This window comes from Equus przewalskii, chromosome 27, assembly GCF_037783145.1.
Source record: "Equus przewalskii isolate Varuska chromosome 27, EquPr2, whole genome shotgun sequence".
Classification (NCBI taxonomy): domain Eukaryota; kingdom Metazoa; phylum Chordata; class Mammalia; order Perissodactyla; family Equidae; genus Equus; species Equus przewalskii.
In genome coordinates, this window is record NC_091857.1 from 25,086,489 (window position 1) to 25,230,667 (window position 144,179).

Sequence of the window (144,179 nt, forward strand, 5' to 3'; positions counted from 1 at the left end):
AGCAGCAACCCATCATAAGATGAGTGATACTTACAGGATCAGACAGAAGCAGAGCCAGAAGAGGCATAAGTAAGCTGTTCAAGCAGTTAGTTCAGCCAATCAAAAGTAATTGTGATGTAGTCCAGCTTTATCACCAATCAATTTTACACCAGTGCCTCCTCCTCAGTTCATACAGGCAGAAAAGCAGATATACAGACCAATGGAACAGAATAGAAAGCCCAGAAATCACCCCACACATACACTGTCAACTGATCTTCAACAATAGTACCAAGAAGACACGATGGGGAAAGGGTAGTCTCTTCAATGAATGATGTTAGAAAAATTGGATATTTACCTGCAAACTAACGAAATTGGACCCTTATCTTACACTATACACAAAAATAATTTCAAAATGAATTAAAGACTTAAATCTAATACCTGAAAGTAGAATCCCTAGAGGAAAAGAATAGAGAAAAGACCTTTGATATTGGTCTTGGCAATGATTTTTTGGATATGACATCAAAAGCACAGGCAACAAAAGCAAAAACAGACAAATGGAATTTCTTCAAACTAAAAAGCTTCTGCACAGCAAAGGGAACCATCAACAAAATGAAAGACACCCTATGTAATGGGAGAAAATATTTCAAACCAAGTATTTGATAAGAGGCTAATATAAAAAATATACAAGAAACTCACACAACCTAATAGCAAAGAAACAAACAATCCAAGTAAAAAGTGGGCAAAGGACCTGAATAGACATTTTTCCATAACAGATATGCAAATGGTCAACAGGTACATGAAAAGATGCTCAACACCACTGATCTCCAGGGAAATGCAAGTCAAAACCACAATGAGATTTAACCTCACATCTGTTAGGATGGCTATTATCAAGAAAACAAAAGATAACATGTATTGGTGAGCATGTGGAGAAAAAGGAACCGTAGTACAGTGTTGGTTGGAATGTAAATTGGTTCAGCCACTATGTAAAACACCATAGAGAGTCCTCAAAAAATTAAAATACAACTTCCCCATGATCTAACAACCCCACTTCTGGGTAGATTTCCAAAGGAATTGAAATCAGGATTTCGAAAAGGTATCTACATTGCCATGTTCATTACAGCATTAGTCACAATAGCCAAGTCATAGAAGCAACATAAATGTCCATCATTGGATAAATGATTAAAGAAAATGTGGTCTTTGCATACAATTGAATATTATTCAACCTTAGGAAAAAAAGGAAATCCTGCCATCTGTAACAACAAGAATGAACCCTGAGGACATTATGATAAGTGAAATAAACCAGATACAGAAAAACAAACACTACATAAGCCACTTATGTGAGGAATATAAAATGGACAAACTCATAGAAGCAGAGAGCAGAGGGTGGTGAACAGAGGTTGGAGGGAGGAGAGAATGGGGAGATGTTGGTCAAAGGGTGCAGTTTTAGCTGTGTAATATGAATGTGTCCTACAGACCTAATGTACAGTACAGTGCCTATAGTTAACAATACTGTATTGTACACTTAAAAATTTGCTAAAGGATAGATCTCTTGGGTTCTTACCACAAAAAATAAAATGACATGCAGTCATACCATGCATAATGGCATTTCTGTTAATGATGGACTGCGTACACAACCGTGCAGTAGGCTATACCATCTAGCTTTGTGTAAGTGCACTCTATGATGTTCACACAATGACGAAATTGCCTAATGAAGCATTTGTCAGAATGTATCCCCATCGCTAAGTGATGCAAGACTGTAAAAGAAAAGAAAATAATAAAATAAAATAAAGTGCAGGAGGCAAACTAAATTTGTTCTGTGGCACCCTTTTGCCTGCCTTCTATGGTTGCAGCCTGTTTTCTCAGTCTGTTTGCCACCAGACTTTCTAGCAATTCTGTGAGCTAATCAACATCCTTTCGACAAATTTCTTTTCTGTCAGAATTAGTTTTGCTAACAGCTCATAACTTGACATAGTCCCATTAATGTGGCAAAAAGCAAAAGATATCCCCTGTTTAACTGCTATTATTTTGATGTCATGATTGAGGCACTGGTCAATAAACCAATCAAACAAAAAAAACAAGCATCATTCAGAGTTTGAAATGCAGGTGGTTGTGAGGTGTCTGAGGGCAGGGGTAATGGGAAGCGGTTATTTGATGGGTATAAAGTTTCAGTCTTGCAAGATGGGAAGAGTTCTGGAGGTCGGTTGTACAACAATGTGAATGCATTCAACAATGCTGAACTGTACACTTAAAAATGATTAATACAGCAAGTTTTATGTTATGTGTATTTTACCATAATCTAAAAGAATTAGTAAAATTTAGGGGAAAATGTTTGAAAGGCGAAATTATTGTTATTTGCAGAATACACATATTTTTTCTAGAACCGATGAAGGATCACTAAAAATATAAATAAATTACATAAGACAAGAGGCAAAAGATCTAATATTAAAAGATGGCTATTATTTATGAAAATAGTAATTGCCTAGATAACATAATGGAAAAAATCATATTTATGATAATAACCGAAGAGTTTAAATACTTACTAAACACGGTGAACATATAAAGTAAAATTTGAGTAAAGCAAAAGGGAGACCTTATTCTCTATTGTAAAGCTAGCAATTTGTAAGTTATTCTGTGAATTAGGAACAGTTGCAGATAAACTACCAATAGATATATTTTCTTTTGGAAGATGAGAAAATGACTTTAACGTTTATTAAGAAAAATAAGCATGCAAGACAAATGAAATTTTTTAAAAAGAAGAATAATGTGGTGTGAGTGGGCAATATCCTATATTACAAAGCTTTCCTAATGAAAATGGGTCAGCACTAGGATGAGTACAAACCAGCTGACAATGAAATAAAACAGATGGACCAGAAATGAAAACCTGTGGGAATTTAGTATGTGATAAAGATAGCCTTTGAAATAAGTAGGGAGAGAACATATAATTAAGTAAAATATATTGGGATACACGACTAGCCATTTCAGTAATTTCAAAATGGATCAAATATTTACCTGCAAAATACGAGGCCATAAAACTACTAGATGAACATAAGTATTAGCTGACAAAAAATAAAGGAAAACACTGATAAATTTCACTACTACAAATAACAACAACAAACTAACTTGGAGTAATAGCAATACTATAAACAAATCCACAAAGATGACCTGACAACCTATAATCCAGTATCTGCAGCATACATCCAGACAAATAGCTGATTTTCTTCTTATACAAAGAGATCCAGGATGAGTTGACTAAGAAAAAGTCAGGACAAACTAATTTTTCCTGCCTTCGTAAGAGAGTTGCTAAACTTGTAAAATAGAGAACACCATAGGCCCCACGTTTCTTCATTTCAAGTTAAAATATATCCTAAAGAGCCTAGAGTAGTTGACTGTGTCCTGTGCTGTCTGGGAGTGCTGCAGGGAATGGAGCCAGGAAAGAACAATTAAGCTGCTGCAGGGCCCTCTGTCTGGCACCAGCCAGAGGAGCACCGCTAATACGTGGAGTCTCTAAATAAGAGGAGAAAATGTGTTTTCAAATCACTGGCCTAACTCAGCAACAAAAAGAGCAAACTACTGACACTCACAGTATCGTAGATGGATCTCAAGGGAATTACGTTCAGTGAAAAGTCAACCTCAGAAAGGTGCATACTGTATGATTTCATTTATATATCATTCTTTTTTGTGTGTGAGGAAGATTTGCCCTGAGCCAACACCTGTGGCCAATCTTCTTTTTGCTTGAGGAAGATTGTCATTGAGCTAACATCTATGCCAATCTTCCTCTATTTTATGTAGGATGCTGCCACAGTGTGGCTGACGAGCAGTGCTATGTCCATGCCAGGGATCCGAATCTCCAAACCCCAGGCCACCTGAAGCAGAGGGTGAGAACTTAACCACTATGCCACCGGTCCAGCCTCTATATAACATTCTTGAAATTATAGAAATGAAGACTAGACTAGCGGTTTTCAGGACTTAACAAGGAAGGGGGGGGGGGGTGTGTAGAGAAGTAAATGCGACTACAAAAAGTAGCACAGGATGGAAATATCTGAATTGCAGGAATTTACACCTGTAGGAAAAGTGCACAGGACTAAACACACACACACGTAAATGAATTCATATAAAACCAGAGGGATCTGAATAAGTTAATGGATACCAATTTCCTGGTTGTGCTATTGTCCTATACTTAGTTACTATTGTGTGAAACTGGATGACAAGTGTAGAGACCTCTCTGTATTATTTCTTACAGCTGTAAGAATTATATCAATTATATCACAATTATATCAAAATGAAAGGTTAAAAAAAATCACTGCGTAGGAGAAAGTAATAGTTGATATGCATTAGGGTTCTGTCCTTGGGCCTTTTTCAGGGAACATTTATGGCTAAATTGATTGAATGTCTCAAACTCATCCAGCTTGGTGTATAAAGTTAGTAGAGTTAGCATTCATTCACTGTCACTACACAGAAGAGAAAAGATTGCCTGAACAAGTAAGACTGTTTCTATTTATTGAGGCCTTCCTGGGGCCAGGCGGTAGTGCTGCACATGTGGGCACCATCTCAATTGCTCATTCTAAAAATCCTGCAAGATGGGGCTGGCCCCATGGCCGAGAGTTTAAGATCTCGTGCTCCACTTCAGCGGCTCAGGGTTTTGCCGGTTCGGATCCTGGGCACAGACATGGCACTGCTCATCAGGCCACGCTGAGGCAGCGTCCCACATGCTACAACTAGAAGGATCCGCAACTAAAATATACAACTATTTACCTGGGGAGCTCTGGGGAGAAGAAGAAGGAACAAAAGAAGAAGATTGGCAACAGATGTTAGCTCAGGTACCAATCTTTAAAAAAAATAAAAAGAAAAATCCTCTAAGAAAATTACTAATTTTATTCCCTTTATATTGATTAGGAAAATGAGTTCTTAGAAAGCAAATATTTTCCCCCAAAGCCAAATACCAAGGGGCACAGTTAACCCTCATGCAACGTTTAGGTCTAGCTGATTCTACGGGTTCTTTCTATTTAACTATTTTACATTTGTTTAAAAGTTAACTAATTCAGCAAACACAGGATAAAAGAGAACTGGCTTAAAAAGAAGTTTATGAACACACATACTTGTGCACACACACACACACACATTTGCTAATTGGAAACTTTTGCCAATCAAAACTTTGGGTATAAGGTAAAGGTGCAAAATGACACGTCTAGAGATGTCACCAAGACAAGTAGCAAATCCATATCAGAATGAATATTTGTTTCTGAACAATATTCTGTACTAATAAAGATACTGCTATTCTATATGCATTAAATCTCATTTGAAGTCGAAATTTAGGCAGCATATTTTAAGATGATACCACAAGTCATAGTATAAGAGGAAGGACACACCAAGGATGGTCTTCTTGAAGGCATGGTCTCTTCCATTTCTGAAACCAGACCTCTAGCACAGTGACTGACACACACATGAGATTTGATGACTATGTGTTGTAGGAGAAATGTGAATGCTTAGTGTAGACCAGTGTTCAGAAACCTTCTTTCTGTAAAGGAGCAGATAATAAATATTTTAGATATTGTAGGCCATATTGTCTCTGTCGCAACTGCAGTCATCCCTTGGTATCCATTGGGGATTGGTTCCAGGGCCCCTGTGGATTTCGAAATTCACAAATGCTCAAGTCCTTTATACAAAATGGGATAGTATTCTCTGATAACCTACACACACCCTGCTGTACATTTTAAGTCATCTCTACATTACTCATAATACCTAATACACTGTAAATGCTATGGACATAGTTGTTATACAGTGTTGCTTACAGAATAATGACAAGAAAAAAGTCTGTACATGTCCAGTACAGATGCAACCCTCATAGGTCTTTCAATCTTCAGTTGGTTGAATCCGTGGATGCGGAAGCCGAGGATATGGAGGGCCAACTGTATTCGACTTTGCCATGGTAATGCGGAAACAGCCAGAGACAACATGTAAACAAATGGACACGTCTGTGTTTCTATAAAACTTTATTTGCAAAAATAGGCAGCTAGCCAGATTTGTCCCACAGCAGAAGCTTAACCACTTCTAGTGTAAACCAAAAATGATTAATTGAAGATGTGATTTTTTTTCCTTTAAAATGCTTCACTGGCACCTTTCTGAATGGGATTGTGACTGTTTTGCTCAGAAATAAGAAGACAACATAACTAAATTAGTAAAAATTACAGAAGGGTAGATATTTTTTATCTATTGACATAAGAAATATTCTTTTACAAACATGAAAGATATTTCCAGTAATTAGATTGTCCACTAATGGTACAAGCTGCCTCGGGACCAGAACTTTTCTCATCACTTGGCTGTTCAAGCAACGCTCTCCATCCAAGGATGCAGTGTTATGCATATAGCTAAATAATGGGTGTGTGAATCATCTAGGGGACTTGTTGAAATACAGATTCTGATACCCGGGTCCTGATTTAGGCCGGAGATGCTGCATTTCAAATAAGCTCCCAGGTGATGCTGGTGTTGCTGGTTTGGGGGTTACACTTTGAACATCAAGCATTGGTAATGTGAAACACATTCTTAGTTTTGTTTACTTTTAGATAAATTTCCAAATTCAAGAATCTATTTACAAATTATAGAAATAAACTGCTTAGAGTCAGGGCCAAAACAATCACTTTTTTAAAAAAGATTTTAGGAAATTACTTATTTGCTAGCTTACCTCAAAATTTAATCTGATTTAAAATAACCTTTACTTCTCCAAGTATTGCCAATGCATGTCCTCATTCGGCATTTTAACATAGTAAAGTGAAGTGATTTCGGATGGCATAAATATTTCATGTAAGTTAATATTTTACAGAAACCCACAAGATATTTCCACTTTTATCAAGCATACTATACAATTACTTTTATAATCACATAAATAAGAAAAACATGTTGAGTGCCAACTATAAGCTGGGCTTTCTCCCACATGACCTTTTATACTGATCTCAGTCCTGCATTTTGCAGATGTAGCAAGAGTGGCACAGAAAAGTTTACAAGGTTCTTAAGTAGCTGAGCCAAGACTTATTTCAGAGCCCGACAGTGCTGTAAACACTTTTCTCACTAAATCTTACGGCTAATATTAATAACAAAAAGCTAGCAACAGCAGATAAATAAGAGTTTTGTATGTAGCCTAAAAATCTATGAGTTTATATATAATAACCAGGCTCATCTATACATATATTGTATTTTTGTCAACTCTGATAAAAATACAAGAAAAGAGCCCTTTCCAACTGCAGTGGAAAACTCTGATAAACTTTTTTCGACGTTTCTGATTGAGAGGCACGAGAGGAAAAGAGAGAAGGGAAGAGGAAGGAGGAAGGAAGGTTCTGGAGAGCAGAGAGCCTTCACTCCAGGTTACTGAGCAAACAAACGGCTCACCCCCTCTGCTCCCCAGCTGGTGCCCTGTGCTTGGTGAAGCCATTAGAACAGCAGCTCCTGGCAGCGAGCTCCTCCCGGCCTCCGGGCCACCGTAAAACAGCAGCGCCTTTTTTCCAGAAGAAGAAAAGGCCAGTGTCTGTGGCGCAAGCACTTTACCACATGCTCCTTTTGGTAGAGAAAGCAGGGCAGAAAAAAAAAAAAGCCAGAGTCAAAGATTTTTCCTTACTTTCTTCTAAGCGAGCACTTCCCCCACTTTGAATAAGCCTTAAGAAATTACATGTTTGAAATGACATATTTCTTTATCTTTAAAAAGCAATTAAAATTGTATGGACCCCAAAGTTATCTCAGTAGTTAGTAATGAGAGCTGAATAGCGTTGGAAGTGTTTTTCATAAGAAATCATCTAGCAGATGTTAAAAAAAATTGTGATGAATAGAGAGAGTGACTGACGAGAACAAATATATATATAAAAAAGACAACTCATGATTATTCACTTGACTCTGCCTATGAATTTTTCTTACGAGTTCAGCTGGGTGGATATCAGTTTCTTCTAGAATTATGTGTTTATTCCTAGTATTTAATGTGTTCCTTATGGTGGTCTGTAGCCAAAGTTAAACATATTCCATAAGATAAGGGGTGGACAGTCTTCTTGAGGCGAGAACAGGACTTCAGAGGACCCTGTCTTCCCTACTCAGCTGCAACCTAACGACCTTTGGAAGAAGAGCAAAAGACTAATCAAGAATGATTTTGGAACAGAAATTTCTGAGGCTGTGATGAGTAGATGAAAATTTAATCCACTCAAAAATATATTTGCTTAAAACATAATTAACCTTTAAATCTTATGGAATATAATTTTGTTTTTCTTCAGTGATCCAACAGGGTTTGAAAACCATCTTCTTATTCTATGAAGCTGCATTATCCTTGTTGGAACTACAGAACAATCTAGTCTGAGTGTTGAACATCTGGATACATGGATATGTACCTTTTGGTTTTGAGGTCATTTCAAGGACATATATATGCATGCACACAAGTATACACAAACACACACACAAACATACATACAAGCAAATATATGGTCATTTATATTTGACAATCCAAATATTCACATGGGAGTTTTTCACAGACATTATGAACTGTTTTTCTCTTTCAGCAAGTTTACAAGTGTTCCTGTATTCTCTCCACTACAGGTTTATCCAAATGTGACTGGAAGCATTTCTAACAGAGCAAGTGAAATTGGTGAGCAAATAGCAGCTTTTATTGCTCACAGCCTCTTGAGGAAGTGTCTCTCAGGTCAGAATAAGGGTCTAGCACTTTAAGCAGTGCTCACAAAGCCACTTCTCAAGGTGGCCTCCTGCTGGTGGGGCAGTTATTCCAAAGCACTTATTGCTTCACTCTCCATTGGCCAGTGCAGCAGGGGTGTACGACAAAATGGCGGCTCTCAAAAACGCACCCCGAGGGCTTAGCGTACAGCATCGTAGGCTCCAGCCGGCGTCTGCACTGGTTTTAACCACCAGTCTTATCATCAGGTGAATCTGATTGGGTGTACTTGGTTTTAGGGGGCATCAAGAAATTTCTCCTTGATCTTACATTATTAGGGTGAACCAAATGAGACTGCCAGTGTTTGATCATTTTTGCCCAAAAAATAGCCATTAAATATAGTTTAACCTAATATGCCTATATATTTTAGACCATGTATAGCTTGCCTACAATTTGATTAATTAAAGATTAATTTAGTAAGTCTTACTCCCTTTGATAATGCAAACACAAACTTGCCCTTAACTGTTCTAGTTCAGGGCGAATTAAATTAATCAAAATCTTCTCCCTCCTGCCTCTGTTTTCCACTTTACTGAGGGAATAGGGTTCACTTGTGCTTTGTATCTCTGGAGAATGGAAACCTAAGTAATGGAAACACTTTTCCATAGGAGAACTTAAGGGAATTTTGAGTAGACAAAGGGAAGATTTGGTATAGAAAGCTCCAGGTGGGAGAACAAAGTGTGTGAGGGGTGGAATTACTACCTCACAGAGGTAGTCAGTTTCCGTATAACACACCCAGACTGCTTCCCACACTTCCCCTGGGAGGCTGTAGACTATTGGGGATGAACTTAGACTCTGGAACCAGACTGCCTGGGAGGAAGCAGCAGCTGTGTCATTTACTGATTGTCAGACTTGGAGCAAGCTCCTCAACTTCTCTGTGCCTTACTTTCCTCCTCTGTAAAATGGGGTCACTGTGAGGGGTTAGGGTGAATTATTACACGTAAAGCACCCAGAATAGAATCTGGCATGTAGGATATGCTATACCAGTGTTAGCTATCATCATTTTCCTGATCTCCACGGAATGATTCAAGGGAAGTGCCTGTTACCCAGAGCACCATAAAATCCCCAGTCCGCCCTGTAATACGCAGGTCCCCTCAAGAGCAGAAATAAGTGCCGAAAAACTGAACATGAGCCATTGGTGAAGAAACTGCCCTTATTTCACCAAGGAAGGATGTTGCTGACATTTCAAAGCTGCTAGGATGCCTTGAGATGCAGGGCAATTTGAAAATCCCTAGCTAAGATTCTTACTCAAGTGAACATGAGACGTTTTAGAAACTCACCCCCACTTATGACTTCTGAGGATAACAATAGCTGAGAATTCTTTTCCTAGGACTTTTTGATTAGAAATCTGTTCTGCATATTGAGCAGGCTATTGTGTTTTCTAGTAGTGTATTATTTTCAAGGAACATCTGTTGTGCTTCCACACCCACTTTGTAATATTACTGCAAAATTCACCATTTAGTTATTACCCATTTAAACAATAGAAGGCCAAATTGCAGTGCCTCAATTCATTATCTCTTTCCTTTATCCATTGGACATACACATATTTGTCAAGCAAAGCAAAATAAAAACACAGACCAACACGACGTCCCCAGCTTCTTGAGTTCTTGTTTTGCCTACATTCTGGTCTGTCCATCAGTCTCTCCTTGGGACATCCTGACTACTTTCGTCTCCTGACCCAGCTCTCCAAATACTAAAGTATAGAATACTATCTAGTACACAGTTTGGTCCTGGAGTCACGCTATATTTTTAGAAATTGTTACATGTTCCAGCCTATCCTTGGAAAATTAAAGGACCTGTATTATTTCCCCAGCTCTTATTAGAACAGCAGCATTAGTCTTCTCTCCTTTTTCAGGTTTCAGTTCACTCAACATTGTAAATTACTGAAAACATCTAAGAAAATCTAGTACTCTCATTCAGTTGTCAATGTTTATCAGCCATGAGTGAAATATAAACCCTGGTGTCATTGCAAGTGGATTCTATTTTAAGGGGAACAAAGTGTTGGGAGTAACAGATCTTTTAGAATCGACTACTATGAATCCTCTGTATGCTGACAGATTAGATTGCAAGGGGAAAAAAAAAATCACGAGTTTCATCTCACGTGGAGCAAAACAAGCCAAGTTCTAGGCCAGAGGAAAACAAAACTAGACATTAATCCTGACTTGATGAATATCTTTTTTTTTTTTAATAAACACCTGGAACAAATCCATCTCTGAGAGTTGTCTGATAGAAATTCCCAAACAAATTAACTGAGTTAATTATTAAGAGAAAAGATATGGCATTATTATTTAATTAAATAACTCTTCTACAGTCTAGTAGTTATATGTGTCAAAGTGCTGTTGTTTATTTTTATGAGTTTGGTTTCTAAGCTTTTTGAAAGTACACATTCTAGGACTTTGTAAACAGTCACATTTTCAGAAAGCGTAATCTTTTTAACCTTTTTTGCTATATATCCAAACACATAAAATTATTATTTATTTCTGTGGTAAAAACACCTTAATGTTTAACCAAGGGACTTTTAAAAACTGTAACCAATGAAAAAAACCTGGATTTGTTTTAATAAATTGATTTTTTATTCAACCTACTTTTCCTTGAGCCTTTGGCATGACAACATTCCTTTAGAATTACTTAGTCCAGCTGTGTGGTGGGTGAAGCAAAGGGCAACGTTACCTAATAGGAAAAATCTATTGTACATACACTAAGGTGTTAGCTCTCTCAAAATTCCTAATTCAGGAAAATAAAGCGAATGAAAAGAACTTGTCCGAAGGAAGAAAACTTGACCTACACTTATGTTATAAAGTTGCTTTCGAGAAGCCTAAATGGGAGGCACTGAGGTGGGTTAGAGAGAATTCTAGATGAAAAGCTGGGAGACTTGGGTTCTAATCTTGTTTGTTTGACGTTAGCCAAGTCATTTGACCTTAATGGACCCCAGATTCCCATCTATAAAATGAGGACTGTAATATTTGTCTTTCCTGCTTTACAGAGTTATTGTGAGGATAAAATAGAAAAACAGATGTGAAGGTTCCCCAGGGAGATATATAAAATAGTACAGATATTAATACTGATTCTCCTTGGCCCTTATAAGGGTCAAAAATTCTTCAGATCCAATCTTATTATCCTTAAAAGGAAGAAGTCCTTTCTTTGAAGGTTAGAAACCCTCCAAGTTAATGATTCATTCTTAGGTATTATGCATAGGATGTAACCCAAGGTCTGAGATAATAGAAAAACCAAAACACCAGTTATATTTTTATCAAAATTTCAGAGGAAATTTCTCACTTTCTCTTCCTCTCTCATTTGCAAGCTTACTCGTTGTTTTTAATCTTTGTACAAAAACATATGCTTGAATGTTTTGTTGCACGTACTCTTAGCCCCACACCCACATGCGCACATCTGCCTGTACACCCCGCAACACACTCTTCTTCCTCTCCAAAAGCCTAGATTTACCATTGTCTTCCACTTTAACTTTTTCCCTTCCACAATTTCTCCAAGCTCTATGATCTATCCTAATTCTTAACCACAAATTCCTTGATGTTCTAGGGCTCATATGTTTAAATAGTTGCTTCTGGGTTTTTTTTGTCCTCATCATAAGAAAAAGAAAGACCCATGAAATTTGCCTCCATGAATTGGTGCATACGTTATGTAGATGGTCACAGTTTTAAAATTGGGGATAAATAAGTCACTTTAGCAGTTGGAATGAGGGACTATCTCAACAGTGTAATTTAATTAAAAAATATTATTGTTGACACTATTTCGTTAATTTTTCCTCCGTGACATCCTGACCTATGTTTGCACAAGCTGTCAGAAGAATTAAATTGACCAACTAGTTGCTGTCTAAGACAGTGCCCAGGAGCCTTGTTAGCATCCGAAGGTCTGCATGGAAAAATTTACAGAGAATAATACAATCTCAAAAGAGCTGGAGTGGTATTGTTTGCTCTTCTGTGGCATTTCTCTATGCCACATGGCGCATATATATATATATACACACACACCACAGAGTATAGATCTGTGTGTGTGTGTGTATATATATATATATGTATATACATAAAAATACCACTTCAGAGACCTCTTTAGTTTTTCTTCCTAGAATAGCAATGATGTCAAGACTTAAACATACCTTAATGTTTACAAAAACATTTCTTTTTCTAAATTTAAAGAAATTCCATAATGGTCTCAGCATTAAATATGATATCACTGTCCTACTAAAACCATATTGAAAATTTCTAATCACTTCTGATGTAAACACTTCAGAAAAATGGTTCTGAAAAATGTTGCCACATACACACACACACACTTTTTAGGTGATTTTAATAAGAACATTTCATAAAATATGTTTGAATATGGATGAGGATATTGAATATTGACTACACAACTGGAATTCATATGAAAAAAGTTCTTTCTGAGTAAATACTTCCTCAATGCATTCTGTTTAACTCACGTGATACATAGAAGCTTTTACTTTATTGAAATGTTTTTATACATATAGCATTTCCCTTACATACTATACAATTCTTATGGCCCTGACTACCACTTATGAAATGTGATGTTGGGAAAGTTGAATAAATGCTCTGTGATTCCTCTTTTGTTACTGTTTATGTTTTTTCTTGTTGTTATCTGGGGCTTGGGTAAAATAAGAGTACCCACTTCATAGGTTAGCTGTAAGGATGCCGTGAAGTGCTACATATGAACTGCTTGGAAATATCCAATCAACTTTCAATAAATGTTAGCTGACATGGTTGATGATTTTACTCCCCATTGGACCGAGTACAATGCACGTAGCAAACTATCCATAGATAGTTCCTGAAAAACTCAATGAGTTACCAAATCTATGCTATGACTCATGCATAAATAACCCACTTCTTAGAAAGTTTCTCAAAAGATTTATTGCCTCACAAATATAAGACATAGATAGATAAATATAGATAGTGTTTGTGTGTGTGTAGGGGGTGTGTGTGTGTGTTTGGTGGTCATGAGAAAAGCTCTAGATTAGGCCACTAGTAAAAATATAACAAAAAAAAAGGCTGAAAGAGATATAGGAATCATACAACTTGGGTAATATACAGCAGTCTCTCGTAACACTGTATCTTCATAGCATTATATTATTCAAATTATACTTATAGGTTCTCAAGCATCCTATTTTTCCCCTTTGGGGAGGTATAGGTGAGTGTACCAGATATTGTCTGTCAGCATTGAGTCCCATTCTAACCGTTCTCTGCTCTTCTCAGGATCCCAATAGGTTAAACACTTTAAAACTGTATTTCCAAGATTCCCTTGAAAAAAGGAAGCTAACTGGATTTCGCCTGTGAGATACTTCAAAAAATTAGAAGTGGGAGAAAGGGACACATTAGGATGCTTCTGGCTCTGGTAGATGCAGCAGTTGGGTCTGTGGGTACCAGCATCATCAGCAGTTCCAGCAATGGCAGCAGGGCTGGCTCCCGCCCAGCAGCAATGGTGTTGTTAGCAGCAGCTTTGGTAGCAGTGCCTTTAGACAACTGTCCAGGGTGGGCTTGTGGCCTCCATCCAAGGACGGGGGCATCTTCCTACCTCTGAGGAAAACTCTTTCTATACTTTGCCTCCAGCCTCTTAACACCTTTCTAACCAATTTCCTGAGCAAAATGTCTTTCTAATTGAAATCTCCAGAATGATATCAGTTAATCTAATTACACCATGATTTCTTCTTATAGAGCCATCTTTAGGACAAGTGTAAAGCTTTGCTTTTCACTGTGATAATTTGAAATAAATATTAAAAAGTCTAGAGTATGAGTGGAATTTTTAACCTTAGTGGAAAACTAATTCAAGTTTTAAAAGAAAAACTTCTCATTTTCCTTTCAAATATATTTTATTTGGTATTAAGATAGAAATATTAAATGAATGTTTCTTTTACAAATTAAATACGATACAATACACTCAACATTTAAATGTTTCATTTAATAAAAACTTCTTTACTGGGGCCGGCCAGGTGTCACAGCAGTTAAGTTCACACGTTCCACTTCTCAGCACCCCGGGGTTCGCCGGTTTGGATCCTGGGTGCAGACATGGCACCGCTTGGCAAAAGCCATGCTGTGATGGGCATCCCACATATAAAGTAGAGGAAGATGGGCATGGATGTTAGCTCAGGGCCAGTCTTCCTCAGCAAAATGAGGAGGAGTGGCAGTAGTTAGCTCAGGGCTAATCTTCCTCAAAAAAAAAAAAAAAAAACAACTTCTTTACTTATTTTAAATGTCAATACCAGATTTCATCCTTGTCTGATCTACACCATTTCATCCCAGCTCCCATTTCCTCCCATTAGATTTTTGACAATGCCATTTTATCTTCTTATTTTCAAATGTCTTTGGTCATAAGTCGTTCAAAATTCTGCCCTTTATTTTCCTATGTCTAACTCCATACGTATTTTCTGAATGATCTCCTTTCTTGCTAGTACTTCTATCACCACCCCTTAGAGATGATTCTATATTGTGTGTGTGTGTGTGTGTGTGTGTCTAGTTGTGTAGGTAGTTCTACCTTCAAATTTCACATTTTCATCCTCCTACTTGATGTCCTTATTGGAAGGCATGCAAGTCAGTCCTTCAGCAAATATTAGTGAAATGGAGAATGAGTACCAAGCACAGCATTGACCTCTGGACCTCAAATCCAAGAGACTCTCAAGCAAACGTATCACCATCTTCCCGTATCTCCACCAGAAATTCATGCTTCTTTTACCTCATTTACCTTTTTTTTTTTTACTTTAAATTTTCCTTCTCTTGACTTATCTTTCCCAATTCATAGAACTACCATCTTCCTAGCTGCTTAGTTTTCATTTGAAAACTAAAAATCATCCAGTGGTATGCTGCTACATGCTTGACAACCAGCTTCCGATTAAAAGCTCTAATTTGTAATGTTGTCATTACTCACACCATGGCTGATTCAAGTAACAATTTGATATCACTAAGCAGAAGTGGGGATAAATGCGCAAAATCTCCCCTTGGGAATCAACTGTCCCCAGGATATCACTGGAACCACCTCTTTTTCTTCCATATTTATAGCCCCTATTCAATCATTCACCAAACTCCATAAATTCTCCCTTCAGAATATGTCTAGAACTACTACACTCTTTCTATTCTCAGCATCATAACTCTCATATAGGCCTCGCGGTCTCTTTACCAGATTATACAGTAGTACTTTAACCTCTCTACCCACCGCTGCCCCACTTGGCTCCTATCTGCCCTCCACATGTTGTGACGTTTATGTTCTCCAAGAACAGACAGGGTCACATCATTCCATGTTTCCAAATATTTAATCACTTCCATTAGCAAATGAAATCAACTCTGCCTGGGGCAACTGTAAGAATGAAAATATTGGGTATAATAATGACATCAAACAACAAATTAGACCCAGGAATGAGAAAAAGGATGTGTTAGCTTTTAAAAACTTTTTTGAACTTTTAATATCTCATAATGCTTTCTTTTGGCTTTTAGAAATTCTTTATATTGTCAAGAAAGTATGCTTGGTTCTTTGTATCTTTCTAGCTTCCCATATCTATCCTCCATATTTTATTCCTACTGCTGTTAACAGAAGCTAGTCCAAAATCATCACAGTACCTTCTAATTTGTGTTTTCCACCTTCAATGCTATTTATCCTCCACACTATGGCCAGAGATGCTGTCGATAATAACCTCCAGTCCCTCTCTGTATTGAGCAACTAGTACCTTTGTCATTGGATGAGCCACACTACAAAAGACCTACAAAGTAGGTCTTTGCCCATTTCATAGATGACAAGAGAGAGGCTTTGGGAAATAATTTGTGCAACTTCACAAAAGTAGAAAGTGGAAAACCATTTCGATTCCTTCCCCCTCAAAAACATTTTCAGTAACAACTCACACTAGGTACAGTATCTAAAAGTCTCCAAACTACTTTTCAACCTGAATCCTTACTATTCTCCTTCACATACCCCTGTAAGTAGCTCCCTAGTCTACATGCAGCTGCCAATATGCCTTTATTCATGTAAGTCATCGGCTCTGATGTCCTTCCTATGTTTACCTAGAGGAATTTCTTCACTTTTAAATGAACACAGAACTCTCTTCTTTATGAAGTGTCCCTGATTCCTTCAGGAAGAACTTCTCAATCCTTTTTCTGAATTCCCATCAATCTGTTTCTACCTCTCCTATGAAGCTTTACATTATTTCACTTTGTACTGTTAATTTATATGTACTATACCTCACTATCAAGGTTGTTGGTCCCTAGAGTAGATTCTCATGCACAGTGTATTAGTTTTTTGTGTTGCATAACCAATTACCACAAACACAGCAGGCTAAAACAATTCCCACTTACTCTCTCACAGTTTCCATGGGTCAGGAATCCAAGCATAGTGTAGATGAGTCCTCTGCTCAGGAGCTCCCAAGCTGCAGTCAAAATGTCAGCTGGGGTTGGGTCTTATCTCAGCCTCTGGGTACTCTTTAAAGCTCACATAGTCATTGGAAGAATTTATTTCTTGTGATTATAAGACTAAAAATCCTCAGTTCCTAGAGGCCTCCTGCCATTCCCTTCCATGTGGTTCTGTCCTCAGTGACTGCTTCTTTAGGGGTAGCAGGAGAGAGAAAGTCTCTGTCTTTTACTTTTAATATCTGTGTCCTCTTTTAACAGACTCAACTGATTATATCTGACCCACTCGTAATCATCACCCTTTTGATCAACATACAGTCAACTGATTAGGGACCATAATTACATCTGCAAAATCTCTTCACCTTTGCCATATAATGTAACACAATCACAAGAATTATATTCCATAATGTTTGTCATATTCTAAAGGATAGAAGCAAATTGCAGGTCCTGCCAACATTCCACAAGAGAAGATGACACAGAGGTATGGGCCATTGAGGTTCTCTTTAGTATTAAAGCCAACTTGCCTGATGCCTTACTAGTAAATGATTTTCCAATTATTGGAAAAAAATTAAAATTTGTAAAGTGATGGTATAATATTTCTCCTTTGCGATAAGTTAAGACATTTTATATGTGGCAAATAAAAGCTTTTAGTAGTTGAAAATATATAAATAAATAATCATGTAAAAAATAAGTAAACAAAAATCTTTGGGAGTTTAGATGAATTCTATCACTCAAGTATTATTTGTTTAAATGAAGAAAAGGAAAATTATAGCAAAACCAAAAGGATTTTAAAACAAAGCTAATGTTTAAGAAAGGCTTTATTTTGAATATAATGTGGGATCACCCTTTTTCATCCTCCAGCTTGCTTTGCACAGATGGGAACAGTAAAATTGACCCACCCTGCCCTTTATCTGTATTAGAGAAGCTAAGATCTCCAAAGAATACTATTCTAGTCATTAAGTGTTTTAATTTTTTATCCAAGTGGTTATTATTCAATAAAAATTCTTCTAACTTTATTCCATAAGGAAAAGCATTTGACTTCTGAAAAGTTGACACGTTTTCAAATGGTAAGACTGTTACGCATAAGCACACTACACCAAAGAAACAACAAAAAGAAGAGTTAGGTGCCTCTACAGGTGAAAAGCTGACATTCATAACATTGTAAAATGTTTGAAGTGAATTCTGCTTCTGCTCATATTCTTTAAGAGACCCAAATCAGTCCACCTAAAAGTCTTAGTTGCTATTCCAATTGATCATTTATACATCTACGTAAGTTATGGCTGTAGAACATAGACTCTTCTAGATCTTCTAATGCTATGAATTCTGTCTTGGCATCCATTCTTAACCAAACTTAAAGCCTTAAATAGCTGAAAGTGACCAGAAGTGAGTTTGCCATGATCAGATGGCATCTAATCAGATGGCGTGTAAAAGTTTTACTAGCAACATTTTATCTTAGCATAATAAATTGAAACTGAAAAATCCATTGGATTAACCAGCAATTTGGGTTTTTTTCCTAACTTTGCCTTATTCTTTCTTACATAAAAAAAGTTGGTAAATATATTGATTTCTAACATGGATTTAAATGGAAGACAGCATTTAGTTAAATATATTAAACTATATCACACATTAACAGAAATTGAAGCTCCATATATACGGTTTTTATAATAGTATTAAGTACACCAATTTTCATAAAATTATTCCGTTAATTGGAGTATTCTTATAGGTTCATTTGTGTGGTAATAAAAGATGAAATAAAACTGCTGCATGGTCCAAGAAAGATGTTTTAATAGGTCACGTTACCTGATCCATCTTTGGAATAAACAAACTTTCCAGTTCCTTGTATGTCAGATTTTCTTCTCTTGACTCACATGGAATTAGTTTTCCTTGAAGTTTTAGGACTAGAGTCCACCTCGTGATTGAAATTCTTTAAGAATGATATTGAAAATGAAATTTATGTCGAATTTTTTAATGATTTTTTTAACACAAATCATCAGAGAATTTTATGTACATATATTTGCTCCAATGTTTCTGATTTTATTGATATAGTATTCTGAATGTATATGAAAATAATAAACTGGTCTCTTCAAATTGAAAATCTTGGCTACTTACATAAGGGAATTGAAGAGGAGTATATATGCATATTTTCTCAGACCTTGTGAAGTTCAGTGCCTGGCATATTGAAAATCAAAATGATACCACTTAAGCACTACTATTCAATGAAACAGAAGCTTATAACAGCATAGTGCAAATATTTTAAATACTTTCATATCTATTTCTTAAATGTTTTGTTCTGTTAAGAAATCAATTTACAGGGGCTGGCCTGGTGGCACAGTGGTTAAGTTCACATGTTCTGCATTGGCAGTCCGGGGTTCGCCAGTTCAGATCCCAGGTGCGGACCTACACACCGCTTGTTGAGCCATGCTGTGGCAGGTGTCCCACATATGAAGTAGAGGAAGATGGGCATGGATGTTAGCTCAGGGCCAGTCTTCCTCAGCAAAAAGAGGAGGATTGGTGGTAGATGTTAGCTCAGGGCTAATCTTCCTCAAAAAAAAAATTTTTTTTTAAATCAACCCACAAATAATCAACTAAATTTTATTTCATGCATCTACACCTCTTTATACCTTATAGAACATGCCATATTTCATTTTATTTCATTATCTGAATATTTAGCAGTCTCTCTGCTGTACCATGATATAGTGATGCCAATATAATTTTAATTTTTTATCCCTCAAATTTAGCACTGTTGTAAAATACTTTTATTTATAAGCATTCACTGTAGTTAGTATAAAGAAACGAAAACCATGATGCTTCTTCTCTAGAATCTGATGACTTAACTGACCTTTGCAGAAGACATACCATGTAACAATCACGTTGAATCAAGAAAGAGAGGAGAAGCCATAGTGGTCAGTAACACATGGTTTCTGCTCTATTGGCACTTGAACTCTAGCAGGGAAGCAAATTTTTTAACCATAAATCTATGAGTTAATATGATGAGCACTATAATACAGTGGTGTACTTAAAACTTTGAAACAGAGAGAAAAGAGCCAATTAATTATGTTTAGGCATTGACAGAAGGTGTTGTGGAACAAAGGGTTTTGCATTGGACTTTAAAGAATTACATGAGAGTAGGTCATGTGCAAAAGGTTGAAAAGAGAATATTCAATTTAGACATAAGGAAGAACATATGCAAAGGTACAGATGTATGGGCATACGAAGTCCCAGAATACTTATTAATAACCCTGTGTTCTGTAGTTTGGTTGTGTTGGTAGGGAGTGGGAAAGAAGCTAATGAGGAGCAGTGGGAAATAAGAATTCAGTAAAAGTTTGAAGTGGGATTGTGAAAGGTCTTATATTTCATATTGTGAAAGTATAACTTAATTCTGTAGGCAGTTCTATATTTTAAGAAGATTATCCCTGTCGCAGAGCAAAGAAGGCATTGAGTGTGGAGAACATTGATGCAGAAAGCACTCATTAGAAAACTACTGAGAGTGTTTCAATTGGAGATAAGAATCTGAAATAAGATAGAGAAAGTAAGAGCTAACTGAATGTGTAAATTAATCCTCAACTATTGGATTAAAGAAAAGAATCAAGAAGAACAGTCCAAATGACCCAAAGGCAAAATTTAGGCAACTTGCTATACCAATAAGGGAAAGAAGACATTCTTGACTAAAAAGAATGCCTATAACATTTCCAGAAAAAGCTAGATTGTGGGGATCTTTAGAGGGTCGGAATAATAAAAGCTGAAGAAGAAATAAGACTGGCTTGACTAATCTATCAAGTGTTTGTCCTATGAGATCTGAGATGAAATAAAAATTTTTAAGAAGTTCAAGGGATGTGAAGATATTTTCTAATCGACAATAATAATCCTAAAGCTCATTTAAAGACCTAGGTGACTAATCTTGGTATAAGAGAAAAACTAAATTTTTTGAGAAACACCTGTGCCAATTTAGTACATAAGGTAGAGACAAAACTTAGGATTTTGTTGTCATGAGACAACATTTTCACTGTTTCTCTCCAAATAAATTTTCAAGATTAGTGCAGATTAAGAAAATACACTGAGAAAAAAGAAACATGTGAACAACGAAATCCACAGAGAGTAAAAGAAAACTTTAACTTTGGAAATCTTTCCGTTGTCTTTCCAGATATTTTATAATACATTTAGGATTAGGAAGATAATAGGTTTCATAAGAATTAGTTTTAAGAGTGAGATGTATTGAGCATGAAAAAATGCATATCTTCTATACTTATTCTCTTATAATGGAGTCCTTTAGACATCAAATTTAAGACTGATAGAATGTGATTAAAAATATCAAATTTCAAATAGTTTACTAGATCTTTTATGGACATAACATTTCAATCCTTATATATAGTTAAATATTTTCTTCACGTAGAATTTTAGACTCGCCAAGTCTTATTTGCCTTAGACACAAGAGGTATAACGCAATAACTTAGTAAATTAACTGGTCATTTCTCTCATTACATATTTCTTAGACCTATCATCTTATTTGGTTATGTTTACAGAAATTATTTAGTCATCTACTAAAATATAAAACTATGCTGCACAACAGAGGATGAAGAGCTGACCTTCTTCCCCAAGGATTGTATTCCCTAGTTTTCTGTGTCCATGTGACCATCATTCTTCTGTCATTTTTTGTAAATTCTCAGATGCTTTTACCAAAGCTACTGATCACTCTATTGCCACTTGTATCCACAACAAATGTATGACCTCTAATAATTAAATCTTAGTAGAGTTTAATGGATAGGTTGTAGCATTATTACAATGAGAAAACCTGACAATAAACTGAAAAAAAGAAACTTGGAAGGTAATCCTTGGAACACCCTTAACTACATAAACTGAAATCCAATGACACTCCAATAAACTGAACAGCTGCGTTGGCCAGGAAGTGTGACCTCTGGGAGCTAAGACCAAAACGCTCAGCTCAACTTGGATGACCTACATCATCTTCTCATGTAGACAACAACAGAATGTTAACAAATATTGTTTTTTCCTTTTTTGTTAAACTGAGAAAATATTTTCTTTATAAAATTAATAAGACATGCAGTATATTTTCCAAAATCTGAGGGAATAAAGTGAAAATAATAACTAAAAAATGTTCTGAAGAATGATTAGCAATCAGCAACAGAATAACTATGTAAGATATCCTACTCATGAGTCAAAGAGACAATAAAAGTAGAAAATATTTCCTAAGCATTTACTGTGTGATGCAGAGTATGTTATACACTTGGACCATAGAAATTAAACAAGCTCTGTGAGATTAATATTTTCACAAGCAGCTTCATTTCACATCTTGACATTATCTAACATGGAACATATGCAATTTTTTGCAGATATTTGCAAGATACATGAATTTGTCTTACAAATCCAATCTCATTCAAAGACAATATTTTTTACCTGAAAGAATGTTCAGAAATATTACTTGGATTTGAAAGCACTTCTGTTCAATTAAAAAATGGCATAACATTTTTCCATATTCAAACTAAATCTGTAATTTTATTATAGATTATACATGAAATAAACATATTCTTATCATTCACAGCTATTCTCTTTAAACTATTGTATATTATTTTATGGAGAAAGGCATTGTTGCATACTCATCTTATCCAAGAGTGATTGGTTTGGTTATTTATTGACGATGTTTTTAGTAGTAAATATAAAACCTATCTTAAAGCAGAATTTTTACAAGAATGAGAAAAGTTCAAAATTATATTCTTGATCAATTCAATTTCAACATAACATGCGATCTAGAATTTTGGAGGCGAATCAAAAGTGAACTTCCTCTAACAAGGTAACTTTGGTGAAGTTCAAAAAATATTCCTTTGTTAATTATATGTTCATTTTTTTCTGACAGTTATTAAAATTTTGTTGTTTTGATGTAAGTGTAGAGAAGGTTTGCACATAATAAAATGAGATGTCTTCTGCCTATGAAAAGTATTTTAAAGTAAATTTGCTAATCCAAAATTGAAGAAGTGCATGTTAATAATCGTGGTATATGGATTATGGAGAAGAACATTATGCTTTGGTATTTGAACTCAGACTGTGCTTACGTACTTTATTTAGTATTGAAGCTAGTAATGTCAAATAATTTCTACGGAAAAAAGCATAAGAGGTCTGATTACGTGCAATGTTTCAGACAATAGGTAACTATTCTTTTTTTTAGAAAGATTGGGCCTGAGCTAACATCTGTTGCCAATCTTCCTTGTTTTTTTTCTCTCCCCAAAGCCCCAGAACATAGTTGCATATCCTAGTTATAAGTCATTCTAGTTCTTCTACTTGGGATGCCACCACAGTATGGATGATGAGCAGAGCATAGGTCCATGCCCAGGGTCCAAACCCGCAGAACCCCCAGCTGCCGAAGGGGAGTGTGCAAACTTAACCACTCAGCCACAGGGCCAGCCCCCGTGGTAACTATTCTTAATGTTTGTCCATAGTGAGTGTAATGAATTTAATCACAATTACTACCATTACCTACCTCATGACGATTAATGTTATAACCACAAAATAAAATACAACCAAATTAATTCTCTCTTTTATAAAATATCCCATGAATGATTATTATGTATGAAGAATTTTGCTAACCAGTGGTAATACAGGCTTGGATAAGACGTGATCTCTACTGTCAAAAATTTATTAGACATGTGAGGAGACCTTCATGGGAGTGAAGTCATGGTTGTAACATTATATTAGAAATGGCAATTGTCATAGCAAGTATCTATCAAATTCACAAGAAGATTAATGGTTTGGTAATCATGAGCTTCCACTCATCAAGCAGTGTTACCAGTGGTTCTATTTCTCTAGGCAAAAAGGTAGCGGATGGTATAAAGGCACATAATTTCCTTAGAACCTGCAGAAGGAATATGGAACAGGTATTTTATTTAGGTATTCTCAGAAGCAGAAATAAAAAAGTGGAAGAGTGAGACAGAGAAAAGAGAAAGACCAATCAGGGGTGAATTGAGTCGGTTACCACTGTGGGCAAATGGAATTTAATCCTGCTACTGACCCTTTGAGGAACTCTAGAATACACCTCAGAATTGTTCCCCTGAAGAATGGAGAGGACGGGCTTTTATTCCCTGATTTTTGGCTCCACTTTATTTGAGTTTTGCTCCTAGAAGTTCTAACTTCCTAGCATTTTCTGGCTGTGCCAATATGTAGTCTGAGCAGCCTTTTTGAGCTTCTAAAAAAGCTTTGAGACAGAGAAGTCTCAAAAGTCGCCATGACACTTGCTGGAGGTGGAAACTAGGAAAACTGCATGCAAATAAACAATATAGCTTCATTGAAACTGGTCAGTTAAAGGAATGTGGTTCCAGCTACCAGGCGAGGTCTGCTACTATAATCTGGTTTGATGGTTGCATTTATATGGCAATCAATAGTCATTTCACTTGTTAAACAAAACATGCATTGCTGTACAAAAGAAATAAAACTCTTTTAAAAGTTCTTATTTTTGAAAATTAAACTTAAGTCTTTTAACATTACACATTTCAAGTTTAATTTTCCCCATATGGATTCACGTTATGTAATAAAAGCTCAATTAATAGAGGAGTAACATTCCAATGACAGAGGCATTTATCAAACTTAATAATCAAAGCATAGATAATCTACTATCCTAAGAACATATTACAGAATATGAGATAAAGAGAAAAGAGGGAAGTGTAATATTAAAATATATATTATTAAATATACATTAAAATTTTGGGGTAAAACTGTGGCGTAAAGTAATGGGAACAAAGTTTGGGGGCAAAAATGTGTCCCCCCCAAAATGAACAATGATGATTTTAAAATATAAGGAGAGGGGGTCTTGCCTCATGAATTGGGAAAGTGGAGGGAAAACCAGAGAAAGATCAGTGCTCCTTGTGTTGAGGTCAGGGTTAGAGGAATTTCAAGTTTTAAAGAAACTCAAAACAGAAATTGAATTCAGCCCCTATCAATTTGCACCAATCTCCCCAGGAAAGCACTGCCTTACCTAGGCAGTGGAAGGGAATCTTCTTAAAATGGAAGAACCATTCCTTCTCATATGTCACACTTAAAATTAAGCTTACACTGAAATCAGTCATATTAGCAATCTTTAATTTCAGTGGACTTTATCTCTTCAAAATATCTCCAATTTTGTTTGAAACTTCTTTACAAATGTAAGATGTGTGTCATTCTATCATTAAATTTGTGTATGTAAAGGGTGAACACCACACCCAAATGTGAATTAGCTACAAATAAAGTATAATTGGTTACCTAGATCCACCTTCTCTAGATGTGAAAAAGTAAAAACAGCCTAAAGAATCCTAAAGTAATCTCAAAAAGGAAGATTCAGAAAGAAGTTGAAAACCAAAGGCTAGCAATAAACCTTTCATATGTTTGACTAAAGTTGACTCTAGAATTATTGATGATCTGAACCAAGAACTTCATTTGAACAATGGTAAAGAGGACAAGTACTGGGGAGCAAAGATTACCAAGATCTTACATGTTAGCATAGCTCAGACAAAAACCAGATTTCCAAATCCATTTATCTCAATAGTATTCTGCCTTCAGTTTAAATGAGAGCAGTAGATGATTTTCTAGGTGCATAATTTATCCACCTGCCAACCCCCCACTCCATGTTACCGCTAACTGCTCTTCTCTATCAGTTAAATAGAATAATAAATTTATTTCTAACATTAATATTTTGACTCATACACTACCTTCATTTCTCATGTGATTTCATATGGAGTTGATATGTCTGAAAATTATTATAGAGTAAGGATTCCTCTCCTCATTTTTTTAATGGTGTACAATAAGTGAACAGCAGATAGGAGCTAGAACCAAAATCATGTAACGACTAAGGTAGATCTTTCCTAGCCTTTTAACTTCACAATGATATAAGGTTTTATAGCATGTTTTACTTTCCCTTGTCCTCTTCACCCTCAAACACGTTATTTAAAAGAACTATTTTTTCATGTCTTTTCTAATGAGAGGTTATCTGTAATGTCAACACCTGTGTGTTTATGCTAGAGGTAAAATCAGAACTTACGGTTAACTTGGAACACTTCCTGCCACCTTAGTGGTGGGGTGCCTTTCTTGACAACAGACTAAGGTAACTTCTAATTCCAACTCTACATGCTAGGTAACAACTGATGATTTATTTCTGTGTCCCACGTCCCAAAGGGAGGCTGGAGAACAGTCCAGTTGTTGTTCCTGACACCCGTGGTTTTGGCAATCATAGCATAAGAGAGAGAAATGGTCACAAGTTGAAAACACAACCAGTTTACTCTTTTAAATACAGTCACAATAAAATAATTCACCTATTAATAATAAAGTGGGCCTACAGGTAAAATTATTTTTATGCCTTGATCTTGATATTGCTATTTTCTAAAGGAAGATTTTCCACATAATTCACTAAAGTGTTTTCTTTTAAAGCATACTAAAAGTATTATATTAATTATGTATTTCCCCAATGAAGTTGAGGAGCTCCTGCTCAAAAGCAGAGATAGGTGACTACTTTGTATTGGTGAATATGTTGTTCTAGTGTTTAAAATATACTTTCAAAGACTACCTGGGGAAATTAGATTAAAAGTTGATATTAAAAGAATAGTTAAATAAAATTTTTTAAAATTTGTTTCTTGGTTAATTTTAAAATAATATTTAAAAATTAAAATGAAATTACGTTGCTTACTTTACTATATAAGCTTACTTTTGGCCTAGAAATTGGTAAATGCTAGTGAAGTATAAAAATCATGTCTTGTTCTGCCGTGTTAGCCTTGACCTCACAGCAGTGGTTTGCATAAGTAGTTGGAAGTGGACACTTTTTTTTCCCCCTGAATCTGAGGTCGCTTTTCAGACCAACTACCTAAATTTAATGTACAAACCTGTAATTAACTGTTAATTCCTAAATACATAGCTCAGTTTTCGATCATCTAACACTAAATATTAACTTTCCAAACAATTGGTTTTAACATCATAGTTTGAAGCCAGAAAGAATAAAAACAAGTTTTTATTTAAGATCTTTTAATCAATATCTAATTATACCCTGTTGAGAGAACCTGGATTTTGACAGTTCCTTAATATTATGTTCCGTATTTAACTGAAAAAACCCCTTCATATTATGACAGAAATATGTGAAAACCGGACAGACCTAATGAGCAAATTATGATAATTTAATTCATTAATCTATGCTTTAAAATAACTTTATTCAACTGAAATACTAGGTTTATAAAAGTCTGCTCTAGAACCAAAGAAAAGCATAAGTGGTTTTATGATTTATTAGTGATAAATCGAACAGATAGTCCTCTATGCAACAGTGGACGATAGAAGGTCAACAGAGCTCCTTTAAGTAAGGTTGACTTATTTCAAATAAACTAATCCTGCACAGATACAATCTGCACACGCAGGATTTGTGAACTTTGTACTGATATTAGACACTAGAACAAACGAGTACATTATGAGCTACCTGCCCAATGTCAATGTCTTCACTGAAGAACTTGCAATGTCGGAAACCAGGCTTCTCTCTGAACCACCTGAGACGGTGGAAAGTTCCTGGGAGATTGCTGTCTTTTGTATTTTGGGGGATGGGCTGTTATGTCTCATGATGGATAGGGAAAGTTATTGCTTGATCTACAGGTTATAGAACACATCACAATATAAATTATATGGTGAGAAGAACCATTATTTTAAGTGAGATATGTGCCATTTGGTGAGCCAAATTAAATATTGATGAACCAACTATTGAAGGAAAAAAATTGCGTGAACTTTTATGTTTGAACCTTGGGATTCTACTTGCTAATCTAAGATTTATCTGTCCAAACACTGTATTTGTTGCTGCTAATGTATCTCCTTGTCTTTTCTCATCAATTTTTCATCTTAGTGAGTCTTTGATTTTCAGAAACTCTATGATTAACCTATTAATCATCATTTCTACTTTCATAAAAAAGCCTAGGGTTTTCATTGATAGTTATGGAATAAATATTTATTGAGAACTCAATCCTATTTCAAGCCCAATTCAAAGGAGATTCCCAAAGGACAAAATAGGCCAGGAATGCACAGGGCCCTAAGGTAACATGGAGGCTCCCAGGTTCCCTGTGGAAAGAGAAAACAACATACCTTGAGAAATGACAGGCTTAGAGGATTAGAATTTTCTTTTTGTACTCCCTTCTCTTTTCTACCCATACTTTAAAATTGAAATAATGACAAGAAATAGCAGAGATTAAAACTTGGCTTCATAAAAAACAGCATTTGAGAAGAAGCTTTTATACTACCTTTATTAAAACTAAGTGGGTGAGCATAACCTGAAGAGTTCTAGCTAGAAATTAATAGACAGATATGCTTCTGTATCTTGGTAACAGATGTCTCCAGTAAAACTGACGTGACACGAATTGTACTTTCAGTTACTTCAATGTTGGAGTCTCCATCTTTTAAAGATTATTCTACATTGGCACCTTCATACTAACTTGGCGTTGCTCCTCTAAATGTCCTTGGCTCAGAAACATTTTACAATAAACTTCTAAGCCAATTCAGGCAGAATCTTGGCTTTTACGGGACCTGCCTCTGCCCACGTCAGGATATGTGTTATAATAAGCAGACACACTGTTTTTTCTTTATTAATAATTTAACATATTTTTTCATGGTAACCTCAAATTCTTAATTCAACGTTTTTGTAGAGTAAACACTAGTTTGTTTAAACATTTTTTTTTAATATCTAGGAAGTTGCCTTGTCTTTAAAAGCATAAGGAAAAAAAGAAAGGAAGAACAAGAGAAAGAACTAGGTAAAAATAACTAAAATTAAGGCACTGAAATTAAGTAGCCTAGCTTTTTAGTAATTCTCTGCCTGTAAGTTTCAGGGGAGGGAATCTCCCTCTTCCAGTAGCATGTATTATTAAATAATAATTTTATGTGAAGCATTCCTTGAGATTTTTCCTTAGTCATGGAAGCCGTGGGAAAAAATTTAAATGCCAAATGATTAAACATTTAGCATTTTATTCTCACATTTTTATCTCTCTATACCTACTTAATCTCATTTTACCTTTTATACCAACAAGAAAATTCCCTTACTTTCCAGAGTATTTAATTCATCTTTATATCAACTTACTTTACACACAAGCCAGTAAAATGTAAATTCAGAAATGTATACCGTGGTTAGATAGCATTTAAATCCTGTTTGAATTGTCTTTCTGTTTCACCAAGATAGTATGAAGAAATGATACTGGGCTTTTCCAGAGAGGGTATCTAAGCATCACAAATGTGCAGAATTCTGAGGGTTCAAAGGTCTGTACTGTTGGGGAAATTTGAAGCTGCCCCAAATCAGTTATTTATTCCTTCTCAGCAAAGAATGTAAAGAAACAGAATGAAACGACAGTGTTCTATAGTCCTAGCTGTGAACTAAAATGACCTAGGAAGCTTTTAACGTTTCCTGACCCTGAGTTCTATCTCCAAAGGTCCTGATAATTACTCTTAAATTCATTAAGAAATATAATAGTTGGAGAATACTTGGATGTATATTAAATTCAATTCACTATTGGGAAGAATGCTAAGGAAATGGCAAATCTTTTATTAGTATGCGTTGAAATTAAAAGGTAACTTTATTATACTATTTTAGACAATTTCATTTCTTCACAGCAGACTGGAAGATGGGGGCAATCTGACCACATTTATAAACTTGATATCCAGGGTTAATTTTATTTCTCCAACAGGTTAATCAGGGTTGTTTTTCCTGAAATTAGAAAGTGTCTATAATTCTGTGAGTTTATGATAAGTAGTAAGCAGTTTTTACATTCACTACTATAGGATAAAAAGAAAGAGATAAATTAATAAAGACTGAAATATGAACCCCTGAGTCCACTTGGAGTATTCATTGTCCTATTACAAAGAGATATAACTTGAAATGTAATGAAAATTCAAGGGTGTATAAAAACATTATTTAACACTTGAAAATAAGGCAAAGATTGGGTCCAATGGCCTTTCAATCTAATACTGGGGCATGGTTTAACAGAATTATTTAATTTTCTAGAGAACCATATCTGTTTGACTTTGCAATTTACTACTTGATCAGAGACCAGACTCTGTGAATTTGCATATGAATGTGAAAATTTCTGCCCAACAGTGCGTATATTCCTAATGACTCTGTTATGGTTCTTTAGGACATTAACCAGTTCATATCTCCCATAGCAATCTTATTCTATGGTTCTTCTCTCAAAATACCTGAAATACCCATTTCCTCAAAACGCTATTTAACTGACTTTTACAAACATACTAATTCCATTAGTGATCAATTGAAGACAATTTTGACCGATGTTCATTTTACATTCACATAAGAATCATATTTTTTAATTTTTTAAATTATACTTTGGCAAAGCACATAGATATTATTTAGAAACTATGTTAAAATGAAAAGGGCAGTTCTTAGAAATCAACACGCAATATATGCAGACCTTCAAAAGCTTCTAATCTATTGAATTGTTCTTTATTAGTACATTGATAAAAGCATTGTAGGTGTATGTGCACGAATATTTTATTTTACATGTATTTCATGCTGATTTTCAGCATGAATTTACCGTTTTTTTTTTTGAGGAAGATTAGCCCTGAGCTAACATCCACCACCAATCCTTTTCTTTTTTGCTGAGGAAGATTGGTCCTGAGTTAACACCCATGCCCATCTTCCTCCACATTATACGTGGGATGCCTGCCACAGCATAGCTTGATAAGCGGTGCGTAGGTCTGCACCCTGGATCCAAACTGGTGAACCCCACGCCACCAAAGCAGAGCGCATGAACTTATCAGTGAACCACTGGGCTGGCCCCATAAATTTTCCAGTTTTATATAAAAAGGGAGACTTTGAAGTCACAGAGGTAAGGAAGGATTCTTGCCGTCCTACTTCGTAGCTGATATTCACTTGTGCGTATATAAGGGAAACCTTGCCAGGAGCAGACAATAAACAATCATTCAGTTAATATATCCACGGCTCTGCTTTGGTAGTATCAGAAAAGTAGTCCAGATCCAGCTGGGAATCAGAAGCTGGTGATTTATGACGTATCTCATTCAGGGATGGAAGGGGGAGCATTTTCTAGGGTAGACTCCACTCTATTGAAAGCAGTACCTTGAAATAAGCCTTTAAAAATATCTCCAGTGTCCTACTTGTTAGATCCATTGTTTTTCTTTACAATTTTTCTTGAACTGTTTTATGAGCTTCAACTATTTCCCTTCCTAAAGCTCTCTTCCCTGATCTCACCTTTTTCTATCCTTGTTCTCCGCTTTCCTCTTTGCACAGCAGTAATCTCTAATTGTGTCTCTATGCCCTCCTTCAGTTCTCTACATTCATGGGGACCACCATGCTCACCGTGATCATCATTGTCATAGATACCATTAAGGAGCCAATCACTGTGCTAGATCCTTTAAATATGTTAAAATTGATCTTTGACATATGATTGCAAGATAAGTATATAAACACATAATATACATATGTATGTGTGAGTCTGAGTGCATGTTAAATACACCTTTTTTAGATGAGATAACACGTTCAGAGAGATTAAACAACTTGCTTAAGATCACATTGTTAAGTGACGTCTGGGATATAACTCACAGTGGCTTAACAAGTGAACCTGCCAGGGCCGTGCTTCTCAAACTTTAACGTAGATACTAATAACCTGGGGATCTGCTAAAATGCAGATTCTGCTTAAGTAAGTTCAGGAATGTTGCCTGAGGTTCTGCATCCCTATCAAGCTCCTCTGTGAAGCCACTGTTGCTGGTCAACAGCCCACACTTGAAGTTGCAAGGTGCAAGGGAAAGATAGATGAGGAAAATTGCCCTTTGATTCAAATTGGAAGAAATACTCAGGAGCACCCTGTTGTTACGAGCTACTTGATCTTGGTTGACCCATTGCCAAAGGTTTGAAAGGATCGAAAGTTTCTTGGAGAGTGTGCAACAAAGGATTAAAGTGCCCCAAACCCTACACATTCTAAAGGTCTTCAGGAGTGGTCCTTGATCAGCTCCTGGGGGATAATCACTGAGCCCTGGGAATATACAGCCTGAGAAGAGTCTTTGTATACCTGAAACTGTAGAGCACACCAAATAGTTTATGCTAACAACGTGATTTACGGTGAACATCTATTTCTGTAGGCTGGAGCTTTGCCATGCGGTACCAATTTGACTTCCACTGGGGAGATGAGAAAGCTGGAAACTGAATAGCCAAGGTCAGTCGCATAGGTACTCTATGCATACATGATGGATCTCCAATAAAATCCCTGGACACCAAGGCTCAGTGGAGCCTTTTGGTTGGCAACAGTTCACACCTGCTGTCTCCCATCATTCCTAAGAGAATGAAGTACTGTAGTAAGACTCCACTGAGGGGACACCTGGAAGCTTGCATCTGGTTTCTTCTGGACTCTACTCAATGTGTGATTTTGCTTTTGTTGATTTTAATCTGTATACTTTTGTTGTAATAAACTATAGCTGCAGAAAAAACTACCAGTTTTTCTGAAATATATGAATCCTTCTAGTGAATCATCAAACCTGAGGGTGGACTCAGGGACCCCTAAACACGGAATGTTTATATTTGAAAAAGAAAAAAAAAATGCAAAACTGGCCATAACAGACATTGTTGATGCCTTGCACCCTATCTCCTGGGCCTACTATGTTCATCTGAAATTTACTTGTTTCCAGCTCACTGACAGCTTCCCATCTCATGCCTCTGTCTTTCTGCTTCTGGGCTTGTGAGCTTCTTGCAGATTATCAGTGCTGTTCAGCCTCAGGCAGGAGCAAAGAGGGAGTTAAAGATGGGGAGTTAATGCCTCATAGGCAACCCTCAATCAATGGAAGATGAGAGTGGTGGGGAAATGCTCCAGTCTTCCTGTCTCCCTATGAAATGATTTGGAAACTTGTTCTAAATGTCTTCAGCAAAACTGAGCACATACCAATCGTCACTCATTCACATTGGCTTTTCTCCATTCTCTGTCTCACTTTCTCCACTTTCATTAATGCTTTCTAAGATCAATTTCTGAATAAACTACCTGCCCCCAAGTCTTTGCTTAGAGTCTTCTTTTGAAGTAACCCAGAAAGAATATAGTAGCAATGGGAGCTTTGCAATGAGGGTGAGGGGGGTCTCATTCTCGCAAGAAGGATATCTACCTTAATGAGGACATAAAGGCCAGGAAAACTCATTCTTCCAGTGGGAGAAAACTGCTGAATCTTCTGTTTAATATCTCTATATGTGCAATAATTTTTACCCTTTACTAATATTAAAGGAACATGTGCCCTTTACCTTTTTTGATTGCTATGTTTCCCTTACTACATATGTAAGTTTACAAAAAATTGAGAGAGAGGTACAGAGATTTCCCATATACTCCCTGTCTCCACATGAACACAGCCTCCCTAATTATCCCACCACAATGGTACATTTGTTACAATTGGTGAAACTACAGTGACACATCATAACCATGCAAATTCCATACTTTACCCTAGGGTTCACTCTTGGTGGTGTACAGCCTATGGGTTTGAAGTAATGTGTAGTAACATGTATCCATCATTATAGTATCATACAGAGTATTTTCACTGTCTGAGAAATCCTCTGTGCCACACCTATTCATCCCTCCCCACCCCTCAACTCTTGGCAACCATTAATCTTTCTACTGTCTTCATAGTTTGCCTTTTCCAAAATGTCATATGACTGGAATCATGTAATATGTAGCCTTTTCAGTTTGGCTTCTTTCATTTAGTCTGCATTCAAGATTCTTCCATGTCTTTTCATGGCTTGATAGCTCATCTCTTTTTAGCGCTGAATAATATTCCATTGTCTGGCTGTACCACAGTTTACTTAATCTGTTCACCTACTGAAGGACATCTCTGTTGCTTCTAAGTTTTGACAATTATGAATAAACCTGCCGTAAACACCTGTGTGCAGGTTTTTGCACGGACATAAGTTTTCAACACCTTTGGGTAAATCCCAAGGAGTGAGATTGCTGGATAGTGTATAGTAAGAACATGTTTAATTTTGTAACAAGATGCCAAACTGTCTTCCTAAGTGGCTGTGCCACTTTTCATTCCCGTTAGCAGTGAATGAGAATTTCTCTTAATCCATCTTCTTGCAAAAATTTGGTGATATCAATGTTCCAAACTTTGGCCAGTCTAGTAAGTGTGTACGGTATCCTGCTGTTTTAATTTGCATTTCCTTAATGACATATGACTTGGGGCATATTTTCATATGCTTATTTGCCATATGAATATCTTCTTTGGTGAAGTATCTGCTAAGGTCTTTGGCCCATTTTTTAATCAGATTGTTTTCTTATTTTTGAGTATTAAGAGTTATTTGCATATTTCAGACAACTGTCTTTTATCAAATGTGTCTTTTGAAAATATTTTATCCCATTTTATGGCTTGTCTTATAATTCTCTTGATATTGTCTTTCACAGAGCAGATGTTTTTAATTTTCACAAATTTCAGCTTATCAATTGCTCCTCTCATGGATTGTCTCTTTGGTGTTGTAGGTGTATATATTTTTTATTTAGCAAAGTCAATCTTCAAATAACTTTTATATTACCTCAAATATACTTTTTAAACATTACAATTCCATACTTCCATTTCCCTCTATAGTTCTTTGTCCTATTATTGTCATATATTTTTCTCTTCTATATATTATAAATCTCACAATACACTATTATTATTAGTTTTATTTTTTGAGGAAGGTTAGCCCCGAGCTAATGTCTGCTGCCAATCCTCTTCTTTTTGCCAAGGAAGACTGGCCCTGAGCTAACATCCGTACCCATCTTTCTCTATTTTATGTGTGGGACACCTGCCACAGTGTGGCTTGCCAAGCAGTACATAGGTCGGCACCCGGGATCTGAACAGGCAAACCCAGGGCTGCCAAACTGGAACATGTGAACTTAACTGCTGCGCCACCAGGCCAGCCCCTCATGATATATTATTTTTGTTTTAAACAGTCAAAGACCTTTTAACACTATTTAAAACATGAGAAACATGTCTTTTGTATTTATCATTTCCAATTTCATTATTCCTTTGTGAAAATCTGCACTTTGGTCTCATGTTGCTTTCTTTTCTTTTTTTAATTAATTAATTTTTTTTTTAAGGAAGATTAGCCCTGAGCTAACCTCTGCCACCAATCCTCCTCTCTTTTGCTGAGGAAGACTGGCCCTGAGCTAACATCCATGTCCATCCTCCTCCACTTTATATGTGGGATGCCTGCCACAGCATGGCTTGACAAGCAGTACACAGGTCCACACCTGGGATCCGAGCCAGCGAACCCTGGGCCCCCAAAGTGGAACGTGTGAACTTAACCACTGTGCCACTAGCCCTACCCCTCATATCACTTTCTTTATGTCCATCATTTCTTCTAGTGCATATACGTTTGTGATAAAATCTGTCAGCTTTTCTTTGTTGAAAATGGCTTTATTTGCCTTCATTTAAACATTTTTATTTGATTTTTAAAATTTTTATTTGAATAGATTTTTATATAGCCTTTTTCGTTCATTTGTTTTGCTCTGAGTACTGAAATGTTGCTCCATTGTCTAATGGCATGAATGTTTATGATGAGAAGTATTTATTATATTAGTTGCCTTGTCAATAATGTGTGTGTTTTGGGGCTATTTTTAAGTTTCCTCTTTATAGCTAGGTTTCTTGAATTTGGTTATTATATTTATTCCGCTTGGAAGCCACTGTGTTTCTTTAATCTGTTGGTTTACAGTTTTATCAAATTTGGCAAATATTTCAACCACTACTTCTAGAAATACCGTTTGTATTCCCCCCATCCCCTTTCCTGGGATTCCAATTACATGCATTGTTAGACTACTTGATGTTGTTTTAAGGTCACTAATTTTCGTTTATTTTTTTCTGCCTTTTTTTCTCTGTGCTACAGTTTGGTGATTATTATTGCTATCTCTTCAAGTTCACTGTTATTCTCTTCTAATGTGTCTAATCTGCTTGAATAGTACCCAGAGCATTTTTCATTTCAGATATTATGCAATTTCTTCTTGGTGTCACTTGAGTCTTTTTTTATATCTTTCATTCCCTCCTCATCATATTTATGTTTTCACTTTTGCACTTGAGTATTTTATAGAATGTATAGCAGCTGATACAAGATTTAATTTCTATTCCTTTTTTGCTAATTCTATTCTCTCTGTCTTTTCTTGGTCTGCTTCTATCAATCAATTGATTTTTCTTTTTGGTATGGATGAAATTTTCCTGCTTCTTTGCATTTCCGGTAATTTTTTTTTTTTTTTAAAGATTTTATTTTTTCCTTTTTCTCCCCAAAGCCCCCCGGTACATAGTTGTGTATTCTTCGTTGTGGGTTCTTCTAGTTGTGGCATGTGGGACGCTGCCTCAGCGTGGTCTGATGAGCAGTGCCATGTCCGCGCCCAGGATTCGAACAAACGAAACACTGGGCCGCCTGCAGCGGAGCGAGCGAACTTAACCACTCGGCCACGGGGCCAGCCCCAGCATTTCCGGTAATTTTTAATGTATCCTGCACATTTTCAATTTTGTGCTGAGTGAAGGATTTCAGTCTATTTCTTTAAGGAGAGATGGAGTTCGTTCTCGTATGCAGGGAAGGTACTTGGGGTAAACTGAGTGATTTTGTGGCTAGAGTGTGAGCTTGGTTATGGTGGATTCTGAGCAGCCTTGACTCTAGAGCTAATTTGGCTCACTACTAAAGCGTGATTCTTCTGAGCTCTGCCTGATTCTCAGTGTATTCCATGTCTTTCCCTCTGGCTGGAACAAATGTGAACTCTTCCCAGGCCCATATGAGCTCCAGGAATTCTTTTGGCCTGTTGCTTGTGGTGGTTCTTTTTCCTCTCTCATGAAATTTGACTTCATGCAGGCACAGATCATTACTCACCCGAAGATTCCAGGGGATCTGTCTGTAGATCTTCACAGTTCTCTTTGTGAAGACTTCTTCTGCTTGTTAGTCTGTCCTGATAATTCTGACTGCTTCGGCTTCCCTAGAGTTTGATATCTGAAGCTTACATGCTGCAAATCATACTGTTCCCTTTTGGATTTCTCCTCCCTGTGCAGCATGCTGGAATCTGCTTTCAAGTGAGTCTTCTGGCACCGTCCAGGGCATACTTTACTGTTTCCCTTCTCTCGTACACTACAGTCTTGTGATGTCTATTGTTCAATGCATGAAAAGTGTTTGTATACTTTTTCTGGATTTCTACATGTTTACTAAGAGAGGATTATTCGGAGAGTAATAATTCTTCATGGGCAATAGTGAAAGTCTCAGAGACTTGCTTTGTCTTCTTAGAAGCCAATTGTGTTATTTCTTTATTTTCAAATCTAGGAGTTGAATCAGTGTCAGTCTTGGTGTTGATCATTATCTATATTTTTTATCTTAAAATCAGTGTGACACTTTTCTCTATAGAGTCAAGTGTCTTTTTCTTTCTTAAAAGTTTTCAATGAATGATGGTTCCATTATAAGTGCTTATTGCTGTTCTTCAAAACACCAATTAGGCAGATGTTGAGTCTCCATTGTCATGCTTCAATATTTGTCAACCTCTTCTTAAGGACTGTTATGCCTCTGTCATTTTGTTTTCTTTTTTCTAGTGGAGATTAATTTTTATGGAACATTATGCAGTACATTGCAGATCATGATCAACCTGACACATTCTATCCTTGCTGCTCCTTCTCTCGGTTGGTTTTGAGGAAATTCACTTGCAAGTTGTGAATTCATGTTGTCTGATTAATGATGTGTTCATAGATATTTGGTCTCCTCTTGCTTCTCTTGTTCTTTTTATTCATTTGTTTGCTGAGCTACAACCCTGTGGATAGATGGTTCAGCCATGATAAATGTAAAGTGTGTGTAAGCCATGTAACATCAGGATATCTTATTATCATTGTACATTTTCTTTTTTTCCCTAGCTTTAGTGAGGTATAATTGACGAAAGTTTTTTGTATTTAAAGTGTACAATGTGATGTTTTGATGTACATATATGTTGTGAAATGATTACCACAATTAAGTTAATTATCATACCCATCACCTCACATAGCTACTTTGCATATGTGTGGTAAGAATACTTAAGATCTATTCTCTTTGCAAATTTCAAGTGTAATCAAAAAGACAAAACATAACAAGTGGTGGCAAGGATGTAGAGAAAAGGGAAACTTGTACACTATTGATAGGAATATAAACTGGTGCAGCCATGATGGAATTTCTTTTTGGAGGTTCTGTGGAGGAAAACAACATGAAGGTTCTTCAAAAAATTGAAAATAAGACTGCCGTATGGTCCAGCCATCCTCCTTCCAGGTAGATAGCCAAAGAAAATTAAATTAGTATCTCGAAGAGATATCTGAACTCCCATGGATTTGAGCATTATTCACAATAACTAAGAGATAGAAACAAACTAAATATCTGTAGGCAGATGAATGGATAAAGGTAATGTAGTATTTACATTGAATGGAACATTATTCAGCCTTAAAAAAGAAGGAAATCCTACTTTTTGTGATAACATGCATGAACCTGGAGGGCATTATCCTAAGCCAAACACGCCAGACACAGAAAGACAATTACTGCATGACCTCGCTAATATGTGAAATCTAAAAAAGGCAAACTCATAAAAGCAGAGAGTACAATGGTGGTCGTCAGAGGCTAGAGAGTGAGGGAATGAGATGCTGTTGAAAGGGTACAAAGTTTCAGTTACACGGAATGAGTAAGTTATGGAGATCTAATGTATAGTACGGTGACTATAGCTGGTAATACTGTGTTGTATACTTGAAATTTTGTCTTTTTCATGTTCATTTCATTTTGTATGGTTTCTTCTAGTTATTTACCATTTTCCTGGATGTAGTTTCTAGTGTTATGGTTTCTATGACTCTCCTATAATTGCTTGGGGTTTTTTTAACTTCATGTTCTCTCCTGAGATCAGTCAGCTTGTTTTATTTGCTTCAATTCTTTCTCTGATTACTTTGCTAATCCTACTTGTGATGTAGATTCATTGATTTCATTTTGCTTATTTTTCTCTCTTTCTTTTATATTTTGGGAATAGAATGCGTGCGTAGATCCCATACTGATTTTTTTCTCATTGTTCCTCTCAGAATAGATCCAGGTATTAGCTAAGGGATACTTTGGAGAGAGATACTTTGGAGAGTTTGCTGTAGCAGTTTGTGTTATCTTTTATCTAGGTTTCTGTTATCGAACACCGTCTCCCTGATGTTCCTTCTACCTAAGCACAGGCCAAATGCCTCCCATTAGCATCCACATTTTCAGAGGTAGTATGACTCAGATTTAGTTTCCAGGGGCTATATCTGCAGGTTAATGCTTTTTCTTTTGCTTTTACTTTTCTTCACTTCTGTGAGTTTCCTTCTGCTTGGAGCCCAGGGTGCATGCAATAAAAATGATACATCAGTCTAGACTCTCTTTCATATTAGAATTCCTTCCATTTTATGGTTAGACAGTACTGAGTTACTCTATAGTATCTTTCCTACTTTTACCAAGATCAAACCATTCCATAAGATCTTAACATTTTAAGAAAAAGATTTTTAGATGCATCCCCCAGAATGGTGGCAATGACATTTGGCAAAATGATCATTCTAAACATAGATTGGTTATGCCTGTGAAAGCACTCTCATCGCTTCTCGTTTCAGTTGAGATATAACATTATTTCGCAGGTTTGCTTCACAGTTTATGGGTTGGGGCTATAATTTTTTCTCTGAAGACGTTTGTCTTCTTTATTTTTCTTATTTTGTTTGTGCTCTCATTAAGTTTTAATAGAGGAGTGAGACATAAAACGTTTTTACTCAGTGTCTTACAGTGTCCATCGTTTCAGACACTCATTTTAAGGTTGAATGATGATTTTAAATGCAAATGACTCCTTTTCTCTATTTGTTTGAATATTTGACAACCAAGCATAAATGCTAGAACAATAGTAAATTAATAAATCATTTGGTGATGTTCCTAGCCCTATAATTCTATCTTCCAGTCCACCCCTGCTTCCTATCCTAACTACACCAAAATGAAGTAAAGTAGTGACTATAATTTTAAAAATAAGTGGCCTGAAAAGTTTTGCTAGAATAAGTAACTAAAGATTTTGAAATCTTTGCAGTTTTCAATTTAAAAAGAAAAAGGTTTAAAATCTGGCAAAGAAAGTATGCATTTTGATCAGCAATATTCCCCCTTAATTTTAGGATTAATTTATATGTACAATATACGTCTTTTTATTTATGTGTATAGCATTAAAGTAAAACTTATTTCAAAGCCATCATATTGAAACTTTTACATTTGTATGAGTGTATGTGATTCTTTTTTCCTAGGAAAATATTTAAGGAAAATGAGATAAAAAATGAAATAAGGAAATCTTCCATTAATTAGAGTATAAGTAAGTGTCACGAATTGTTCAAATTGAACACTACAAACAAGAGAGTGAAGACTGATTCATCCAACTCAGTAGTGTTTGAAGAGGACATTTGAAAAAGCCATTGAAAGGTACATATTATATGGATTGTTGAAGATGACTGGAGTTTTCATGAAAGTCACAAGCAGATACACAAAACGATCAAGTTGAACAAAGGAAGATGCAAAAAAAAATGAGCAGAGATTGACAGAATAGATTCTGAACCTGTGTCTCACTCATACACTCTTCTTTAAAGTATCTAAGTGCGGGATTAATTTTTTATCACAGTTTTTAAACAGCTCAATCAACAGTTCTCAAGTAGTGAAATCACCTACATCTGAGTACTTTTAAGATGCACCTCAAATTCATTTAAAATGCAAATTCCAGGTTATGTGCTACACCTATGGAATCGGTCTCAGGGCCTGAGGTTGACTTGGGAATCTGCACTTTGAAAAAAATCCAGGTCACTTCTGCCCACTAAGGTTTTAAGGATGAGACACAATCTCTTTAGATATCTTTATTTTATATTGCTGTGCAATCTTCATAAAGATTCTAAGTAAATGTTTAAAGGTGATGATGTTAAGACTTCAACAACTCAAAAATGTTTTTCAAATAAAACTGGTTTTCTTATGAAATGGAAAGTGTAGTTGAGTCTACGTAGAAAGAAAATGAGGACCAAAACTCTCCTTAAATTTTTAAGGAAGGCAATTTTCTTAATCCATCCTCCTTTTAATAGTGAATTGGCTTCGGTCTTCTTGTTGATACCAGAGTTAATAAATCAACCAATGAATCTAAACATCCTTGTTAAGAAATTACTATTATCTTAGCAACATAGAGGTTGATACAAAAGGAGAGGAGTTGTACAAGACATGAAACTTGACCTAGGAATTTGAGAAAACAAGAGAACGTTTGAAAGATTATCACAGAATAGAACATACTTACACGGTATCAATTTTAAATACTATTGTTCTTCAGAGGCTAAAGAAGAAGAAAGAGGGACTTGTAGTAAAGCCAGGTTTCAGGAAGCCGCTGGGCTAAGATCTGGACTTAAAAGAAGTGTAATATGACTTGCACATTACAGAAAACCCCAAAATAGTCACTATCCCACAATTTAGGGGAAAGAATCAAATGTAAAATTATATTTGTCTCATAATAATCTAGTAGTCATTAGCTCCTTCTAATATAACGTGGGATTTCATAGAACATTATACTTCAATAGCACTTCATCAAAATTTCATTTTTAGGAAATCTAATTTTCTCATTCTTATAAAAAGTTGCCCACAGTGCTGAGAGAATAAGAAACTGGCTTCTAAATGATGCTTGGTCTTTTTCTCATTTATTTTTAAAACTTGATCTGTCTTCAGAGAATACATTTTATTGTCATGTTATGACAACATTCAGAGTGTCTTCAATTTGAATTTACTTACATCTTCTTTTATTAGAAGACAATGAATCTCACAACATTACTGAGTTTTTAGGCTTAGTTTAACTTTGAGAGACTTAATATGGCTTTGAACAAGTTTACATTTCACTTTTATATGTTCTGTTATTATTGGGGAGGGAGAGTTAACATTCTTCTATTTTTAGCATACTCTAGAATGTAGTCAAAGTCAAAGAAAGTTGATGCATCCACGTTTCTTCTTTAGTTTAGATGTTAGATTAATATAGATATATTTTTATTATATTGAGGCCATAATAGTTATAACGTTGTGAAATTTCAGTTGTACATTATTGTTTGTCCATCACCATATAAATGTGCCGCTTTACCCCTTATGCCCACCCCCCAACCCTCTTTCCCTCTGGTAACCATTATTCTGTTCTCTTTGTCCATCTGTTTGTTTATCTTCCACATATGAGTGAAATCATATGATGTTTGTTTTTCTCTGTTTGACTTATTTAGCTCAACATAATACCCTCAAGGTCCATCCATGTAGTTGCAAATGGGACAATTTCTGTCTTTTTTTCTGGCTGAGTAGTATTCCATTGTGTACTTATACACCACATCTTCTTTATCCAATCATCAGTCATTGGGCACTTGGGTTGCTCCCATCTCTTGGCTATTGTCAATAATGCTGCAATGAACATGAGGGTGCATAAGTCTCTTTGAATTGCTGGTTTCAAGTTCTTGGGACAAATAACCAGTAGTGCAAAAGCTGGGTCATATGGTATTTCTATTTTTAATTTTTTGAGAAATCTCCATACTGTTTTCCATACTGGCTGCACCAGTTTTCAATCCCAGTAGCAGTGTATGAGGGTTCCCTTTTCTCCACATTCTCTCCAACATTTGTTGTGTTTTGTGTTGGTGATTATAGCCATTCTAGCAGGCGTAAGGTGATATCTGAATGTAGTTTTTATTTGCATTTCCCTGATGATTAGTGATGCTGAACATCTTTACATGTGCCTATTGGCCATCTGTATATCTTTGGAAAAATGTCTGTTCATATGCTCTGTTCATTTTTTGATTGGGTTGTGTGTTCTTTTGTTGTTGGTTTGTGTGAGTTCTTTATATATTTTGGAGATTAATTGTATATCTTTGTCAGATATACAATTTGCAATTATTTTCTCTCAGTTGGTGAGTTGTCTTTTTGTTTTGTTCCTGGTTTCTTTTGCCTTGCAGAAGCTCTTTAGTCTGATGAAATCTCATTTGTTTATTTTTTCTTTTGTTTCCCTTGCCCAAGTAGACATGGTATTTGAAAAGATCCTTCTAAGACTGATGTCAAAGAGTGTACTGCCTATATATTATTCTAGGAGTTTTATGGTTTTCCATCTTACTTTGAAGTCTTTAATCCATTTTGAGTTAATTTTGGGGTATGGTGAAAGATAATGGTCTACTTTCATTCTTTGGCATGTGCCTGTCCAGTTTTCCCAACACCATTTATTGAAGGGACTTTCCTTTCCCCACTGTATGTTCTGAGCTCCTTTGTCGAAGACTAGCTCTCTGTAGATGTGCAATATTATTACTGGGCTTTCATTTCTGTTACATTGACCTGTGTGTCTGTTTTTGTACCAGTACCATGCTGTTTTGACTATTACAGCTTTTCAGTACATTTTGAAGTCATGGATTGTGATGCCTTCACCTTTGTTCTTTTTTCTCAGGATTGCTTAAGCTATTCAGTGTCTTTTGTTGCCCCATATGAATTTTAGAATTCGTTGTTCTATTTCTGTCAAGAATGTCATTTGGGATTCTGATTGGGATTGCATTGAATCTACAGATTGCTTTAGGTAGTATAGACATTTTAACTATATTTATTCTTCCAATCCATGTGCATGGAATATCTTTCTATTATGTCATCATTGATTTCTTTCAATAACGTCTTGTAGCTTTCATTGTATAGGTCTTTCACCTCCTTGGTTAAATTTATTCCTAGATATTTTATTCTTTTTGATGGGATTGTAAACGGGATTGTATTCTTGAGTTGTCTTTCTGTTAGTTCCTTATTATGGTATAGAAATGCAATTGATTTTTTAAGTAGATTTTGTACCCTGCAACTTTGCTATAGTTGTTGATTATTTATAAGAGTTTTCCAATGGATCCTTTGGGTTTTCTATATACAAAATCATGTTGTCTTCAGTGAGAGTTTCACTTCTTCATTGCCAATTTGGATATCTTTTATTTTTGTTTTCTTGCTAAATTGCTCTGGCCAAAAGCTCCAGTACTGTGTTGAATAGGAGCAAAAGCTGGCACACTTGTCTTCTTCCTGTTCTCAGAGGGATGGCTTTCAGTTTTTCCCTGCTGAGTACAATGTTGGCTGGGGGTTTGTCATATATGGCCTTTATTATATTGAGGTGCTTTCCTTCTATACCCATTTTATTGAGAGTTTTCTTTTCCACAAATGGATGCTGGATCCTGTCAAATGCCTTTTCTGCATCTATTGAGATGGTTATGTGGTTTTAATTCCTCATTTTGTTAATGTGGTGCATCACATTGATTGATTTGCGAATGTTGAATCATCCCTGCATCCCTGGTATAAATCCCACTTGATCATGGTGTACGATCCTTTTAATATATTGCTGTATTCAGTTTGCCAATATTTTGTTGGGGATTTTTGCATCTATGTTCATCAGTGATATTGGCCTGTAATTTTCCTTCTTTGTGTTGTACTTGTTTGGCTTTGGGATCAAGGTCATTTTGGCCTTGTAAAATGTGTTAGGAAGTATTCCATCTTCTTCAATTTTGTGGGATAGTTTGAGAAGGATAGATATTACATCTTCCTGAATGTTTGTCAGAATTCTCCAGAGAAGCCACCTGGTCCTGGACTTTTATTCTTTGGGAATTTTTGATTACTGTTTCAATCTCTTTACTCGTGATTGGTCTATTCAGATTCTCTATTTCTTCTTAACTCAGTTTTGGGAGGTTGTATGAGTCTCAGAATTTATCCATTTCTTCTAGATTGTCCAGCTTCCTGGCATATAGTTTTTCATAGTATTCTCTTATGATCTTTTGTATTACTGTGGTATCCATTGTAATTTCCTCTCTTTCATTCTAATTTTATTTATTTGAGAATTCTCTCTTTTTTTCTCAGTGAACCTGGATAAGGGTTTGTCAATTTTGTTTATCTTCTCAAAGAACCAGCTCTTAGTTTCATTGATCCTTTCTACTGTTTTTTGTCATTGTTTTAATTTCATTTATTTCTGCTCTAATTTTTATTATTTCCCTTATTCTGCTGTCTTTAGGCTTTGTTTGCTCTTTTTATGCTAGTTCTGTTAAGTGTAGTTTAAGATTGCTTATTTGAGATTTTTTCTTGTTTGTTAATGTGGGCTTGTATTGCTCTGAGTTTCCCTCTTAGGACTGATTTTGTTGCATCCCATATGAGTTGGTGTGGTGTATTTTTATTTTCATTTGTATCCAGATATTTTTTTATTTCTCCTTTAATTTCTTCATTGATCCATTGGTTGTTCAGTAACATGTTGGTTAGTCTCCACATATTTGTAACTTTCCCAGCTTTTCTCTTGTAGTTAATTTCAAGTTTCATAGCATTTTCATCAGAAAAGATGCTTGATATGACTTCAATCTTCTTAAATTTATTGAGGCTTGCCTTGTTTCCCAACATATAGTCTATCTTTGAGAATGTTCTATGGGCATTTGAGAAGAATATGCATTCTGCTGTTTTTGGATGGAGTGTTCTACATATATCTATTAAGTCCATCTGGTCCAGTTTTTATTTCTCCATCATATCTGAAGGATATTTTCACTGGATAGGGTATTCGTGGCTGAAAGATTTTGTCTTTCAGAATTTTGAATATATCATTCCACTCTCTCTTAGCCTGTAAGTTTTCTGCTGAGAAATCCACAGAAAGCCTGATAGAGGTTCCTTTGTAGGTTATTTTCTTCTGCCTTGCTGCCCTTAAAATTTTTTCTTTGTCATTGACTTTTGCCAGTTTTACTAACACAAGCCTTGGAAAAGGTCTTTTTACATTGATGTAATTAGAAGTTCTATTAGCTTCTTTTACTTGTAGTTCCAGCTCCTTTCCCAGGTTTGGGAAATTCTCAGCTATTATTTCTTTGAACATGCTCCCTTCTCCTTTCTCTCTCTGTTCTTACTCTGAAAAACCTATAATCCTTATGTTGCATTTCCTCCTCATTGAGTTGGATGTATCTTGGAGAATTTCTTCATTTCTTTTTAGTCTTAGTTCTCTTTCTTCCTCAGTCTGAAGCATTTCTATATTTCTGTCCTCTAAATTGCTTATTCTTTGCTCCACAATATCAGCTCTGTTATTTAAGGACTCCAAGTTTTCTTTATCACAACCCTTGTTTTTCATTGCCAACATTTCTGATTGGTTTTACTTTACAGTTTGAATCTCTTTTCTAAAGAATTCCTTCTGTTCATTAATTTTATTCCTGATTTCATTTAACTGCCTTTCTAAGTTTTGTTGTAACTCGATGAGTTTTTTTATGGCAGCTATTTTGAATTCTCTGTCATTTAGGTTGCAAATTTCCTTGCCTTCAGGATTGATTTCCAGGTGCTTGTCATTTTCCTTCTGGTCTGGAGTGCTAATATAACTCTTTATTCTGTTTTACAGGGTGGGTTTGTACCTTTGCATAGTGGTAGTATATGGTTGCAGATTCCACCTACTGCTACGGGGAGAAGCAGGAGCTATGTATTCTGAACTTGTTGTGATCCCTGCTAGCTGTGCCTCTCCTTTGGAAGTTATGTTGACAGAGCCCATCTGCATTTGCCCATGGGCCACCACTACTTTACTCACATATGTACCAGCACTCTGGAAGGACTCCCTTGCTCTGGCTGACTGGCCAAGCTGGTGCCCAGGTGGGGAGAGTGGCACTTTGTTTCATGTGCAAGATCCCAAGAGTTCTCTGATGCACATTCTCTCTGCCCTCCTGGGCTGCTCAACTTGGTGAATGTGCCCCCATGATTGCTTACCCTCCTCTCTGTGGAACTTTCCCACAGCCTGGGAAGCAACTCGGGAAGCAAATGTGTTCCCAGGGAGGAGTGCCCCCTCCCCTCTCTTCTCAGAGCTGCATTCAGTCTGGCACCCTAAGTCACTGCCATTGCAGAAGGGAGAAGGGATCCCTTTATCTCCTTCCACTGCTTTCTGGAGGGTCCAGCATCTCCACCTTCAGATGTAAAGAGTCTCTCAGATGTCTACTGTTTTATGTGAATATCCTCTGTTGATTTACCTTATGCGGAGAGCCTAATGGAAGAGCTCACTCTGCCATGATGCTGATGTCACTCCTCCATATTATCATTCTATATTTTTTCTTTTTTTATTATGATTCAACTATAGTTGACATAAAATTTGTATTAGTTTCAGGTGTACAACATAGTGATTCGACATTTATTTATATTATGGTTTATGTTTTCTTAAATCAAGGGTTAGGTATTCCCTTGATGAAAATTTGTGTCTTCCTATTTGGTGATTTTGATGCAATTTCTGTTTGATGCATCTGTCCTGATGATTTTCTGTTTTAAGAACAGAAAAGTAGACAACACATGACAAATGATAAATATCAAGAGAGATTAAACACACATATAATTGATAAATGTGGCAAACTTCCAAACCCACACTTTTGACTGTTTCCTCATCTAAAAATTATTTATTACAGCTTGATTCATTGATTGTAATTTTCCTGTCAATTATGTTTATATTTCGGAATTGCTGGAATTGAAGAATAACTGCATTACATGAAATTATTTCTAATACTATTTACTATAGGGCAAATCCTTTGCACTAAATCCATCATATATCTGAGGAAATGTACTTACTAGAAAGTGAATTCAGATAAATAACTAATGCATGGCTGCAACGAAGGCAGTAAGCAGTAGTGTTTTCCTTATTTTCTTTTCTAGTAGATGCTGAAACAAAAATGTTCTTATTACTGTGTATACATCAGGCATTAGTGTTTTGGCATGTGTTCAATATAGGCATGGGCAAAAGTCCCTCTGTCTACATTAGATAGTAAAAGTTTAATTATTAATTGAAAATTATCTATTTTACACTATAATCTATTAATAAGAAGTTCCGGCATCTTATTTTAGACAGTAATTAGATAGCCAAAATGTTGGGGAATTCTAGTTTTGCATCTCAGCCATGGTAGTATTTAGCAATTTTTTGAAGCAGCTGAGTCTTCCTCTAACATGAGCAATCTTTAGGAAACTTATCTTCACAACAGTAGAGGATCTCTATGTGGTTCTCAGTACTCTAAAGCAATCCTATGGCCATCACTCTCACCAGGAATTTACAGAATGCAGTTTTACTAAAGAGCAATATCAACAACAACAGAACTTCTGAGGTGGGAGAGAATGTTAATTTTGGCATGGAGTGGCTTATCACCTGGAAACGTCCTAACATTTCTTCTAATCTGGTTTTCTTATATTCATGTGACAATTTTTAACATCTACACCCAGGATGCTGGCAAAAGGTGTGTCAGGAAATTACATGTTGAGGAATAATTCAATATGTAAGTTTTTCAAAGAACATTTTTTAGATCCTGTTTCAAAATGTTAAACACTGAGGTAGAATGAGAATTTTCTTTTACTGTTAAAGAATGTTTACAGGTAACAAAGGGGATTACAGAGTCTTAACTGTAATGATTAAGAGAAACCTGAATACTGATTACACAGTGATTATTCCGCAACTCAACTATGTTACTGTATAGAACTTTGGCATAATACAAGCTTTCCCAAAATTGTGTGAGAAGGAGATTGTGAGAGAGAATTTACACAGGTCAGGCTATAAAACTACTGCATCACTTCCTATCTGTAAATTAGGATAGAGAACAAGATTGAATTAAAATGTGATTGATAATTACAGAAAGTAAATGAATGTCTAGGTGTACTTGGACATTTTATGTATTTAAAATTATTCTAGTTCAGTGTTACATTTCTAAACTAGCCGACCTTTCCTATCCTTGAGTGAAACTCTGCTTGGTGACATATAGCTATGGCATTTACCTAGATGAGAAAGTGCTCAAAGTATCCCAGGGTTTACCCTCATGAATTTGAAAAAGACTCCTGTGACACCAGTGTTCTCTTAGCATTATGACAAGCAGGTATGTAGTCTCTTGTTTTAGTTCTGTTTAAGCTGCTGGTGCATTGCTTGTCTTTTTGAGTTTTTTCTTAGAAATCTTTGAGAAAAGTTTTATGACTCTCAAATTGCCTGTAAATCAAATAATCTCAAATTTGGTTCGGACCCAAACACAATGTGTATGTGTGTGTAGAGGTTAAGATTTCCAGCTCTGAAGTCAGGATCAGAGTTCAAATCTTGGTTCCATCCTCTTGGTCCCCACCCTAGCTCTGTGGTTGCTTACAATCTCCTATCCTCTCTCTCCCAAACTATAAAATAAGTATGACAGTAATAGTACCTATGTAATTTGGCAATTAGGGGTTAATTTAACCAATAGACCTAACTTACTTATATCAGAACTAGGCACAAAGCAAGTACACAAGAAGTATTGTTGGTATTACCTTATTTTATTTCGCAAGATAGAGCAACAAATAGTTATCACATGCTTAATTTTAAATAAGGAACATTAATAGTAATAGAAATTAAGAAAATATATTCACTGAAGAAGAATGTTAGGAATATGAAGCCTCAATCTAATTATGTTTCTTAACTGAATTTGAGGCACATGAAAGTATGCAGTTTTTGGAATACACTATTATGTAGTTGAGGAGGGAATCCTGGCAATTGCAAAGATATATAGTAAATTAGTAAAAACTAATGATTGAGTAAATTCTAAAAATTAACACAGCTTTTGAAATCAAGCTGCTGTTATTAAACTTTTTATTATTGCTTAATTACCAAAAAGGAAAAAAAGACCATTAAAGAAAACAATAAGAAAATACAAATAGCGTCAAGAAAACGCTCACCTGCTCCTTTAACCATTCCTCAAACTTACCTTTTTCTATTTGATTCAATGAGATAAATTGTGTTGAAATGCATAGAACAATGTCTGGCATCTGGCAGATAGTCAGGGGTGATTGTCTCTACTCCTTGCTCTCTACCAGCTATGATGTAAGATTAAGACCAGTGCATTTTGGTACCATTAGGCTACTGCACATGTTTCTGTATAGAGGATAGAGAAATCCCTTACGTGATAGTTTTATTTTGTCCACTATGAAATTTTTACGTATCGATGTTCATCTCCATCTGCTGTGTGGATTCCCACTTAAGTGAATTATGTGAGGCAAGGCAGAGCATAATTGTTAATAGTGAGCATTTAGAAACCAAACAATTTTGGCTCGTCAGCTGTATCATTTACATCTCAGAGCCTGGCTCTTATAGGTTAGGCCAGTTATTTACCTTTCTGAGATTTCTCTTGTGAGGATAAGAAGGGTTAACCATGAAGTAGCAATTACAGTTCCTGGGCTCAATGATTATTGGTGGTTGCCATTATTTTATCATCATCATCATCACTTAATCCAAGCATCTTTTCTGAACAAAGCAAAGTGGAAGGACTAATTCTACTTCTCAAGGAAAAAAAAAATATTATAGCTAGGGAGCATTAACTCTGATATTTGAGCATTTGAAAGATTTTGCTTTTTCTCTCTTTGTCCATATTTTCTTTATTATCTGGTTTATGTTTTTTCCTTTATTGAGAGGTTTTGGTGCTGGATGGTGGCTCTGCTAGACTGGTCAATGTTCATACCACAGCAATGGGTTTTACCTCGATGGCTCCTGGTTTCTTCCTTTTTTAAATAAATCAAAATCTTAGCTGAGGTTGATACGAGGGCTTCTGTCCATTGGCAAATGGCATTGTAGCCACAGACCTCTTATTAAAGCTTGAGAGAAAATGGTGATTACTAGTTTTTGTTGCCAAATTTTGTTCATGCCTGCCCATTGGGTTTGTTTGGATATCAGAAAATTATGGACTGTATGATTTGAATTAGTATAAGATATTAAACCATAGGAGCTGTTCTGTAGCAAAGATTGTGCTGAAAAAGAATATTGAAAAGCGCCTCTTTGACCAAGTCCTTGAAATTAGCTTAGTCATGAGAATTCCAAGTGAGTTTTCTGCCCTTGAGATGTAGGCACAGTGCCAAAAAATATCATCGGGAGACTGAGGAGAGATGCTGATCTTTATTTTAATGAGAGGGTTTTAGTGCTAACTTAGTCATCCAGCTCAAACCCATCATTTCCAGTCTTCAAACATTCTAGATGCACATCTTAGAAAATGGAAGGAGTTCCCTCAACATTATTATCAGAAACATGTTGAGTCGTCAGTCCTCCTGGTTTACATATTTAGTTTATTTTCTTTTTTTGAAACATGTCCTTCAGTTGTTTATGGCTGGTAATAGTCTTTAATTGTGCTGAGTTCCCAGACTTCCATTTTTGTGTAATTTCCATGGCAACATGCATAGGCTGACTACATCCATTAACCTGCAGCTCCACTCCTGGTGCCACACTTCTCTCTGTTAATCCACATTGCTGACTTTTCTTGTTGTTTTGTTAAGCTTGTGTTCTAAGATTTTAGCAAGATCTTGATGAATATCTTTCTTTCTCTTTAAGCCTTGCCACTGTAAACTTTCTCTTTTCAAGTCTTTTAAGGCTTTTTAGTCCTTTAAGACTATCAACAACAGTCACATGTGACATCTTGCTATATGGCTTGACAGAGGATGGCCTATTCTTGCCTGATTTTGTGCTTTGATTCAGATGGCCAGTGTAGTGTTCGCAAACTGTGTCTCAACCTGGAACAGGGTGGCTTTAGTAACAACCTCGTTAGCTATCCTTCATATGAAGAACGTTGTATATTCAAAGCCACGGCCTCTCAGATTGTGGGTGAACTATGCGTGCCACCTGTCAGCAAATACCTAAGGGAGGTTGTCTCAGGTCAGTCCCAGTTTGATGTAGGCCCAGGTGGTACATTACCTTACAACAGACCTCCTAGGCAGAGATGCTGTGGATAGTGGGCTAAGCAACCCCTGCAAAGCCTCCTCCTCTGACCTACTCACTATGACTTGGATGATTCCCCTCATGTCTGCACAAGAGTGTCAAAGAGAGAACTGCTCAGGACAGTTATTCCTATGTGTGTTTACTTCATCATGAGGGCTACAAAGAAGACGCTAGACTATGCTGGATCCTGTTTGTCTGTTGGTTGTTTTATTTGTTTTAATAAAAAGACCACACATCTAGTGTATTAGTTTTCTAGGGCTGCCCTAACAAAGTGTTACAAACTATGTGGCTTAAAACAACGAATATTCACTCTCTTACAGTGGCAGAGATTTCAGAATCAAGATGTTGGAGGGCCATGTTAAAAATCTTAATTCCAGATCAAAAAGCAAACAGATAAATAAAAACAGATATTTGTTGAGATTAATTGACCAACTAAGATGCAGAGGTCAGCACGCATTCTCCCATCCTAATTTCTCTCTCTTGAAACAAGGCAGGGCACTCTTAACCCTGCATCCAGGCATCTACCCACAGAAGAGATATTGTTGAAGTAAGCACACTGAGAGTAAACCCCCTCAGATTAGGGGTTGGATGCTATAGAATCCCAACCTCAACTGCTGCTTCATGAAAACCAAGCAGCAAATCCAATCTCCACGTGTAATCTAAGCAAGCAGGACATGCTCTACAGCAGCCTTCCTCCACATCTGGAACTCAAACTTCTAATAGAGTATTTTCCCACTCCTATCTTCAAACGGCGAGTCTTGGTTCTCTTCTAGGGTGTGATGCTCCATGTTTGCAAGTTGCCCTTTGTAACTCCATTATTTGCCTGGGGTAGCTGACTTGTTGGCTGTCTCAACAGACTGACTTATCCTCTGGCTTCCAGTTGGCTTCAGGCTGCCATTTGGGAAGCACTGGCAGGACAATAGAGGATAGGAAGAGAATGAGGGGGTATCTATTTTTTCCCTGTTGGATAGCAGCAGGTTTACTATGTTGCTTTACTAAAAGCTTCACCTCACATTATGCAGTCCCCTTGCTATACTCTCTCATATACCTCTGCTAACTGCTCCTTCCTCTAAATTTTCAGGCCAAAGAGTAATAAGGACTCCCTTAACTATCTTACCCAAAGTTACTGGGTTATCCCTATTTGGTTTCACTAAACTCCGCCACAACTTTGTAATCGATCCCTTTGTTAAATACTCATCAATTATCCAATTTGTCTCCCCTTTGTTTCCTAACAAGACCCAGTCTAATAAAGATTGTTAGTCCAGAAGAAAGGGCTGTCATTTTATTGATTTATATCCATTTAAATGAGAGCTTATTATGCATTGAGTCAATTACCTCTTTCTTTTTTCCTTTATTTTTATTGAGATATAATTCACAAGCCTTAGGTTCACACTTTGAAAGTGTACAATTCAGTATCTCTAGTATATTCACAAGGTGTGCAATCATCACCGCTCTCTAACTCCGGAACATTTTCATTACCCCAAAAAGAAACCCACTGCCCAATAGCAATTACCCCTCATCCACCCTTCCCTAAGCCCTGGAAATCACTAATGTGCTTTCTGCAGATTTACCTCTTCTAGATGTTTCATACAATGGGATAACACAATATGTAGCCTTTTGTGTCTGGCTTCTTTGACTTGGCATAATGTTTTCAGGGTTCATTTATGGGTTACAGTGTGTCAGTATCTCATTCCTTTTTATTACCACATAATGTTCCATTGCATGGGTGTACCACATTTATTTATACATTCATCAGTTGTTGGACATTTGAGTTATTTTCACTTTTTGGCTATTGTAAATAATAATATTATGAACATTAATGTACAAATTGTGTGAACAAATGGAATAAATATTGTCAATACTCTTGGGTCTATACCTAAGGAGTGGAATTGCTGGGTCATATGGTAACGCTATGTTAAATTTTATGTCGAACTTTCAAACTATTTTTCAAAGCAACTTCATTATTTACGTTCCTACCAACATTTTTTTTAGGAATATGAAATTTCCTAGTTGAATTTTCTTTTCATCTAAATTGCCATAAAAATGTTCATTGTATTCCATTATAACTTTTATTTCTGTGATTTCAATATTGATGTGTTTCCTTTCTTTCCTGGTTTTTGTAATTTGAGTCTTATTTCCTTTTCCCTTGGCCATTTTACCTAAAGCTTTATCAATTTTGTTCATCTTTTCAAAGAATCATCTTTTGGTTTTATAGATATTATTTATTGTTTTTCTAATCGCTTTTTTTATTTATTTCCACTCTAATCTTTATTATTTCCTTTCTTCTGCTTACTTTGGGTTTAATTACTCTTATTTTTCTAGTCTCTTAAGACATCAGCTCTGGTTATTGATTTGAGATCTTTCCTCACTTCTATTATGGTTATTTACAAATATAAATGTTCTTCTAAGCATTGTTTTCACAACATACCCACAAACTTTGGTATGTTGTATGTTTATTTCCATTCAATTCAAATATCTTCTAATTCTCTTTGCAATTTATTCTTTGACCCTTTGGTTATTCAGTAATGCGTTATGTAATTTACACATTGTTACACATTGTATAAGCCTTGATAGTTGATTTTTCTCTTTTTGTAACACAAGTGCCCGACTTAAGCTTTGATTGCAAAGGCATCCACTTCAAAAATAGTTACCTTAGAAAAAACACATTGCTGGCCACAGGACTGGATAAAGAGCCAGGCTGCCTTCCCTTACCCACCTACTGAGACTCCTTTGCTTTAGAGGTCTTGATTGATTTAGATAACTGACAATTTGGACCTCCTATTTTTTCTCTTCCTGTACTTTAAATTTCTGCTTTTATGTTTTAAATTCACCAGGAAAGAGTGAACCCACAAAACTCTAAGCCCTCACCCTCAATCCCAGTAAAACATCATAACCCCAGGCCTGCACTCCTTCTCTCTACACACGACCTCTCAGTGTGGTCCCAGGTGTGCTAAGTACCCTCCAGGATCTGTGAGTAATAAACCTTGTTCTTTTTTCTTTGTGCCCCTTTCTCTATCTCCTCTCCTTTTGGAACTCCCATTATGCATATCTTGATATGCTTGATGGTGTCTCACTGGTCTCTGAGATTCTGTTCAGTTTTTTCTTTATTTTTTCTTAGGCTGGATAATTTCATTGATCTATCTTAACATTGGCTGATTCTTTCTTCTGCCTGCCCAAATCCTCTGTTAAGATTGCCTAGTAAATGTTTTATTAAGTTACTGTATTTTTAAATTCCATTATTTTTATTTGGTTCTTTTTTATAATATCTATGTATTGATAGTCTCTCTTTAGTGAGACATTATTCTCATGTCTTCCTTTAATTCTTTAGACATGGTTTATTTTAGTTCTTTAAAAATTTTAAAATGGCTGATTTAAAATCTTTTTCTAGTAATCCAAGAGTCTGAATTTTCTCATGCACAGTTTTTATTGATTGCTTTTTTCTGTGTATGGGCCATACATTCTTGTTTCTTTGTGTGTCTCAAAAATTTTTCCTGTATTTGAATAAGAAAATGTGGCAACATTTTAAATAAGAAAATTTGACAACTCTGGAAATCATTTTCTCCCCAATCTCTAGGGATCGTTGGTTTTGCTATTTGCTGTTGTTGTAGTTTGTTTGTTTAGTGAATTTTCTAAACAAATTCCCTAAAGTCTTTATTTTTTGTCACGTTTGGACATTGAAATCTCTGCTCATTTAGCTTAGCAGTCAGTGAATTATTAGACAGGAATTTTGTCAAATGCCTAGATCCAATAATTCTGCCAATCTTTGGTGATGGGCTCTGTGTGCATTTTGAACCAGACCTCCAACACTCAGCCAAGCAGTTGAAAACTATGACTTAGACTTCACTTCCTGCTTTCCCAGAGACTCCAGGTCAGCCAGATGTGAGAGCCTAGGGCCTTCCCATACCTTTCTTGAGCATAGTCACTGTGCTTGGAATGTGCACAGGCATACATGTGGATGTGGACTTTTAAATTCACAGCAACATTACTCAAAAGCCTTCAGCTTTTCATTCTACAGTATTTTCTTTTAAGCTTTCTGATTAGCCTATTATTTATTCTGTTATCTACTACTTCAGCATATTATGAAGTTAAAAAATTATCTCTAAATCTTTTCAACAAGTGTCCCATAGAAAAGGCTTTGCACACTGGGAAAGCCCCAAGTTAGTCACATAAAGTCAGACTTGTAAGTGAGGTCTTCCAGGGAGCCAACTACTAGGTCATATAATGACAGTTCTGTGGGAATGAGACTGGTGGCTGCCAGGCTACTAGTATTCAGTGATTAAAGGCTACTTGTTTTCAAGGCTTCCTGGTACTATAGAGAGTGGGATGAGACTAGAGCAAGTTAAAACACCACAAAGGTCACTGTTCTTATGAAAATTATCTTTTTTAAAAAATAAATAAATACTGTCTGGATTCCTGAAAGCATCTGGTTAATTTCCAGAGTTCTAAAAAAGTTGGTTCTGGTTATTTTTTCTGTTTGTTTCATTGCTTTTAGGGAGGAAATAATTTTCAGATGTCCTTACTCCACAATTCTCACTAATATCACTACTCTATCTTTCATATTACAGTAGAATTTAATATCACTAGAAATGAAATATCTTCAAATTTCTTCATTAGCGCTTGTTAATAAGTACTAATTATAGGAAGAAGCAAAATTTCTTTTACATGTATGATTTAAATCCAATTTATGATCAAGACTCAGTCTTAATCTTGGCATCTTGGGAAATGCTCTCCAATATTTATAAGGCCATGATATTTTCCTTCATAACACAATTTAGCTGTAAACTGTTACAGTTCCTATTCTTATTCCTTTCCTTCAACAGAGGTCTTTCCTCTGACCTCCCTGATACTTTAGAATTAGCTGACTCCTGTGACTATCTCCTTTCTGAAGATAGCTCTAGTGAAATGACTTGTCAGCATATAAGTGGTTAGATGTAAACCTCCTACATATGATGTATATTGTCCACATATTATTCTGTGGAGCTGAAACAGGCTTTCTTTCTTTCTATCAAATCTGCAGGTTCTTGGTAAGCACTAACTGATAATGTTTGCTTTGGTTACATCACACCATACTAGCTTCAAATCTCTTCAAGGCGTGATTTCTGAAATTGTGTACTCTAAACCTAGAATGCCCCAAAGTGGATTCTGTATATATATTTTTTTATTTGATAAGATCATTATTTTTTTCCCTTTCAGGCACCATCAAGAATTTAAAGCCAAAATTTTCAGGGAAAACAAGTCCACATTTAATTTCTGATATGTTTTTGATAAGAGGGAAGTAATCTCTCCAGATAAATACCTATTTTATTATTTTTTCATAAGCACCACCAAATTTCCCATTTCACCATTTTAAAACTAGGGTAATCTTAGGGAATTGTTATCTTCTAAGAACGAGATGATGTTGATCTCCCCCAGTCCCCTGAATCAGACAGTATGATAGAACTTTCAAACTTTCTCATAGTAATTAATGAAAGACTAATTATACTATGACTGTCTATAATAGAAACTTTCTGCCACTATTGCCACAACGCATGGCATCTCTGGCACCACCAGCACAACTGTGATGACTACTAATAATCAGAGAAAAAAATTGATTCTTTTTCTGTCAATTATTGCTGCCTAAATGGACATGATTCATTTGACAAATATTAGTAAGTCCCATATAGGCAATGATTTTATCAGCTTTATCAGCATCAGATCTCCAGATCTGAGCAAAATTCTTCATGCCAAATAGCATATGGTGAATGACTCTCATGCTCAAACTCTATGCCATTAATTCAAATATAATTTGCCTGTTGTGCACAGGACCACACTCTCCTGCCACTGTATTTTCACCCGTAGTAATACTGTACATATCTGTGAGATTTTGCAATTTAAAAAAACATTTAAATACTAAATTTTCTCGCCTGAGACTCAGAACAGAGCCAAGCTCTATTATCACAGTTTCATTGATAATCACGTTTAGACTGGAAGAGCTTGAGAAGAAGTTACCCAAGAGTCACAAGGTGAGAAAATGTCAAGAAAAGGATTCAAACTCAGGGCTTATGACTTCTGAGTCTCTGTGTATTTGACTATATCCACATATATTTTAAATAACAGTTTTTCAAAATTTATAATGCATCTTCTTGTTATTAATCTTATATGGTCCCTCTATTTCTGCTACTTTCCCAACTTTGGAGATAGGCAAGGATTTGGTTATCTTATGTTGCATAGCAAATTACCCCAAATCTTGGTAACATAAAACAATTGTATATTATAATGTGTAGGAACTGGGCTCAGCTGGGTATTTTTCTCTTGTAATATCTCCTGAAGTGCCGTTCAGATGGTGGCAGGGACTAGAGTCATCTGGCAGTTCAACTGAACTGACATTTGAGAGAGCTTCTTCATTCCCATGTCTGACACCTCAGGTAGGATCTTTGAAAGAGCTAATGGAAAAGTTCTCTTTCTTTATGCAGCCTTTTCACATAGTTAGCTTAAGTTTTCTCACAGCTTGGAGTCTCAGAGTAATTGAATTTCTTAAATGGTAGCTGGCTTCCTGAGGACACATTCCAAGAGAGCAAGAAAGAAGCATGTCACATTCTATTGTGTACACAGGCCAGCCCTGATTCATTGTGGGTGAAGACAATACAAAACTGTGAATACTGGATGGTATGGTTCATTTGGGGCCCTCTTTAGAAATAAGCTATCATAGGCAGAATACTATAATGATGAGCATATATATCTACAGCCAGGTGACCACTTTTCTTACCTATAGTCTAGGTTTGACTTACTTGTTGGATGACCTTGGGAAAGTTACTTAATTTTTCTTGGCCTTAGTTTCTATTGTTAAAACATAGCCATCACTTTTTCACAAGGTTGTGTCATTTTTGATTGAGACAACCAACATGAAGATTTGGCAAACCCCAATGTGTTATCCCATTTTTCATTATTATTGGCACGGGATATTAGCTTCTTCTCTTGGAAAAGCAGCCACTTCCTCAGTAATACCTTCTCTATCCTCAGAGATTATGAATTTTAGGTCAAATTGCATCATGTGAAGCCATCCTCCACCTCCACCACCATTTTGTTCTAAGATTATGTGTACTTAAGAGAAAGCTTGCATGTTCAACTCATTTTCCAAAGCAGCCATCTCTGACTAATCACCCCCATCCCTTTTCTACACCAAAGATGCCTCAAATCTGGTAAAAATAGGAGCCTAAGACCTTGTCTGGGCAACATCACCTCATGGACTCAGCATATTCACCTAAAATCATCTCCTCAATAATTATTCTTTCAGCTTCTTTCAGGGCCAGTATTTTAAAGTAGGTTGAATCTCAGTAACTTGAGCAGGAGCTGTTACCTATTAAGCAGCTAGCACAATCACAGGAGTTGTTTTTCACCCAACTGTTTAATTATCATTACTGTTCACTGTCAATTAGGGAAAAATGAAGACCTGAGAGAATAGAAAATAGGACAGTAGCAAGTACACGTATTTCGAGGGAGAAAGGCAGAAAAATAGAAGAGCAATGAAATGCATGTATGGAGAGTTTCCATATTTTGAAAATGGTATTTCATTGGACGCAAACTCAGTATTTAAGGAACTTTTATATCCTGAACAAATTCTTAAGGCCAAATTTAACCATTAATTTTCTTTCAGTCATTGCATGACCTTTGAATCATAGATCTTCCTTTAAAACAAATGCTTATGGGAATGATTCAGTTTGGGGGGAATCATGGGGAAGAACCCAGAGAGGATAAAGTCCAGGAAAATGTTCTCCAGTAAGAGGATGGGATGGGATTTGGTCTTTGGTAAGAATGCCGACAGACCAATCACTCTCAAAAGAAGGAAAGCAAAGGGGGTTACTTCAGATGCAGGTATGCTGATGGATTTGGTAGTGGGAGCATCAGGAAATTCTCTTTTGATTGTTTTAATTTTCTCAATGAACTGAAAAATAAGGTCAACAGCTGAGAAAGGAAGGGGGAAAAGTGTAGGAGGTTTAAGGAGAGAGGCGAAATCGCAAAATTCTGATGAACACATATGCCAAATAAGACCAAAAAGGTCTTTTAAGGGATTAGTATGGATGGTGGAAAAAAAAGATTTTGCTTTTCTCCACTCTGGAATTACATGCTACACTGGCCTGGAGCTGCTAATAGCCATCTTTCCAAACATGTGGAAAAGTGTGACTGAAAATAAAGCCAGCACTGCAAAAAGCAGCCCAGATATGGAATAAGAGATATAAAATTCTCATATAACCTTTCAAGGACATGGAAGCAGCCAGGCTTGAACACAGAACTCCCGTTAACTTTTCCATTGCATGAGTGAACAATCCTTTTTTGATTTTGTTTGTTTGAGTTCTTTTTTTTATGCCACTTGCAATCAAGAGTACTTAATACATCAGATAATTGAGAAGTAGTTTATTAGATTTTAAAGGATAACTTCTTAAAATGACAAAAAAAAGAGAGGTATAAAAAATGCACTCTAGCAACTTGGTTATCAGGATGGGTTTGGGAGTCAGAAAACTGAATTTGAATCCTGGCTGATTCATTTAATAAAATGTGTAAACTTTAGACTGACTTAATTTCTCTGAGCTTCACACCTTCATCTATAAATTGGATGTAATGATGATAAGACCTACCAAATGTTAAACCCCAAGCATTATGCCAAAGTTTTATATACATTATCTTAGTAAAATCTTCCAATTCTCCAGTGAAATAGGTATTATTATCTTGGTTTTACACATGAGGAGAGTGAGACTTAATGAGGTTAATAATCAGCCTAACATTCCACAACTAGTAAGGTGGTACTGAACCCATGGCTATATTACTTCAAACCTAGAGTGACCATAAATCTCAGTTCACTTGAACTATTCTAGTCTATGCCTGTTGTACTTGCATTCCATCTGATTAGCAACTCTTTCACTTGCAAAAATGTCTTAGTTTGGACAATAAGTTATATAGTCACTGCTGAAGGTTGTTTTCCAAGGAGCAGACTCTGAAGTCAGAGATTCACTTGCAGGAAGTTTACTGGGAAATGATCTCTGGCTCTCTATCAGAGGGAGAAGGAAGGGAGCTCCAAAGCTGCAATGGCTCTTTGGAGCTGTTACATTGGAGCAAGAGGGTCCGAGCCATCGTACTATTGTATCATCCCACTCATTGCGTGGGGTCTAGTCCCAACAAGGGGAATGATCTTGGACACAGTAGTGCTCATTACCTCAGGCCAATTTACTGAAAAAGCTAAAGCAGAGGGCTTTTCTGCTGGCAGTATTCCCAGTTGGGGGAATAAGTCCTTCAGAAGAAAAGACTGGACAGCATACCACAGCATCCACCACAGCTGTAAACTTCCATTATGCATGAAGTACTGCCTTTGGGCAACAGTCTCTTCATAAAGCTGCTCTGAGGATTGATGAAATTTTACCTACACTATTTTTAAGAGTACATGGTACATATTAATATATACCTGCATATATATATATATATATATATATACACGCATACACACACATGCACATACATGCATATCTTCAATAAATGGCAACAAGTATAGTGTATTATATGTGATATATAATATATTATATTATATTATAAGACTAATGTAAATAGTATTACAGTCATACATCACATAACAACATTTCGGTCAACAATGAATCATAGATAAGATGGTGGTCCCATAAGATTAGTACCACATGGCCTAGGTGTGCAGTAGGCTATGCCATCTAGATTTGTTAAGTACTCTCTGTGATGTTCGCACAACGAAATTGTCTAAGGAGGCATTTCTCGGAACATATCTCCATCATTAAGCAACATGTGACTGTATTATAAAGTCATCGTTTCAAAATTGGGAGTCTGAAATAACAGGAAAATAGGATTTATAAAACTTGTAGAAATTTGTTTAACTTGAGGGATTACAAAGAGTAGTCCAGCACAGTGTCCTGTCATATAAGTTGTCACAAAAAGCTGAAAGCTGGGGCTGGCCCCGTGGCCGAGTGGTTAAGTTCTCGCGCTCCGCTGCAGGCGGCCCAGTGTGTCGTTGGTTCGAATCCTGGGCGCAGACATGGCACTGCTCATCAAACCACGCTGAGGCAGCGTCCCACATGCCACAACTAGAAGGACCCACAAAGAAGAATACACAACTATGTACCAGGGGGCTTTGGGGAGAAAAAGGAAAAAATAAAATCTTTAAAAAAAAAAAAAAAGCTGAAAGCTGATGAGGACCAATGTGAACAGAAAGAATCTAGATATGGGTAAGTCAAAGGAATCCTATATGAACACTGGTAGTGGAAGGAGTTGGAGTGAGTGGCAAAGAAATACGGCTATTAAATGTGTTATTGAAATCCACTGATTCTTATACTCAAAGCTTTTGACACCTTCAATCTCTTTAAAGACAAAGAGAGGGAAATGTTTTTCCCCTAACTGGTTGCTGTCTTGTTTAAGACAAAGCCCAAAATTGGAGTAGACAGGAAGAGGTCTGTCTTGGAACCTCATCAAACAACTTCACTCCAACCATGTCTGCATTCTCACTGTGTCGTCAACACTACTCTTAAAATTGTGCGCGGATAACCAGGGCCTTAAACTAAATGTATTGGTAGTAAAAGATAGAGTCTCTAGTAAATTAATCTGACATGATTTCAAATAAGGACATCCCATGCCTCCAGGGCTTGGGGCCTTTGGAGTATGCACATCCAAAGCTGGATATTTGGAATTTCCAAGCAAAAAATTTTTAAAACTTTCCCTAGTCAGATACACTAAGTAGAAAATGAACTACCTTCATCGAGTAACACCTTAGACAATATGTCAATGTTAGTTGACTCTCTTTTGCTCAGAGTGTGGCTGGCTACTTTATTGTCTCTTGCATTTTTCTTATGCTGATGAAAACCAAGGGATTAGGTTTTAGAACGTAGGAAACTCCTACAAGTTTGAAAGTCTTAATTGAGGTTAATTCATATACTAAATGAGTAAGTTTGAAAGAAATTTAACGTTCGATTTTCATTACTTTAACTCACATTAGTTTTGTCTCAATTTTAACCCCTGATTTCTCCAATTTTTGAGTAGTTGCTTTGGGTAATAGGTATACTTTGGAATGTATACGTGAGTTTTCAAAAGGAACCTAAAATGAAATATGATATTCTTCCTTGGAGTAGAATTCCTATAAGTCATATAGTATAAATGAAATCAATATAAATTTCCATGTTAGCTCTGATTGATGGGAACAAGATAAAATATTTTCAAACCTACCTTAAAAACAAATGTAAAGAGAATTTTACTCTTAGAATGTCTTTTCATGGTTTCAGTCCCTGGGAGAGAATGTAGCAGGCTATTATTAAACCTTGTGACCCCTTGACCCCGGTTCACATAAAGACAGTGAGAATGAGTCCTGCTTATTAAAGAAATCTTGACATAGACACATTGTTTCTTTTATACTGAGATATAAAAGCTTTTCCTTTCCTCTGGGGAGAGGCTATTAAAGCTGAATATTACAATGTTCTCTAGGGGGAAGAGAAGTTAATTTTCACACTCCAAGGGAAGTGTGTGTTTCACTCAAAATTACACAGAAAGTGTAAATTTTTTACATAAATGCACAATACGGAGGAAATTTGCAATATTATAAAGGATAAAAAGTAAAAGCAAAATAAATCAGTTGAGAATTATTCCTATAAAAGAAAGAATGAGAAAAATTCCTTTTAGAGTAGCTTCCGATAATTGATTATTTAAATTATTATATGGAGGTGCCATTTAACGTTATAAAGGGTAGAAATTAGTTAGGTAGGTAATTTTCTGTCTCAAATCATTTAAGAATTTATCATCTATCCAAATAATTTATTCCACTACAAATGATAACATAAACTGAAAAGCAGATTACATTTACTATCAATCTTTATTTGAGGAAGTTTAATTTTGTGATGTAAAATAATGGTGGGTAAATGTTATTTAAAAATGTTTCTTCCTTCTTCCCTCCTTTGATTTTATGTCCAGAGATATGCAAAATTCACAAGAATTCATAAATGCTATATTTATTTTGCTGTAACAACTGTGTATAGTGACATGGTTGATTTTTTATTTCTAGTGATTTATAATGATATGAATCTGTATCAATCTTTTTTATGACTCCAAAACTGACTCAGTGATAACCCAAAAACTTGTTTGCTTGCCTACATTTTGTTTTTTAGATACAGCCTTCAGAACTTTGCTGCTTTATTGTTTGATTATCATTTGCCAAAGGAAAGAAAGAAAGAGAGAGAGAAGGAAGGAAGGAAGGAAGGAAAGAAGGAAGGAAGGAAGAAAGAGAGAGAAAGAAAGAGAGAAAGAAAGGAGGGAGGAAAGAAAAGAGATGGAATAAATCATTAGGCAATAAAAATCCTGATATTTGATATTTATGTGATTTTACTAGCTTTAAGTAACAACTTAAGAAACACAACCTCTCCCAAACTCAGTCGAAAACTACTGACTAACATTGATCCAGGGCCTGCCAGGTGGTCTGGTGGTTAAGTTTGTTTTCTCTGCTTCAGGGGCCCTGGGTTTGCTGATTCAGATCCTGGGCGTGGACCAACGCACAGCTCATCAAGCCATGCTGTGGTGCCTTCCCACATAAAAGGGCTTACAACTAGGATCTACAACTATGTACTGGGGCTTTAGGGGGCAAAAAAAGAGGAAGGTTGGCAACAGATGTTAGTTCAGGGCCAATCTTCTTCACCAAGTCATTAAAAAAAAGAAGAAAACAAAAAACATTGACCCAGAACTAGACTAGAATGCAGACAATTCTTGGGGGATCCTGCTTTCTTGTACATATAAACTCAATATTTAAAAATAAATTAAACAAGTAAACAAAAATCTACAAGTGAAATGATCTTGTTCTTTGGCGAAGACCTTATCCTAACATACCAGCAGCCCTTGGCATCGTGTTTCAGAAGTGCTGGTGCCATGTTATGCAGGATTTATGCAGGAGAATGAATGTGATGAAGAAATGTATTTGTGGACAACACAGTGGGAACTGAATTGAATGGATACTTTGGGGTGATTGGTTAAGACATTTTTCAACTATTTAACATACTTTGCTTCTTTCAAATTCGTATTCCTTCCTAACACTCAAAAGCAAAAACATCTTTTAGATTCAACATTTGATTTAACGAGTTGTAGTAGGCTGTGAAGGGTCATATTTTAGTCTCTTTCAGATTAAAATTGAAGTAAATAAAATTATAGGATTCATAAGAAGAAAATAATCCAGTGTTCTGATATAAAAATGAATGTTTTATTAGAAATAAAGAGAAATAATTATTCATCTTCTTAGAGAGTCATGAAATAAGAACAGAATGACAAGGTATATTAAACCATTTCACAAACGTCAGCTAGCAATATTTTTTGTCATTTTATGCAAGTTTGATTTTGCTCTATTTTGCTGAATTTGCGTTTAGTGCTTCTTTCACCTCCCTCACCAAAGAAAGGAGAAAAACCATTTAGTTAGTGAAACGTACACAAAGAAAAGAAAATAATTGTTCTTTATTAACTTGGATGTTGCTAAATCATCAGTTATTAGAGATGTAATTTCTCTGAAATATCTAAAATTCTCATCTTTTTTCAGAGAAGAAAGCCTTTTGGAACTAAGATATGTCACATAGGAACAAAACTGGGATTACATTTACTGTTTCTATAATAGCATTTTACACTCGGCATTCCAATAAATATTTTTTTCCGGCTTCAAGGTGGTTTACTTAATCATCTTAGGCCATTAGCCTTCATAAGAAATGAAAGCATGCCAAGATTTATGTAGCTTCCCAGAGTCCATTTTTGCCTCAGGCTTGTATTTATTCTTATTGCGCTCACTAGCCCCGATACCAGGTGAATACCTAAGAGAAAAAGAAAATTAATTCAAAAAGTAATAAAAATAAAATAACTAGTGAAACATAAAACTATGCAGCATATTAGGAATTCTGGTCCATTAAGAAGCCTAGTTCTTCCTTTTGGTATGTATGAGTTTTAGCATTTTCCAACAATTAGATGAGAGAGTCATTTTTATTAATTCTTCTGTCCTCTGAATTAGGACAAAATCATTTTCTCCAAGAAATATTTGGCTCTAGAAATGGATTTGGACATATACTATTATACATAACATGAGAATAAAGTACTTATTGTTGTTATTAAAAGTTTCAGCCTTCATTTGTGACAACATGGATGGAACTTGAGGGTATTATGCTGAGTGAAATAAGTCAGAGGGAGAAAGTCAAATACCATATGATCTCACTCATAAGTAGAAGATAAAAACTACAAACAAACACATAGCATTGGAGATTGGATTGGTGGTTACCATAGGAGAAGGGGGGATGGGGGAGGGCAAAAGGGGTGATTAGGCTCACATGTGAGGGGATGGATTATAATTCGTTTTTGGGTGGTGAACATGATGTAATCTACACAGAATTTATGTAGGTTTTTTTAAAGCATAGAAAATCATTTTTAAATTAAGATTAATTAAATAGCATACATTGATTATTTGTTTAAATACATTCAGAAAAGTTTAGATGCCAGCTGAAATATTAAGGCATGGTTTTGATCTTCCAAAGAATAGTATATTGTGCATAAATGGAAGTGGAATCAAGGAGGAGATTAGAAAATGTCTAGGGAATTGCCACTGTGTTAAATATATTGAAATATTTTAACATGGAAAATACTGTTTCTTACTTTAAGTTTAATTATCATAAGAAATATTTTAAAGAAGACATCAATTTCAATCAAGAATATACAAGAGATGATAGCTTAATTTAGGGTGTGTGTACTACAGAAATACATAACTGTATATATGTATGACTGAAACTGTAATGCCTCTGGACTTGACACTCATAAGATTTATTACCCAGGGGCCAGCCCCCTGGCAGAGAGGTTAAGTTCGTGTGCTCCACTTAAGAGGCCCAGGGTTTCCCCGGTTCGGATCCTGGGTGAGGACATGGCACCGCACCTCAGGCCATGTTGTGGAGGCGTCCCACATGCTACAACTAGAAGAACCCACAACTAGAATATACAACTATGTACTGGGGGGATTTGGGGAGAAAAGAAAAAAAAAAACAAAGATTGGCAACAGTTGTTAGCTCAGGTGCCCATCTTTAAAAAAAAAAAAAAGATTTATTGTCCAAACCAGGAGTACCAAGCTCAATCCTTCGCATCTCCTCAGTTCTACCACGTAGAAACAAGCACTTTCACATTTTCTTGCTGTCTTTTTAATTTTCACCTATATTTACCTCCATATTTCTAGATAACTGTTAGAAAGGGTTAACTCAATAGATGAGAGTTACTCAAACCCCTCCACATTTCTAAGAAATGCCTGTATTCAGGACTGGCCTTTGGCCAGCTCTTGGAAACTAAGCACTGGGCTACTGTGAGCAGGGGAATTAGGAAGACTCCTATTTTTACCTTTTGTTTCCTATACTCATATTGCCTGTCTTATTGGTTAAATGACCATTGAGTCAAAGAACATTCTGCATCTCAGAGGACAGCACCTCAACCCCGTGGATATTATCTTCAGTTTGTGCTTAGCTTCACTTTTCAAAGGCTATTGCAACATTTCCTCAGGCCTTACCTTTTTGGGTGATGTGGTATTTAGTATGCAATGGCTTGAGTTCACTGTTAGACTTCTTTCATCATAAAATGGGTTTCTTTGTCTGAGGTTGTATAACACAGAATTCCACGTCAGTATATCTGTAAACCCTCAGGTAGTGGTTCTCTCCTAGGCACTGTGAGCAAGAAAAGCAAACTCTCACATGGGTCCTGCTCAGCACCAACTACTGACCTTTTGGAAATGGTCTAAAAGAATGAACTTACAACCAAGTGGTTGATTGGCCTCCTCAAGAGAGAGTGTCAAATTGAGTCCCCAGCATTGATCTCTGGTAATAACAAGATGGCTATTCTGCAGCAGCGGTAGCCATATCAGCCTTTATGAGGGGGAGTTCAGGCTGCCCGGCTTGCCAGCAGCCACCATGGCTACCTCCATCATGAGCCCATTGTGCATGCTGAGAGTTGGCCAAGGGGAAATGCTGACTGACATTTGCTGAAAAAGTCACCCTATCCACCCAGTTGTTTAGGATCTACTTTCAGTAGGTATCGTCTGATGGGCATTGATATGAAATAATTTACACACTTTCTACCCAGTCCCATCTACATGCTTTTCTTTCCCCCAAAATCAGGGAAATCGATTTAACGAAGACTAGTGTCTGTTCCACTCTTGGATTCTTACTCAAGTACTGTGACTCTCTCATTGCTCTTTTAGCTCAGAATACTCTGATTCTTCCCTTGATCCTCCCTTTCTGCTTTTGTTAGATTCTGTGTTATTTTTTGCCTGGTCCTTTAATCTTCCCCACAACTATGTAAGTAGATTATTGACTAAATTCTCCTCATTTGAACATCTGAGGCAAAAGCTATTCCCTGACAAACATAGGAATATTTGAACAAATATTTAAGGGAGACTATCTAGGAGTGGAGCATTTTGGACAAAGGCACAGCAAGATCAAAGACTCTGAGGTTATAAGTTTCTTGGATGTTTGAGTAAATTTTCCCCATTTGAACATCAGCTAGTGTGGCTGAATGGAGTAACCACAGGGTTGAGAAGTAGGAGGAGAGGCCAGAGAAGAAATGAGGTGTGGTAACTCACTACTCCTGGCACTCTCTTCTTCTGGTTCCAAATCCAGCACAGAATATGCTGACCTTATTAGCCTAACTAGCACAGACCAAAGCTGTCATATGACATGTAGCATTTTTGTTCTAGCATCCAAATCAGGGGTCTGCAAACTACAGCCCACTGGCGAAATCTGGCTCACCCTCCTCTTTTTGTAAATCAAGTGTTATTGGAATGCAGCCAAGACTATTCATTTACAAATTATCTATTGTGATAGCACAGTATGACCCACAAAGCCTAAAATATTTACTATCTGGCCTTTCACAGAAAAAGTTTGCTGATCCATTGTCTAAATTACGGAAAGTATGCAATCCTCTCTCATCAGTTAAGACATAAAAAGTATACGATTTTGCCTCTTTGCCCTTGACCTCAATCTTATGCCTTATATCTAGGGTCCTTTTTTAGTGAAGTGCAGAGCCCCAGTTTCTACTTTCCCTTCTTAATTGCCAATTGACATTTGTGAAAGGACTTGCTTTCCATCTGTGGCCTTGTGTTCTTAGCAAATATCTTCCCCCTTCTATATTACTCTACTCTGACTGTCTTAGAGTTTTCTGACTGCTTATCTGGAATGCAAACTTCTGCTACGCTTTGGCATCCTATATTCTGATTTTCAAGAGAGCGTCTGCCCCTACAGTGTTTTCTGTTCCACGGGGTGTAGGGTGATTTTGATCTCCTGGTCTTTCCCACTCTGCTTTGTTTTACTACAGGTATTCAGACAAAGCTCCCAGGTACAACACAGACACGGAGTCTGCTTTGTTTAAAGATATTATTTCATTCTTATAAAAAAGACCTCATTAGAGTGTAATTTGGTTTTTGGTGCATTCTTAACAAGTTCATCCTATGGAGAAATCTGCATGAAAATGTGCTTTCTCATTCCTGTCTTATCTACTCGTGCAGTTTTTTGCTTTATTTTTTTTTAGCAACTTCCCGTTTTTTACAGGCCTATCCAAGGGTGCGATCAATGGAAATCACAGCTTCTTTGTTCCTTTTAAAGGCCTTGGAAATCTTAGTGAGGATTATAATTGACTCCCAAACGACACACTAAGGAAAGGAAATTGAGCAGTCATCTATAGCTGTAAAAGAGCACAGATGTCTCTGTTCTTGTTGTTTTTAATCTGTGACCTAACAATTCTATCACTATCAACATCAATCACCCTCCTCTTCCACAAAACCATAGGTTTATTCAGGTTCAGAAAATGAAAGCTGGCAGCAATTGAATCCTTTGAACCCCTGATTTAAGATCATATTGACCTGACTCTAAAGCTTTTATCATAATATCATCAATTTTTATAGAGACATTAATATTAATCTGAAACAGATTTCATAATTAACAGAACCAAGGCAGAGAATCATATTTGTGAGAAACCAAGACAATCTCACTTGGTAACTTTACCTTATATAGTTATTGGCTTCAAATCTGAATAATTCCCATAAATTCTGCCTGATTTTATTTCTTCAAGATAAAACAGAACATTTGCTTTACAAACACGGTAATCAGATTACAATAAAACTCCTCAAATCAAACATATACAATGTAATTGTACTGCCAAAGCTGTTTGTACAGGCATTTTCACTGAAATCATCCAACAGAAAAAATTTATTATATAAACTACTCTTTATTAAATGGTTTAATTACCACCCAGCACGAAGGTATCTCCATAGTCTGACATAACAGCTAAAGAAGAATAATGCTGCTCAGAAGTTTCTTTTTCTAGCTGTCTCAGTAACTTACATGTGAAAAACATGGAGAAACTTACATTGCTATTTCAAACTTAAAAAGAAATTTCTGTAAACACCAAACCCTTTCGTGTGGGCTGTGAGTTTGTTATTAGGCTGTTTTTCAGCCTGGAAAAATGATTAATGTTTTCTCCCTAAATGGAAGATTTCATTTACAACAAAATATAAACTCCAGGGATGCTTCTTTTCAATGCCAATATTATTTGTTTGTGGAAATCCTTGTATATTCTTTGCTATTTGTGAAAGAAGAGATTTAAGTGACTAGGAAATGGTTAACCACAGCAAATGAAAAGTAGTTTTGTTAAGAGTATACCTTTGCTTTGTGATGTTTCTGAAAGTTTCTAAAAAAAATGCATGTTAATATTTTTCCATCTACATATATGCACATAATTATGTGATTTACATTAAATTAGCTAAGATTCATATAAAATCACTTGTATGCCAAGTACTTTGCATACATCTTTTTTCACTTAATCAATGTTTTATTCTTAAAAAATAGACTAGTGTTCTTATTTTACCAATGAGCAAATTAAGGCTGAGGAATCAGAGAGTTGCCCAAAGTCAAAAAAAGTAGAATCAGACGTGAATGAGTCAGGCTACAAAGTCTACGCCCTTTCTCTTAGGCTAGGGTATGTGTTGAGTATTTTTATCTGAATTGCTTAAATCTGGGCATAAAAACCACAAGTATATAATAATTTTAGGGTTTTTTCCACATTTTTGAAACCCAATTAGTGCATTCCCACAACTGAGAGCATAATGGTAAAAGAGAAACTTGGTACTTTCGGTTTTCTTTATAAATTCTGACCTGAATTCACTTTTTCAAACAATTCAAATTTACGAGCATGTTGTACACCCAGTAATTATGTTTTGATACAGTGCTTTTACCTGCAATCTACATCATATAAAAGATATTTTGTAAAAGGAAGCAGGTTTTAATGAGTAAGCTACACAGAAATTTTCATCTCACACTTAACAATGAATATTACTGTTCTCATAATTTGCACTTCTCAGTCATGAGACATCCCTTTGTGGTTGTCATAATTGGTCTAATGAATTTCTAAAAATAAATGAAAGTCTAATTTGATCCGGTGCCCATGAACAATCCACTCATTCACGTCTAAATCACTGACCTGATTTGAAGACGAATCATGCCAAAATGAAGTCATGCTTTTCTGTTAAGTGTGTTGCTTCAGTGAGAGCTTCTGAATGGTCTGTTCTTAGGGTTTGAAGTGGGGATTTCCAGTGACAAAGAAACACAATTTGATCTCATAACCTAGACACCACAGACTTACTTTAAGTGATAGAAACTGAAGATTGGAAGAAACTCTGAGTCACCATCCAGTCAGTGTTTGTCACCCAGTGGAAAACTTACTGATCACCTTGGGTTTGAACATGTTAGGGACATGAGAGGATACTCTTCAGGTGGCAGAGTTAAGCCTTTGAACAACTTCTCTAGCTGGGCAAAGATCAATACATCTGAATGCCTAACATTCCTTATCACAGAATTATTCATCCAGCTATTCCTGGGCAAATGGTCCCTTATGTTGAAATTTTCTACACTGGAACTGGTTAAAGGTCTTCAAAAGAAGGACAATTTTTATTGTGTTAAGATATCAATTTCTGGTTAGGAGTGTGTGTGTGTGTGCTCTGGCAAAGTGTGTGTGTGGGGGGGGTTTGTGATGCAAAATCAAATGATAAGATTATAAGAGAGATCTATCCCAGATTCTCTGTATTTTTCATGATTCCCTGAATGGTGGATAATGGTGAAAAAAAGTCTTTAATTCTATATTTCATCTTTGGCCAGCAATATATGGTCATCAGTTATCATATTACTTATGAATACTAATTGTACAAATGTAAAAGAAGAGTGTTAATTGAATTTTTTCACTTAGAATAAAGTTTTATTACACTAGCCAGAATTTTGTTAATAATTTCCACTAGTGTCTTACATCAACCAGAATTTTGTCAACAATTTCCAAAATCAGATTCTGAAATTTAACATTCTATATGACAGTCACCCATCAAAACCCCCATGAAAAGATAATGTTAAGATTGAGAGATAAGGCATAACAAAAATAAAAAGCTGAAAGATTTCTTCTTTACAGTGTGGAAATAGGAAAATTCCACATTTTTCTCTTGTTAATTAAAACATGTCTCTAATGACAGGAATAATTATAAGAGAATACTATGAACAATTCTCCATCAAAAAATAGATAATCTAGATGAAATGGGCAAATTCCTAGTAACAAATAAATTGTCTAATGTGATTCAAAGAAATAGGAAGTCTCCATAGACTTATAACAATTAAAGAGAATGAAGCAATAATCAAAAACCTCGGTAGGGGACTGAAATTGGCCACCCCAAGATATTTCTCTTTGGCATGAGGATTATTTTGGGCTGGTTACTTTTAAAAACTGCAGGCAGGAAGAAACTCTGAAAAGTAGAATTTGCTTACCCTTTGTTAAGAGACATTTACATTGTAAAGGAAATCTCCATCTGTAAAGGTGCCTCCCTCTCTGTACCAGGAAGGGGGGATGACCTTATCTCTAGAAACTCTAAATCAATGCAGAAGGTAAGGACTTAAATCTGCATGATAATCTTAGTCTTGTTTACTGTACTTGTCTGATGACCTCCTGTAACTGACTCCCCCCACCCCCAACATCCTCCTTTGTCTTTAGCTGAAGATGATATTTAAGGTGGTGGCTTCAGCCATTTTGGTGAGTTGCTCAGGTTGCCTGAGCCTCTCCCATGTATACATGTTATAAAGCTTTGTTTAATTTTCTCCTGTTATTCTGTCTCATGTGCGTTTAATTCATTCTCTGGCCAGAAGAACCCAGAGCATGTAGAGGAAATGTCTTCCTCCCCTACTTCTCCCAACAAAGAAAAGTCTAGGATCAGATGGCCTTCCTGGTGAATTCTACCAAACATTTAAGAAAGAGTTAGCACCAAACCTTCTCAAATTCTTCCAAAAAATAGAGGAGAAGGGAGCACTTTCTAAGTCATTATATGTGGCCAGCATTATCCTCTTATCACAGCTAGATAGAGATATCAAAAAACAAAATTACAGAGCAATATACTTTATGAATATAGATACAAAAAGAAAATTAATAAAGGAACACCATTTACATCTTCAAAAGGAACAAAATTTCTGAGTGAATTTAACCAAGGAAGTAAAAGAATTTTACACTAAAAATGAGAAAACATTGCTTGAAGAATTAAAAAAGACCTAAATAAATGGAAAGATTGGAAGACTTAATATTGTTATGATTCCAATATTACCCAAAGCAAATAAAACTGAGAGTACAAAAATAACAATGGAATAAAATTGATAGTCCAGAAATAAACACATACATGTCTGGACAATAGATTTTCAACAAGGGTTCCAAGTATATTCAATGGGGAAAGAATAGTCTCTTCAACAAATGGTGCTGGAACAACTGGATTTCCACATGCAAAATATTGAAGTTGGATCCCTGTCTCACAACATACAAAAAATTAATTCAAAAAGGATCAATGACCTAAACATAAGATCAAAACCACAAAACTCTTGGGGCTGCCCCCATGGCTGAGTGGTTAAGTTCACATGGTCTGCTTCAGTGGCCCAGGGTTTTGCCTGTTGGGATTCTGGGCTCAGAAATGGCACTGCTCATCAAGCCATGCTGAGGCGGCATCCCACATAGCACAGCCAGACAACCTACAACTAGAATATGCAACTATGTACTGGGGGCACTTGGGGAGAAGAAGAAGAAGAAAGAGAAGAAGAAGAAGAAAAGATTGGCACCTGTTAGCTCAAGTACCAATCTAAAAAAAAAAAAAAACCCACAAAACTCTTAGAAGAAAACAGAGGGGTATGTTTTCTTGATCTTGGATTTGCTATTGGATTGTTTGGTATGACATCAAAATCATGAGCAACAAAAGAAAAGATACACAAATTGGACTTCATCAAAATTAAAATTTTTTGTGCATCAAAGGACATTATCAAGAAAGAGGGAAAACAACCTACAGAATAGGAGAAAATATATACAAATCCTATATATAAATAGGGGTTTAATTTTCAGAATATATAAAGAATATCTGCAACGCAACAACAAAAAGACAAACAAAGCAATTCAATATTTGGCAAAGGACTTGAACAAACATTTCCCCAAAGAAGACATAGAAATGGCCTAAAAGCACATGAAAAGATGCTTGACATCATTAGTCATTAAGGAAATGCAAATTCAAACTACAATGAGATACCACTTCATTCCCACCAGAATGACTATCATTAGAATAAAAAAGGAAAATAACATATATTGGTCAGGTTATGGAGAAATTTGAACCCTCAGACACTACTGATAGGAAGGTAAATTGTGCAGCTGATGCAGAAAGTAGTCTAGCAGTTCCTAACAACTTAAGCATAGAATTACTGTGTGACCCTGTACTTCCTCTCCTAGGTATATATCCAAAATAATTGAAAGCTGAGGCTCAAACAGATAGTTGTATGCCAATGTTCATTATTCGCAATAGCCAAAAGGTGAAAGCAACCCAAGTGTCCACCAACAGATGAATGGATAAACAAAATGTGGTAGATACATACAATTATTCAGCCACAAAAAGAAATAAAGTGCTGATATATGCTACAACATGGATGAGTCTTGAAAACATGATGCTAAGTGAAATGAGTCAGACACAAATGGACAAATATTGTATGAATCCACTTATATGAATTACCTGGATAGGCAAATTCATAGATAAAGAAAGTAGATTAGAGGTTACCAGAAGCCGAAGGAGGAGGGGAATAGAGAATAATTACTTAATGGGTTTCTATTTGAGTTGAGAATTCTTGTTTTGGTGGTGAAAAATTTTAGAAATAATGGTAGTGGTTGCACAGCATTACAAATGTAATCAAAGCCTCAATTGTACACTTAAAATGATTAAAATGGCAAGTTTATTTTATATGTATTCTATCACAATATATAAAGATAAAAAGATAGGAAAGTAAAACAGATGAGTGAGGTTCTGATCTTAATGATTTTATATGTTATTCTAAGTAGTTTTGATTTTATCCTGGTTAATTTAAATGAGAAAACAGCATAATCAGATTTGCATTTAATAAAAGTATTCTAGAAACAAGAAAATCAGAGATTAGAAGGATGGATAAAAAATACGATTCAACTATATGCTGTGTAAAAGAGACATATTTTATATTCAGATACAAATACGTTGAAATTAATATTATAGAAGAAGATATACCATGCAAACCGTAACCAAAAGAGAGCTGGATTGGCTATACTCATAGAGACAAATAGACTATAAGACAAAAATTTTTACTAGAGACAAAGATTTTTTTTTTTTGAGGAAGGTTGACCCTGAGCTAACTGCTGCCAATCCTCCTCTTTTTTTCCGAGGAAGACTGGCCTTGAGCTAACATCCGTTCCCATCTTCCTCTGACAAAGACATTTTAAAATAATGAGGGTCAATGCTTCAGGAAGACATAACAATTATAAATGTATGTGTGTCTAACAACAGAGATCCAAAATATATGAAGCAAAATGGACAGAATTGAAAGGGAAAATAGACAATTCAACAATAATAGTTGGAAACTTCAACAGCCCCACTTTCAATCATGGTTCGAACAGCTGGGCAAAAGGCTAACAAGTATCAACACTAAAAACCAACTAGAACTGAAAGATACTTGTAGAATAACCATATTTCCAAATAGCAGAATACACATCCTTCTGTACACCTGGATTATTCTCTAGCATAGGTTATATATTAGGTCATAAAACAAGACTCAATAAATGTAAAGGATTGAAATCATGCAAAGTATATTCTTTGACCACAGTAGAATGATTAGAAACCAATAACAGAAGGAAATTTGGAGAATGCCTGTTTTAGTCTGAAGGTTTGTGTCTCCCAAAATTATATGTTCAAATCCTAACCTCCAAAGGTGATGGTAGGTGGGTCCGTTGGGAGGTGTTTACATCCTGAGAGTGGAATCCTCGTGAATGAGATTAGTGCTTTATAAAAGAGGTTCCAGAGAGATCCCTAGCACTCCCACTATGTGAGGATACAATAAGAAGTTGGAACAGAGCCCTCACCTGACCATTCCAGCACCCTGATTTTGGACTTCCAGTCTCTAGAACTGTGAGAAATAAATTTTTGTTGTTTATAAGCTACCCAGTCTGTGGTATTTTTTATAGCACCCCAAACTAACTAAGATATACCAAATATGTAGAAATTAAAAACACACTCCTAAATAACCAATGGATCAAAGAAAAATTAGAAAATATTGTGAGATGAATGAAAACGGAAACACAACATCCCAAAACTTAACGGGTGCACCTAATGCAGTGTATAGACAGAAAGTGATAACTGTAAATGCCTCTGTTGAGAAAGAAAACAAAGATTCCAAATGAATAATGTAACAATCCATTTTAAGAAACTAGAAAAAGAACAATTTCTATCCAAAATAATCAGAAGGAAGGAAATGGTAAAGATTAGAGTGGAAATTAATGAATTAGAGAATGGAAAAAATAGAAAAAAAAAATGAAATAAAAGATAATACTTCGAAAACATTAGCAACTGTAGCAAAGCTTTAGCTAGACTGAGCAGGAAAATAAGAGAAGAGACTCAAATTGCTGAAATCAACAATGAAAAGGGGCAACATCACTATTGAATTTGTAGGTAACAGACACGGTTTATAAGGGAATACTATGAACAATTGTATGCCAACAGATTGCATAACCTAGATGAAATGGACTTCCAGAAGAACACAAACTAAGTGACTCAAGAAGAAATAGAAAATCTAAATAAATGAATAACAAATAAAGAAATTGAATTATTAATCAAATCCTTTCCACACACTCACAAAAAGCCCAAGCCCGGATAGCTTCATTGTTGAGTTCTATCAAATGTTTAAGAAGAAGCAACTCTTGGGTCTGGCCCAGTGGCATAGTAGTTAAGTTCACATGATCTGCTTTGGCAATCTGGCATTCACCGGTTCATATCCTAGGCATGGACCTAGCACCACTCATCAAGCCATGCTATGGTGGTGCCCTACATAGAAGAACTAGAAGGACTTACAACAAGGATATCCAACTACGTACTGGGGCTTTGGGGAGGAAAAAACAAAAATAAGCAATTCTAATCTTTCCAAAATAAAAAATAGAGCAAACACTTCCGAACTCACCCTATGAGGCCATTGATACCCTAATTTCAAAAACAGATGAAGATATCATAAGTAAAGAAATTACATACCAAAACACCTTATGACTATAGATGCAAAAATTCTCAATAAAATATTAGCAAACAAAATGCAGCAATATATTAAAAAAGGATTGATTATTCACCATGACCAAGTGAGATTTATCTTAGGAATATAAGCATTGTTTAACATTAAAAAATAAGTCAATATACTATATGATATGCATAAAATAAAGGACAAAAATACGTGAGCATCTCAACAGACACAGAAAAAGCATTTGATAAAATCCAACACTCATGATAAAAACAATAAAAACACTCAACAAACCAGAACTAGAAGAGACTTGCTCAATCTGATAAAGAACATCTATTAAAACCCAAAGCCAACATTATACTTAATGGTAAACGACTGAATGCTTTACCCTTCAGGAAAAATCAAAGAGGTCCATTCTCACCACTTCTATGCGACATTGTACTAGAGGTGCTAGTTTAGACAGTTTGGTAAGAAAAAGAAACAAGAGTCATCCAGATGGGAAAGAAAGAAACAAAACTATTAATGCATGACATGATTTGGACACAGAGAATCCAAATGAAGCCACACACACAGAATGCTCAGAACTAAAAAATGAATTCACTAAGATCACAGAATACAAGATGAATATGCCAAAATCAATTGTATGTCTATACACTTTCAATGAACAATTTGAAAATAAAATTAAAGAACCAATTTCATTTACAGTAACATCAAAAAGAAAAAAGTCCTTGGAAATAAATGTAACAAAAGAAAAAAGATATATACGCTGAAAACTAAAAAGCATTGTTGAAAGAAATTAAAGGTGACATAAATAAAGGTAAGATGTCCCATGTTCATGTATCAGAAGATTAACGTTATTAAAATGGAAAAACTCCCAAATTAATCTACAGACCCAATGCATTTCCTATCAAAATCCAAACTTCTATTTTCAGAAATTGACCAGGATATACTAAGATTCATAAGGAATGTAAAGGACCCAAATTAGCCAAAACAATCTTGAAAAGAAGAAAGTTGGAAGATCCTAACTTCCTGATTTCAAAACATACTAGGAAACTATATTAATAAGACATCGTACAATTAGTATAAGGATAGTACATAGATAAGTGAAATGTAATTGAGAATTCAGGAATAAACTCATATATAATTGGTTTTTTATAAGGTTACCAAAGGAAGGAAAAGAAGCTTTTCAACAAATGGTGCTGGGACAAGTGGATATCCACATGCACAATAATGAAGTTGAACAGCTACTTCACCCCATACACAAAAGTTAACTCAAAATGGGCCATATACCTACATGTAAGAATGAAAGCTATAAAACTTTCGGATGAAAACACAGAAAGAAATCTTTGTAGCCTATATAAGTCAAAGGCTTTTTAGATGTGATACCTAAAGGCACAACAAAAGAAAAACAATAGACTAATTAGACTTCATGAAAATCAAAATTTTCTGTTTCAAAGGATGATATTAAGGAAGTGAAAAGACAATCCACAAAATGGGAAAAAATATTTGCATATCTTATATCTAATAAGGATCTTGTAGTCAATATATAAACAACTCTTAAAATTCAACAATAAAAAGTGAATGACCCATTTGAAAACTGGTCAAAGGATTTGAATAGACATTGTTCTAAAAAAGACATAAGAATGACCAGTAAGCATATAAAAGATTCAAAATCATTAGTCATTAGGAAAATGCAAATAAAATCCACAAGGAGATACTTCTTCACATTGACTAGAACAGCTAAAAATGACAGACAATAAGAAGTGTTGATAGGGATGTGGAGAAATTAGAGGCATCAAACATTGCTCTTTGGGTTTTCAAATAATGTAACCATTTTGGAAAACAGTTTGTCAGTCCCTCAAAATATTAAACAAACTTTACCACATTCCCCAGCTATTCCACTAGGCACACACTGAAGACAAATTAAAGCATATGTCCACACAAAAACCTGTACATCAGTGTTCAAAACAGACTTACTCATAATAGCTAAAAAAATCAAAACAACCCAAATATCCGTTGACTGATGAATGCTTAAACAAAATGTAGTATATCCATACAAAGGAATATTACTTGGCAATAAATAGGAATAAAGTACCGATTCATGCTTTAAAATGGATGAATCTTGAAAACGTTAGACTATATGAAAGCAAAATTTTTGGATTGATCATTATGAACACAAACATCAAATGAATACCAATAATGACGCTTGTATCAGAGTTCCCCAAAGAAACAGAAACAATAGGATATCTATCTTCTATCTATCTGTCTACCGATCTCCTATCCACACGATATTTATGGAGATGTATCGTGAAGAATTGGCTCGCATGAATATAGAGGCTAAGAAGTGCCAATATCTGCGTCTGCAAGCTTGGAGACCCAGAAAAGCTGGTGATGTAGTTACAGTCCAAATCCAAAGGCCAGAGAACTAGGAGAGGCAATGATGTAAACCCCAGGCTAAGGTCAGGAGAAGACCGATGTCCCAGTTTAGGCAATCAGGCAGGAAGATAAAGGGGCCGATTCCTCATACCTCTGCTCTTTGTTCTACTCAAGCCCTCAATGAGTTGCATGATGCTCACCCACGTTAGGGAGGAAATTTACTTTCCTGAGTCCACAGATTCAAATGCTAATCTCATCCAGAAGCACTCACGATATAACCAGAAATAATGATCAATCTGGGCACACCATGGAGCAGTCAATGACACATAAAAATTGATCATCACACGGCTGAAATTCAATGACTTGGCACATTTATAAGAATACCATCATCATATTAAATAATCCAATGGAAAACTCTAAAACACTAATAGGATTTTAGAATATTTGAATGAAGCTTAAACTAATGTACCTCACTTTGTAATCACATGTTGCTTTTATTTTTTAAAAATGTCATGGGTTGAAAATTCTTATGCATTCCGTATTAGTTTGCTAGGGCTGCCATTACGAAGTGCCTCAAACTGGGAGGCTTAAACAACAGAAATTTATTGCCTCACAATTCTTGAAAGTAGAAATCTGAAATCAATGAGTTGGCAGGGTTGACTCCCTTTGAGGGCTGTGAAGGAACGATCTGTTCCAGGTCTGTCTCCTTGTCTTATAGATTGTGGTCTTCATGTTCACGTGACATTTTCCCTGTAGAGGTACCTAAGTCCAAATTTTCCCCTTTTTATAAGGACACTGGTCATATTGGACTAGGGCCCATCCTAGTGACCCTATTTTAAAGATTTTATTTTTTTCCTTTTTCTCCCCAAAGCCCCCTGGTATATAGTTGTATATTCTTCGTTATGGGTCCTTCTAGTTGTGGCATGTGGGACACTGCCTCAGCGTGGTTTGATGAGCAGTGCCATGTCCGAGCCCAGGATTCAAACCAATGACACATTGGGCCGCCTACAGCGGAGCACATGAACTTAACCACTCAGCCACAGGGCCAGCCCCATAGTAACCTTATTTTAAACTAACTAATTATATCTACTATGACCTTGTTTCCAAATAAAATCACATTCTAAGGTACTAGGGGTTTGAACTTTGACACGATGTTTTGAGGAGAACACAATTCAAACCCCGATACGTTATTAACGTAATTTTTTGATGTTTTCCCTTTCCTTGGGTCCCTCCACTTTTAGAACAAGCCATAAATTTTTCTCTATTACTTTATATGCTTACTAATGCATTTCTAAGTGCTTCTTTTGGGTTGGACCTCTTTAAGAGTTTTTCATACTGTATAAATATAATTTTCACATTACACTTTCCTCCACCTTTTTTTTTAAGGTCAGAAAATACTGGGAGGGTGATTTATTCAGAAGAAAGTCACTATCCCAAATATAAGACATAGTGTGGTGCAGTGGTTGACAGAATGGCTCTGTAGTCATGTACCCTGAATTTGAATGCCACGGACAACGCTGTCTAGATGAGTGACCCCAGGTAAAGGGCTTACCATCTCCATGTTCCATTTCCCTCATCTACAAAGAAAGGATAATGGTACTAGCTATATGATAAACTTGCTCTGAGGAACAAGTTAGTTGTTACATGGTAAGTTTCTTAGAAAAATGTTTGGCTTATACAAGGCATTCAATAAAAGTTAATTCAATTTAAAACTATTTTTAAATAGCACCTATTATTCCATTCATATTCCTGTAAAATTAATTGAGCCTTATTAAAACTCAAATGCATATATAAAAACAAATGTCAAGGGACTCCGGGAAAGACTAGATCTAAAATTTTGACTCTTTAGAAGAGAAGGTCAAAAGGAAGTGGTTTAAGCTTGATGCATCTTAACCTAAATTAGGGTTTAAAGTGATTCATTCAGTCTAAAACTGAATAGCCCAAGCTTTGGAAAATTCACTGACGTTAGTGTATTGTGTCTTTTTGGGATTATAGGGCAGACTAGGGACTGGTGTTTTATCCGAAGCCAACGGATAATTCAACTGTCTGTCATGCTGACAGGATGTCAGTGTATCATTAATAAAGAGGGAAATATAACTTGCTCCTCTCTTAGACTCTGGAGATAGCCTCTTTTCTCTGAAGAGTCTTCACTCGCATCTGGTTTCAAACCTCCAGCAGTGGTGGGCAAATTTCCTCTGGACTTGTGAAGGCTGGTCATAAACAAGTCAAAAGGCAGCCTTGGGAAGAGGCCTAAGAATCATTATGTGCCTGGGGAGTCTTCCTATGTCCATGTTAGAGATATTTTCCTTGTGTTTCCATAAACTTTCAGAGCACTTATCACACAATCTATACTCCTACCTATATACTCTATTTTTATAGGCATATTTCCTAATTAACTACTCTACTCTAGGAATGTAATCTCCTGAGGGCAGAGACTATGGGTACCTTGTTCATCATTTTATCCCTGATCCTAGTGCAATGCCTAGGATGTCATAGCTGATCGAAAACTATTTGCTTATTGACTAATCAATGGACTTAGAAAAACTATATGTCAATACAAATTCCTCTAAAAAATTAATTGATCAATCACCAAACATACGTGGTTTAGCTTTCTAAAATCCACAACCTATATTCTAACTATAACTAAGCAACCACTTTAAGGGGAACGTTACACTTTGCAAATACCTTTGTCTCCCCACAAATTCTTTGATGAGTTTTGGTCAGATAGCTCTTCAATTCATATTAGAGGATTTTATTTACAGAAATTATTTTATTTTTGATTTTTTATTTTATAAAAATATTGATAGGATATAATTGGATATAATGATAGAAACTATGTTTTTATAAATTTATGCACAATTTTGATAAAAAATTAAATACAATAGTGTGTTGGTAATGTTATTTTTTAAAATTAATCTATTTTATATAAAGGTAATAGTTGCACTTAAAAGAAAATTAAAAGACCATAAAAGAATACAAAATAAAAATCAAAACTCTGTTTTATCCTTCTCCCTCAGCCAACCCAGGAGTCAACCACTGGAATCAACTTTTCAGGTGTAGGTTTGTATATTGGCATTTATGGGTCCTTCCAGAAAAATTCTACACATGCAAAAGAATATTTTTTTTACATGAGTAAGATTGGCTGTAAGCTAGCATCTGTGCCAATCTTCCTTTATTTTGTATGTAGCACGCCTGCCACAGCATAGCTTGATGAGTGGTTGGTAGGTCTGCGCCTGGGATCCAAAGCCACGAACCCAGGGCTGGCAAAGTGGAGCATGTGAACCCAACCACTATGCTACCAGGCCAGCCTCAACAAAAGAAGTTTTTTACACAAATGTTTGCGCTTAGCATATACTGCTCTAGAAGTTGCTTCCTATCCTCCACCACCCATAAGTTGGACACTATATATTAAAAAAAACTTACATATTTACATAATATTATAGTATTACATTATTTCACTATAGTTTTGCATAATACATGAATTATAATTCTAATTGAATGGATGCGACAAAATTATTTTAACAAGACCTCCTTTGATGGATGTTTATGTTTCCAAACAAGGTAGTAATACTGTTAAATTTAAAAATTACACTATCATTAATAATACTCGAAAAGTATGGTAATAATATCTCAATAGCATTCTCTAAATGTACTTCCCAAATAGGGATCAATAGAACATCTCGTTACCTGCTGATTGAAAATGTCATTGGAATAACTTGAATTTCTGCATTTTGTGGTTTCTTTAATTTGGATTTTTCTAATAATTTAACCTTTATCTCTTTGCATAAATAAATTAAATTTTCTAAGAACTATAATTTCCCTTTTTACCTACTTTCACTGAAATACTTAAACACTCTCAAAAAAGTCTCTGGGAATTTTCATTTGCTAAATTATTTATTATTTTTGTGCTCTCCTATTTTCTTCTCTTCATTTTGCAGTCCCTGAAAGGTCTTAATTAAACTCTTTATTCCCTATAATTATACCTTCCTTTCTCATTAAAACTTCTTGTTTTTTAACTTTATCAAGAAAGTTCTGCCTAAAGTAGGTTTCATTGAATATCAAAAGCCTCAAACAGTAAAGCAAACAAAAATAAGCATCCTGTTCACCATTTATAGTTCTGATGGAAGGAAAAATGTCCGAGGAAATGGAAAACATGAAACCAGCACACTTCCAGGATGAAATTCGCATAATGATTGTGTCAAGTCTCTCTTTCCCTTTATAAGTAGAAAGTATGTTATGGTTCCACACAACACTGAAGTTGCAAACGAAGTACAGATGTGCCCAGGAACAAATACTTGCTTGTTACATTTAATTTGCTTGTATGTACTCTATAGTGGTCTTTGTCCTCCAATAGCCTTAAACTCAGGTTAATGTTTATAACAGCAGTTACTGATTTTACAATGGACTGGCTGAGTTAATCCTAATGTGTTAACAGTGATTTAAATGAAATGTCTCTGGATAACCAATATAAAGTATTTACAATTTGTGAAAGACTAGTTAGCTTGGTTAACTTTGCTTTATTAAAGGATGGCATTTAAGTCAACATCCACAATGAAGTACTCCTGCTGAATGCATGTATATTCAAAATATTGGCTGATATTTTTGGAAAGAAATCTGAATACTTATTAAGCTTTTACTATCTGGTTAAAAATTATGCACACTCTCCTTCCTGTTATTGAAGAAGAAAGCTCAGTCTAACTTAAATGGAGACTTGCCTTTTAAATGATTGCTTTTAAGAATAGTTATATCACTTCTTGGTCTTTTAACTAAGATCATGTGCAAAGAATAGTTGTGTTTTGTTTTTACGCTCAAATATTTTTTTTGTATGTGAGGAAGATTGGCCCTGAGCTAACGTCTGCTGCCAGTCTTCCTCCTTTTGCTTCAGGAAGATTGTCACTGAGCTAACATCTGTGCCCATCTTCCTGTATTTGCTATGTGGGATGCCACCACAGTATGGCTTGAAGAGCAGTGTGTAGGTCTGCGCCTGGGATCTGACCCCATGCCACTGAACTGGAGCGCAGGAACTTAACCACTACGCCACTGGGCCGGCCCCTCAAATGCTAATTTTAAAGTTATTCCTGGAATTAAAAAGAACAAAAACCAGTGTGAAATTGTAAGATTTTTGGCCAATATTTTCACACCTTTGGTAGCATACATCATAAAAAATATACCACAAATGTGCCTGTTAGGATTGATCAATGAATATTACATAGCATCTTTCTATATCTATCAAAAAGTTTATTAACACAAAGGGAAGAGTTTTTAATGAGACATTTTAAACTATAACCAAGTAACAAAACCCAAATCTGCCGAAGAAAATAGATTTACTAAGGTCAAAAATTCCTCAAGGCCTGTCAGAGACATTAAGCTGCCTCCAAACCTATTTAAACATCTGTGTGATTCTCCAGCCATCCACTTCCAAATCAATCACGGAAGCAGAAATCATCAATACCATTTGAATAAGTGCTGTTCTGCCCTCACCACCACATGGACACAGTTAATATACAGTATTGGTATTATTTAAAATTGCAGATAATTTGTACACCGTTAAATAGCCAGTTTTTTGAAAGTGTAATATCTAAATAAATTTAGTCTATTATAGAAAAAGTAAATCTAAATAAAAAAGTAATATCTAAATTAAGATCTATTCAAACTTTGTAGCACTTTGTGGTCATTAAACATACATACTGAAAAATATTCAATGTCCCAGAAAATATTTAAAACGATGGTCTATCATTAAGTGAAATAACAAACAAACAAACAAGAAAGACATAAGCTATGTATGAATGCTGAATGAGTCCAGATAGCCAACGAAAAAGTTAAAAATATTTTCATTGGTTAACTCCTCTTAAAAGTATGGGTGATTTTATTTTTTACTTTCTTTTTTAATAAAATCACTCTGTATTAATATTTATTGCTTTTCTATATAATTTAATTTTAAGATGTATGCCTCATGGGTAGGACACTATCTAGAAACATTGATCAGACTAGGAAAAAAAGAACTTTGTGAGATAGCTTTTTCTTGGGAAGATAACTCAGAATACAGAAATTTAGGCAACAGATATATAAAACCTTAGGCTTGGCCTGGAGTTAAACTTTTGGTCACATACTTCACCATTTCCCCAGTCATCCTCCTAATATTGTTATAAAGGAGACCCAAGAAGAAGGATTGTCCCCTTCTTTCACTGTTTGCACCAACCATCGTTTCTAAGAAATAAAAGCACAGTACACCAACTGACTAAAAAGAAGGCAAAGTCAAGGGTTTCTGGAAAAGTGTGTGGTTCTGATCTCTGTGTGTAAGCAATGTTCCTGCCCAGGTTTCCCCATGATTCTCTTGCTATAAATGTGTTCAGGGGCTGGGAAGTCTGTTAAGGTGCAGTTATGTCTTGAAGACAAAAGTATACTTTATGAGATTTAGATTTCTAAATGCACAGAGTAAGCTCTTTAAAGAATTACCATCACGTGACAATTAGAGACTACAAGGGAGCTAGACATTTATTAAAATGACTGGAAACCACAACTCTTAACATGATGATTCGAGAAATGAAATGAAAGTCTTGTGGAAGAGAGTGGCAAATGAGACTTGGGCCAGTAGACAAAGGAGTATCTAAGTTAACACATTTCGTGCCAGTATTTACTTCTTTCCACATTTCTTCTCATTCTGGTCATGGGCAGTCTGTGATAATAGGTCCTGAAAATGTGTTGCAGTTGTAGGTAAATGCCTGGCAGATTTATCTTCTCTTGTAAAAGTGGCATAGAGCAAGCATGAGAGAATTATATTTTTAGCTTATTAAAGTTGGAAAGTTTATATACATTAAAATTTTTTCTGGATATGTAAAACATCATTTGGGAGAACATTAGGAAAGGTCTGGACTTTCAATTGTTACCAAATTTGACCAGTATAGTGACAAGTTCTACTTTTAAAATAAAATGTAATTATCTGAGCTAGTTTAAAACGTGTGTGTGTGTGTATATATATATATACTTTTATGTGATAATATATATAATATTGTATATAATATATATAATATATATGCATATATATTATATACATATATATTATATACATATACTATTATATATAATATATAGATATCTATATATCTCCAGATAGTATAAAATTTGACATATATTTTTCAATTAGTGCTCTCATTAAAACACATATATAAGTTTTATCTAGATAATAATTTATCCGTACATAAAAGTTATATATATAGATATATGAATTCGAAATCCTCCATATGCATCTGACCACAGCGGAATGTAGTAAATTTGTCCATCAGCATTAAGCCTAGGGAATAAGAACAACCTGAACTCTACAAAAACTTGGCATTCTATGCAAATCTAATACAAAAAAATCACAACAATGTTCAAAATTGCACATTTATTTATACTTAAGATATTTTAAAAAAATTTTAGAATAGTTTTAGGTTTACAGAAAAGTTGTGAGGATAGTATAGAGAGTTTTCATATATGCCACATCCAGTTTCCATTATTGTAAACAACTTACATTAGGCTAGTAGATTTATAGCAATTAATGACCAAATATTGATATATTATTATTAATAAAAGTACAGGCTTTATTCAAATCTCTTTAATTTTTAACTTTTCCTGTCCTAGGACCACATCCAGAATACTTCATTATATTTGTTCCTCCTTCCTCCTCAGGCTCTTCTTGGCTGTTTGATGAGTTTTCTCTGCTTTTGATGAGTTTTGAGTACTGGTCAGGAACTTTGTAGAATACTCCTCAACTGGGATTTTTCTGATGTTTTCATCATCATTAGACAGGGATTGTGGGTTTCTGGAAGGAAAACCCCAAGGTAATATGCAATTCTCATCATATCATATCCAGGTAGATGCTATAAATATGATTTATCACTGGTGATGTTAATCTTGCTCACCAGGCTGAGATAGTGTGTTTTGGGTTTCTCTACTGTAAAGTTATTCTTTTGCCCCTTTCTATCTTGCTCTCTTTGGAAGGAAGTCACTCTGTGCAGCCCAGTATTAAAGAGCGAGGACTGATGCTCCACTCTCTTGAGGGCAGAGTATAACGTAGATAGTCTTCATTGTAAGTTTAATCTTTATGCAAATTATTTGGAATTCTGTATGGGAGATTTGTCACTTTACCCTTGTTTATTTATTTATACAATTATTTATATCAGTATGGACTCAGATATTTATTTCAAACTTTGGGTGATAGTCAATATTACTTTATTTTATTGTTCAACTTGATCCAGTTTGGGCCATTGGGAACTCTTTCAGTTGGCTTCATCATACTCCCATGTCTCTTTGACATACCTCCATCATTGTGTTTCCAATTTTCTTGTTTGTTTTGTTTTTCAGCACTTTCTTACTTTCTGGTACCATGATATGTTCCAGGCTCATCATATATTTTCTGCCTCAATCCTAGAATCAGTCACCTCTCCAAAGAGTCCCAATTCCTTTTATTGGAGAACAGTATTAAAAAGTAAGATCTAGGTGCTAAGGTTTGCACATTGCTACTGGAGTGTTGATGCTTCTAGGCCATCTCAGCTGACAGAGCAAGGAAATACATGTGTACACTAATCCATCTGTATACACACATTCCTATATTTCTATAAGTATCCATCAGTATCTTTATTAAGCTAAACATTAGTTTATACTGATGTATCCACTTTTAATCCACGACCACATGAATCATATCTCCTTGGTTATGTGTAATCTCCCACTTCAACAGCAAGAAATATGTCTTCCACTATCTGCCAACCATTTACATACTTGTTCAATTCCATTATACTTGTTTAGTGGTATGAGAATTATTAACCCAAACCCCTATGAAAACAATTTTTTGAACTAATGTATAGTGCTTATGCACAGTTTATTTTGTCTTTAGTATTACAGATTCAATTCCACTTATTTACAAATTTACTTAGATCAAAGTTACTTACACCTTTCCCTGCTACCTCTTCCAGAGAAATTATTTCATACATTCCTAATGCAGTTCGATTTTTTCCTGTCACAGCCTGCATTTCTATCTCAGGATTTCCTGACCTCCTAAAGGATTTGTTTTAAATTTGTGTACGTTAAGATCTAGTTTTTGTTCTGTACATTTCTATGGGTCTTGGTAACCTCATAGTGCATGTATTCAACATTTCAGTATCATACAGAATAATTTTACCTCCCTAAAAAAAATCCCTTGTGCTTCATCTATTCAACACCACCACCCTTCCACCCACCCCAACTGAACCTCTGGCAACCACCAACCCATTTGCCATCTTTATAGTTTTTATGTTTTCCAGAACAACATATGAATGTAAGTAACATTTCAGAGTGGACTATTTCACTTAGTAATGTGCATTTATGATTCATCCATATTTTTGCATAGATTGAATAGCTTGATAGCTCATTCTTTTTTATGACTGAATAGCATTTATTTGTATGGATGTATTACAGTTTATTCATCCCTTTGCTTATTGAAGGACATCTTGACTGCTACAATTTTTTATTTTTACAATTTTTGATGATTATATGAATTTTGGTGGGGACACAAATATTCAGTCTATAGCAGTGTATTTAGACTATTTACATTTAAAGTAATTATTGGTATATTTGGATTAATATCTACCAGTGTATTTAGACCATTTACATTTAAAGTAATTATTGGTATATTTGGATTAATATCTACCATGTGTAACTGGTTTTATTTCTTGCATTTGTTTTATATTTCTCTTTCCCCTCTTTTTCTGTCTTCTCTGGTTTTAATTAAGCATTATATATTACTCCATTTTATCATCTTTCAACATATCAATTATATTCTTTTAAAAATTATTTTAATAGTTGCCCTAAGATTTACAATATACATTTTAAACTAATTTAAGTCCACCTTCACATGGCACTATTTATACCACTTCACTGTGGTGCAACTGTTTTATGAGAGTATTTCCCAGCCCTCCATCCCATCCATTGCCACATTACTGTCATCCATTTCACTTACCATACACTATAAACACCCAGTACATTGTTACTATTATTGCTTTCAACAATTTCTTTTAGATCAATTAAGAACAAGAAACATAAATGTTTTTAGTTTACTTTCATTTATTTCTTCAACACTCTTCTTTTCTTTGTAGATATTCAATTTCCTGATGCATATCATTTTCCTTCTGCTTTAAGAACGTCTTGAAGAATTTTGAGTAAGATCTGATAGTGATAAAGTCTTGATTTCTCTTTCACTTTTGAAAGATTATTTCACTGGATACAGAATTCTAAGATAGTGTCTTTTTTTCTTTCAACATTCTATATATTTCTGTCTCCTTTTTTCTTCTTTCCATGTTTTCTGATGAGAAGTGCACTGTAATCTTATCCTTGTTTCTCTCTAAATAAAGTTATTTCTCCCCCTCTTCCACCTTCTTTGAGAATTTTCTCTGTACTTTGGCTTTCTGCAGTTTGAACATGATGTGCCTGGGGCTATGTAAGTACTTTCCCTTTGTTTTGTTGTGTTTAGTGTTTAGTCTGCTGGTATTCTGAGTTAATTTGAGCTGTGTGTGGGTGGTGTCTATCATTAATTTGGGGAAGTTCTCAGTCACTATTCAAATATTTCTTCAGCTTTGTCCTCTCTTTATTCCCCTTCTGGTATTCCAATTATGCATATGATATACATTTTGATATTGTTCCACCATTCCATACTTTATTCTGGTTTTTGCTTGTTTGTTTGTTTGTCTCTCTTTACATTTCAGTTGGGGAAGTTCCTATTGACCTATCTTCACTCTCACTGATTTTTTCTTCAGCCGTCGAGTCTACTGATGAGCCCGTTGAAGCCATTCTTTATTTGTGTACAATGCTTTTAGTTTATAATATTTCCTTTTGATTCTTTTTTATAGTTCCCATCTCTCTGCTTACATTCTCCATATTTTCTTGCATACTGTCAACTTTTTGCATTAGAACGCTTAATGTATCAATCATAGCTATTTTAAATTGATTTGCTGATAATTTTAAGATCTGTGTCATATCTCTGATTCTTACGATCGTTTGGTTTCTTGGTTTTATTTCTCCTTTCTTTTACATGCTTTATAATTTCTGTTGAAAGCAGCACATGTTGTATTGGGTAATAAAACCTGAGATAAATAAGGTTTTGCATTAGGATTTATGTTAATCTGAGGTAGCATTGGACTGCATTCAATGTTTGCTATGGCTGCAGGTGCCAGATGCATCGCATTCCTCTAGTCTTCTTGCTTTTACTTCCAACTTGACTTGACTCCAACTCAGAGTCTGTGTCTTCCAGATCTTTCACCTGTACTCCACTGCTATTACATTGGAGCCCTGTTGGCGTGGTGGTAGGGTGCAGGGGAGGGAGAAATCTTCCAATTTTATCTTAGTCTTTTAGTGGAACTGCATCTTGGACTGTGATCTTTACAAGTTTCTTTCAATGGTTTTTTCTCCATTCCTCCTCTTCCCTTCACTGGCTGTTTCCAATGCATTTCTTCAAAGGTCTGAATCCTGTTAATTTTGGTTCCTGTTACTTGAGACAGGAAGGCTGGAGGGGTCTGCAGTGTGAGGAGTTCTCTTTCCCCAGTCTGGATAAAGCTCTAGCAGAGCACTTATCTCTGGAGTATACTTTTTTCTGAAAAGCCTCTAGGTCTATGTCATTATAATTTCTCTTTCCCTCTCTTTGCCAGAGCCATGGGACTTTTCTCAGAACTTCATAGTAAGAATTTGATAGGGCTGTTGGAGGGAAACCCACAAAAGCAGGAGGGTTCCCCTGAAAATTTCTCACTATCATACTACTGCACACTCAGCCTCCAGCATTTTGTCAAAATTACCATTTAAATATTTCTACCAGTTTATAGTTCCATCAGCTTCTGTTCCAGACAGACATATGTCGGCTATCTTTCTCTAAATTTCAGGGTGATTTCCCTGGTGAACTCAGTCTCTGATGGGTCCAAGATAAATTATTAAACTTCAGTGTTTCCAACTTTTTTTTCATTGTGAGGATGGGAATGATGTCTTTCAGCTCTTTACATATCAGAGCTGAAACCAGAACTCTTCTGCACATTTATTTTTGGTAATCTATTAATTTTTCTGTATTCATCATGTTCATTCCGAAAATTCTATTTAGCTTTTCATCATGCTGCTAACTAACTAAAGAATTATTAACCACAGAATGGATATGAAAGTAATTGTTCTCAAGTGTCCTTGAGACACTCATCTTCTTACTTATTTTCCCTTTAACTTAAAGAGAGGAAGAAAAGTCAATTTCTATATCTGTAGCAGTTGTCATTAGTTGAACAACTGCTATGTGCTGGCTCACCAACACGGAGTCTCACTCCCATGTTGAACACCAGTGTGATCCATCTCTTTCTCCTGCTGCACGTCAAATCTTAGTGCTTTTATATTTTTTCAGCATATTTCTGAATGAAAAGATCCACTTCGACTCTTATTCTTTAATGGGTTACACTGACCCACAACAAAGAAGTTATCTCCTACCACATTTCTTGCCCATAATTTCAAATCCAACCCAGCAAAGCCTTTTATATCCCTCTCTAGGCTTTCTTGCTTTCTTCCTCTAAGCATTTTAGCAAGGTAACACTTCCATGAGGTTGCAACAGCCTCTGATAAATATGCATTCCCAAGAAAATCTGTGTATCAGAGACTGCTGTTGTCTTCCACAGAAGAATTCTTTCTTAGACACTCAACTCTGTCTCTTGATATTTACTACAGTTGTTTCACTCTCCTTGATATTATTGTTATTTGGTAGTGTGTATGTCATTAAAATGCAGCCTAAAGAGAGGATATTTTTCTCTTCTTGTAAATATGTTGCATTAAAAACTATAAACCAGATTCTCAGCTTGCCATTTTGTTTTTGGAGTGAGACCCAACGAATAACACGTCTTCTTTTTCTGCTTAAAGTTAGAACCATTTGAGAAATTAGACAAAGTGGTAAGGCCCCTCAGGGGCCCAGATGTTACCTTCACTAGTGATCAAGCTTATATTCGAGAATGTCTCTTACATTTCTAGGCAAGTGCTCTCTAAACTGGACCTTGGCATTGGACAAACATTAGTACCCAGCAGGCTTTTTAAGCTGCATGACATGAATAAGAAAAGGAAAGACTGTCTTCTCCTCAGGAGCCACATTCAAAGAAATGATGAGGAATAGGCTGGGAATTTCACGCTCACTTTCTCCTTCCAAAATCACCCTGCAGTTAAGTTATTCCACCTTTGCTACGACAAAGTGAATGAAGAGGCAAAGAAAGCCTATGCTTGTGGTGTTCTCTCCACTTCGAAGGAAAGAATAAGAGGTCTCCCATAACACAACTGTGGAAATCATTTAAACACTGTAGATTGAAAAATTGAATTCATTAATAGAAACATTTAAAATATCATGAAATTTTTATGATGAGGACAGCAAAAAATAACAAATAGAATTTCTGTTCTTATAATCCTACAGGTATAAATGCTATCGCATTCGTACAAAGGAAGTAATGATTCATGAAGCAAACATAAATAACACAGGACAGTAAGTTTCTGTGGAGCCCAACTCCAACATATTCAGGGAGTTCTCTAGATACTATTTAACATATGCTCATAATCAAGTTTATTCCAAACTGAAGGTTTCTGCTATGCCATCAGTCATTGCATGTCTTTTCCCCCCATTATCTATGCTCTAGGGCCTCTGTGGCTGTTCCATAGGAGAGCAGGATCTCCAATGAGGATTGGTTGCTGCTCCATTTCCTTCCTGATGCCACAGATTTTGCTAAGGACCACCATCTGTTGGGTATCGCCATCAATATGCATGAATGCCTCACAACAGTATTAGTCAGGCGAGGCTAGGCTATGCTGCATTAACAAACATCCTCAAAATTCGAGTGGCTTAATTCCATGTGATCCATCTCTCACTCACATCACAGCCTAATACAGGACTAGGAATTCCAGCTCCCCTCCATCTCCTGTTGCTGCCCACCTTCAAAATGTGACCTCGATGATATCCATGGAAGGGGAAGACAGCACAAATGGTCATGCATGGGATTTAATGCCTAATTCTGGAGTCACATAGATCCAGTGGCATGCTATAGCCAGTTCCAACTGGTTTGCAAGAATAAGTTTCGTGTATCTCTTCCCAATTCAAGTTTACTGATGCCATGTTGATAGCTCACTATCAGCCATGATGTATTTACACCAGGAAAATCAGCAAACACTACAAACAAGATTTTTTTTCCTTTTTTAATTTTTCCAGGGAGCTGGTTTACCAACATGACACTACACACATTATTTCCACTCTCTTCCTATTGGCCAGAACACAATCACATGATCTCACTTTAATTGCGAAAGAGAATGAGAAATGTAGTGTTTCTATGTGTCCAGGATGAAGAAACAGCATTGGTGAACAACTACCCAGTATTTACTGTAGTGCCTAAACTGTTAGATCATTTGTGTGGAAATGAGGGGGCGGGGGTGGGTAATGTATTGTTATGGTTATATTTCACTTAGGATGTATGGTTTTCCATGGAGTCTACTCATGTCACAATGTCTATACAGTTTTTTAATGAAACAGCTCTTTAAATTTTTCTATATCCCCAATTCACTGAGAGTTAAGTGAAGAAAACAGAAACCATTTTGAGTATTTTAAGCAGGAAAGAATTCAATATAATTAATTAGGTACTTACAAACTCTGAAAGGGCTAAAGGAAGAGAAGTCCGGGGATGGCCAATGAAGGATAGATCTCATAGGCATGCCACCATAACTGATCCAGAGGTAAAGAAGTTGTAGCTGCTGCCACTGCCGTAACATCTTTTACTACGCACTGTAATATAGAGTCAATCATGGAAAATTTGCATATCTCTCCAAACACGAGCCATAATAGGAAAATGGCCTCTACTTCACGTCAGTGTTCAAATGGGATGTAAGTGGATATCTTAGCAGACATAATTTCCATCAAACAATGTAGTTATCAGAGGATCTGGGAAATGTACTTTTAAGTTTTCTAGCATCTTAAAATACACTAAAGAATACAGAAGAAAGTGAGAATGGAATTAAGTACCATTACACCATATTTGGCATGTCTTCTCTCATCCAGTTTTAGGCACAAGTCAGAAATGATGCTGTCCCTTTCTTCAAGCAAATCTACACAAGAAATGTATTCCTAAGGTCTATCTACTTAGATCAAGTATTTAATCAGGCTTTAGGCTCACCTGAATGACAGTTGTATTAATTTATTTATTCATCAATGTTAAATTCATTTTTAATTTATAAATACATTTATATTTATAGCCTACCTTACTCTAATATATAATTGACCGTGGCATTCCAAAATACAGGCAATGAAAGTGACATTTAAAAAATGTGCTAAAGAAAATATACATTGAAAAGAAAAGCATATCAAGAAAGAAAGTTTGTTTTTAGGTATATGGCTCATAGATTTCTCAATTGTTATTAATGTTGGGCTGCAAACGTCACTCTGAATTTCAAGGAACCCAAGACAAAAAAGGAAAAATAGTCCTCGATTGGAGGTACACTGTCCATGAGAGCCCATGTAGATCTGCTACATGATTTGCAAAATAAACACGCAGATCTCTTTGTTCAAAAATTATTTAGAATTTCAAGGCAGCAACAGCAAAGTATTAAAACCAAGAGCAAAGCTCTTCTGAGCATGAGTCTCTGTGCTACTGCACAGGTCAGATGCCCAAGAAAGGCAGCTAGCCCTGGGCTTATCATTGCCTCCCAAGAAACAAAGCTCTTCCTTACACTTATGGCTAAAAAAAAAGTCTCTCACAGCAGTTTCAATACAGACAGATTAACTAACACAGTGACTAATAAAAAAAAATCTGATCTTTCCCAAGGATTTACCATAGGCCAGCATCAGACAGTTCTAGAGAGCATTCCTCGTTTTGACAGCAGATCAAAGTAAGCTAACAGCCCATAAGGTAAAACAGAGATATCAGTTGAAAATTACATGGTACATGTAGCCCTCTGAATTTCTAGATTCAAAAGCAGGAGTCAAAACCTGAGCTAGAGAAATGGAAGTACTACCTGATTTCAGATGAATTCTCCCTCATATACAATTTCCAGGGGTCAGAAACTACAGCCCATGGGCCAAAATTTGGCTCCTTGCTTGTTTTTGTATGGCCCACAAGCTGAGAATAGTCTTTACATTTTTAACTGATCACATTTGAGGTGGTTTATAAATACTTTATAATATCCTCAATTTGCCTCTTGGCCTGCAAAGCCTAGAAGAATAAGTTTGGCCCTTAAAGAAAAAGTTTGCTGACCCCTCTGATTTATTCCATTGAACTAGAATTAATGATGTTTTACTTCTATAGACATGTTGCTATTTTTATACCAGTTCATTTTATGGTGATTAACATTTAATACTTGCCACAAGTCCAGTCCACTCAAATTTGTATTATTATTGTTGTTATAATTATTATTACTATTACCGTTATTACTTGAACAGTCAAAATATGCTGTGTTTCTAGATCGTCGACAGGCATTTTCTTATTACGTTTTGAGTCTTATTAGATTTTAAGGCTATGTATTAAATATCCCTATGGCTTTCCTGCACCTAAGACTGTCTTTTGGGTATAGGCAAAGCCCCAGATTTAAATGAGGGGATATTGGTTCATGTAGTGACTCTTGTAGTGACCTCATGTAGTGAGGTTCATGTAGGAGAACCTCAACACACCAGGCGTTTGGGTAAATCATCAACAATCCCTTGAGTCTCCATTTTCTCACTGGTAAATTAGGAATTATGGTCTAATGGGAAGAAACTTTGAGCTTTGACTGAAGAACTCTATCTTAATCGTTGCTTCTTCTCTCTGAGTCTCATAATACCTTTCTGTGGGGTTGTCTTGGCATTCTATGACAGTCTATCAAGGCGAGCAAAGCAGATCTTATTTAATAGGCTTTCAGTTGCTACTATTATGGATCAAAAAACAATAATAGATGTGAAAGAGATTTTTAACTATAAAATAGAAACCATACATATATCTAATATTAAATAATGCCTTAAAGGCATTTAAATAATAGTAAAATTCATAATAGATGACATCTCTCAACTAACACAGTCATATTTATTTACTATTTACAGGAGCCACAGAACCACTACAGGTTCATGCTTTTGCCAAGAATTAGTGTTAGGTTTTTTGTCTGTTTTGTTTTGTTTTTCTTGTTGACATTTCACTGTATAAATCATACAGAGCTGAAAAGAGTATATGAATCAGATGAAAACTTTGTTGGTGGCTTCATACCTTTACATCACAAACTCAAAACATGCTTTTAAGCCTACTTAATTGAAATAGTAAAAATTCAAGCTGTCTAGGTTCTATACTGGCTGATGTTTGTTTTCTAAAATTATGCTTAGCGAACAAGCAGTTAAACTTGGGTGCAAGAATGTACTTGTAGTTTCAAAAGGACGCTGAGAATTTTTCTCTACTCACTATTTCCATCTGTGCCTGAGGGTGACATTTTCTCAAGGGTACACATGATTGGGACAATAACCAGGATAAAATTAAGAAAATAAAAACTTCATGTTTTCTACAATTGCTCCTTTCAAGTGCAATGATTAAATATGACTGCTAATAAAATTCATAACATGTTTATACTTCTAAATTCTGTACATTGAGGAAAAAATTCATATAACTCATTTAAAGGTGCTAATAATTGTTTCGCATTAACTTCATTTATTAAAGAAATTATACTTCGAGGTGGATAAGTACAACAACTATAAAAACATAATTAAGGGAAATATGTTCATCAATACATAATCATTTATTTACAAATATTAATTACATAACCAAACCTAGAATTTATTTGCCAAAGATTGTGGAGTACTTGCAAAGTAGTAAGCAATGAGTTCTCTCTGGGAAGTACGATGAAGAATGTGGCAAAGTTGAACACCTCATGGAGCTTACATTCTGTGTTAAATGGGTACAAAAATGAGAAATTCCTGGGAAACAATCTGGCCCTGCATGCTTGGCTTGTTTTTTGTTTGTTTGTTTCTTTATTGAGATCATATTGGCTTATAACATTGTGTAAATTTCAGGTGTACATTGTTACATATCACTTTCTATATACATGGTATCGTGTTAACCACCAATAGTCTAGTTTCCGTCCATCACCTACATGTGTAGCTCTTTACCACTTTTGCCCTTCCTCCACTCCCTTCTCCTCTGGTAACCACTAAACTGTGTTGGAAAGAGGATGTGGAGAAAAGGGAACCCTCATACACTCTCGATGGGAATGCAAACTTGTGCAGCCACTATGGAAAACAATATGGAGATTTCTCAAAAAGATAAACAGAAATACCACATGATCCAGCTATTCTACTGCTGGATATTTATCCAAGGAACACGAAATCAACAATTCAGAAAGATTATGCACAGCATTATTCATGATAACCAAGACCTAGAAGCAACCCAAGTGCCCATCAATGGATGAATGCATAAAGAACTTTCATCCTTGTTTTGAAATTGAATGTCCCAAGCCCCACAAAAGTGAAAGGATGACCAATTCCAGAGCTATTAAGAAGCCACAACAGGACTATATCTCAGGCATACCTGATTCCTACTGTATGCTGATCTAGTAAGCCAAGAACATATAAACATGAGTACATCATTATATTGGCTTTGGTTAGATTTGGTATGTTCATGCAGCCATTTTAAAATTTAGCAAAATGCTTTGGAACCAATGGATCAATTTAAAACCTTGCAGTGATTTAGTTAATGGAGATGCTTTAAAAACATGTCAGGTCACGTCACTGCAGAAAAACCCACAATAGCTCACTGTTTCTCTCAGGTCAAAGCCAAAGTTGTTGAAATGCCCTATAGAGTTCAATATAAATCCATCCTCCCCACGCCTTTTTATTTGTCTAACTTCATCTCATGTTATTCTTCCCTTTCCACTTCTAATCTGGCCACATTGTTCCTGTTTTTCTTAAACACATCAATCTCATTCCCACCTCAGTCCTTGGGCATTGACTGTTCCCTCATGTGGAAAGCTCTTTGATAAATTTGCGGGACCTGTTCCTGCACAGCTTTTGAGAGTTTTCTTAGGCATCTCTTCAGTGAGGACAATCCTGAGGACCTATCTCAAGCAGCATCCCCTCTCCTCCACCTCACAATTTCTTATCCTAGTTCCCGTGCACTCTTTCTTCTGTTTCTATCCTAACTATAACCATCTAAGCTATTATGTAGTTTACTTATGGATTATCTTATTTTTTCTAATTGCTATTGTCTTTCTTCCCCAGCTCTAATATAAACTCCTCAAGGGCAATGTTTTTTGTTTGTTCTCCTCAGTGATGTATCCCAAGCACCTAAAAAAGTATGTGGTACACAGTAGACACTCAATTAATATGTGTTGAATAAATGAGTATTGATATTATGCTTCTTGCATAATAGAGACTATGTGCTAGTGGAAAAGAGATCCAAGAGATACTGAATGTGGTTCCGCTCTCACCCAGCTTTTAAGAGGATTGTCTCATAAAACCTGACATATAACACATACAGACACACGTGTATGCATACACACAACCATCTCTGAAGGTATTAATGGGTATATTAACTACCCTAAAGGTTTTGTGGAAAGATGGAAGAAGAGATTTCTTTACACTAAAACACTTCCTATAAATCCCCTTAAAATTTTTGTCTTTCCTGAGTGTTCATTTCTTATGATAGCTGTCATATCTATGCTTTCTCAAAGATCTTTTCAACTGCCTTCTCGACCCCCTCCCTCACCCTGATTTTTGGGGTCAATTGACCCTTTTTCAACAGTCTCTGATTAAGTCCCACCTAACCTTTTCCCAGTTGTTTATCTACCTTTCCACAAATTTAGCAAAACAAAAAGTCTTGCTAAGAATTTTCTCTCCTTAGATATGGCCATTGGTGTCTGCAGTGTAGAAAGGGTACTATCTTGATGTTTTATATATCTTTTTCTCCACAGAATCTTCAGTAATTAAAGAGCATTTCTTAGGCTTCTTGGAAGCAAAGAAAGAATAAATTATCCTATGAAATAAGCAGTTTTCAGTCCATATAAAGGGAAATTGACCAATATTTTTATTTTTTCACCAAAAGACGAGAGTTAAACCAGCATGGTACAAGAAAAGCAAGTCAAATTGAATCTAACAGAATGATAGACATGGATTGTATCCAGAGGCCTAAGAAAAAAGTAATAAAGGGAAATTTAAATCAAAACCAAAATAAATAAAAGAGACCAAAAAGTAAAAATCCAGAAAGATTCAGATGAAATAAATTAGAAGTAAAATTCACAGAGGTGGTATCAGCCAATGGAGAGAGAAATATTTAGAGTGTAAAAATAAAAATTCATTAAGCAGTAGTCCATAGAAGCAAAATCAAAGAAGCTAATTTAACTGTCTTTCTACCCATTGTGGGGAAAAAAATGCAAAATATTACGTTTTTGTCCTAACAATCTTTGGTTGTTACTTCTGGCAGACATTCAAACCTGCAGATTCTCTTTGCTTTCTTTCACTGTGAGTTCAGGTATGTAGGTCATCAGAAGGGTACCTCATGCCCACAGCTAACCTTGTTAATTTCCTGCATTCTTGGGGACTTGACTACAGAAGCATGTGGAGCAGAGAGAATAACTCTCAGATTACTTTGGAAGAGTTATCAGTATGCAAGGAGGCCATCCTTCATCTATTTTAAAGTTCAGTACACCAAAATTTGATATTCATAGTTGACTATTGAAAGGATTTGCACTATAAATACATGAAGAAATGCAGTCTGTACTTGCTAATAGCAGGTTTCTATTATATGACTCCCAATGTATATAAAGTAGATTCTCTGTATTACTCAGAGCAATGGGATTAAAACTGTGGATAATGATGAAACTAAATGAGAAGCTCTCCGAGCTGTTATTCTCAATGCCTCTTCTTATATCTTTTTCATATGTGAGACTTATAAAGAGATTTCATTGAGAAAAAGAATTTTCATTTTTTCCATAATTTCCATTATGCTGTGCTAGCACCTTCAAAACAATAATTAAAATGTAGTAGGAAATTGATTAATATTTGCAATAAATTATCTATAACTATTCCCTTGCTTTCAGTTAATGAGAAGGCGTTCTTTGTTTTCTTTAGAAACTATGAGTATTGGACCATATGCCATTCTTTTTTTTGTTTCCTCCTTTTCTCTCTTCCTCTCATCAAGAGTTTTCAAATGATAAAAGTAAATATTAATAAATAATTTTCTAAAACCAAGAAATGTAAAGCTAAAAGACTACCCTCGTTTTCATGGAACTTGTATTTCAATAGAGATGACTACTCAATGCAATTAATTGCATGAAATCGTGTCTAGCTATAAACTGAAATATGATCTCTATAGAAAAGAAATAGTGTCCTAAAAATGCAAATAACTAAGAAAGAGAAGACAGGTACTGTTCTTTGGGAAGATTTCATCAAGAAATTGATGATTGATATAGGAACTATAGGATGTTTGGAAATCATTACGACAAAAAAATTGGAGTTCATCAAAGAAGAAAGATGCAGTGGCATGGCTAGGGTTAAATGTTACTGTCCACAGTTTAGTGTAATTTTGCCGTCTTTAACTGCCTACTACCCACCGTACTAAAATGTACAAACATTTGTGAGGCTTTTTGCACCTTAACAGATTGTTGCCCAGGATTATAGGAATCCCTCTGGCTCTTCCCTTTACCAAATTCTTGGTAATAAAACTAGAAAGCCAGTGAGTTTAAAGTAGAAAAATTGAGAAGTATCTTGGGTGATATGAGACTGGAGAAAGCAGGTGAGACAATGCAGGAACTTGTTTACCATGTAAAGAGCTTTGGTTTTCATTCCAAGAATATTCTACAGTCATTCTACAAATATTTATTGACTGCCTACTGTGGGCCTTGTTTCGGGCATTTGTAGATATATATGAGCAAAGACAATAAATAAGTAAATGATGCTATATGTTTGCAGGTGAAAATACTGTGCAAATGCAGATGAAGATAACGAGTCAGGAGTCTGTGGAGGGGGGGCAGTGGTGAGCTTGCTCACACTCTCTGCTTTGCCTTGTAAGGATACATTTCTTTTTACAAAATCGAAAATAAACTGGATGGGAGACTTTTGCAATAGTCTAGGCCAGAGGAAACCTCTTGGCCTGTTAGTGGTGGTAAAAATAATAAGAAGTGAATAGATTTGAGAAACATACAGCAGGTAAAATTGCCAGACTCCACAATGCATTTGATACGAAGGATGACATAAAAGAGGAGTATCAAGAGTGTTTCCTTCAGTGCAGAATCAATCAATGGCAGTTCTGTTTTTGAGATAGGGAACACTGGAGAAGGCTAGATTGGTTACTTTTTTGCAGCTGGTAGTAATCAGGAAAACCTTGAATGAATTCCTTAGTAACCATGACTTATGACATGGTATGACCCGAATTATTATCAATAAATTTTTTTTCTTTCATCTTTCTCTAGATTCATTGGTTGGTTGCAAGTAATTTTTTTAAAAAGTGGTTTTGATTAAGCTAGAGTTAGTAATAAATTATGATAGAAGAACAAAGTTGGAAAACTGATTTTATCTGCTTTCAAGACTTACTATAAAGCTACAGTAATCAAGACAGTGTGGTCTTGGCAAAAGAATAGACAAGTAGATCAATAGAACAGAATAGAGAATCTAGAAATAGACCCCCATAAATACGGTCAACTGATCTTTTACGAAGGAGCAAAGGCAACACCATGGAGCAAAGACAGTCTCTTCAACAAATGGTGCTGGAACATCTGGAAACTCACATAAAAAAATGAATCTAGACGAAGATCTATACCCTTCCCAAAAACTAACTCAAAGTGGAACATAGACCTAAATTCAAAACTTTAAAACTCATAGAGGATAATATAGAAGAGAACCTAGATTACCCTGGTTACAGTGATGACTTTTAGGTACAACACCAAAGACGCGATCCATGAAAGCGATATTTGATAAGCTCAGCTTCATTAAACTTCTGCCCTGCAAAAGACTATAAAAAAAGAATGAGAAGATAAGCTACTCATCCCAAGACTGGGAGAAAATATTTCCAAAAGACGTATCTGATAAAAGACTGTTATCCAAAATATACAAAGAACTCTTAAAACTCAATAGTAAGCAAACAAACAACCTAATTTTAAAAATGGACCAAAGACCTTAACAAAGACCTCACCAAAGAAGATAGATAGATGGCAAATAAGCATATGAAAAGATGTTTCATGTCATTTCATAAAAGAAATGCAAGTTAAAATAAGAATTAGACACTACTACACACCTATTAGAAAGGCCAAAATCTGGGACATTGACAACACTAAATGCTGGAGAAGATGCAGAGTAATGGAACTCTCATACATTGCTGGTGAGAATGCAAAACGGTACTGCGCTTTGGACAACTATTTGGAGGCTTGTTATAAGAGCTAAACAAACTCTTCCCATACGTGATCCAGCAATCAGGCTTCTTGGTATTTAACCCAAAGGAATCGAAAACTTACGTCCACACAAAAACCTGTCAATGGATGTTTAAAGCAACTTTATTCTTAATTGCCAAAACTTGGGAGCAATCAAGATGTCCTTCAGTAGGAGAATGGATAAATAAACTGTGGTATATCCGGACAATGAGATATCATTCAGCACCAAAAACAAATAAGCTATCAAGTCATAAAAAGACATGGATGAACCTTAAATGCATATTACTAAGTCAAAGAAGCCAACCTGAAAAGGCTACAGACTGATACATACAATTCCAACTATATGACATTCTGGAAAAGACAAAACTATGGAGACAATAAAAAGTTCAGTGATCACCAGGGCAGGGATATGGTGGGGAAGACTAATAGGCAGGGCACAGAGAATTTTTAGGGCAGTGAAAATACTCTGCATGATATGCAATGGTAAATACATGTTATCATACATTTGTCCAAACCCATAGGATGCACAATACCAAGAGTGAATCCTAAGGTAAACTGCAGACTTGGGGTGATTAAGATATGTCAACGTAGCTTCATCCTTGGTAAAAAAAAATTTACAATTCTGGTGAGTGATAGTGATAATGGGAAAAGCTATGCTTATGTGGGGACAGGGAATATATGAAAATCTCTTTACCTCCCTATCAGTTTTGTTGTAAACCTAAAACTGCTCTCAAAAAAAATAAAATCTTAAAAAGTTAATGTCATAGAAGTCTCTTCACTTAAATCTAATCGATTAGCACAAATTACTATGCTTGCATTATAGAAGTTTACAATCAAAATTGGCATATTAGCTTTCTAGAGTGTCTTGTTATTGTAATGTAAGTACCTGACATTAAGTTTTTGGTTGTCAAGGCATCCACTTCAAAGACACTCACCTTCCAATACTATGTTAAATAAGAGTGGTAACAGTGGGCATCCTTGTCTGGTTCCTGTTCTTAGAGGGATAGCTTTCAGTTTTTCTCCATTGAGAATGATATTTGCTGTGGGTTTGTCATATATGGCCTTTATTATGTTGAAGTATTTTCCTTCTATACCCAATTTATTTAGAGTTTTTATCATAAATGGATGCTGTATCTTGTCAAATGCTTTCTCTGCATCTATTGAGATGATCATGTGATTTTTATTCTTCATTTTGTTAACGTGGTGTATCACGTTGATAGATCTGTGGATGCTGAACCATCCCTGCATCCCCGGAATGAAACCCACTTGATCATGATGTATGATCTTTTTAATGTATTGTTGTAGTCGATTTGCTAGTATTTTGTTGAGGATTTTTGCATCGATGTTCATCAGTGATATTGAACTGTAATTTTCTTTGTTTGTGTTGTCCTTGTCTGGTTTTGGTATCAGGATAATGTTTGCTTCGTAGAAGGAGTTAGGAAGCTTCCCCTCCTCTTCAATTTTTTGGAAGATTTTGAGAAAGATAGGTATTAATTCTTCTTTGAATGTTTGGTAGAATTCACCAGGGAAGCCATCTGGTCCTGGACTTTTATTTTTCAGGAGATTTTTAATTGCTGTTTCGATCTCCTTACTGGTGATCGGTCTATTCAAATTTCCTACATCTTCTTGGTCCAGTTTTGGAAGGTTGTATGTTTCTAAGAATTTATCCATTTCTTCTAGATTATCCAATTTGTTGGCATATAGCTTTTAATAGTATTCTCTTATCTTTTGTATTTCTGAGGTGTCCGTTGTAATCTCTCCTCTTTCGTTTCTGATTTTATTTATTTGAGCCTTCTCTCTTTTTTTCTTGGTGAGTCTAGCTAAGGGTTTGTCAATTGTGTTTATCTTTTTGAAGAACCAGCTCTTGGTTTCATTAATTTTTTCTATTGTTTTTTTAGTCTCTATTTCGTTTATTTCTGCTCTGATTTTTATTATTTCCTTCCTTCTGCTGATTTTGGGCTTTGTTTGTTGTTCTTTTTCCAGTACCTTTAGGTGCACTTTTCGATTGTCTATTTGGGATTTTTCTTCTTTGTTGAGGTTAGCCTGAACTGCTATAAACTTCCCTCGTAGAACCACTTTTGCTGTATCCCACAGATTTTGGCATGTCGTCTTTTCATTTTCATTTGTCTCCAGGGATCTTTTTATTTCTTCTTTAATTTTTTCATTGACCCAACCCTTGTTCAGTTGCATTTTGTTCAATCTCCACATTTTTGTGGCTTTTCTGGTTTTCTTCCTGTAGTCAATTTCCAGTTTCATACCTTTGTGGTCAGAAAAGATGCATGGTATTATTTCGATCTTCTTAAATTTATTGAGACTTGTTTTGTGGTCTAATATGTTATCAATTCTGGAGAATGTTCCGTGGGCATTTGAAAAGAATGTGTATTCTTATTTAACATAGTATTGGAAGTCCTAGCCAGAGCAATCAGGCAAGAAAAAGAAATAAAAGGGATCCACATTGGAAAAGAAGAAGTGAAACTGTCACTCTTTGCAGATGACATGATTTTATATCTAGAAAACCCTAAAGAGTCCACTAAAAAACTTTTAGAAATAATAAAGGAATACCGTCAAGTTGCGGGATGCAAAATCAATGTACAAAAATTGGTTGCGTTTCTATACACTAACGACGAAGTAGCAGAAAGAGAAATTAAGAATATAATCCCATTTACAATTGCAACAAAAAGAATAAAATACCTAGGAATAAACTTAACAAAAGAGGTGAAAGATCTGTACACCGAAAACTATAAAACATTGTTGAAAGAAATCGAAGAAGACACAAAGAAATGGAAAGATATTCCGTGCTCTTGGATTGGAAGAATTAACATTGTTAAAATGTCCATACTTCCTAAAGCAATCTATAGATTCAATGCAATCCCTATCAAAGTTCCAAGAACATTTTTTAAAGAAATAGAACAAAGAATCCTAAAATTTATATGGAACAACAAAAGACCCCGAATAGCCAAAGGATTCCTGAGAAAAAAAGAACAAAGCTGGAGGTATCACACTCCCCGATTTCAAATTATACTACAAAGCCATAGCAACCAAAACAGTATGGTACTGGCACAAAAACAGACACACAGATCAATGGAACAAAATTGAGAGCCCAGAAGTAAAGCCACGCGTTTATGGACAGCTAATCTTTGACAAGGGAGCCAAGAGCATACGATGGAGAAAGGAGAGTCTCTTCAATAAATGGTGTTGGGAAAACTGCACAGCCACATGCAAAAGAATGAAAGTAGACCATTCCCTTACACCATGCACAAAAATCAACTCAAAATGGATTAAAGACTTGAATGTAAGACCCTAAACCATGAGACTTCTAGAAGAAAACATAGGCAGTACGCTCTATGACATTGGTCTGAGCAGCATATTTTTAAGTCCCATGTCTGACTGGACAAGGAAAACAAAAGGAAAAATGAACAAATGGGACTACATCAAACTAAAAAGTTTCTGCACAGCAAAGGAAACCATCAACAAAACGAAAAGACAACCTAACAATTTGGAGAAGATATTTGCAAACCACATATCAGATAAGGGGTTAATATCCAAAATATACAAAGAACTCATACAGCTCAACAACAAAAAAACCAACAATCCAGTTAGAAAATGGGCAAAAGATCTGAACAGAGATTTCTCCAGAGAAGATATTCAGATGACCAACAGGCATATGAAAAGATGCTCAACATCATTAGCTATCAGGGAAATGCAAATCAAAACTACAATGAGGTATCACCTCACTCTGGTCAGAATGGCTATAATTAACAAGACAGGAAACAACAAATGTTGGAGAGGGTGTGGAGAGACGGGAACCCTTGTTCACTGCTGGTGGCAGTGCAAACTGGTGCAGTCACTATGGAAAGCAGTTCAGAGTATCCTCAGAATATTAAGGATAGATCTACCATATGATCCAGCTATTCCACTGCTGGGTATTTATCCAAAGAACTTGAAAACACAAAGGCATAAAGATACTTGCACCCCTATGTTCACTGCGGCATTATACACAATAGCCAAGACCTGGAAGCAACCTAGGTGCCCATCAAGGGATGAATGGATAAAGAAGATGTGGTATTTATACACAATGGACTACTACTCAGCCATAAGAAATGACAAAATCCAGCCATTTGTGACAACATGAATGGACCTTGAGGGTATTATGCTGAGTGAAATAAGTCAGAGGGAGAAAGTCAAATACCATATGATCTCACTCATAAGTAGAAGATAAAAACGACAAAAAAAAGAAAAAACACCACATAGCATTGGAGATTGGACTGGTGGTTACCATTGGGGAAGGGGGAATGGGGGAGGGCAAAAGGGGTGATTAGGGTCACATGTGAGGGGATGCACTATAATTAGTGTTCGGGTTGTGAACATAATGTAATGTATCCAGAATTTGAAATATGATGTACATCCGAGAAAAGTAAATATTAAAAAAATAAATAAATAAAAAACATAAAGTCAGCTTTTAAAGAATAAATGAACTTGGTAAGGAAAAAAAAAAAAAAAAGACACCCACCTTGAGTAAACACAGCGCTAGCTATACAACTAGATAAAGAGCCAGGCCACCCCATCCATGAAGGTCCCTTATTTTAGAGAGCTCTGGTTGACTTAGATGACTATTTGACTGACCACTTACTTTTCCCTTCCCACACTTTACTTCCCACTCTTATGTTTTAAATTCACCAACAAAGAGTGGGCCCACAAAACCCTGGGCACCCCTCCTTGACCCCAATAAAGCCAGAACCCCAGACTGAGTGCTCTCTTTCCCTCTGTCCCTGACCTGCTGTGTGGCCCTGAGTGTGCCATGGACCCTCCAGGACCTGAGTAATAAACATTATCTTTCCAAAGTTCCGTGATGGTTATTGCTGACATGTGTCTTGCAGCCATAATAAGAACCACAAGTGCTGTTGAAAGACAACATTGGCTCCAGTTGGGGAAATATCTGTGAGGGCTTGCCACAAATAGTATGGGCCCAATTAAGTTCCCCCAGGCATATCTAGCTGATAGTATCACTATCCATAAGCAATTATTACAATTATTTATTCAATAAACTTTATTAAGCATCTGCAGCACATATTGATGGATTATAGTAAGAGAAATCAAACTTGTTTATGGGCCTCAGTATTTACCTATCCTTGAATTCTGAGAATTGCCAAAAGGGCCAGGGAGTTTGTCTGACACACGTCTTTTGATGCTGCTTGCCACAGCACTGGGTCCTATCTGCTGCTCTTACAAACCTCTTGACATTTGTCCACTGTCACTAGGGCTCACTCACATTGATTCTGTCAGGATCTCAGTCATAACCTGTTTCCCATATAAAAGAAAACTTTTGCACTGGACAAAGACAGACATATTTTATTCAGACTACTGCAGTAGGAGAGACAGACTTCAGTGTAAACTGGGCTCAACTCCACTGAAACAAAAGGCAGGAGGCTTTTTCAATGCTGAACTACGCTAAAGGAAAAGTACTGAAAGATGTTGGGAGGGAGGAATTGGTCCGTGTGATTAGGCCATCTGTGTTTGCTAATTGACACTTATCCAAAGAAGAGACACAAACTTCTCATATCTTTATGACAGAAGGTAGTTTTGCAAATTGCAGCCCCATCAAATTTAGGTTCTCATCCTCCCACAGGAAATAAGAGATAGGGGAACCATCTCTCTAGATGTTTGCATTTCAAAGAGATGGCTCCCAGGTTTTTCAGGGAGCATTGCTGATTTGTAGGAGATTTTCATCTCAAAGGGGCAGAGAAAGGGTTTGTAATTGTAAGTTTTCAAAAGTAAACACGCTAAGAAAAGGGAGGTCAGTGGTATATAGTTTTGACTGGAACAAACAGAAAATTCTTTTGACAGCATTGAGCTTTCTCAAACAGTTCATTTTAAGAGGTTTGGAATCATCCTAGGAACATAGTTTTGGACTGAAGAAGTCAGACTGGTGTTTGGTCAAGTCTCACAGAATTATTTGCACCAAGAGTTTTGCAGTTCTCATATAATTCTTCCCCTTAAAATTGATTATACCCATCCACCATATTGGTGACTCTCTTATCCCACTTAACACTTGATGCTGTGATGAATCTTGAATCTCAGACATTCTTTGGGGAATCTTCTGTCTACTTATACAGCCTGTAATGCCTGAGGTACCCTTCCGCTACAGGTCATATTTCACAGAGATTATACGGATTTCTAGGGGCATACCTGTAAAACGGACTCAAGTACAGACTCTCAATATATACACCTTCAAGCCGCTGTTTTTGTTCTACATGTGAGATTTTTTCATCTATCTTATTTCCAGGTTCTTCCTCATTTTTTCTCAGGGAATTGCATATTCTTTTCCTCCTTCGTACTGTCTTCCATTCAATTTATTACCTTATTTCCGTCCAACAGATCAGTGTGTGTCAGAAGGCACCTCAGTTTTGGAGAGAATTCACATCTCTTATGGGCTAAAAGTTTCCACCAGAAAACAAACAAACAAAAATCAATGGATGATTCTATTGACATATTAGGGGAAGGTGATGTTATCTGATCATGCTCTTCATATGGTAGTCCATCTGAACCATAGCTTTAATTCAACCAGCATTCCCACCAGTATTTATTTCTGTGCTTGCAGAATTCACATTCTAGTGCAAAAATGGACCACTTTTTTAAAAAAATATGATGACTTTTGAGATTTTTGAATTTTCTGACATGTCTAGTTGACTTTTTAATTAGTTTGAGAGCCATAAAACATTGTAAACTTTTCAGACAGAAGTGATAGTGGGATCCACTGCTGAAAGACATCTCATTGACTCCTCCAGGATCTTTCAATTATCCATTTGGTTTTGGTGCGGAATTCTCTCACCTGAGAAATGGGGCTCTTTGTTAACTGTCTTAATTTATCAAGTGAAACATGATGCCAGAAATAACACCAATTAAAATTTGCATCTTTATACATTTGAATTTTGACACTACCTCTTATTTAGGTGAACTTTGTTTAAATAGTTAATATTTAACATTCTTTATTCAGGACTTTGTCTTAGCAATGAAAATGCTAGTTGATAACTAAGCCCATATTCTGTAATAAGAAATGTAGCCTTTCGCTAACTGTTTAAACTAAGTGTAAGCATATATAAACAAACTTCAGATACTGTAGTGTGTTTATGGTATTTAAATTCCATACCTTTCTCATATAAGAAACAATACTTCCTATGGTGTTGGAAAAAAATGTCTTATTCTGGTCTTACTGTAGGAAAATGATTTAGTGTGTATAGTTAAGAAGAATAAACTGCTCAGTTTAGCTTTTCTATCCCTATGACTTATATAGGCATTTGATGATTTTCAGTGTGCCCTTACAATAAAGTCTTTAAATGATGTCATTTGCTTATAAATCCAACATGAGAAACCTAAAAGTTGACTCTCAGCGTTTTCTTTGCTTTCTTCATTTTGTGGTTGATTCTGACCTACATAAATTCCCTGAAATGAGTCAGGTTCCTTCCAAATAGTTCAGCATTCCAAGCACTTCATATAGGGTGCACAAAACTTGTTCTTTGCTCATTTCCACTGCCAATGTGCTTTGTTATGAAAATGAACTATGGGGTTTTTTTTGCCAGTAATAATATATTTGCAATAAAGGTTATATTGCAAATTTCACCAGGTTTCACAAAGAAAGTGATATATTTTTATTATCACGATTACTGTTTCTCTAAAGAAATGTATGTAAGAAAATTGTGTAGGACAAAGTTTTTAAAATATAAATTGCATGTGCAGATAGTTGCAAGTGATATTCAGCAAAAGCTTGTAACAATATTTCAGTTTCATTCACCTACTTAGTGTGTATAACAGAGTCAATCGTAATGAAAAAAACCACCCCAAAACACAACCACAGCTTCATTTTTCTTGTCCTCTCTGTAATGGAGGCTCCAAGTTGACACAGATGGTAATAATAAGAAGGCAAGTCTTGAAAGCTGCCAACTGCGTCATCCTGAACTCTTTCAACACACCTCATCTGAAACGATAACTATAATTCCTGTCCTATGTTGTACTCTGCTGAAGTGCCGCACATCTTTTAAAAGTATTAAGGAAACCATTCAGAGAGCGTTATTGGAAAATAAGAGAGGGCAAATATTCTGGTCAACCAAATAATGAGTTTTAATACTTCCCAGCAGTTACCTAAAATCCCAGCTGAATTCAAAGACTTCAAGAGAAGGTAAAGGGCAGAAAGACTTGACGGCAGTCAAGACTTGATGGGGGAAGGGCCGGGGGAGAGAACTACCATGTCTGAAGTATTTTATTACGTATAAATTCACTCAAGCATTCATGAAAGCCCTCAGTATTGGAGATGAAAATCTTTTAGGAGAAACCTCTATGTAAAACTCTGTGTGGATTAGGCAACCACATATTGTGCACCAGAGAATATCTAATTGGCCAAGTAAAATTCTACCCTACTTTATCTCACCTAGATCATGATAAAAAAATAGTAACTAGTGGTAGCACTTTAAAATGAAATCAATCAATAAATATTTCATATCTTTTTGCATAATAAAATACTTAAATTGTCTTGTCAAGTGCTATATTTACGTATGTAACTTTTTTTGCTATATACTGTAAACTGGCAAAAATAATGCTCATTTTTGTGCCCTAGACTGAGTCACGTTTACATAACTCCAATGGTAAAGTAAAAACCTACAGCCTGCCACCATAAACTTATGTAAGCAATTTATGTAATTCTTTTTTAATTAAAAATATCAGAAAATACAAAACAAAGTAGCATTTATTATTTATTACTATTTTTATCAGTCTTTTATCAGTAAGCAGAATCCAGTTCAGATAGTTCAAGAAGCTTTACCAGGGTAAGGAAATGGACAATGGATATTGAGGCACCCAGAGATTAGCAGCAGTGGAAAGTCAATTCCACCCCATAGGCTGCAGGGCAAAGGAAGGTAACAGCACTACGGGAGCTGAGGAGAGACAGAGCGCAGAAGCTGGAGTCATGGAAGGTAGCAAACACTACGAGATACTACTGCCAAACAGGGGCCAGCCGGGTGGCATAGTGGTTAAGTTCACGTGCTCCACTTTGAGCAGCCCAGGGTTTGCAGGTTTGGATCCTGGGTGGGGACCTACACACCGCTCATTGGGCCATGCTCTGGTGGCGTCCCATACACAAAATAGAGGAAGATCAGCACAGATGTTAGCTCAGGAACAATCTTCCTCACACACACACACAGACAAAATACTGCCAAACATAGGAAATGGGAACAAATACCCCAACTATCCCTCTTGCCTTGTGATTTCCCTGCCAGTGTTTCCCATTGGCTGAACCCAGCAATCCAAAGCTAGACAGTAAGGAAGCTGAGGTATCATAGTCCAAGGGATCAGCCTCCCAGTCCCGAAAGAAGAGCGTGGAAAGACACAGGGCAAAATAAGAAACCCAGCACATTCATATTCCTGCACAAAGAATTGACCACAAGGAATTAACATCTAGTGATATTTGCTTTTGGTTATTTTTTAAATAAGTATCACTCTATTATTTTTGTGTATAAATTACATATCAATTTTAAGGAATTCAAAAAATGTATAATCACAAAAAAGAAAATAAACCATCACTCTAAATCTTCCCACACTGAAATAAACATAAACTATGAGTGAGACTCATTTCAGATATTTCTCTAGGTATATATACAGATATTTAGAAAAACAAAAACAATACAGAGACAGAAACCTTTATTTTTAAGAAAAGGGGATCACACTCTTAAAGCATTACAGAAAAATTATTAAATTTAATTTCATTTTTATTTTTAAGAATGAAAACATTGAAAATGAAACAAACGCATTGTCGGAATTCAAATAAATGTTTCCTTGTCACAGTGCTATTGTATATTTAAAAATAAACTGAAGTAAAGAAAATATTTTAACAACAGATTTGCATTTTAAGAAATCTATTAACCCCCTACTATAAATGAGGAAAATGTTAGCATGTCATATATTTCAATCCTTCCTCTACCTACATCCCAACATTTGCAAGGTATTTTATTATATTTACACTGTTCATGGTTATTTTTTATATTATTAGGTTTTTCAAGGACGTTTAGTTCTATTTTTAAGAGCAATAGATTTTCATCAGTGGTGACTTATAAGGCTTTCTATACTTGAATTAATCATTCCATTCAAATCTGATACTGTATAAATTCTTGGTTCTTTCATGTTTTCAGATGTTTCCATGCTCAATTTATACTTGAAAGATATTTTAGCTGACTATAAAATTATTGGGTCACAGTCCTTTTCCTTTTGAACTTTTGGACATTGCTCCATTGTCTTTAGGTACAAAATACTTCTGCGGAGAAAGTATGAGACTTATCGGATTTTTCTTCCTTGTTTGTATTTTCTTTCCCTGCTCTAGATGTCTGCTGTAGATTTCTTTACCTTGAAGCTTAACACTCTGAATAAGTTCTATCTTGATGTTGAATAAGCTGAATTAAAAATTCCTGGTACACTCTACACAGATTTTTCTTCATTTCCTATTTTTTCATATAGAGTTAAGAGATGCCCCAAAGAAATCATTCTGCCTACGGAAGTAGGCCTCACGTTTCTCAAAAATCAGTTGAACGTTTCAAGAAAGTCTATGAACCTGAAATTGTCAAGAAAGTTAAAAGGCTGAAATCAACAAAGGGCTTACATAAAACAAATAAATAAACAAAAAAAAACACTATAAACAAATAACGCTTTTGACTTATGTTCTAGTCCAAAAGGTAATGAGTTACTGTCATTGTTTGGGTTCGATGATGAAATATTTCCTGGTAGCAGAACAAAAGAAAATGTGGCTTAAGAAGCAGAAGTGGCTCAATAAAAGGCAAATTCAGAATAAGCCATCTACAGTTAAACTTGCTTTCTTTTTATAGGGTCTTTAGGTCAGGAAAAATGTGGAATACGTCTTGTTTTGGAACTTCGGTAAATTACGTCTCATATTTTGAGCTTCAGGATGCAGAGTGCAGGTTGAATGATATGCAATTTGGTAAATTAGTACCCAGTTTAATGATCATATTTTAAATATTAATTGTTTATGAATTTATTTGAACCTGGAAGAGGATTTCTTATAGGAAATGGAAGCTAAGTTGCAACTTCCTGTTGGAAGGGACCAGGTCCATCTTGTTCAGGCATATCCCCTGTGACTGGCGCTTTGCTCAACTCACAATCATTGTATGCAAAGTATTTGTTCAATATATGAGTGCTCAAAGTATACAAGAATATTCCAAAGGATTCAGCCCTATATTACTTAAGATTTCATTTCACTGACTTAGATGAAGACCTCGTGTACATGTTTGTCAAGTGTATGGATGATCCCAAATCATAAGGGAATGCCTGTCAGTTGGATGACCAAGTTGGAATGCAACAATGTCTCAGAAAACTACAGCAATACAATGATACTCGCAAAAGAAAATTACATAGAGGCATCTGGATCTCCATAACCAATTTCAAAGGTATAGAGAAAGACAATATAAAAGATTAGTAGGATAGATGAGAAAGTCTCAGAAGTTATACTTGGCAGTAATTTCAATATAGTATGGACAACGTGGTCTGACTTTTTGAGAAAAAATAATAGAATCTAAAGTAAATTGATGGTCCACTCATCTCTCCTCTTATGATGTTAGAAATATTAGTTCTAGGTACCACATCTCCCAGGAGGTATAGGCCTTTTGAATCATGTTCAGAAGAAAACGATCAGGGGGGTTAAAGGAAATCTGATACCAACGATAAACTATAGTTCAAAGAACTGAGGATTTTGCATTAGGTAACTCTTTTGAGCAATGCCAAATATCTCAAAATGTATGAAAAAGTGTCTTGTAAAAAGATATTATATGTGTCCTCTAGAGCCTCAAGGGATCCTTCTGATCTAAGACAAATGGTCTGAAATTATTAACAGAAATTTAAAAATCAGAGGGACCTAAAGATGAGAAACATGATATGGACTGCCTTGGATGGTAGTAAATTTCTCATCAATGGAAATGTTCAAAAGAGACAGAATAACCCTTTGAAGATGATTAGAATAAAGTTATCCAAAAACTGGATAAATAATAGAATCAATAATTTTAAAGTCCTTTCTAAACACTAAGATTATTTCACTATGCTAACACTTTTTTTACTTCTTTTTTCCTTTTTTTTAAGAAAGTGAAAAAATAATTTAACCTAGACTACTTAGGTTTGAATCTGTTTCTACTGCTTACTAGTTGAGCCAAGTTGAGCAAATTATTTAAGTTGTTGGTGCTTTAGTTTCTTCATCTCTAAAATGAGAATAAATAGGTTTGAAAGAATCACATGAATTAATATATGGAAGTTACAGTGAATGGCATAGAGCAAACATGCATACTCAACAAAACAATTATCCATATTTTGAGAAAAATTCAACTCTTTGGCACTGCTGTTCAAACTATGCCCCTACAGAAACCTAGATTGTCAATGAAAGTATGGAAGGACAAAGACTAGCAACCCAGATCATCTGACTTGGACCACACCAGCCGCATTTTTTTTCTATTAAGATTATGATAGTTAACAACCTTGTGAAATTACAGTGGTACATTATTATTAGTCATGTTGTAGGTACACCACTTCACCCTTAGTGCCCTCCCCCCACCCCCCCTTACCCCTGGTAACCACCGATCAGTTCTCTTTGTCTATATGTCAACTACCACCTATGAGTGGAGTCATACAGAGTTCGTCTTTCTCTGTCTGGCTTATTTCACTCAACATAATATCCTCAAGGTCTATCCATGTTATTATGAATGGGACGAATTTGTCCTTTTTGATGGCTGAATAGTATTCCATTGTATATATATATATACCATATCTTCTTCTTTTTTTTTTTTTAAGCTTGGCACACAGCTGGGCTAACAACTGTTGCCAATCTTTTGTGGGCTTTTTTTTGTTTTTTGGGTTTTTTTTTTTCTGCTTTATCTCCCCAAACTCCCCTGTACATAGTTGTATATCTTAGTTGCAGGTCCTTCTAGTTGTGGGATGTGGGATGCTGCCTCATTGTGGCCTGATGAGTGGTGCCATGTCCGTGCCCAGGATCTGAACCCTGGACCGCCACAGCGGAGTGCCCGAACTTACCCACTCAGCCACGGAGCCAGCCTATACCATATCTTCTTTATACAATCATCAGTTGCTGGGCACTTAGGTTGGTTCCATGACTTGGCTATTGTGAATAATGCTGCGATGAACATAGGGGTGCATGGGACTTTTGGAATTGCTGATTTCAGGTTCTTAGGATAGATACCCAGTAGTGGGATGGCTGGGTCATAAGATATTTCTATTTTTAACTTTTTGAGAAATCTCCATACTGTTTTCCATAGTGGCTGCACCAGTTTGCATTCCCACCAACAGTATATGAGGGTTCCTTTTTCTCCACAGCCTCTCCAACATTTGTCACTCTTGGTTTTGGATATTTTTGCCATTCTAACAGGTGTAAGGTGATATCTTAGGGTAGTTTTGATTTGCATTTCCCTGATGATGAGCATCTTTTCATTTGTCTATTCCAGCCTCACTTTTATACAGTATCTAGCAGTCACTGGTCTATGGTATGTGGCAAGAAATATTTGCAATAGAGTGAATACATACATAAGTTAATTAATGTAAGATTTCCATATAAGACAATTTTAAATCTGTCCGTTAAAGCACTTTCTTTAAAAAAACCACTAATCTTAGCTACATGGTTTGTTCATCAAGACATATCATCAAGATATCCATTGATAATCATTAATAAATAAGATACTCATTATTACACAAATAAGATATATTAACACATATAATATTTATGTAAGCAATGTTTTAATGTTTCCTTAACAACGTCAAATAAATATGTATTTTCAAAGTTTAACTAGGATAATTTCCTTTACATTTAATGTTAACAACTATAACTTAATTGGGGTTACTAAATACCCATCATTTTCTTTGAAATTCTCAAATCCACATCCTTGAAAAAGAAGTTTTCATTCTCATCTTGTGGATGAGAAAGTTGTCACTTTGATCACAGAACTAGTAAGTGATTGAACTGATATTCTATTATTAATGATGATCATAAGCTTTTGCCTTTTATTGAGGGCTGAAATAATGCTAGGCACTATAGAAAGAAAGCAAAAATGAAGTATCTTGATCCTTTCTACAAAGATATGAGAAAAGTATTGGCTTAACCGTTATGGTTATCTTGCTTAAGGATGAGGGCAGTGAGATCTAGCAAAGCAGTGAAATAACCCAAGTTCGTGCTTGAGTCTAAAGATTCTGTATGGAATTCCCTTGATATATTCCATCTGCATTTCCGGATGATTGAAAACACCAAGTTTCGTCTCCATCATGTCGTATCTTATCTATATCCTATGAACAAATGCAGAAATTAGCCTATATGAGAAGCATGTTGCAAACTATATGTACCTGATTCTGCTCTATATATTGATCCCCTGAACATTTTAGTTAGCCTCCCAATTATAACTTTCTGCTTGATAATTGCTAAGATAATTTTGTTTTTATGTAATTTCTCATCATTTGCACTAGCGCTTATTCATTTTCTATAAATGATGTCAATGTAAACAGCAGTACAGAAGAGAAAATGGTCTCATTTAGTTTTAATATTCAGGAGGCAAATACATAGCCTGAAAAAGTTTTACAGGAAAAATATAACAATGAAGTACTCAAAAGTTTAATTGCCAACGTTGCCACTTTGCTAAAATGCTTTCTTTAGTTGCACTAATTATATATCTACCTTTATATTACATTATGGAAATGTTTTACTTTACAATCTCCAAAGTAGGGAGGAAAAAGAGAGTTCCTAGTAACAACTAATTCATACAAATTTGCAAATGTGGAAATTTGCAAATTCATTTGAAAGACTTTTTTCAAAATTTGAATATGTTTAACCTCCTATTTTTTTAATCTGTTATATGCTAATTACCAGGATAAGGAAGAGGTCAAGTTGCTAAGTATCCAGATGGTCAATGAGGACAATGAGGACAATGAGAAAATGAAAGTAACAATGAAGGCTTATTCTCTTACTGGATAGTGCGGGCAAGAGGAACAGAAAAAAGTGCCAGCTCCATAATATTCCATGTTTCCCAAAGAAAAGCACCAGGTAAGTCAGTCAGATTACATGCAGCACAGGTTGGGGGAATTGTTCACTGCTGAGGAGCCCTGAACAAAAGTCCGCCATTTTATGGACCCCAGCCGAGTACAGGTTGTGAGAAGGGAAGGACTAAGAGTGAAAAGAGTAGCATGTCATAGGGGAGAAAAATGGCAGAATCAAGCTCCCTGAAAAGGAAGCCTTCAAAAGGAGACAGCTATGCTAGGATACAGACATGCTTATGAGCATGGCTGACCTAGGAGTGAGGGAGGCTAAGTCTTTGACGGGAACTCTCTCTAGAGACTGTAATGTGTTAGCTGTGCACAGATTCTGTTATGCAGAGGGCAGCATTCACCCGTGAAGGCTCCAGGCAAAGCTTTTGTAATTGCCTGTGGTTGAGCCTGAAAGAGCACAGAAAGGATTTTAGCCTGGACTCAGACTCTTTACAAGATTTTGACATTTTTATAAATGAGAACAATAAACAGAAGTGACTACCTCTGTGGAACTGGAAAGCTATTTGTGCAGTGTGACTACACTTTGTGTAAATTCTAAGAGATAAAATATGATGCCAATGGAGGATATCATAGATCTAAAATACAACCTCATTTTAATCTTGAATAGAAAGGAGAACAAGATACAATATATAATATACTCCTTTCATCTGTACTTTTTTTTTCTAAAAGATAATATTATTATTTAGGTCAACTTTATTAAATAGGTAGAAATTTTTAGATTTTTGTTTTGTTTACAAAACTCTGTTACTGTTCTTCTGCATGAAAATTCATGGTTTATCTGCAAAGGAGTTCAAATTTAAGGGTCAAAAGCCTTGAACTCAACAGCAAATAAAATCTGGTTGAAGATAATGCCTTATCCATCAAAGGAGATGGCTAGGCACCACTGGGTTTCACTGATGACAATTAGCGAAGGAAAGAGTGAAACTGAATATATGATGGTCCCCTAGCCAGTGTCGTGGGAGTCGAGAGGGAGGGTCTCTAGATCCTTCTTGATTCCTCTCCTGAAATTTGCATCTTTGACCATCTTTCCTTCTTCGTAATTCCTGTCTTTTAGCCTTTATGTCAAAGATGGATCTCTCTTTCTATCTGTCTCTCTCTTTATTTTTGCATTTAACTTTTATTTTTCTCAAAATAAGCACAGAGTTAGAGATCTACAAGCTGTATTTCTCTAAAAACTCCCAGCAATATCCCAAGCCAACCTCATTTTCTTTTTCCACTTTCAACCATATTAACTAATTTTTTGATACTTATCTCCACAAGTCAAACAACATAACCTTCGCATTATCTGTTTATTTCCATTTTGGAAAGCAAGGGTTTATCTGTTTCTCAGCCCTCTGCTCAGCTTTCGTGTTGGGATTTCTCATCATTAGTATTCTACCAGTTACTTTAACATAAGTTTCAGCAGAGTAGAATCTTTTTCTGTTTTGCTCATTGATGTACCTAAAGCTACAATAACTGGCGCAGAGAACAATTTAATAATTTTTGAACTACTGGGTGAATCCTGGAGATGTTATTCTTTCACTTCTCTCTCCTGTTGGATCATCATCTTCATTGAGTGTGTCTTTCCCTTTCTTATTTTAATTTCTTGTTTGGCAGAGCACAACCCTTGGCACTGTGCAAGAAAGAGTGTGTGGAAGGTTTTTGTTTTTGTTTTAGAAATTACGTATATGGGAATGCTTTTATTCTAAATTTAAACTGGAATGATTATTTAACCAGGTAGAGAATTCTAGGTTAGAAAGAATTTTCCCTAGAATTTTGAAGTTATCCATCTATTGTCTTTTAATGACTTCACTCTACTCTCACTTTTGGTGAGAATTTGGCAGGGCACAGAACTCTAGTTGGAAGTAAATTCCCACCAGTGGTTAGAAGGCATTGCTTCATTGTATTTTAGGTCTGATGTTTCTGTTGAAAGGCCAATGGCATTGGTTAACCTTGTATCTGTTTGTTCTTTCTCTACAGAAGCTATTAGTCTCTTCCATTTTTCCAGTATTCTGAAGTGACAAAATCTTTGGCTTAGTCTGCATCTATTTTCAACCATTATACTGGGTTCTTCATGCATCCTTTTAACCTGGACCTTTTTACCTGGTCTTCACTTCTTGGAAATTTTCTTCAGTTGTTTGAAAATCTCCTCTCATTACTTTCTTATTCTCTCTGAAAACCCAATTAATTGGATATTGTATCTTCTAGAATGACTGAATCTCTAAAATTCTAATTCATCCCCTTTGATGTTTAAACTCTTCAAATTAATACTGTATATTACCAGACAATTCCTCAACTTTGTCTTCCAATTTTTCTATTGAGTGTTTCATTTCTACCATATATGAAATTTCTGAGAGTTCTGTTCTTCTCTGATGCTTTCAGCATCCTCTTCTTGTTTCATGATGCATTATGTTCCCTTATCTCTCTGAAGTTATTGAAGATGGCTGAAGAGCCACGTCTTAAAGAAGGCTCGCACAACTGCCTTAGGCAGATTAGTTGCTTTTTCTGCTGTGTTTCCAAAGATATGTGATTATATCCCTCTATCATGTTTGTTGTATAATAGTTTAGCCATTATTTAATATTATCATCCACAGTTTCCCAAGCTGGAAATCTTGGTGACATTTACATTATTTCTATATTAGTGGCCTTCACTAAAATATGAAAAGTTCAAACTCATAAGTTTCTTTAATTCTTTTTTTTTGGAATAAGGCATGAAAAAAATCAATACATAATGCATGCTTGCTTTTACTTTGTTTATAATTCTATCCTTAGAATTCAGCAAAGTATATGTGGCACTGTATATGCTCAGGATATATCTCACAAGTAGACTGATGAAACTTGAAAGTGATTTTTTTCGTATAAAACATTTCGGTGGCCCTAAATTTTCATGGATGGAATTTGTACATGGGGAGTAATTCACCTACCTACTTAGTAACAATATTTCTTTCACATTTACTCTTGTGTTATAGAGTAGTAAGTAAAAAAAAGAGTTAAAAAATTTCTTGTGAATTTAATCATCAAATTACGTAGTTCATCGTAAGTACATGCAAATCTAAGATAAAGAAATAAACAATTCCATAGGGACTAAAAGTCTGTTATTCTCTTGTAACTACACTAATTAGCTCTCATAGCATGTGTTTATTGCTGGACATTGTTTTTCTCTGTAGACCCAGAGTCTAGAGTAGATAATTAGTGAGTGCAGCCAAGACTAAAAAAGTAATACGATAAAAGAAATACAATGAAAAAAAATCTCATCATATTTTCAACTGCAGATTGTGCAAATTACTCCTTTCCTAAATACAGTTTGTTACCCATCATTGTTGACAAATGAACTTTACATAGATTATGTAACTCATTGCCTAGAAGAATGTGTGAGTGTGTTTCTAGAAAATTATCACAAGTCTTTGGTGTTCCATTTAATTTGGGTCTATTTGTCTAATATTAAACTGCACAGTTATAAAGGGCCACACCAAACAATTACATGTCCATTATTTAACTCAGAGGTTTGGAAAATAGGAAGGAAAACAATGAAACCTTATATACACTTGAGTTACTTTTTATGCTTTCCTTAAAAAACAGAAAAAATAAGAATAAATGGAATATCAACCTTAAATAAGTTAAAGGTGCTATAAATTTAATGTTATATTTCATTTCTTGAAATATATATGAAAGATAAAAAAGCAAGTCACACTTAAGCCAAGTCAATCCTCTTTAAAACCTCTCTTTTAAATTTTGGATAAAATGTCACTGGCTTTCTCTCAGTCTCCTCTTTCGCTTTCATTTTCCCTCTTCATCTATCCTGAGAACAGAAGATGCTACACAATAGATAACTCGAAACATTTATTGAGAATACACTTATTTCATCTGTTCAACTTCAGTCCAAAAACCCTCTTGGAGAAAAATTCTGCTCCAAACATTACCAAACAAAGAAGATTCAAGAGACCACCAAGCAATTTAAATATCTTATGAAATATCTAATTCTAAAAATCTCCCTTCGTATCTCTTGGGTCCATTATTTTTCAGAAGTCTGACCCTGAAGCTCTGATACTTGAACTCATTCTAGTAATTATGAAAGTATGGATTTAGCCTTTCCCATTGCAGTGGGAAATATAAGATATAGTTCTGCTCACATATGTCTGTCTATTCAACACCTGGTGACAATGTGTTGACTTCATACACACCTTGAAATTTGACATTTATTTAACTATTTATACCAACTGCATTTTAAAAAGTCAAGCATCTTGTCCACTACTTGTTCAGTTTGGAAATCATTGTGTACTTCACAAGAAATATGACTTAGGCTATGATATAGAGGGCTTTATTTAGGATCAGGAGAAATGTGTTTGTATTCCAGTGTCCATGTTCGCTTTTGGCCATCCTCCTTTTAGTCCAAATTTGCACAATAATCTCAAACCCAAATGTTCACTTTGATGCTGTCTCCACTCCTCTATGTTAATTCTTCTTTGTAACCGGCATCTGGGAATAAAGGAAAAGCAGCTGACAGTTTTAGGACTTTAGATGAGTAGATTTGTACTACCACTCTGGAAAAAGAATAGAAAGAAAAAGAAACATCATAAAAATAATTGATTCTAGAGAAAACAGTTTGATGCTTCAAATACAGTAAGAAAGCAGACATATTGTAAACCTGAAAGCAAGTTGTTTTCTTAACGCATCCTACTAAGTGGCTGAGCTGTTAATGGGAAAGGGATGTCCTGATGAGAGGCACACAGTCAAAAACCAACACTAGCAAACTGTTGCACAGAGGCAAAGTGTGTGTGTGCTTGTATGTGCACGTGTGCTTGCATGTGCATGCACATATGTTCTAACATGAATCCACTTGTGTTTGGACCTTTGAGAATATCCTGACTGGGATTTTTGTTATTAAAACCTCATTTTCAAACCATACTTTCAGAAACAGGGAGCCCTGAGACCTTCCCCCTGGAAAGTCCCTCGGCCGTGTCTCAGTTGCTGAACCAACCTTCCAAAGGGCCACCGTCACTTTTCCAGGAAACAGCATCAGGTCAACAAATTCCTCGTTTGTGGTCTGTTTGTTTTCTCAGGTCTGGGTTTCCTTTGATCTTGGGTGAGTTCAAATTCATTTGGAATAAAATAAAAACAGTGCTCTGCTTCCCTACCTTTAATCAGTAATAGCCCTGACTATTTTAATTAGAAGCAAAAGAACAGTTCTGTGTCCACTCCAGGCTAGGGACACGCAGCCCTGCTGTGGCAGAGGCAGTTGGAGCCCAGAGTGGAAAGCAAGGGAATGTGAAATAACGTTTGGCCCTATTTCATTAGGAAAAAAGAGTAAGGTTTTGCTTCACTTTAAGTTACTGCACACCCTTTCCTCTTTATTTTTTGTCACTGCTCCTCCATTCTCCAGTTGCTCTGCCAGTTCTGCCTCTGTTCCCCAGTGGTGCTTCAAGCCCTGGACATTTTTCTACAGGAGAATACTGAATACAATCCTTCACTCAACTTACTGAGATAAGCATATGCCTTTGTCAAAAACTATATAAAAGCTGCATGGTAAAGATTGATACCCTTTATTCTTTAGTAGGAATCAAGATATTCACAACTTGCAAGCCATCTTTCATGAATCCTTCACTTTTAATTTTCCTTATCATTTCTGTGCACGTGGACTACTATCATTTAGAGGTAGCAAATATTATTTTTATGAAACAGCTTGTTACCGAAACAATTTACTCAACATATCAGATTTCACAAGCTCTATCAGTGATTTCAAAATGATGAACCCAGGTTTCCAAATTTGGGATATTTATACAACAAATATATATTGTTTTATCATGTGTATTTTGGTTCATATTATTTCCTGATTTTGTCTAGTGTTTCTTCCTCTCTTTCTTATGAATTATACATAAGTGAGAACCTAAGCCTCTTTTTTCACATACAATGATCCTATTTTCCTGAACAGAAGTCCTGGCTGAAAAGTATTAAAATTCAGATTCCAAAATTAGCCAGTGGTAGAGGATGGAAAGTTAACACGCCCATTTATTATACACTGTACAAAACGAATCAGGGAAAGATGCTGCATGATGTTTCCACTTGGTTTTGATCATTCTCTCTACTATGCTTAACCAACTGCTTTCAACTGGCATCTCTGATTCTAAGGAACATCGAGACACTTACTGCAGCTTAGTGTCCGTGTGGCGCTACTAGTCAAGGAATCAGAATATCTAGCTTGCAGTTACTGCTCTGCTCCTAACCTCCTATGTAAACAACTCTAGAATTTATTTTTTTCTTATCTATATGATAAAAATGTTGAAATGATTTCTAAAATTTAGAATAGTTATATAATTCTCATCTCAATGTAACTAACAGATGGGGGAATTTCCCCTCTTTTGTTGCAATATTTTTAAAATTTAGAATAGAGATTTTATCATCTCAACCACTGATTTCCTTTACCCCCTGTATCAGCATATTTAAACTATTCATAGATTGTACACAGGCCATGAAATTCAATAAGATATTATGTAAATGAGTCAAATTTATAACTTAGCAGAGGAGAAGCCCAATTAAAAACTACCATGGTTAATAATTCATAAATGATAAAGAAATATTTTTATGCTGGCATATAGTTATGAGGGAGGGGTTATGAACTTTTGTTTATTTTTCCTCTGACCATTGGGATCTTTTTTTCCCCAGTTCAGTTACCCTTTATTAAATGTTTAGCTCTCTAAGCTCTTGTGTTTTTTACTAGTCTCAGCATTTTCTCACTTCTCTCATTTTTCAGGACAACTAGCTTTGGATTGGAATTTTATTCTCTAAAGTTGCTATAAAATCTCCACCAGCAACTAAAATTCAGCCAGCCAGCGTATTCCCCAAAATAATATAATTAGCACAAAAAGTCCCCAGATATTTTCATATGACCTTGCGTGAACAAAAAAAGTGGAATACTCTCTTCCTTTCTCTTTCAAGCAGAGGAATTAGTTCTGCTAAGCAAGTGGACATAGATGAGATTCTTAGGAGAGAAAAACAGGGATATTTTTCTTTTACTTTTGTAAAATCAAGTATATAAGAATATGTCTCAAGTACCACAGTTAAGAAATTTTTTTTTTCCGTAAGGACCACTGTAAAGGTATCTTAATTAGGACACTCATAGATGCCCAAGGAAGATACAACGCATTTGAGTTCTTGCTTCCCCACTGGGTGAGTGTTGCAAGCACACCATTCAGCTGTTTCAATCCATGTGGTAGTCAGACTTGCCAACCCTATCTTTGAAACATTTCCCAGAAAAGAAGATAAAGGCTGTTTTTTTGCCATTTATCTGTCCCTTGAAAGATCACTCTGCTGGCATGGTGAAGTGCGAGGTCAGTGGGGAAGCCTCTCTAGAAGTAAGACACATGCACTCTCTAGATCATACAGAACAGGAAATTGCCCCATAATGGGAAGGGAAAAGGATGGACTGTGGACAGGAACCTCTTGATTTCATCTGTTATCCTGGGATATATTTGAACTCTAATGAAGTAGAGAAAATCATATTTATCAGAATTTTTCTCAAGAGAGGTAGTCCTTGGGCATGGCAAAGGAGGCATGATTAGGCCAAAACAGAAGCTAAGTAAAGGATTGTCTGAGAAAGCTGGATCTAGATTACTTGCTTTTCTTGGTAGGATGTACAAGTTCATAGCAGGAAGTCAGTAGAGGAGTCTAAGAGTAACCAACAGGGCACTTCATCATCTTCATACTTCATCAACACAGCACTCAGCCCCTCCCCCAGGTAAATGTGGAGTCAGTAGCTTGAGAAGATTGGTTACATAAGCGGCAAATTATTGATCAGCTTGGGACACAGGAGACCTTCATCTAACCAGATGCAAGAGCTAGAGCTTCAGAGGCCGGCCCAGCAGCACAACAGTTAAGTTCACACATTCCACTTCGGCAGCCTGGGGTTCACTGGTTTGGATCCCGGATGCAGAGCTACACACCACCTGTCAAGGCATGCTGTGGCAGCCATCCCACATATAAAGTAGAGGAAGGTGGGCATGGATGTTAGCTCAGAGCCGGCCTTCCTCAGCAAAAAAGAGGAGGATTGGCAGCAGATGTTAGCTCAAGGCCAGTCTTCCTGAGGAAAAAAAAAAAAAGAGCTAGAGCTTCAGCTATTATGCATTAAATTTACTGACGACTCCTGACAAAATCAGGGAATCAAACTTTAGACTTTTCCCAAGCTTGTTTTCTTGACATACTGTTCTCTATTTGATTGATGTTTTGAATGAGAGTAAACATTAAAACTATTGCAGTAAACTACTTTACTGTTTTGTATCCTAGTGTTTCATATATGGAAGCACCAAATATTGTTAGCTTCTAAAGAGGTGTTTTGAAGGTAGTAGGATGGTGAGTGTGTGTGTGGGGGGGGAGGGTGGATACGAGTGTGCATGTCATTGATTTTATTATCTAATTCAGCAAGAGGATAAGCAATAGATATTTCGCTAATTCCAGACAGAGGTAATGTGGAAACATAAGCTTACCAATTTTTTAGTTCCCATATTTGTTACCCAGTATAGTGATTAGATTCACTGTTTTCAAGGCATTCTACAACAAGCCCATCTCTTACTGATTTTCTTTCCATATGTTCTATTGATCACTGAGAGAGAAGTGTTGAAGTCTCCAACTGTAAAAGTGGATCTCTGCATTTCTCCTTTCAATTGTATCAGTTTGGGCGTTATGTAATTTGAAGCTCTATTGTTGGGTCATGTACAATTAAGATTTCTCTATCTTCTTGTTGAATTTACCCTTTTATTTTTATGTAATACCTCTCTTTGTTTCTGGTAAATTTCTCTGCTTTGAAGTTTACTTTGTCTGATATTCATTTAGTGACCTCAGTTTTCTTTTGATTAATGTTTCCATGATATATCTTTTTCCATCCTTGTACTTTTAACTTATTTATATCATTGTATTAAATGACTTTTTATAAGCAGAATATAGGTGGATCCTTTCTTTTTTTACCCACTCTGACAAACTTTGCATTTTAATTGATTTGTTTAGACCATTTACGTTTAATATAATTATTGCTAGTTAGAATTACACCTACCATTTTATTTTCTGTTTGCCTTCTCTTCCCTCTTCTTTTCATTCTTCTCTCTCTTCTTTCCTGGCTTCTTTGGCGTGAGCTGAACGTTTTTCAGTTGAACAGAGTTTGGGTTTCCTGTTGCTAGCTCTTCTACATTTATCTCATTCTTCACATACTTCTGGCAGAACTGTTGCCTTATGTTGGAAGTGGTGGCTGGAGTGCCAAAGACTTTTTTGTGTTATGTTTTTTATCTCAATGTTTGTGATCCATCCTCAACTTTCATCATCTCTGTATAGCTCCACTACAGAGGGGATCCCACTCCATGCTTTGCCCTCCCCAAGTAGTAGACTGCTTTTTGCCTGTTGTTAGATTCTGGACTAGTGGTGGTGGCTGGCAAGGGTTTATTTTAGTCCAGGTTGAGCCTCTGCTAAGGCAGCTTCTGTGTGCCAAGTCTCAGGGGGAAAAAGATAGGGAGATTTTTCTCAGGATTCTTTCTCCATGTGTCTGCTAAACTATGCCCTTGATCTGTGCTGGTCTTTACTGGGTATTCTCTGATTCTATCCCATTGGAAGTAAACCTCTAATTGAGCATAGATATGGGATTCTGGTCCCAGGATATTTTTCATCCCCCCACCCTAGAGTGGAGGGATTTTTCTTCTGCCCTTTCCCCAGTAACAATGGATATTTGTTGTGACCTTAAGGTGATGGGTTGTTGCTCCTCCTCCAGGAGCTGCAAGTTTTTGTTTCATAGGAGAAGAGTCTAGAGGAAGCGGATAGGGCTTGTATCTTCACCCAAGCAGCTAAAGATCATTTTCTGCAAGCTTGCACCAGTGAAAGGAGTTCTTTTTAGTCTCCGGCCTTGTCTGCAGATTTTCTCTTGAGTTACTATGGGAGGTTTGCGGAAAAAAAAATAGTTAGTAAGAGAGTGTCTGGGCCCTTAGTTCTTTTGGCCTTTCATGGAGAATAGTTAACACTTGGCCTTTAATAATTTCCTAAAATTTAAGCTGATTTTGTTTTTCTTATTTATTTTTATAGCAGCTGCTAAGCAACCCTTCTTCCCCCAATGCTTTGATTCAGGTGAGCTTGTGTTTGTGTCCTGTCTCCTCTTGCTGGGTCATGTTTCTCTTTGAAATACAGGTAATTTGGTTGTATTGCAACTTCAGCTTTCTGATGGACTCAAGAAACGTTGTAATTTAGTACTTTATTTAACTTTATCTCACTGTTAGAAAAGGAACAGTGTTTCTTCCAGCTTTTACATCCCAGTCAGAAGCAAAAATCTCCTTCCTTTGGTCTGGCTCCAGCTAAAGGATCCAAGGATTAATGAGTTAATATGTAGCCAAAATGAACTAGGAAAATGAACTAGCAGTTAGTAGCTTTCTGCTGATAATGCCTTTAATTTAAAGAAGTTAAATAATGTCGGAAAGGTCAGACATTGGGGTCAATCAGATTTCTAATCTGCACATTCAGCAAAATCAGATAATTAGCTGCCTACTCAAAATGTAGGAAGATAGTTGTTTAGTATCAGCCACTAAATAAAGAAAAGGCAGAGATGAGGTGCAATTCCAAATGAATTTGTCTATCATTTGAATGTGTTAGTAGACTAGAGAGACCTAATCATAGTTAGATATAAAGATACAGCACGTCCCCTCCTCCCACATACTTTCTCATCTTTTTTTTTATTGTGAGATTGATTATGTTTAGTGTTTTTCTTAATACTCCATGAATTCCTTCAAATTTATAATATTTTCTCCCTGAAATTTTTCAATCATCTTGAATTGTAACTGTTTTTAAGGGTTAGATAACAATAAAACTAGAATCCAAATGACTATGGTCTTAAAATGCAAAGAGAGAGGACATTGACGAAGACAATTTTATTTCAGAGATGATCAATCAATAACCCATCTCAACTGGTGTCAACACAAGCTTAGTTTAGTTTTTCATACTTTACGGATTTTGTATCAATAATATCATCAAATTGTAAATTATCATATACAGTGTTTTTTATGTTCTTTGGACTGTGTTAGGCAAAAGAAAAAAAAATGCCCCAAGAAGTTTCATAAACCATTTTAACAATGTAGACAGAAATAAAATGGTTTTATCCACTAATGCTTAGTTCAACAGAAAATTAAATTAAATTAACTAGAACATCCTATTCCCAGAGAAATCCAGTCAATAGCAGTTTTATAATAACAAGAATAGCTTAGAAATATTTATAAGGATTTTTTCTGAGAAGGTCACTTAGTTTGCACCACTGTAACTTAAGTTAGTCCTGCAAAATCCCTATGAAGTAGAGAAATGTTTAATCATTACTAATTGACAAAAGATATGAGTGGTTAATTATCGTCACAGGGTACTTTGGTAGAAAACTAAACATATATCCTATTTGTTCATCGACATTTACACTTGAATTAATTTATAAAAGCATGTAATAAACAATCTAAGCCATTTCTATAACTTTTTAAGAAGTTCCAAGAGTGCACAATGCATTTGTACTGTTATTGCTGGGGATTAACTAATTTAAAGGTAAGAAACAAAGAACGATTGTATGAGAAACACTACTGTATAATTATACACACTTATCAAGGATTAATTCTTCTCTTAATCTTTGATAAACTTTATCTTAGAAAAGTACATCAAATATCTGGTCCTCATCTTTCTTCCTTCAAGCGCATCCTTAATTTCAGACTTAGATATAATATGCTTTCGTCCACAAACCCTTGATTCTTTGTTCATGAGACTGCCCTACTCTCTTTTCCTCCAGTCTAAATTCCTTACAAAATACTGAACTGATGTCTTTGCCTGTTTTTGTTTTGTTTTGAAACAGACAGAATACAAGATCTTTTGAATAGCTCCCATGCTTATTCAGAAGTAGTACAGAGATGAGAAGGAATCTTTTTCAATGATTTACCAAAGCCTTTTTTCTTATTTGGAACTGCGTAATATTATGTAGTGTTGACAACTGCTTTAAAGTTCTCCCTTCTTTGAGCAAAGGACAGAGTACTGAGTTTTTATTGACATAAAGAGAAAGTATTTCTTTCCGTGCTTCCTATTCCTACAGCCTACTCATTAAGTCAGTTTATGTATGTTTTGTGCTTTCTAATAAATGACTCCCTGGTTCAGTGCAATATCATTGTGCCTGAAGCAAGAGGCTCCTCTCCCACATGTTGAACTCTGGGGGATATTGGCGGAGAAAGTAAAGGAATTTTAAATGCTCAGTGAAAAAACTTACTGTGCTTCCAAGCTCTACTCTCTAATAGATCACACAGAGGCCCTTAGATCTAGAAAGATTTCTAGTCTCCCAAATATTACAACAGAGAATGAGTAAGAAAAATTCCTTACTCTTTACTGAAACACTTCTGATAATAGGTGCCTCAGTGCCAATTTCATTTGTAGGCAGATTTAAATAATTTGGTCAATATTTGACCCCCTATAATTGCCCTGTTTATGTTCTATGGCCTTACATAGACTAATTCTAATTCTGTGTTCTCATGAGAATTGTTTAAGGACAATGCTCATGACCTAGAGCGGAGATGTTTGTCTTCTCTGCCCACATCCCCTCTTTGAACTTCTTTGTTTCCTTCATTCTTTGTAGCCTTGGTGAGACTGCTTGGAGGCATGGGATTGGGGTGACCAGATGTATACACTGTGTCCCGAGTATAGCCATGATTCTGGAGGTTGGCTCATGAACAAAGCAAGATTCTCCTTGGTGTTGGTTAAACAAGCCAAGAGTTTCCCTTTTAGCTTGAATTAATGTGAGTGGCATTTCTGTTCCTTCACTAACCATGAACAACTTGTTAATACACTTTGTCTAAATCATACTTTTTCTTTACTCTTCCCTCTGTAACAACTCTTTTTCCATCCTCAGTGTCAAGCCTATTCTGGACTTTTTACCATATGAGTGTTCTTTCTTTCAAAGCAATGCATTTTTTAAATGTTTCTCTTAAAATTAATTTCCAAGAAATGAGCCAAAATGTGCTACATGACCCATTCGGAATAGTGAGTACCAACACTTGTTGTTCTGAATGCTATCTTTCTACCAACACCTGAGCTGGCATTGCTTTCCTGGCATGCCATCACCTAATTTGTTTGCATTGAGTTTGTGATCAAGTAAACCTTTGGGAAGGCCTCACCAACCATCAGGAGGAGGAATGAGAGTGAAGTTAGGGTATTAAACCCCTGTACCTTCACAAGGTTGCCTCCAGGCTTAGGTCAGTACTCCCCTCAAAGACGCTTGTTCTCTGTAACGTCTCTCCTCCCACATTCTGGTGCCCTGTCTCTGCCTTTGAGACTAGGCTTGGTAACAGCTTCACTGCTGTTATCCTAGTGTGTCTTGATGTTCCTCTATACTTAGTCTATCCTTTATTTAATATTGTTGTCAATGAACTTTCTTAAAATTATCCTATTTTGAGTGTGTTGCTTGTTTCCCATCTCAAGCATGTTGAATAAGTCAAGAACAAATATGTCTTTACTTGACCAATAGACATCTCTCTTCAGGGTGACATTAATCCTTCCCTCCAAAGATATAAAACAAAATAACACATTGAATCTTAAGCCAAATACTTTACTAAAGAGTCTGATAGATACCTTCTGATTTAGTAGATAGAACTAGGACTTTTATAATCAGACATAATTTGGTTAATATTCTGATTTTCCTACATTGGATTTGTGACTTGAATCTATGAATCTCAGTATCCTCATTTTTACTAGGGATTGCACTGTATCTTTCTCAAGGGGGTTGTAACAAGTGAGTGGGTTAAATATTTAAAGAGCCTTATAGGGAACGTGGAGCTTTGTGGATGTTCCATCATTTACTCCTTTTTGATTTCCATATATTTTACAGCAGATGATAGCATCATGTACCTGGCACATGTTGGGCACAAAATGAGAAGAGGATCTGCATTTGCTTATTAGTTTTGAGATTACATGACGCCATCTTTGGTTTAAGTACCGCCCAGAGTTGAGCATATTAAGTCTTGCACATTGAGAAAACTCCCTGAACTGAATTGGGAAGTTCTGGATTTCACTCTCTCATCTGGTGTTACTTATGTGACTATCTTTCTTTTTTCATTTAAAGGAACATCTAGAATAGACAGTTTTGATGATATTTTCTAGAGCTAACATTCTGATATGGACTGTGTGATTCTTATATGTGGTTTATATATGCTTCAGTGGTAGAGATCATTAAATATCTTTTAATTTGAATATCAGGAGTTTAAAAAGGTAGAAAATATTTATACTCTAATGATTACTGAAGATGAAATGAGTACATAAATTATTTCTTCTGTAACTTATTTTTCTGGAAAATTTCCTATTTAAGCCAGTTTACATCAACCTTTTTCACTGTCATATGGATTTTGGTACTCACTACCAGAGATCCCAGGCAATAAATCTTTATCCTTTACTAGAGGCTATGGGTGCAGACTAAGTATCCACATTTTGATCAAATTGGAAACTAGAGAAAATACTATAAACTGATTGGCTGAGTTTAATAAAATACCATTAATAAAATACAATTTAATAAAATAATATTTTACTAATATCAATTATAAAATGGTATTACATAATAAGAATATTATCACATAGTAATAAAATGTATTAAAATACTATTTAATAAAATAATATTTTATTATAATAATAAAATGGTATCTAATAAATATTGAATATATAGTTAAAAACATACTATAGAGCTAGATTACAATATTACAAGAGGTAAGTTTGATATGAATGAAATATCTTCATAGTTGTGTTTCATCAATAGGGTATAATTGCGTTACTAGGTACATGTTCCTTCCTTACTATCTAAGGATTCCAAGGCAGGAGTAGTTGAAGATGAAAACTAGGAAATAATTTATATTTGTATAAATAGTAAAGATGATAATAACTCACAATAACTCACAACTGTAATCCCACCACTCCATTGTTTCAGTGATTCCTATCCAACACTGAATATTTGTATTTTAATGGGAAAGAAGAAATGATCTAAGAGTTAAACAAGGCTGAGAAGTAAGACCCAAAGATTTAGGCGCAATCACACTTCTTAAAAACCACTTTTCCACTTGAAAAAGAGGTGTTCTAGACCGTTTTGGTACAAGATTCTTGGCTTCTTTGGGGAGGTGTGTTTGTGTGTGTGTGTGTGTGTGTGTGTGTGTGTGTCTACACATGATGTGAAAACTTTTTACATATGCTACAGAATAGTGAAAATAATAATGGTGAAGAACAGACCCATTTGCTAGATCCCTTGCTCAACAAGCTACAGAGAACGAGTCTATATTTTGAAAAATCACTCCTACTTCCACCATCCAGAGCAAAGTATTTTTATTTTTTGTATTTTCCTTCAAGAAGTTATTTCTATTCATACAGATAGCATTTTTACAGAGTTAAGAATTGCAGAGTCAAGTGGTATAAATGTTTTTAAGTCTCTAAACGTGTATTGCTAAATTCCATATTGCTAAATCTCGCTAATAAGATTACTTCAATTTATATTTCGAACAGCAGTATAGAGGGTTGAGCTACTCTCAACTATACTCACTCTTATTGTTGAATCACTCTCTAATTGCAAGCCCCTTTAATAGTACAAAGTCAAAATCTTTGGAGGATGGGCATACAACTTGAAGGCAGGTACCCTGTTTTGTTCAGAAACACCTTCTGTTTATGTTTGCCCAATTAACCTTAATCCAGACCTCACCATCTAAATTTAGCCCCTCATACAATTTTAGACTTTAAGGGCCCCCTAATATAGCAGGAAGAGGCAACAATGTTTATTATATATGTTTATTTTGCTTTTTTTTTTTTTTTACAAGCTGAAAAAAAGTAATGCGTATTTAGAGAGAGATGAGGGAGAGACTATTGGAGATGTTTGTACATTGAGTGAGTCAATTCCAGCTCGGGGCCTATTCGTCTCAGGATTACTTGCAACAGAGAAAGAAGAGAATCTTGCCTCTAGGACGTTATTTCATGTTTATTCAAAATTTCGTGCAAAAGTAGTCACCCACAGATGGTTCCTCTGTAGCTTGCCTGAATTGAACAAATCGTCCCTGAACTGTTCTCAGCGGTGGATAAACGCCCACTTCACAAATCCCTGATTGTCAGGCTTCAAGGGAGTGGAGAGGGATGGAATGCAGATGAGAGAATCTAAACTCATCCTCAACCCTTGGAGAAGGCCTCCTTCCAGGGCGACATTCAAGCACATCTGCCTCGCTGCAAGGCAAGTTCTCTACTTTGTGGGAAATCAACCGAAAAGGATTCAAAAACCCTGCCTGGGTACTTTTAAGACCATATTTTACTGACACTTTAAAACATAATTTTTATGCTTTTGACCTTTACCAATGCGTTAAAAAATTCTCTATTTTAAATCTTACAATTCTTTAAAACCAACTTCAGACCATCAGTTCCCTGACTATCCCAACCCAGCCTGAACTTCTTTCTGGTATTTATTATCTCCGTTCCCATCTATTTCCTCCTATTGCTTTGTTGTTGCTGTGTTGTTGTTGTAAGCCTGCCCTGAACTCTAAGAAAATTATAATTATATTGAGGTTAGGGCTGGATATTTTACTTCAATCTATTTCCTTCGGTGTCTTGAACAAATTAGGTTCCGTGGGTACGTACTGAGAACTTGCTCACAATTCTCAAAATGTGGAACATACTGATCGCTCAGCTTCTTAGAACTGTAATTTAACATGATCATATTGAATGTTTATGGTCTACTCAGGGATTGCTATTTCCTCCCATTAATTCCCGTATGTAGACTACTCAAACTGGAAATAGTTTTCACTGGAGAATAAGGAAAACGAAAACCACATCGAATCTTACTGCTGATCATCCTGGGCATTAGTTTTAGTGATTCTAGACAGGGCAAACTAAGTTAAACAAATAAACCAAAAATAAATGTTATATTCTTTTAAAAAAACATGTTTTGAAACTTTTAAAACAAGAATATTTATTGGAGACACCAAATTAAAGGAATTGTTGGGAGAAAACTGTTCAAGTTCTTAACAATAAGAAAATATTTTCAGATTTTGGAGTGTTTTTCAACACCTTCATAAAAAGCCCTTATGAATAGGATGTCCATACATTCCAGTGTGGTCAGGACAGCTTTGGCTCGTGCCTGATGTCCTGAGAAATTATGAATACTTTTCTTCCACCCCCTTTCTTACCCATCCTGTCACAAATGGGCTAATAAATTTTATAGCCAATGCACAAATTGATGTCAAGATCCTTGCTTTCAAAGCATGGAAAACCACACAAACCAACTCAATAAAAAGGAGTATTCTAAGTTCAGATAGTTATATAATTTGTTAGTTTTGAAACACATATCATATAGTGAACCATTTAAAATACATTGCCAGCATTATCATAGTAAAAGTCAAAAATACTAGTCAGCTTCTGAACTAGGTCACTCTGTACAGACTTTCAAAATAGAATTGGAGTATTTCTGTTATTTGCATTTTATTCATGAAAAATAAATTACAATGTGGTATATTGTAAAGGCTTTTTAAAAGAATGTTTGAATTCTTTCCTTGAATTGAAAGCAATTCTTAGAGGGAACATTTTGATCTGACTAAAGCTATTCAAATTTAGAAGAAATAAATGACTTCATTGCAGAATGATGGGGCACATGCAGGGTGACCTGAAGTCCCCAGAGGTGATGAACTTGTGTGTATTTTTAACTGTGTTATTAACATGCAAGTGGGTCAAGAGTATGGGTTCCAAAAGGTATGTCAAAGTCCATCGCATATTCTCAGAAGCATGTCCATTTAAGAAATTCAGTCTCATAATGCAAGCTCACGCCAGTCAATATCTAGTTTCCAGATTCCAAAGATGTTAGAAGAATAATTAGTCCTTCAACCTGCAAATTCCAGCTGAAGTAAGTGTCAGTCTTTGGAACAAACAAAACCCATTACAAACAGCAAGATGTTCTGGAACAATTCATTCCTTTAAAGAGCAATCTGTTCCTTCTGCTTCCTTGAAGAGGAAGAGTTTGATGGTTAATTTCTAAATTGTTTCAAAATGTTTATAATAAAAGTTGAAAATAATGGAAGTACATATGATAAAAGGAACATATATTTTGAGTCCTAGGATGTGGTTAGGGCATATCCCAGGAAGTGAGCAGGAGTGCTTTACAGTTGCTTTTGTTGTTATTTGCCACTGTTGTTTATTGTCAATATATTTATGGCCCAGGCAGTTTGGAGATAGAAAGAATTCCCTTAGAGAGGTAAGCAATAAGGGTAAAAGATGAGAGTTGAGGCAATGAGAAGGTGGGAACTCATGTGTGTTGTGAATCATGAGTGATCAAATAAACACAATATTTGTGTGACAAAATGTCAATCACTCCTATGGTCCTGGAAGATGAGCCCTAGAATTTACCATTATTATTAGCAATATTTTAACCCAGTTCTCACATTCATGTCATTAACTTAGCTGTAGCCATTGGCTGAAACGTCATTATCCCTCTCTATTTAATTATACATTCTAGATACTCAATACTATTGGCAAATTGAAAATTAAAATACAAAAATTCGTCTTGAAAATGATTTTTTTTTAATGGAGGAAGAGACTGCTATTAAAATGAGAAGAGAGACATAAGAAACTAAACAGCCAAAAGCAATGGGTAGTCCCTGCTTGGGACATCATTGAACTAATCAAAGGTAAAAAAAAAAAAAGGTCTTTGAGACAATTGGGAAAGTTTGAAAATAGAGTAGGGACTATATTAAGGAATTATTTTAATTTAGTGTTGCTTGATAATGGCTTGAAATTACGTAAAGTCTGGATTTCCTAGAGATGAATACCAAAGTATGTATTGACAAAATTGAATGGCATCTGGGATTTGTCTTAAAATATTCTTTCAAAAAAGTGGAAAGCATGAAACATAATTTCAAGATATCAATAATTGCTTAAGATTAGTTATGGGGTTTCCATTATTAAGACTGAAAAACCAACATTGCATTTCGAGTCAATTAACAGGCTGAATCTCGGATGTATATGATTGATCAAAGACTCAGAATTAAGCAAGGCACTGCTGAGGGAGACTGAGGTGAGAGGACTTGCCTTACCATATTTCAGAACTTTTTATAAAGCACTATTGATTAACTCATTTAACCAGTATTGTTGAACACCTATTATATGCTAGGTTCTCTTGCAGGCATTGAAGGGCTCGCAGTGGTGACAGTATAGTATTGGTGTAGAGACAGGCATGAAGATGAACTGAAGAGAAGCCAAGCAAGGATCAATGCCTGAATATATTGATACTTGATATATGACTTATTGGAAAAGGAAGGACTCATCAGCTGGGACAATTGATCATCCACAAGAGAATCCATAATATTTGATTCCTACATCACTTGCACACACATACACACTCAAAACACACAGATTGGGTTGCTGGCAGATTAAACACAGATGGAAAAGGCAAATAGTAACTTTTTAGAAGAAAATTTAGGCAAATATATTTGATCTGAAAGTAGAGATAAATTTCTTAAACAAGGTACAAAAAGTGCTGAGCGTGAAAGGAAATGTTAATAAATTTAAGTAGATGAAAATTAAGAAAGTCTGTTCATCAAGGAATACTGAAAAGAAAGTAACCACACGAGTCCACACACAGATAATCTAGAAAGGTTAAGTTTTCAAAATCTATAACTAACTCCTACAAAGCAGTATTAAATAAGCTAAACAACCCCTAAAATTGGCAAAAAGGCAGAAGTGGGCATTGTGGCTAACGAGGAAGCATAAAATGTGAATAATTGTAGAAAACGTTGATCAATACCTTATGCTGCTGGTGGGAGTGTAATCTGGTATAATCACTTTGAAAAAAAGCATTTTTGCATTATCTAGTAAATTTGACAATGTGCGTAGTCTATTTCCCAGCAATTCCTCTGTTAGGTATATTTTCTAGCAACACTCACTTTCACAACGTACCAGGAGTGTTTTGGTAATCGATTGCTACATAACAAAGTACGCATAGAGTTAGTGGTTTAAAACAACATTCACTTTATTATGTAGTTAATACTCTGGGTCAAGGAATCAAGCAGGATTCAGACTGGTGATTCTTCTGCTCCAAGTGCCATCGATGGGATCCCTCAGTGGTATCCCACTGGCAACTGATCTGACCTGGTGCTTTCATGAAGGCATTACTCACACACCTGCTGTCTTGATGGGGACAGTTGAAGGCTGGCCTCTGCCTTTCTCCACATAGTCTCAAAGCCCGTCCATGAGGTCTCTTCAGCAGGTTGGTCAGACTACCTTCTGACAATATACAGTCTACATTGCATCTCAGATCTATAAGACACCAAAGCAGAAACTGAAAATCCTCTTTAGGGTTCGATCTGAAACCAGTAAGGCATCATCTTCTCCGCATTTCATTGGTTAAAGCATCCAAAGCTCATCTAGATTTAGAGAGGAAATAGTCCAGAACTTTCGATGGGAAGATTATCAAAGAATTTATTGCCATTTTTAAGCCACAGAATGTTCATAGGGGAGTTGTTCATAACAATAACATAACAACAACTCAAATGTCTATCCATAGAAGAAAAGTTATATTTTACATAACGGAACACTATGTAACTGCCAAAATTCAATAAAAGGCAATTTATTGCTGTCAGGTAGACGAATCTTATGAACTTTGAATAGAAAAATATCAACGCGAGAAATATTACATATAGTGTTTATGTTGAAAATATAACTATATTTACAAATCTCACAAGCAAATAAATCTAATAAATATATGGGTAATTTTTCATTCTTATGAAAGGGAATTGCAAACAAGACTCAGGAAAATAGTTATGTCTCTGAGGGAGACACGAGCATAGAATAAAAGAAGAAAACTCAGACCCAATAGTTTCATGTAATACTCTAAGTTAGGATTATTATTATGCTTGTATGTATTAAATCTATTATTTAGCACATAAATGCTACATTTAAAAGTATGTTTTATATTCCTGGGATTGGAAAACACCCTCTGGCCAATCTTGCCTTTGGAATTGATTTATTGTTCTGTTGTCCCTAGGAATTTTTTTTAACTTTTTATAAGCAGTTATGCATTTGAAAAGCTATATATACTTTTAATCTAGACTTTCCTGGTATTTTATAGCAGGAGAATTTTTCAGAATCACTACTTAACTAAATTCCTAGAGGCAGACATTGGTTCTAGTCCCTTCTGTGTGCACGTGCATGCGCATATGCGCATGCGCCTGCATGTATCATTTCCTTGAGCTTCCACTAGTTGTGTATGGATTTCCTAGGTCAGTGGATACCAACTGACAGAGGTATCTCCCCACTAGGAGTGGTTTGAAAATGTGCAGAGAAGTTTTACAGGGTTACAGTGACAGCCATTCTAAGCCTCTGAACATCACTGAAAAATGTCCAGCAATTAACAAAAATCTCTCATCCAAAAAGTAAACATTGAAAAACACTCTCCTAGATTGATGATATGTCTCTTAACTTTTCCCTTATTTACTTTTCCCTGCCACCTCCTTTTACCTGGGAAATTTTCTCTACCTTTTTTTTTCTAATTTATCTATTAATTCTACTTTTTATTTTATTTTTAAAATTTTTTTGGATTTTTTTTTCAGGAAGATTAGCGCTAAGCTAACATCTGCTGCCAATCCTCCTCTTTTTGCTGAAGAAGATCGGCCCTGGGTTAACATCCATGCTCATCTTCTTCTACTTTATATGTGGGATGCCTACCACACCATGGCTTGCCAAGCAGTGCCATGTCCGCACCTGGGATCCAAACCGGGGAACCCCGGGCCACCGAAGTGGAACGTGCGAAGTTAACCACTGCGCCACTGGGCCAGCCCCTCTACTTTTTATTTTGTTTTGTTTTGTTTCTGAGGAAGATTATCCCTGAGCTAACATCTGTTGCCATCCTTCCTCTATTTTGTATATGTGTCGCAGCCACAACATGGCCACGATCAAGTGGTGTAGGGCTATCGAAGTGGAGCACACCAAACCCAACCCTCAGGCCATGGGGCCAGGCTCCTACTTTTTTTATTGTAGCAATTATATTTTTAATTTCCAAGACCTTTTGCTTTGATCATCCTTTCATGACGTTCTATTCTTGTAATACGATAGTAATAATTTCTCCCATGTCCTCCACTTTAGTAGCTTGAATTATTTTGTTTATTCTGTGTACTGAATTATCTCTGGATAATCTGAGTTTATTGTTTTGTGTCTGTATCTTGGTCTTTCACTTTTCTGTTCTTCATGGCCCTGGTGATCTTTTGTTGAAGTTTCGTTTTTATTTGCTCACATCTGAATAGATATTATTGTATAAGTAACTTTTCTGCCCAAGTCCCTGTTTAAGTGAGAACTCTGGCTAGCTGCTCAGGTACACTTACTGGACAGGATGTGGCCTGCTAATTAGTGGGGTTTGCTTTTTTTTCTTCTTCTTATTCTCCCTGAAGCCCCCTCTGGTACATAGTTGTATATTCTAGCTGTGATTGCCTCTGGTTGTGCTATGTGGGACGTCGCCTCGTCATGGCCTGACAAGCAGTGCCATGTCTGCGCCCAGGATCCAAAGCCACGAAACCCCAGGCTGCCAAAGCGGAGTGTGTGAATTTAACCACTAGGCCACAGGGCCAGCCACTGGGGTTTGCTTTTAAATGACAAATCCATAGAGCAAATCTGAGGCCTCACACCATCCTAAGACTAGAAGAGGAAGCTGTACCTCTGTGGTACCACTACTCACTGTATAAGCTTCCCCTGATTTGTTAATTTACTTTCTTCAGAAAAGATAACTTTGTTTTGTTTGTTTGTTTTTCCCCTAGAATTTCTAGCTACCTACATGAGGGTAGAAGGTCAAGTCTGACACACAGTTTTTCATTATACAAGTTCACCTGGCTGAGAAGGTAAATAGGGTTGGGATACAGCCCATCAAGACTTGAAAATAATTTTTTTTTCAATACTCAAAAAGATGCCTTTGGGCCAGCAGCAACCATGGAAAGGAGTAGTCTGACAATGATGCAGTTGGTTCTTACATAGTTCTTCAATTAATCTTCATGATTTTAGTTTTTTTTCACTGGGGAAGATATGCCCTGAGCTAACACCTGTGCCAATCATCCTCTGTTATGTATCTGGGTCACAGCCACAGCATGGCCTCCAATGAGTGGTGTAGGTCCACGCCTGGGAACTGAACTCGGACCACAGAAGTGGAGTGTGCCAAACTTAACCACTAGGCCACAGGGCTAGCCCTGTTTTTTTTTTTTTTTGAGCCTTGAGTCTTTGAGATGTTATGTCAAGAAGAGCAGCTCCCATCTGCATTGAATTTTTTCCTGTGTTACCTGAGGTTTTAGCCGTCTCTGCTCAGTTTCTTCAACCTATGTGCTCTCACTGTCCTCTGTGAGAATGTTTCCTAAATCTTTTAAAAATGGATGATATTCCTTTCCTTCTTGTCTTCTGCATTTGTGTTTCACAGGGCTCTTTGACGAACGTGTGTGTGTAGTTAATCATCCTGTACAGTGGGTTTTACATATACATTTTCAGAATTACAACCATGAGAATATGGAAGCCAGAATAATGGGATCAAAAGTTGATGAGTCATGATCCACACTGTTTTGAATTGACTCCATAAATGCTAACACTCTGTATTCATTATTTATTTAAAATTTATGTTAGCTTTGAATTATAGGAAATTCCAATCAAAAAGAGAAAGGTGAATACAATCTGTTCATTATTTTAGTTTCTTAGAATATGTATTAGAAATAGAAAGATGAACATTCAGAAGATAAAATATTTTTATTTCAGCTGAGTATTTCCTTGGGACTTTGGAGCCCCTGTTATGTCTTTTGGATGAATGAATAAATCTTGGATTTCGAAAAGCTCTTGTATATCAACATTTTGATGAGTTTAAGTGTAAATGTAAACAAATGAAAAGCATGAGGATTATATTTTCTTTGACACACATGAATATTTTGAGAGAAAACATGTTTGTTACATATGCTCTGGACTCAGCAAAACAGGAACTATGGGCAAAATGTCCCAAAGTAGTTCATGAAACTCACAAAATTCACATGAAAAATATTTCCTGGAAAAAAGGACAAAACTTAATATTATTATTAATAATATTAAATCCATAGAACTTAGTTGTTTGCTTGGGGATAAAGCATCTTACAAGTTGAATCTCATTAAATCAACATTATACACTAGTTTGATTAAATAGAGATACACACTTTGCTTCTAAAAATTTTTGGACTTGCATGTAAAACAAGATAATAGATTGGTAGCAATGTTAGTAAATATTCTATACACACACACACACAAAAGGAGGGTCAAAGTTTTGTTTAAAGGTCTTCCCATTGCAGTCAGAACTATACCTTGGCAAGGTACAACCCATATATATATAATATGTAATATTATATATATAATATGCAATATATATATATATATATATATTACAACAAATTTACTCCTGTTAGGACAATCATAAATACTGTGACATATATTTTATAGACCCCGATGCTGTAAGGACATTAGCACTGCGACTGTTCAGAATTTGAAAAGGCATGAAAGACTTAATATCAAACGGTTGTAATTAAATAGATGGACTTAATTTAAAGCCAAAAGTATATTTCAGTTCTCTTATTTCCTAATACAAAACAGAAAAGCAGATGGATACCATCACATAAGAACAATTTCAACCCAGAATGGTCTTAACTGGAAGGTTAATGATTATAAATAAAATTTGATTTAAACAACCAAATGGAACTGAATGTCCTGCCAGAAGCAGAAAAAATACATCTCAGAGTAATGAACTATAATATCTTCAAAAGGATTTCCAGGGAAATAATCATCTTAATTCTCTTAGCAGACAATATCTATATTATAATAAAGGATTTTTTTTAACATGAAGGTCATAATCTGTAACTGTTAATGAATAGGTTCTTTGTGCCAGGTACATCCAGTAAATTTGTTGTTGGCGTTGTTTTATGAAGGTAGCATTGGAGAAAGAAATTAGAAAATGGATGCTGATGCCCAAACACATCGTGAGTCCAGCTAAACTTCAAGATAGCAGAATTCAGGATCTTCTTCAAAATGAAGACTCTATTCTTGGAATTATTACTAACTTTCCAAAACAAGGGCTATTAATCTGCTCTGTAAAGACAAATCATAAACTTTAGATTGAACACAGAGTCATAGAGCAGTGATGACTAAATGTTGCTCACATTACAATCACTTGAGAAACTTTTTAAAAATACAGTTTCCAAAACACCATCCCAGATGTGCTGAATCAGAGTCTCCTGTGTTGGGGCTTGGGAATCTTTAATTTGTAGAGCCAAGTTTGGAAACTACTGCCTTAGAAGACATTGAAAGGAAGATCTTCTCCCGCTACTTCTCTTCAAGATCTTCTCTGATATCTGGGGATGGTTGGGGTAGGAAGGCACCAAGGAAGCATCATATTACAATCACCAGGGATGCATGCCTGCCCAGCATTGTCCTGTCCTGCCCTAACTTTACTTGACACCACTCCACAGTCCTATAATTGTGAAAGACAGTGCATGAGTCCCGAAACCATTCGCCAAGAATGAAGCAAAAGAACTAAAATATACAGAGAATGCATGACATGCTAGATACTTAGTGCTTTACACATATCATATGATTAAAACTTCTCATCATTTCCACTAGGAGTGCATTACAATTATTATGCACATTGTACTGACGAGGATATCAATTGTGATAAGAATGAGACATTCAAACCAGGTCTCATGGCATGCAAGTGGTAGAGCTGGGATTCCAATTTAACTACAGTTCTTTTGAAAATAACGTGAGTGACAGGATCCTCTTGGTATCTTTTATCTTTTACTCCCCACAACATAAATACACTGGTAAATATAGTGGAACCTCATTTCTCAGACATAGTGAAAGGAGATGGGCGTGTCTCTTCTGACAAATCTAGAAATCTGAAATTTTTTATCGCAGTTTAAGGGAATCTCATGATACCACAGATGACCTAATTTCCTTTTGATGTAGTTTGACTTTCAGGAAATGTATGATCAAAATGTCAACTGTCTGATTCCATTATTATGAATTTATCATAACAGTTGAATAATTAAAACCCTAGGCTTAGATTTAGCCTCCTGTATTTATTATTAGCTTATGGCTTATTTCAAGA